This window comes from Medicago truncatula, chromosome 3, assembly GCF_003473485.1.
Source record: "Medicago truncatula cultivar Jemalong A17 chromosome 3, MtrunA17r5.0-ANR, whole genome shotgun sequence".
Lineage (NCBI taxonomy): Eukaryota > Viridiplantae > Streptophyta > Magnoliopsida > Fabales > Fabaceae > Medicago > Medicago truncatula.
Window position 1 is genome coordinate 32014508 of NC_053044.1, and position 140153 is coordinate 32154660.

The window sequence follows — 140153 nt, forward strand, 5'->3', positions numbered from 1 at the left end:
TGTAAAGTTGTAAAAAACCTTCATAAAATATAAATTATTATTAAATATCTCTTAAGTACAACAAAATATCTTGTTTTCCCCATTAGAATGGTTAATAAAGAGGTCGTATAAAAAACTTACCAATCATAAGAATTCATTCTTACTTTCCAAGTTTTCATTATTATATGACCTTTTCAAAAGACACAAAATGAAATATGATAGGCTACAAGTGCAAGATTGTAATAAAAATTAGGGTTAATAATGTTTTTAGCCTCCTATAATATAGTGCACTTTTGGTTTTAACTCTTGTAAATATTTTTTTTTAGATTTCACCCTTGAAAAATAAAGATTCTTCAGGATTGGCCCCTCACTACAATGTGTCGGCAGAATCTCCTACGTGGCAGTGACGTGTCAATTTCTTTTCTTTTTTTTTTTTAAATTTTTTTTCATGTCACGCGTGTAAATGAACGCCACGTGGCATTTGTGATTTTTTTAAAAAAAAAAACGAAAAAAACTTAAAAAATACTGGTTTTTTTTTTAATAAAATGGAAAAATTAATAATGATTAAAAAAATCTGGAAAAATTAGCTCAAAATCCGTTTTCACCGATTCAACTCTGCCCAAAATATTCTTAAACCATCAACACATTCCCAAATACATAAATGCATACTCAATTATTCACTCTAAGTACTTCATTAGATCCAATATCAAGTTTGGAAAAGTTCCACGGCTCATAGAAAAAGTTACGATAAGTTTTCACAAAAATCCACATGACCCATGTGTAGTAATTTGATCATAACTCAAGTTCTAAAAATCATTTGGACGTCAAATCAAAGCCATTAGAAAGCTAACATAATTATCTAAAACTTTCATGTTTACACCAAAATCCAATTCAAAGCGAAAAGAGGTGAAAAATAGTGAAATATGAAGGATCTGGTTCACAAAAATCGTGTCACATTTTGTGTCCAGAATCATTGAACATTCTGCCATCAAAATCGTGACGCGCCTGCAAAAGTTGTGACGCGTTTTGACAACATCAGGTCCAAAAATCAGCTTTTCAAAAAGTGCATTTTTCACCATTTCGCGCGTAAAATTCAAACCGTTAATCGGATTTTGATGCCGTTTTCGCCTACACGCTCCTGACACTTGACTCTAACATAATCTACAGAAATTCCACATTTCAACCATCCCAAAAGTCATTTTCCAAAATCTCACATAAACACTTATTGGCGAAAATGCTTAAACATCGACATTTCACACGAAAGACCCGTTTTCTCCCAAAGGACTCAACTAACACAACCACAACATGAAAACAGAAATTCTTCTAGGTTCAATTCATCCAACAATAACAAAATTTCAGTCAACAACCTTATATATATCAAAAGTTCATTTTGGTCCTTCACATGAACACTTAACTCGACTTCACCAATTCAAACCACAACTTCACAAAATGGAATACACATGGTATAATTCAACAACAACAACATATCTAATTCAACAACACTTCATTTAGACATGAATTCAACCATAATTCAACAACATAATATCTCAATCCAACAATTGAGCAAAACTCATAAGTACTCATTTTCACCAAACAAACAACAACAATTTATTTCTCAACAACAAATTATGAATCATGCATACCCAAGCCATGAATTATCATCAACCATATGACTAAACAACAATCAACAACCATGCATAATTCACCAATTGAGCATCATTTACAAACTACCCATTTTCATACATCATGAACTTGCAATTTCATCATCAACAATTTATTTAACATCAAATTAACATATTCAAACATATCTCTATCACATAAGCACGAATTTCAAAGATTAGGTTCATGATAATCACTTATTCTCATAATCAATTATGCATGGAACAAGAGAAAAAGAATTAACTAAATGATTATGATAAAAACTAACCCTCTTACCTTAGATAAAGATTAATCCCAACTTAGGCTTCAATTTTGCTCCTATGATTCTTCAAACCCTTGAATTCTTCAAGTTCCTCTTCTCTCTCTAACCCTTGTTCTTCTCTTCTCCCACTTTCTCTCTCTACCTCTCTCTAGAAAATATCTTATGAAATGAATGAAGTGATATTTTCCTAAACAACTCATTAGGTATAACCCTTAGTGGGCTTAACCTAGTTTCTAGTGGGCTTAACCCATTTCTATTCAAACCAAAAATATTTCTACACTCCAAACGATATTTAACTAATAACGGTAAAATGTCACTAACGGTCACTAAACGGTAAAATCTCAATTTACTCTAGTAACTTAATAAAACCACGGTTCTCACTAATCACTAAAAGTAATTCCCACCAAAAATATAATTTTACCCGTTCTCACAAAATGACCAAAATACCCTTCTAACACGGAAACCCATGAAAATGCACCCAATGATGAATAATCACACACAAACACATAAAACACATAATAAAAGTAATTAAAATAAATCTAGCTAAAAATCGGGTTGTTACACTATGCACCAAGAATAAGGTCATCCGTGGAAGTCAATGCTTATGTACGTAAGATCATTTGTACTAATCATCTGATTCTAGTGTAACATCGTTGTTGCACACAATGGCTAGTATGTGAAATAAGGAAAGTTTATTTTGACTTATTCAAGATAATAAAACTCTTTTATGATCTCATTGATGGAATTGAATGACGGAAGTGCTGACCTCCAAATCTTCAAGATATCTTAGCATTCATTCAGGCATTCAAAGAGAAGGATTTCTTCGTCAACAGTCATCTACATCTCTGATATATGGGAAGACCAATGTTGTTTGAAGAAGGTTACGACACAATACTGCATTCAAGCTTACATACCAAGTCTAAATTGTTCATATATACTAGTTTATAGTATATACCTTATCTAGCAAATATAAAAGAAACCTATGTAAGGCTACACTCTAAGTGTATTGTGCTTCATATCTAATTACTACTCCTAGACTTTATTAAAATACTATTTTATGTAAATAAAATAAAATAAACTTGTTGTATCTCTAAAGTGAGAGTAGGAAATCCACTGGCTTAAGGGAAGGAAATTTATGACAAGGTTGTCTTAGTGTTGTTGTTGTAAGTAATCTTGGATTGTGGGGTGAACCATGATACACATTTTGTATTGTCTCTTTCATTTATCTCTTTACTTTCTACTATCATCTTTGTTTTGAAAGAGTTGCAAAAAGCGTCAAACACAATTCAATCATCTTATTGTGTTTTTCTCACCTTCAATTGGCATCAAAGCAAGGTCACTGAAGTTTCACTTAATTGTGTTAGAGAACTGATCTTGAGAAACACATCTCTTCCTTTGTGTCCTCTACTTCCACTTCTAAGAGTGATTCCAAGATTTATTCCTATTTCAACCTCCTATGTTTAGTGGTGATGTAAAACAATTTATTTGGTGGAAAAACAAGCTATACAATTTTTGCATTACTCGAGATGAAGACATTTGGGATTTCATTGAAGATGGCACAACTGATGTTGTGAACAAAGATGGTAAAGCAATAAACAAGAAGTGTTTGACTACGGATGAAAAGAAGGAATACAAAAAGCATCACAAAGCGAGAAACATTTAGGTGAATGTTTTGGAATTCAAGGAATTCAACAAGATTGTTGATAAATCTACTCCTAAGAGTACGTTTGATGCTCTCTATGCTACATATGAAGGAAATTAGCAAATCAAGGAGGCAATGGCCAATTTGCTAGTGCCACGGTATGAAACCCTGAAGATAAAGGAAGATGAAGATATCGAAAACCATGTTCTCTAGGTTTCATGTTTTGATATCTAGAATGCATGTACTTGACAAAAGCTATTCTTCTAAGGATCATGTTAACAAGATTCTCATAAGTTTACTAGTCAAGTGGAGGCCCAAGGTTACATCTATCCAAGAAGCTAAAAATATGAACAAACTGGGACTTGAGTCCCTTATTAGCAGCCCGGTGAGTCATGAGTTAGAGTTGAATCATGATGATGATAAACCTAAAGTCAAGTCTATAACACTCAAATCCAAAAGGCAAAATGGTGAAAGCTCTGCAGGCTAAAGATGAAGCTCTATAGGAAGCTGATGAAGATGTTGAGGTATCTGGTGATGATGAACTACGTTTCTAACCATAAGAGTTCAACAATTATGGAAGCAGATAGTTAAAGCTCCCATGAAAGGTGGTTTTCCCTCTAGAGGTTCAAGCTTTACAGAGAAGAAGGAAGAAACAAAGAATTGCTTTCACTACAAGAGGCCTGGTCATTTCAAAGCTGATTATCCTTATTTCTAGAATGACAAATCCAAGAAGGTAAGCTTCAAAAACAAAGTGAAGAAGAGTCTCATGGCTACACGGGAAGATCTTGATGAAGAATCATAAAATGATGAAGAAGTTATCTTGGTACTCATGGCAACATCCTATGGTTAAAACACTTCTCAAAATTAAGAGCATTGTTTCTACCTCCAAACCATTGGAGCTTCTGCACATTGATCTCTTTAGGCCAGTGAATACTAACTCGATCAATAGAAGAAAAAAAATGGATTAGTCATTATTGATGACTTTAGCAGGTGGACTTAGGTGAAATTCCTTAGAAGCAAGGACGAGTCTTAAGAGGTGTTTAATGTTTTTTGCAAACAAATTCAAAATGAAAAAGAAACAACTATTTTGAAAATAAGAAGTGATCATGGTGGTGAATTTGAAATCGAACCTTTTGAAAACTTTTGCGAAACACATGGAATTCTCCATGATTTTTCTTCTCCTATAACTCCACATAACAATGGGTCTGTAGAAAGCAAAAATAGATCTTTGCAAGAGATGGCACACACCATGATCAATGAATCTAAATTTGCAAAACGTTTTTGGGAAGAAGCAGTAAATACAACATGCTATGTTCAAAATAAAATCTATATTAGAACTATGTTGAACAAGACTCCATATGAATTTCGCAAAGGAAGAAATCCCAATATCTCTTATTTTCACCATTTTGGATGCACATGTTATATCTTGAACACCAAAGTTCATCTTAAGAAATTTGATGCCAAAGCTCAAAAGCGTATCCTCTTAGGATATTTTGAATGCTCAATGTAACACCCAAGACTGACGAGGGCGGGGAGTGGTCGCCGGTGCACAAGGCACGACAATGAGCGGCTACTGACAACTTCTAGAGGAACTGAATCACACCGGAATGAGAGGGTTCCTGAGGCCGTGCAGGTATGGGACTGCATGGTTGAAGGAAGGCTTATAAGAATTGTTTGGTACTACCTATATCAACAAGATGCATCTTCTTTTCGGTAGCTCATTCCATAAGAACTCCACAGTTAAGCGTGCTTGACTTGGAGCAATTTTGGGATGGTGACCTACGGGGAAGTTTCCCGGTAAGCGTGCGAGTGAGGACAAAACACGCTGAAAAGACTCGTGTTGGTTTGTGGGGTCAGTCGGTAATCTTGAAAGCAGTATGAGATGTTACACTCAAAGGTTTACTTACGGTAATATGTAGTTCAATCAAGAGATGAGTAAAGTCTACCTAAGAATAATTTCATCGAACGATCAAGCTCAGGTACTTCTTATGAACAATTCGTCATTGGTGGAGCTCATTAACCACTTGAGTCCAATTACTTGGATTTTCCCCATATTTTTCTACTAATATATGTAGACAAATGATAACATGTAAGATGTTGTTGGATTTGTCTCGATGAATATTTTTAAAATATCAAATTTTATAATTTTTGATAATAGATGATTAAAGACATTAAAGGTCGAAATGTGCCTTCACTCACTATGAAACGAATGAAGTATCATTTAGGAACAAATATAAGAAAGTGACAATATGATATCATTTAATTAGATACATGTGAACCCCTTTGGAGTGGCCTAGTGGTATTGACTTGGGACGAGACAATGTACTTCTTCTCAAGGTCTCACATTGGATTCTATGATGCTGATTTAAGTGAGCTAATTTAACTTCTTCAAAAAAATAAAATTAGATACACTTAAAAAAAAATGACAGTCAACAGATAAAAATTAATCTATATTTTTATTACATACACTAAATTGATTAAGAATTAAATTTTTAATAAGTTGATGAAGAGTAAATTATTAGACTCATTTATATATTTAATAATTAAGCAAATTAATTTTATTCAAATTCCAAGTTACAATGTTTAATTTTTTACTTTTTTTTTTTAAAAAATTGGAGGGCTAAACTTTAGACAGACATCATTCTTATGGTAATTGTATGATTAGCACAGAATAAAAAAAATCAAAATTGTCAACAATGAAGAATGAAGATGATTCTTAGAAAGTATTACAAACAATTATACATTTTTTTTGGTGGTAATTACAAAAACAATTATTCAAACAAGTCTAATTTTTGAAAATAGAAAAACAATTTTTAAAAAGGCAATGAAACAATTTTAATTTTAATTTTTCTTTTCTTTTATTTTCTTCAACTCATCATCAATCGGAAGTAATTAGAAACGAATGTAGCGGGAAAATTTGGCGCCATGAACACACTCTTACACTCCTCTTCTCACTTTCTATATAAACAACTCAACTCTCATCTCACTCTTCACATTCACACACACTTTCAATTTTCGTTCTTACGCTTTTCAACAATGTCCAACTTAAACGGCGTCGTTTCATCCAATTTTCTCCGAGTGAAGAAACTCTCCGACAAAGCCGTTATACCTTCCCGCGGCTCCCCTCTCTCCGCCGGATACGATCTTTCCAGCGCCGCCGATTCAAAGGTTCCGGCTCGCGGCAAAGCTCTCATCCCCACAGATCTCTCCGTCGCCGTCCCTGAAGGAACCTATGCTCGTGTTGGTAATTAATTACTGTTTTCCCCTTTCCCAATTTTTGAATTTTAGGGTTTCTGGAATTTAGGGTTTTTGATTGAATTGAATGATTTTTGCAGCTCCGAGATCTGGTTTGACATGGAAGCATTCGATTGATGTTGGTGCTGGTGTGATTGATGCTGATTACAGAGGACCTGTTGGGGTTATACTGTTTAATCATTCTGATGTTGATTTTGAAGTGAAAGTTGGTGATAGAGTTGCTCAGTTGATTATTGAGAAGATTATTACTCCGGAAGTTTCTGAGGTTTTGGATTTGGATTCTACTGTTAGAGGTGAAGGTGGTTTTGGATCTACTGGGGTTTGAGTTTGAGCTTGAGTTTGAGTTAGAAAATGATTAATTTTAATAGTTTTATAATCATATAGGTGTGTGTACTTGGGGTATTAAAGTGTTAATCTTTACTATTTTGCTGTGTTAAGGAACCTATTCTGAGAATATTATTGAGTATTTTCTCATTTTATGTTCTTGTTTATCCTTGATTGTTCCCTGTATATTTTTCACATGATGATATGAAAGGATTAATTAACCAATAGTTTGATATAATCACTGCAATTATGCAGACCAACCAAATAGCAATAACAGTAAACATACACTATATTGAAAGGCAACCAATAATACAGAACCAATAGATCAATCTAAACCAATGCCGAGCACATCACCCTTCGCTATTTATCATGTTGTACACCTTAATAATCAGGCCAACAACATTTCATTGAACCCCAAATATGAATTTGGATTGTGGTAATCCCTGTGTTCATGCTGTCGGATTAGAGCTGCTATAGTATTGTATTTAAATTTGGACAATCTGGTTTTTCCCAACTGTTAATAAGGGGCTGTCAACAATCCCTTCAGCTCCCTTGGTAGGTCTGATTTTTCCCAACTGTGAATGAGGGGTTGTCAACAATCCCTTCAGGTCATTTAGTATACCATGATGATACATAGTCTCGATAAACAACACCCCTGTATTTAGCTAGCAATGTATCGTTGATTATTCAAAACCAGGGGAGATCTTGATTGTCTTGGCTGGGTCAATGTCTTGAAATGTTGCCACAGAGCCTTGCTCTATCAGGATTAGTAACTGCTCTATGCACACAGCACTTTTTCATTTGTTATAATCTGGTGACAAAGTAAACCAACCTTGTTAACAACTTCAATTTCATGAATGCATCATTTATCAGGTAAACACAAAGAAATCACTAGCCATCATAATACAATGCTAGCCAACCACATATCCTAGACTGCTAAATCCCATATTTTAAAGAAATATGACAGTGACCATTGCTTCTAATACATGAGCAAACATCCTATAAAAGCTTGGTTTCATGAATAGATACTGTTGTAAACTCAAAAACATTATAGAATGATAGATAATAAACTTTTATGCTTTCTTGTATAGATACATGAGTATGCATCCTATAAAAGCTTGGTATATTTTCTTGTGCTTCACCTGAAGTTATGGATTTGCTAAGAACCTTGACCAAACCACACTCAACGTCCATCCTGCAATGAAACTCCCTCCGGTCCTATTTACAAGAGAAAATTGACTTTTTATATACATTGAATAATGTATGTATCTAGTCAAGAATCTAAACCAAATACATAAATTATTTAATGCATCTAAAAAATAAATTGTCTCTTGTAAATAGGACCGAAGGGAGTATTAAACACAATCAGAAAAATACAGTTCGCATAATTAGTTGTAATTGAAAGTGTGCCTCGATATCTAAACAAGTAACATTTACAATAATTGAATAATCGACTTATACTGATTAAATGCATCTCAACAATGTGATGACAATCAAAAACCCTTTAGTGTCATTTACTTTAGTCACCTTCACATTATGGTATAAGATTCATTCTAGTTACTTGGCACGGGAATTTTTTAATTTTTTTCCCGTTAGTAACAGTAACAACCAAGTAACATCACAGGTGAAGAAACATCAGCTCTCATTACTGGTTCTTCTCTTTCTCTTTATTTTCCATCTCTTCTCTAGTGTTCCAACATAAGAGAAAATCCCACCTAGAAATTATTATTTTTTGTCTAAATTACGAGCTGAACCATATTGAAGCATATCCTTCTTTAAGTTTTGGTAGTTATTAGTTTCCCTTTTCTGCTATGATTGGCAATTAGGCAGATGCCTTAAGCACTTGCGGTTATGAGTCTGTTCTGTTCACAATTTTATTTGTGCCTTTTCCTTATCCCCCCTCCTTATTGTTGATGGATCTTAGTGATCTTATATAGTAATGCATCTTCAGCTTATTACTAGTCCCCTGATTCAATAACTTCATTCTTTTATGGTTTGGTTAGAGGTAAGATTTCAACTTTTTGTAAATATTAACAGAGCTAGAGAAACAAAAATTTCTACATGCAATTTTCAGAACTAGATACTTAATCTAATTTTATAAGGGGATTTTTTAGATTATGAAGTTTGACAATATTCTTGATTTCAGGACTTTGCTTCTGGTGACTCATCAAAACTACTCCTCTGGTGCTCATGTTATTCCATATTTGAAATATACTACTATCTTTTAGCATTGGTTTCCTTCTTCTAGATGAATTCTTATTTTCATTGTTTCTTTTGTATGGGCCAAATCAAGGAACCAGGATAATTTTTTTTTTTTTTGAAATTCCACTTGTTCATTCAATAGAAGACAGGAATCAGGATAGTTTAGTGCTGACCTTAATGGTGTAGTTAGCTGTAAGATTAAGAAAGTATAAATGCAATGCTTATAATTTCATTGAAGTACACAGTTTGAGTACCAATAAACAAATGGGAAATTAGTACTACATTTTTGGTTTAGTTCCAAATGTAGATCGATATAATATACTAAAGTATTGAAATAATCTGAAGAACCATGAAACAATATTGCCCAATATAAATTACAAAATGAATAACATCATATCACAAAATTTAAAGATGTACTAATTGCACCCAACACTAACATTAATCAATGAGTTAACATGTTCCTGGAGATTAGAGAGGCTCGGGTTGCTCTTATAGTGGTACATGAGGGGAACCATTCTAGCAGCATTGAGACAAAAATTGGAAAATGATGATGAAAACTGATTTGTGACCAGAATTTCTTGATTGAGACATTTCCATTCATTTGAAATCATGTGAGCAACATGTCGTTGCACGTCTTCACTGGAAATATCTTGGTGTTCACTCATGTAGCAATCAAGGTATGACCCATCAAGACCATTTTGATCTCCACTCTGCATTCATCCATGATAACTCTTATCATTAGAACTTTACATTTAACAGTTGAGTTAATTGGTTGAAAAATTTAATCAAATACTTGTGTAATATATATTCTAATTTAGGAGACATATTTCTTACCTTAGCTCCTTCTAAATCATCAGAGAGACGAAGAATTTTTGCCACTGAATATATAACATTTGGGAAATTTTCATCCAAGATATCAATTGTCTCCTTTGTTATACCACTAACATGATCCAAAAGGAAGAATGCATGTTCAAGCACAACATGCACTCCAGTGCTCACTATTCCATTGTTTAAGTAATCCTCTGCTTTTGGTAAGTGACCAGAATTCAACCAATGAGCCTCTTCCATGAAAGCGTTCAATAAGCGTATCCACTGTTTCACGCAAATATTATTATATAATCAGCCGTTTGAAAAAAATAATTTATATATATGATGAAATAAAAAAGACGGATAGTAAGTGTACCGATTTTTTGAGTGTGTCTATAGGGTTAAATCCATGCTTCTTGTAGACATTTTCAGCAAAATTATTGGTAATGTCGTAAAGTGCATTCAAAGATATTTTCATGAAGTTTGGAAGTTGCTCTGTGCCAGTGGTTTCCCACCTGAATCAAAAATCATTTCATAGTAAGTATTAGAGTGAAGCATCAATGTAATATTTGTATATCTTTGCATAGGTATATGTATGTATTAACTAACTAATGAGATGTATAAATTTATTCAAAATTGAATACCTGTTAATAGCATCTGTGAATATTGTAAGTTGATCCAATGTCCCGTGAACATCGAAAATGTCGTCAATAACATAAATTAAAGAGATGGGTTTTGTGAGCTCAATCCTTTGTTCTGAAAAGTTTGGATCTGTAAAGCATGCCATAGGCCATGTGTACCATTTCAGAGGTTGATACCCTGAAAACTTCACCTCCTTGTCTAGTCCAAGTTCTTTCCACCATCTATTAAATGAGGGTATAGTTACGTTAGTTACCCCTATGTAAAATTTGAATAATTATAAAGTCAACATCTATTTTTAACCAGAAAACATACTTGGAAACTTCAATGGTTTCATTCTGGTTCATGAACCTAACTATGCCAGAATTGATTTTAGCAAGTTCCTCTAAACATATCAAATCCTTCTCAGCCTTCAAATCATGCATGAATGTGTTTTTATCCATAAATCTTGACAATCCATAGTGAAGTGGATTCTGAAGAGTGTTTGCAACATATAAAGCTTTGTTATGTTCTTGGTTTCTTGACAACCATGCATGTAGAAGCTCACAGCAGAGATATCCTACATCGTTAAGACTATCTTCTCCTTCAATACTTAGTTGCGATGCTTCGTAAAGGGCAATGAGACCTTTCACATCCTCACCATGTTTTTCTTCAAACATTCTTTTGTTACACTTCAAGCTGTCAAATAAATCTACACAACAATTATAGTTAGTCATTTTATTACTAAATATATATATTCAAATATGGAGAGGATCTGTATTAAACAAACCTGCATTTACGTAATGGCCTCCTTGTCTCAGCAAGCGGAATGCAAGTGCAACTTCATAGAGTTCATGGCTACTCACAAAATCAATTATAGGATTGGTGTTCAATATCAAATGCAGATTTTCAAGAGCCACTTTTATTTCCTCAGCAAAATAGTGCTCAATACCAAACCTTTGGATAATATCCATCAAATAAAAACTCTCCATCGGATCTTCGATTTTAACAAGTTTCTTATAAACTTGCTTAAATATTAAAGCTTGTTTGACATATACAACATCCTAAAATTGTAAGAGTGCAGATTGATCAGAATATTGAAATAAAGCTATATATGTTGTAACTAAATTTAGAATAGCTGTATATATTCGTACTTCAATTAAAATACTTACCATTCTAGAAATTAATGCTTTGATAGTAAATTAAAACAGACTCGCACTAGTACAGAAAACACTTTTTAAATCAGGTAAAAATGACTTTTTAAATCGGTTCAAGATCCGACTTATAGGTGGCCGATTTAAAAAACTGTCTTTGATAGCTGGGGATATTGTTAAGATATGAAGTGGTTTGCTATAGCTCAAGAAAGATGGTTATTTATAGCTGAACATTGCACATAGTTGATATTTGTTAGTTTGAGCTACTGAATGATTGAAGGTCAGCATATGTATGCTGCATATGTGTATTGTAAGACATTAATTTATTAGTTATAGTTTGCCAATGCTTGTTATAGTATGTTGCATATGTGTATTGTAACACATTATTTTATTAGTAGTTTTTCTTTTGTAAGACATTAATTTATTAGTTATAGTTTTCCAATGCTTGTTATAGTATGCTGCATATGTGTATTGTAACATATTATTTTATTAGTTATAGTTGGGCAATGCTTGTTATAGTATGTTGCTGATGTGCTGTTGTCTATTCATGACTATTTAACATTAATTAAATAACAACGATTAATTTAAAGGAGAACATGTTTCTTATATTCCATGTTTATTTTGTGAGGAACTTTAGATCAATCTTAATTTATTGCTTATATATATTGAACGTCCAAATGTAATATAATATGTTTAGTCGATCGTGCAAGTAGTAAAGGTCAAGAAGCCACGTTGGTTCATTTTTCTTCATTTTTTGGTAAACACGTGATTGTATGCAGCTTGGGACACGATACTAAATATGGACACTTCTTACAATTCAAATTTGAATTTTATCCCGTCATGCTGTGAGAGGCTAAGCGCTTGTGCTTTACCAAACTTCCTTTGTTTTTTTCTTTTTCTTATAAAATAGTAGTAATATGTTGAATCAAGAATGACATATTAAAAACTTATTTGGTGTTGGTTTCAAGAATGACATATTTTTAATTTCGAGAATAGTATAACTACATAGATTAAATTTGAAGAATTCATATAAACCTCTTCAATTCCAGTTTTGAGTTCCTCCAAATCAGGAGGATTTTGTATTACGAAGAAAATGAACCCTTCGAAGTCTTTTACTCTCAATGTCATCTATTTATTCCTCCCGGATCTTCCTTTTTCTCCAAACCTCTCCCCTCCCTTCCCCCAAACTCGCAAACAATGCCTCGATGAATTAGAGAGAAAGAAGTATATGAAAGACACTTGTTATTAAATTAGAGAGAAAGAAGTATATGAAATACACTTGTTATTGAATGACATTGTTGAGGGAAGAAGTGGTTGTTAAAACTGTGTATTACCCCTTTTATAGAGGAGGATAACATTCACTAACCGTAGTTACTTGTATGGCAAGTAACCATTCAAATTAACAACCTTGTAAGCAACATCTACTTCCTATTTTCTAGTTTGAATTACAATCAACAGAAATAAAAAACACTAACTCAAGAATCAATAATTGTGCTTTGTTTGATTTTCAAGGTGGATTTCGAGAAAGCCTATGATTCGGTGGATTGGAGTTTTTTAGAGTGTCCGAATTGGGTGGCTTGAATGAAGGTGTGTGTGTGGGGGGGAAGTATGTCGATCCTTGTCAATGGTAGCCCTACAAAGGAGATTAATATTAAAAGAGGCCTTAAACAAGGAGATCCCTTAGCTCCTTTTCTCTTTTTGCTAGTGGCGGAAGACTTTAGTAGGGTAATGAGGAATGTGGTTTCACTTAATCTCTTTTAAGGGTTTGAGTTTAGAAGAAATGGTTTAGTGGTTTCTCACCTACAATATGCCGATGTCACTCTTTGTATTGGTAAGGCAATGGTTGATAATCTTTGATCCTTGAAGACGGTGTTAAGAGGTTTTGAGACGGCGTCGCGTCTTAAGATTAATTTTTTTAAGAGATGTTTGATTGGTGTTAATGTTCCAAATGATATTTTGGAAATGGCTTGTAATTTCTTGATTATTTGGGGTTACCGGTTGGAGCTAATCCGAGAAGTTTCATGACTTGGGAGCCGTTGGTGGAGCATTTGGGAATCTTGGGGGGCATAAATACATTAGTTTGGGAGGTAGGATTATCCTCCTAAATTCGGTGTTAAATGTGATTCCTATTTTCTACTTGTCTTTCTTGAAGATGCCAGTGAAAGCTTGGCGGAGAATAGTGAGAATTCAAAGAGAATTCCTTTGGGGAGGTGTGGGAGCCGGTAGAAAGATTAGTTGGGTGAGATGGAAATGGGTTTGTCAACACAAGGATATAATGGTGGTCTAGGTGTGCGCGATGTTAGAATCCTAAATGTTAGGTTGTTGGCAAAGTGGAAGTGGAGGTTGTTGGATGGGGAAGAAGCCTTATGGAAGAATGTTTTGGTGGAGATATATGGTCCAAGTATTACTAGGATGTTGGATGGTGGGATGACTTAAAATTGGAGGTGTGCTTCTCTTTGGTGGAAGGATGTGGTAAATTTAGAAAACTTTGGTGCCCAAGGGTGGTTTAATTTGGAGTTAACTAGAATCATTGGCAATGGAAGGAACTCTAGTTTTTGGAATATTAAGTGGCGAGGGGATACAACTTTTAGGAGTAAATACCCAAGACTCTTCTCGATTTCAAACCAAAAAGAATCGATGGTAGGTGATATAGGGGAGGTGGTAGGCTCTTCAACGGAGTCGCGTTTTGAGTGGAGGCGGGACATTTTTGATTGGGAGGAGCAACTCTTCCAAATCTATTGCTAGATTTGGAAGGTATGTTTTGGTCTCATGAGGAAGATAGGTGGAAGTGGGGTTTGGAGGAGTCGGGGATGTTTTCCGTTAAGTCATCATATGGAAAATTAGAGGGCATTGTGTTGACGGAAGATTTCTGGAGTGAGACGGACAAAAGAGTGTTTAGAAAAATATGGAAAAGTCCGGCACCTTCGAGGGTGGTGGCTTTCTCATGGAAGCTCCTTTATGATAGAATTCCAACAAAGGTTAATCTCGCGGTTAGGAATGTCTTACCCATGGAGGCTTCTCGGTTGTGAGCTTTATGTGAAAGGGTGGATGAATCCTCAACTCACCTTTTCCTTCATTGTGATGTAGCAGGTAGGGTGTGGCAAGGTATTATGCGGTGGTGGGAGAGGATTCTCTTAATTCCGCCTAATTTATTTGTGCATTGGGAGTGTTGGGTTAGGGTGTGCGGAATAAGAAAATTTGTAAGGGCCTAAGACTCATTTGGCATGCAACGATGTGGGTGTTGTGGATTGCGAGGAACAATAAAGTGTTTAATACCCGGAACCCGGATGTGGACGAAATTGTGCATGACATCAAGATTTTGCCGTGGCGTTGGTCTTTGTAGAGAATCCCTATGCCTACGTGCATGTACTATGAATGGTGTTGGTGCTCAACGGAATGTCTTTTGCGGCTGGTTTAGCTGGTAGGGGCTGGTTCGGTCTAGTGAGAGGGGGGCTGTTGTTAGTTTTCTATAGCAGCTGCTGTTTGGTGCTGCGGTGTCTGCTATTGTGCCCGAACAGCTGCTGTGGGGCATCTGTTTTTGCTGTTCTGCTCTCGGCTCTGGGAGTGTTGGTGCGGTTGTGTGAGTCTGTGTATAGTTTGAGCAATGGCTGTGTATTTTGGTGGTGTTTTGACTGGATTACAGGCACATAGCTTTTGCTTCTGTCACCTTGACAACATGGTATAAGATTCATTTTTTTTTTTGGCTTTCGCACCGGTTTCCGACCCACCAAAGGTGGGCGACTAATCCGGCTCGTGCGTAGAGGCATGCATACTGGCCAAGCGTTGTTTCCCCTGGGAATCGAACCCAGTATTCCCCGGGTGCGTTCTTGAAAGGAGCTCCTTGCCACTGGAGCACAAGCAACTTAGTTGGTATAAGATTCATTTTAGTCATGTGGCACAAGAACTGTTTCTTTTTTTCTCAGAAAGGAATTTTACACAAAAATTATCTGTCTGATAGTAAAAATAACAACCAAATAACACCGTTAGTCTGAACATCATAGGAGAAGAAACATCCGCTCTCATTATCGGTCCCTCACTTTCCCTTATTTTTGTCATGATTACTTTTCTTTATCATCTTACTCCTACCACTGTGATATTAAAAAAGCATTGTTGATGGTTCTTCGTGACGTTAAATAAATTGGCACCATTTAGGCATTTTCCTTCATAAGTTAGTAATGCATCTTCAACTTATTACTAGTGCCCTGAATAATACCTTTTAGAATTGGTTTCCTTCTTCTAGATGAATTCTTATATGTATATATTATGCTTTTGATAGAAACATGGCACACTTCACTTTCACCAATATTTTCATTGTTTCTTTCGTATGGGCCAAATCAAGGAACCTGTAGGTTGGCTGTAAGATTATTTTCGCTATTATTTTCTAGATGACCATAATAGTGTAGTTAGCTGTAAGATTAAGAAAGTCCAATTGCAATGCTTATAATTTCATTGAAGTACAAGGTTTGAGTACCAATAAACAAATGGGTCATTAGTACCAAGAGAACCATGAGAACAATATTGCCTAATTTAAATTACAAAATCAATATGTTGTACATAAACAACAGAACACAATATCTGAAAATGTACTAATTACACCCAACACTAACATTAATCAATGACTTGACATGTTCCTGGAGATTAGAGAGGCTTGGGTTGCTCTTATAGTGGTACATGAGGGGAACCATTCTTGCAGCATTGAGACAAAAGTTGGAAAATGACGATGAAAACTGATTTGCAACCAGAATTTCTTGATTGAGACATTTCCATTCATTTGAAATCATGTGAGCAACATGTCTTTGCACGTCTTCACCGGAAATATCTTGGTGTTCACTCATGTAGCAATCAAGGTATGACCCATCAAGACCATTTTGCTCTCCACTCTGCATTCATTCATGGATAATAATTCTTATCATTAGAACTTTACATTTTACAATTGCGTTAATTGGTTGAACAATTTAATCAAATATTTGTTTAATATAATTTAGGAGACATATTTCATACCTTAGCTCCTTCTAAATCATCAGAGAGACGAAGAATTTTGGCCACTGAATATATGACATTTGGAAACTTTTCATCCAAGATATCAATTGTCTCCTTTGTTATACCATTAACATGATCCAACAGGAAGAATGCATGTATAAGCACAACATGAACTCCAGTGCTCACGATTCCATTATTCAAGTAATCCTCTGCTCTTGGCAAGTGTCCAGAATTCAACCAATGGGCCTCTTCCATGAAAGCGTTCAATAAGAGTATCCACTGTTTCGCACAAATATTTTTATATACTCAGTTGTTTGAAAAAATAATTTATATATATGATGAAATAAAGAAGACAGATAGCTAGTGTACCGATTTTTTGAGAGTGTCTATAGGGTTAAATCCATGCTTTTTGTAGACCATTTCAGCAAAACTATTGGTAATGTCGTAAAGTGCATTCAAAGCTATTTTCATGAAGTTTGGAAGTTGCTCTGTACCAGTGAATTCCCACCTGAATTAAAAAATTGCATAGTAAGTATTACTGTAAAGCATGAATGTAATATTTATATATATTTGTATATAGGAGGTATATTTTTTATAGATCATGCGCTACAAACCCTTTGTGGAAAATTATGATATTAAGCCTCACTTAGTTTATGACTATAATTATATATATGAATTAACTAAATTATGAGATGTATATATTTATTCAAAATTGAATACCTGTTAACAGCGTCTGTGAATATTGTAAGTTGATCCAATGTCGCGTGAACGTCGAAAATGTCATCAATGACATAAATTAGAGAGATAGGTTTGGTGAGCTCAATCCTTTGTTCTGAAAAGTTTGGATCTGTAAAGCATGCCATGGGCCATGTGTACCATTTCAGAGGTTGATACTCCGAAAACTTCACCTCCTTGGCTAGTCCAAGTTCTTTCCACCATCTATCATTTGAGAGAATAATTACATTAGTGATTTCTATCTAAATTTTGAATAGTTATAAGGTCAACATAGATTTTTAATTAGAAAACATACTTGGAAACTTCAATGGTCTCATTCTGATTCCTGAACCTAACTATGGTGGAATTGATTTTAGCAAGTTCCTCTAAACATATCAAATCCTTCTCAGCCTTCAAATCATGGATGAATGTGCTTTTATCCATAAATCTTGACAAGCCATAGTGAAGAGGATTCTGAAGAGTGTTTACAACATGTATAGCTTCATTATGTTCTTGGTTTCTTGATAGCCAATTATGTAGAAGCTCACGGCAGAGATATCCTACATCGTTAAGACTATCTTCTCCGTCAATACTTAGTTGTGATGCTTCGTAAAGGGCAATGAGGCCTTTCAAATCCTCACCATGTTTTTCTTCAAACATTCTTTTGTTGCACTTCAAGCTGTCAAATAAATCTACACAACAATTATAGTTAGTCACTATATTACTAAATACTCCTATAGTAAAATTATGTATTCAAATGTAGAGAGGGTACGAATTAAACTAACCTGCATTGACATAGTGGCCTCCTTGTCTCAGCAAGCGGAATGCAAGTGAAAATTCATAGAGTTCATGGCTATTCACAAAATCAATAGGATTGGTGTTCAATATCAAATGTAGCTTTTCAAGAGCCACTTTGATCTCCTCAGCAAAATAGTGTTCAATGCCAAACCTTTGGATGATATCGATCAAATAAAAACTCTCCATCGAATCTTCGATTTTAACAAGTTTCTTATAAACTTGCTTAAATATCAAAGCTTGCTTAACATATGTAACATCCTGAAAAAGTCAAAGTGCAGATTGATCAGAACATTGAAATAAAGCTATGTTGTAACTAAGTTTAGAATAACTGTATATATTTGTACTTCAGTTAAAATACTTACCATTCTAGAAATTAATGCTTTGATAATAAAACAGACTTGATTCGGTGTTTATAGCTGGGGATTGTTAAGATGATTATTTTGAAGAAATGGGAATGATATGTTGAGCTATTTATAGTTTAACATTGCACTCGTTTCATATTTGCTCTTTTGAGCTACTGGTAGATTGAAGGTCAGCATGTGTATGCAGCATGTGCATTGTAACACATTAATTTATTTAGTTATAATATTGATGCATTATGTCGCTGACTTCATGTTGTCTATTCATGACTTTTCAACACTAAATAACAAAACAAATATTAATTTAAAGGAGAACATGTTTCTTTTATTAAAATATATAATCAATGCCCATTCTTCCACACAAAAAATGTGCCTTACGTTAATACTTGTTTATTTTGTGAGGCACTCTAGATTGATCTGAATTTGTTGGTTTAATTTAAAGTTTCTATTGAACATTCAAATATAATATAAAGAATTATGCAAGAACCACACTCTTTTCAACAAACTCTCTTTAGTTGGTTGGATTTTAAATGGGCCTCACTAAATTAATGGGAGCTACATGATTTAATATAACTCATTTGACTTGCAACAAATTAGAGAATGTGTTGGAGATAGTGTATTAAATAGTGTGTTACTATCGCTCCTCGTAATGTATTTGTTTAGAAGATAAAGTAAATTGTAAAGGTAAAGAAGCCGCTTTGGTTGATGTTCTTGATAAATTTCTATATGATTTTTCTTTATGAGAATGTTAACAACACTCTCTCTAATACTTACTCTCTTATTGGTGGGTAATTTACCTTAATCAATGAGCATTCACCTTTTTAGATGGTATCCATAAACTATCTTGACCCCACCAATAAATTGTTCATTTTCATCGGTTGATGGGTAAATTACCCATCATACTTCAAAGGTAATCTAGAAAAAACCTTATGTTAAATATCCACGTGATCGCTACTTTAAGTGGTACTCATTTCTAAAATATTTGACTTATATTAATTTCATTCAATAAAAAATAAGTGTTAGAGCATAGTGTGTTAGAATGAAAATGTTTTTAACATTTCTCTTTTCTTCACTATATAGTAAGAGCAATGCTAGTAACACATATTTTAACACACTTTAATCGGTTAAAATTCACATGGACCCCAAAAAAGACTCCTAAACATACTCTGCTGAAGCGAAAAAGTGATTCTAAATGAATGCCAATATAACAGTGATTCTATAAAATGTTTGGTTCATATATATAAACAGAATACATCACACAAAAAGCAAACATATCACATATTCAACTAATTTTCCATATCCACAGCTTGAGTTAAAACCTATGAAGCATTAACACATACACGATCATGTAACACGTGGACACCGGTAATAATTTGAGAAAATGACAAAATTGAATGTAATTACATGTGTCGGTATCAGAAACAAGCATGTGTCAGACACCGGACACGTCTTCCGTTAGAAGTGTCGGTGTTACAAAGGTCAATTTATTTGGGAAATGGAGAGAGAAAGAAGTATATGAAAGACACTTGTTATTCAATAACATTCAAGTTCAGCGAAAAACTCTAACTAACTTCTAGTCTCTATTAACAACCTTGTAAGCTACATTACAAGCAACAATTACTTCCTATTTTCTACTTTGAATTACAATCAACAGAAAGAAAAAACACTAACTCAAGATTCAATTACAAGTGCATCCATATTTTGTTTTCCTTCAGGTTATTTGGTATAACATGATTACACATAGGATCCATAAACAGCACCCCCGTATTTACCTTGTCATGAATCATTTATTATAGAATGAAAAATGATATTCTGAGACGAAACTTTTATGCTTTGTTGATTAATGATTATTAGAACCGAGATGCATATTTTTCCTGTGCTTCACATGTAGTTAAAAATTTGCCAAGAACCATGACCGATCACCCTGTAATGAGAGTAAACTCTAATTTAATAATGCTTATCACCAGGCCCCTGATTTAATAACTTCATTCCTTTATGGTTTGGTTAGGGTAAGCTTTTAACTTGTTTAAAATATTAACAGAGCTAGAAAAACAAAAATTTCAGCATAAAAATTTCAGAACTAGACCCTTAATGTTATTTTATGTTTAGTGCAAAAGGGAAATGAGGATCTAATGAGATTTTTTAGGTTTTGACTTTTGGTTCTTTGATTTCAAGCTTGGTATTACAGACCTTAGTCTGCACTCTGGAATTTTCAAATATTTAGATAATTGCAAGTTTAAAGGAGTTTTGTCAACATGTTGTAACTAGTAATTGTTTGCCTCCTTCCATGGAACCAAAACTCAAAGCAAATGCCCGAGTAATTTTAATAACTTCATTCCTTTATGGTTTGGTTAGCTCCTTTCTTCTTTGATGGTCTCTCAGCGTTTCTCTGTTTAACTCTCTCTAAAATAAGTGATATCCGCTGGAAATGACTTGGAAGCTATTTATACCATGTCTGGTAAGTAACTGCTCACTTAGCCATGCCCAGGCTCACCGTGGCGAGCGAAGCTTTCTTCACCAATGGGTTTCTGCCACATCAGCAAAGTGGCCCTCAAACCACCTTAGCTCCCGTGGCGAGCTCATGTCTTTCTCAGCCACGCCTTGTTTTTCTGATTTTCCTTGCTCTCTGTCTACCCTCACTGCAGCTTCGCTATGGCGAGCCTCTTGGCCATGACCTCATTGTGGGCTCGTTGTGGCCATGGTGACAGCATCTGATTTTCTTCACTTTCTGACTTGCCTTCGCTTTGGTCTCGCTTTGAGCTTGCTTAGCAAACCTCTTGACATATTTTTCTTTCCTTTTTTATCTTAAAGTCCATGGCAAGTGAATTTTACCTACATAAATGTTGGTATTAGACATAAAACGCACATATTGCTATTTTTCTATTAATTTGGAGCTTTTACATAGATAATTTGCAAAACAAGTTAATAAGTGCCTTAATTATACATGTGATTTATCCAATTTCTGGCACTTACCAACTCGCAAACAAAACCTTGTTGAATTAGAGAGAAAGAACTATATGAAATTAAAGACACTTGTTATTAAATTAGAGAGAAAGAAGTATATGAAAGACACTTATTATTGAATGGAATTGTTGAGTGAAGAAGTGGTTGTTAAAACTGTGTATTACTCCTTTTATAGAGGAGGATAACACTCACTCACCGTAGTTCCTTGTCAGGCAAGTAACCATTCAAATTAACAACCTTGTAAGCACCATTACAAGAAACAGCTACTTCCTATTTTATAGTTTGAATTACAATCGATAGAAATAAAAAAACACTAACCCAAGATTCAATAACTGTGCTTTGGTATACCACGATTACACATAGGCTCCATAAACAACACCCTGGAATTTAGCTGGTGATGAATCATTGAATAGTTCAGAAACAAGCGAGGTTTTGTCTGTCTTGGCTGGGTCATGAAATGTTGCTACAGAGAGCCTTGCTCTATCATAATACAATGCTAGTCAGCCACATATCCTATAAAAGCTTGGTTTCATGTATGGATATTGTTGTAAACTCAAAAATCACTATGAATGAAAGATAATATTTTGATATGAAACTTTTATTCTTTCATACATAGATACATGAGCAAACATCCTATACAAGCATGGCATATTTTCCTGTGCTTCACGTGAAGTTATGGGTTTTCTATGAACCTTGACCCAACCACACTCAACGTCCTTCCTACAATGATCTTAAACACAATCAGAAAAACACAATTGTTCGCATGATTAGTCGTAATTGAAAGCTTGCCTCGATGTCTAAATAAGTAAATTACATTATTGAATAATTGACTTGCACTGATTAATTGGATCTCAGTAATGTGATGACACTCAGAAACTCTTAGTTTCATGTACTTTAGTCACCTTGACAACATGGTATAAGATTCATTTTAGTCATGTGGCACAAGAACTGTTTCTTTTTTTCTTAAAAGGGATTTTACACAAAATATTTCTGACAGTAAAAATAACAACCAAGTAACACTGTTAGTCTGAACATCACAGGGGCACCATGGTATAAGATTTTTAGTCATGTGGCACCATTTAGGCATTTTCCTTCATAATTTAGTAATGCATCTTCAGCTTATTACTAGAGCCCTGAAGTACAATAGCAGTTAGCTGGAAGATTAAGAAAGTCCAATTGCAATGCCTATAATTTCATTGAAATACAAGGTTTGAGTACAAATAAACAAATGGGAAATTAGTACCAAGCGAACAATGAAAACAATATTTCCTAATTTAAATTACAAAATCAATATGTTGTGCAGAAACAACATAACACAATGTTTGAAAATGTACTAATTGCGTCCAACACCAACGTTAATCAATGACTTGACATGTTCCTGGAGATTAGAGAGGCTTGGATTGCTCTTATAGTGGTACATGAGGGGAACCATTCTAGCAGCATTCAGACAAAAGTTGGAAAATGATGATGAAAACTGATTTGCAACCAGAATTTCTTGATTGAGAAATTTCCATTCATTTGAAATCATGTGAGCAACATGTCCTTGCACGTCTTCACTGGAAATATCTTGGTGTTCACTCATGTAGCAATCAAGGTATGACCCATCAAGACCATTTTGATCTCCACTCTGCATTCATCCATGATAATTCTTATCATTAGAACTTTACATTTAACAATCGAGTTAAGTGGTTGAACAATTTAATCGAATACTTGTTTAATATTCTAATTTAGGAGACATATTTCATACCTTAGCTCCTTCTAAATCATCAGAGAGACGAAGAATTTTTGCCACTGAATATATGACATTTGGAAACTTTTCATCCAAGATATCAATTGTTTGCTTTGTTATACCATTAACATGATCCAACAGGAAGAATGCATGTTCAAGCACAACATGCACTCCAGTGCTCACAATTCCATTGTTCAAGTAATCCTCTGCCTTTGGTAAGTGACCAGAATTCAACCAATGAGCCTCTTCCATGAAAGCGTTCAATAAGCGTATCCACTGTTTCACCAAAATAATTTTATATATACTCAGTCATTTGAAAGAATAATTTATATATATGATAAAATATAAAAGACGGTTAGTTAGTATACCGATTTTTTAAGAGTATCTATAGGGTTGAATCCATGCTTCTTGTAGACCTTTTCAGCAAAATTATTGGTAATGTCGTAAAGTGCATTCAAAGATATTTTCATGAACTTTGGAAGTAGCTCTGTGCCAGTGATTTCCCACCTGAATCAAAAATCATTTCATAGTAAGTATCAAAGTGAAGCATCAATGTAATATTTGTATATCTTTGCAGAGGCATATGTATGTATTAATGAGATGTATATAATTATTCAAAATTTAATACCTGTTAACAGCGTCTGTGAATATTGTCAGTTGATCTAATGTCGCGTGAACATCGAAAATGTCATCAATGACATAAATTAAAGAGATAGGTTTGGTGAGCTCAATCCTTTGTTCGGAAAAGTTTGGATCTGTAAAGCATGCCATCGGCCATGTGTACCATTTGAGAGGTTGATACCCCGAAAACTTCACCTCCTTGTCTAGTCCAAGTTCTTTCCACCATCTGTCATTTGAGAGAACAATTACGTTAGTGATCTCTATCTAAATTTTGAATAGTTTTAAGTTCAACATAGAGTTTTAATTAGAAAACATACTTGGAAACTTCAGTGGTCTCATTCTGATTCATGAACCTAACTATGGTGGAGTTGATTTTAGCAAGTTCCTCTAAACATATCAAATCCTTCTCTTCCTTCAAATCATGATTGAATGTGCTTTTATCCATAAATCTTGACAAGCCATAGTGAAGTGGATTCTGAAGAGTGTTTGCAACATATAAAGCATCCTTATGTTCTTGGTTTCTTGACAACCATGCATGTAGAAGCTCACAACAAAGGTATCCTACATCGTTAAGACAATCTTCTCCTTCAATACTTAGTTGCGATGCTTCGTAAAGGGCAATGAGACCTTTCACATCCTCACCATGTTTTTCTTCGAACATTCTTTTTGTACACTTCAAGTTGTCAAACAAATCTACACAACAATTATAGTTAGGCACTATATTACTAATTAATACTAGTAAACTCGTATATATTCAAATGTAGTGAGGGTATGTATTAAACAAACCTGGATTTACGTAATGGCCTCCTTGTCTCAGCAAGCGGAATGCAAGTGCAACTTCATAGAGTTCATGGCTACTCACAAAATCAATTATAGGATTGGTGTTTAATATCAAATGTAGCTTTTCAAGAGCCACTTTGATCTCCTCAGCAAAGTAGTGTTCAATGCCAAACCTTTGGATAATATCTATCAAATAAAAACTCTCCATGGGATCTTCGATTTTAACAAGTTTCTTATAAACTTGCTTAAATATCAAAGCTTGTTTGACATATGTAGCATCCTGAAAATGTAAAAGTGCAGATTGATCAGTACTTTGAAATAAAATATTTTAAATTTGAACAGCTGTATATATTTGTACTTCAATTAAAATACTTACCATTCTGGAAATTAATGCTTTGATAGTAAATTAAAACAGACTTGATTCAGTGTTTATAGCTGGGGATATTGTTAAGATGTGAAGATGATTATTTTGAAGAAATGGGAATGATATGTGGAGCTATTTATAGTTTAACATTGCACACGATTCTTATTTGTTATTTTGGGTTACTGAATGATTGAAGGTCAACATATGTATGCTGCATATGTGTATTGTAACACATTAATTTATTAGTAGTTTTTCTTTTGTATTTATTAGTTATATTTTGCCAATGCTTGTTATAGTAGTTTTTTTTTGGTAGAAGTTATAGTATGTTGTTGATGTGCTGTTGTCTATTCATGACTATTTAACATTAATTAAATAACAACGATTAATTTAAAGAACATGTTTCTTGTTTATTTTGTGAGAGGCTAACATGCATGATTTTTACTTATAAAATAGTAGTAATACGTGGAATAAGAATGAAACATAAAATACATCACTGAGTTAGTATAGTGTTGCTTCTATTAATGAGCTTAAGGTCAATTTTGACGTGAGTTCATCTCAGTAAATTGTTTTTTTTTTTTTTTATCTCTCTTTTAATCAAATAAATGATATTCATATACTTTTTGAGTGTTCATTCGTATAATTTTGTGATTAGGCCATCTTAGCATAATATTGTTTGTTTTGATCTCCGGTCTTTGTGTGATGTTTTTTGATTTTTTTCGTTTTAATTCGTTGTTTATTTCATTAAAGTTAAAAGGTTATCTTAATCCAATGAAGATTCAACCAATAATTTTTGTGTCGTCATTGTTTTCAATCATATTTACTGGTTTATATACTTTGTTGTTTTATACTATTAATATGGATATTGTGAATTTGTTCGCAACTTCATTGTTTTTTATTTTATTTTAGCGACGTAATGTATTGATGTATATCAACTTGAATGAATAATAGTTTATTTTGTCGTCAACAATAATAATTATAATAAGGTTTAGATAAGATTTTAATTTTGTAAATATAATATTCATTGTAAAAACCTTATTTTTATTTTTAGTCCTTGCAAACATGCAACTTTTTGTTTTTGGTCCCTTGTTCTTTTGCTTAGTCCATGCAAACTTGGTTTATTTATGTAATTTGTCCTTCCAAATATGCGTCATTTGAGTTTTTCGTCCTTGAAATAGCTAATCTTTACAAATAGCCATTCTATTTACTAATCAATTTAGTTTTGGTTCTTAATCTCATTTTCTAGCTGACGTGGAATGTGATTACTGACATGACACACGTTGACTGGGAAACAATGAGGATGAGTCAGCAAATAACACTTGAATGGACATCTTTGCCCTTAATATGTATAGGAAAAGACAAAAAAACCTTCTTGCTTCTCCTAAACTTGCTTCAATCTTCTTCTCCAAGATCAGTTCGTCATCTCTTCCGCTCTCTCCACACCAGTTCAAGCTCGTCAACAATTGAAAAATCCGTAACGAACAGAAAGAAAAGCTTTGAAGTTTTAATTTTCTTTCTTCATTGCCATCGTCTTTGCCTTTGTATTCAGCTACATAACCTATAGTTGAAGAAAATAAAACAATCGTTTATTGGAGAAAGATTAAGCTTGAAATCAACATTAGAAGATTCTGAGAAACCTCTCTTTCCACAACTATTTTTAACCAGGGATTCTTCGTTATCACTTTATCTGGGAAGATTGAGTCGTAATTCCACCGACAAGGTGGCCACCGTCGCCCCTCGACTTCTCTAACACTTCTTCCCTTTCTTAAATTTTTGGTTCTGCCTCGATAGAGTAAGAGCATCCACAATGGGTCTTATGTGTACACATCACTAAAACTGTGCATTACTCCTTTTATAGATGAGAATAACACTCACTAACCGAAGTTACTTGTCAGGCAAGTAACCATTCAAATTAACAACCTTGTAAGCTACATTACAAGCAACAGATACTTCCTATTTTCTAGTTTGAATTACAATCAACAGAATAAAAAAGACTAACTCAAGATTCAAAAGCTGTGCTTTGGTATATACACATAGGCTCCATAAACAACACCCTGGTATTTAGCTGGTGATGAATCATTGATTAGTTCAGAAACAAGGGTGGTTTTGACTGTCTTAACTGGGTTGATGAAGTGTTGCCACAGAGAGCCTTGCTTTATCAAAATAAATCAAACTTGTTGACAACTTCAAGTTCACGAATGAGTCATTTATCAGGAAAATATAAAGAAGTCGCTAACCGCCATAATACAATGCTAGCCAGCCACATATCCTATAAAAGCTTGATTTCATGTATTGATATTGTTGTTAACTCAAAAATCATTAAAGAATGAAGATAAACTTTGAAATTAAACTTTTATGCTTTCATGTATAGATACATGAGCAAACATCGTACAAAAGCATGTCATATTTTTTTGTGCTTCACGTGAAGTTATGAGTTTTCAATGAACCTTGACCCGACCACACTCAACGTCCATCTGGCAATGATCGTAAACACAATCAGAAAAACACAATTGTTCGCATAATTAGTTTTAATTGAATAATTGACTTGCACTGATTAATTGGATCTCAGCAATGTGATGACAGTCAGAAACTCTTACCAAACCTTTAAAATGTAGTGTCATGTACTTTAGTCACCTAGCAACATGGTATAAGATTCATTTTAGTCACGTGGCACAAGAACTGTTTCTTTTTTTCTTAGAAGGGATTTTACACATGTTAAACTGTGTAATTACTAGAAACAATAGATAGCTTGTAGAGCAAGGTATCCTGCCATACCAAGGAACTTTACCATGCACTGGCTTTAGATGATTCTAGTCCTAGCTAATAGTTAGTTACAATTAGTTATGATTATATGAAGCTATATATAGCTATGTTGTAACAAACTCTTTTCAGTTGAATGAATCAATAGATTTTCTCTCATTTTCTCTATTTCTTCTTCCTCAAGCTTCTACATTTTCTCTGAATTCACCATGATTATGGTGAAGTTTATGAACACAAAAATTGTCTGATAGTAAAAATAATAACCAAGTACATTGTTAGTCTGAACATCATAGGAGAAGAAACATCAGCTCTCATTATCGGTTCCTCTCTTTCTCTTTATTTAGGCACTAGCGGTTAGGAGTCAGCTCGGTTCACAATTTTATTTATGTACATGATAGGGTGAGTGGCCATTTTATTTTTCCTTATCTCCCCCTTCTTATTTTTCTCATGATTACTTTTCTTTACCAACTTACTTCTATCACTGTGATATTAAAAACACATTGTTGGTGGTACTTCATGACCTTAAATAAATTGGCCTCCTTTAGGCATTTTCCTTCATAATACTGCTATCTTTTAGAATTGGTTTCCTTCCTCTATTATTAAATTTTTGATAGAAACATGGCACACTTCACTTTCACCAATATTTTCATTGTTTCTTTCGTATGGGCCAAATCAAGGAACCTGTAGGTTGGCTGTAAGATTACTTTCGCTATTATTTTCTAGATGACCTTAATAGTGTAGTTAACTGTAAGATTAAGAAAGTCCAATTGCAATGCTTATAATTTCATTGAAGTACAAGGTTTGAGTACCAATAAACAAATGGGTCATTAGTACCAAGAGAACCATGAGAACAATATTGCCTAATTTAAATTACAAAATCAATATGTTGTACATAAACAACAGAACACAATATCTGAAAATGTACTAATTACACCCAACACTAACATTAATCAATGACTTGACATGTTCCTGGAGATTAGAGAGGCTTGGGTTGCTCTTATAGTGGTACATGAGGGGAACCATTCTTGCAGCATTGAGACAAAAGTTGGAAAATGACGATGAAAACTGATTTGCAACCAGAATTTCTTGATTGAGACATTTCCATTCATTTGAAATCATGTGAGCAACATGTCTTTGCACGTCTTCACCGGAAATATCTTGGTGTTCACTCATGTAGCAATCAAGGTATGACCCATCAAGACCATTTTGCTCTCCACTCTGCATTCATTCATGGATAATAATTCTTATCATTAGAACTTTACATTTTACAATTGCGTTAATTGGTTGAACAATTTAATCAAATATTTGTTTAATATAATTTAGGAGACATATTTCATACCTTAGCTCCTTCTAAATCATCAGAGAGACGAAGAATTTTGGCCACTGAATATATGACATTTGGAAACTTTTCATCCAAGATATCAATTGTCTCCTTTGTTATACCATTAACATGATCCAACAGGAAGAATGCATGTATAAGCACAACATGAACTCCAGTGCTCACGATTCCATTATTCAAGTAATCCTCTGCTCTTGGCAAGTGTCCAGAATTCAACCAATGGGCCTCTTCCATGAAAGCGTTCAATAAGAGTATCCACTGTTTCGCACAAATATTTTTATATACTCAGTTGTTTGAAAAAATAATTTATATATATGATGAAATAAAGAAGACAGATAGCTAGTGTACCGATTTTTTGAGAGTGTCTATAGGGTTAAATCCATGCTTTTTGTAGACCATTTCAGCAAAACTATTGGTAATGTCGTAAAGTGCATTCAAAGCTATTTTCATGAAGTTTGGAAGTTGCTCTGTACCAGTGAATTCCCACCTGAATTAAAAAATTGCATAGTAAGTATTACTGTAAAGCATGAATGTAATATTTATATATATTTGTATATAGGAGGTATATTTTTTATAGATCATGCGCTACAAACCCTTTGTGGAAAATTATGATATTAAGCCTCACTTAGTTTATGACTATAATTATATATATGAATTAACTAAATTATGAGATGTATATATTTATTCAAAATTGAATACCTGTTAACAGCGTCTGTGAATATTGTAAGTTGATCCAATGTCGCGTGAACGTCGAAAATGTCATCAATGACATAAATTAGAGAGATAGGTTTGGTGAGCTCAATCCTTTGTTCTGAAAAGTTTGGATCTGTAAAGCATGCCATGGGCCATGTGTACCATTTCAGAGGTTGATACTCCGAAAACTTCACCTCCTTGGCTAGTCCAAGTTCTTTCCACCATCTATCATTTGAGAGAATAATTACATTAGTGATTTCTATCTAAATTTTGAATAGTTATAAGGTCAACATAGATTTTTAATTAGAAAACATACTTGGAAACTTCAATGGTCTCATTCTGATTCCTGAACCTAACTATGGTGGAATTGATTTTAGCAAGTTCCTCTAAACATATCAAATCCTTCTCAGCCTTCAAATCATGGATGAATGTGCTTTTATCCATAAATCTTGACAAGCCATAGTGAAGAGGATTCTGAAGAGTGTTTACAACATGTATAGCTTCATTATGTTCTTGGTTTCTTGATAGCCAATTATGTAGAAGCTCACGGCAGAGATATCCTACATCGTTAAGACTATCTTCTCCGTCAATACTTAGTTGTGATGCTTCGTAAAGGGCAATGAGGCCTTTCAAATCCTCACCATGTTTTTCTTCAAACATTCTTTTGTTGCACTTCAAGCTGTCAAATAAATCTACACAACAATTATAGTTAGTCACTATATTACTAAATACTCCTATAGTAAAATTATGTATTCAAATGTAGAGAGGGTACGAATTAAACTAACCTGCATTGACATAGTGGCCTCCTTGTCTCAGCAAGCGGAATGCAAGTGAAAATTCATAGAGTTCATGGCTATTCACAAAATCAATAGGATTGGTGTTCAATATCAAATGTAGCTTTTCAAGAGCCACTTTGATCTCCTCAGCAAAATAGTGTTCAATGCCAAACCTTTGGATGATATCGATCAAATAAAAACTCTCCATCGAATCTTCGATTTTAACAAGTTTCTTATAAACTTGCTTAAATATCAAAGCTTGCTTAACATATGTAACATCCTGAAAAAGTCAAAGTGCAGATTGATCAGAACATTGAAATAAAGCTATGTTGTAACTAAGTTTAGAATAACTGTATATATTTGTACTTCAGTTAAAATACTTACCATTCTAGAAATTAATGCTTTGATAATAAACAGACTTGATTCGGTGTTTATAGCTGGGGATTGTTAAGATGATTATTTTGAAGAAATGGGAATGATATGTTGAGCTATTTATAGTTTAACATTGCACTCGTTTCATATTTGCTCTTTTGAGCTACTGGTAGATTGAAGGTCAGCATGTGTATGCAGCATGTGCATTGTAACACATTAATTTATTTAGTTATAATATTGATGCATTATGTCGCTGACTTCATGTTGTCTATTCATGACTTTTCAACACTAAATAACAAAACAAATATTAATTTAAAGGAGAACATGTTTCTTTTATTAAAATATATAATCAATGCCCATTCTTCCACACAAAAAATGTGCCTTACGTTAATACTTGTTTATTTTGTGAGGCACTCTAGATTGATCTGAATTTGTTGGTTTAATTTAAAGTTTCTATTGAACATTCAAATATAATATAAAGAATTATGCAAGAACCACACTCTTTTCAACAAACTCTCTTTAGTTGGTTGGATTTTAAATGGGCCTCACTAAATTAATGGGAGCTACATGATTTAATATAACTCATTTGACTTGCAACAAATTAGAGAATGTGTTGGAGATAGTGTATTAAATAGTGTGTTACTATCGCTCCTCGTAATGTATTTGTTTAGAAGATAAAGTAAATTGTAAAGGTAAAGAAGCCGCTTTGGTTGATGTTCTTGATAAATTTCTATATGATTTTTCTTTATGAGAATGTTAACAACACTCTCTCTAATACTTACTCTCTTATTGGTGGGTAATTTACCTTAATCAATGAGCATTCACCTTTTTAGATGGTATCCATAAACTATCTTGACCCCACCAATAAATTGTTCATTTTCATCGGTTGATGGGTAAATTACCCATCATACTTCAAAGGTAATCTAGAAAAAACCTTATGTTAAATATCCACGTGATCGCTACTTTAAGTGGTACTCATTTCTAAAATATTTGACTTATATTAATTTCATTCAATAAAAAATAAGTGTTAGAGCATAGTGTGTTAGAATGAAAATGTTTTTAACATTTCTCTTTTCTTCACTATATAGTAAGAGCAATGCTAGTAACACATATTTTAACACACTTTAATCGGTTAAAATTCACATGGACCCCAAAAAAGACTCCTAAACATACTCTGCTGAAGCGAAAAAGTGATTCTAAATGAATGCCAATATAACAGTGATTCTATAAAATGTTTGGTTCATATATATAAACAGAATACATCACACAAAAAGCAAACATATCACATATTCAACTAATTTTCCATATCCACAGCTTGAGTTAAAACCTATGAAGCATTAACACATACACGATCATGTAACACGTGGACACCGGTAATAATTTGAGAAAATGACAAAATTGAATGTAATTACATGTGTCGGTATCAGAAACAAGCATGTGTCAGACACCGGACACGTCTTCCGTTAGAAGTGTCGGTGTTACAAAGGTCAATTTATTTGGGAAATGGAGAGAGAAAGAAGTATATGAAAGACACTTGTTATTCAATAACATTCAAGTTCAGCGAAAAACTCTAACTAACTTCTAGTCTCTATTAACAACCTTGTAAGCTACATTACAAGCAACAATTACTTCCTATTTTCTACTTTGAATTACAATCAACAGAAAGAAAAAACACTAACTCAAGATTCAATTACAAGTGCATCCATATTTTGTTTTCCTTCAGGTTATTTGGTATAACATGATTACACATAGGATCCATAAACAGCACCCCCGTATTTACCTTGTCATGAATCATTTATTATAGAATGAAAAATGATATTCTGAGACGAAACTTTTATGCTTTGTTGATTAATGATTATTAGAACCGAGATGCATATTTTTCCTGTGCTTCACATGTAGTTAAAAATTTGCCAAGAACCATGACCGATCACCCTGTAATGAGAGTAAACTCTAATTTAATAATGCTTATCACCAGGCCCCTGATTTAATAACTTCATTCCTTTATGGTTTGGTTAGGGTAAGCTTTTAACTTGTTTAAAATATTAACAGAGCTAGAAAAACAAAAATTTCAGCATAAAAATTTCAGAACTAGACCCTTAATGTTATTTTATGTTTAGTGCAAAAGGGAAATGAGGATCTAATGAGATTTTTTAGGTTTTGACTTTTGGTTCTTTGATTTCAAGCTTGGTATTACAGACCTTAGTCTGCACTCTGGAATTTTCAAATATTTAGATAATTGCAAGTTTAAAGGAGTTTTGTCAACATGTTGTAACTAGTAATTGTTTGCCTCCTTCCATGGAACCAAAACTCAAAGCAAATGCCCGAGTAATTTTAATAACTTCATTCCTTTATGGTTTGGTTAGCTCCTTTCTTCTTTGATGGTCTCTCAGCGTTTCTCTGTTTAACTCTCTCTAAAATAAGTGATATCCGCTGGAAATGACTTGGAAGCTATTTATACCATGTCTGGTAAGTAACTGCTCACTTAGCCATGCCCAGGCTCACCGTGGCGAGCGAAGCTTTCTTCACCAATGGGTTTCTGCCACATCAGCAAAGTGGCCCTCAAACCACCTTAGCTCCCGTGGCGAGCTCATGTCTTTCTCAGCCACGCCTTGTTTTTCTGATTTTCCTTGCTCTCTGTCTACCCTCACTGCAGCTTCGCTATGGCGAGCCTCTTGGCCATGACCTCATTGTGGGCTCGTTGTGGCCATGGTGACAGCATCTGATTTTCTTCACTTTCTGACTTGCCTTCGCTTTGGTCTCGCTTTGAGCTTGCTTAGCAAACCTCTTGACATATTTTTCTTTCCTTTTTTATCTTAAAGTCCATGGCAAGTGAATTTTACCTACATAAATGTTGGTATTAGACATAAAACGCACATATTGCTATTTTTCTATTAATTTGGAGCTTTTACATAGATAATTTGCAAAACAAGTTAATAAGTGCCTTAATTATACATGTGATTTATCCAATTTCTGGCACTTACCAACTCGCAAACAAAACCTTGTTGAATTAGAGAGAAAGAACTATATGAAATTAAAGACACTTGTTATTAAATTAGAGAGAAAGAAGTATATGAAAGACACTTATTATTGAATGGAATTGTTGAGTGAAGAAGTGGTTGTTAAAACTGTGTATTACTCCTTTTATAGAGGAGGATAACACTCACTCACCGTAGTTCCTTGTCAGGCAAGTAACCATTCAAATTAACAACCTTGTAAGCACCATTACAAGAAACAGCTACTTCCTATTTTATAGTTTGAATTACAATCGATAGAAATAAAAAAACACTAACCCAAGATTCAATAACTGTGCTTTGGTATACCACGATTACACATAGGCTCCATAAACAACACCCTGGAATTTAGCTGGTGATGAATCATTGAATAGTTCAGAAACAAGCGAGGTTTTGTCTGTCTTGGCTGGGTCATGAAATGTTGCTACAGAGAGCCTTGCTCTATCATAATACAATGCTAGTCAGCCACATATCCTATAAAAGCTTGGTTTCATGTATGGATATTGTTGTAAACTCAAAAATCACTATGAATGAAAGATAATATTTTGATATGAAACTTTTATTCTTTCATACATAGATACATGAGCAAACATCCTATACAAGCATGGCATATTTTCTTGTGCTTCACGTGAAGTTATGGGTTTTCTATGAACCTTGACCCAACCACACTCAACGTCCTTCCTACAATGATCTTAAACACAATCAGAAAAACACAATTGTTCGCATGATTAGTCGTAATTGAAAGCTTGCCTCGATGTCTAAATAAGTAAATTACATTATTGAATAATTGACTTGCACTGATTAATTGGATCTCAGTAATGTGATGACACTCAGAAACTCTTAGTTTCATGTACTTTAGTCACCTTGACAACATGGTATAAGATTCATTTTAGTCATGTGGCACAAGAACTGTTTCTTTTTTTCTTAAAAGGGATTTTACACAAAATATTTCTGACAGTAAAAATAACAACCAAGTAACACTGTTAGTCTGAACATCACAGGGGCACCATGGTATAAGATTTTTAGTCATGTGGCACCATTTAGGCATTTTCCTTCATAATTTAGTAATGCATCTTCAGCTTATTACTAGAGCCCTGAAGTACAATAGCAGTTAGCTGGAAGATTAAGAAAGTCCAATTGCAATGCCTATAATTTCATTGAAATACAAGGTTTGAGTACAAATAAACAAATGGGAAATTAGTACCAAGCGAACAATGAAAACAATATTTCCTAATTTAAATTACAAAATCAATATGTTGTGCAGAAACAACATAACACAATGTTTGAAAATGTACTAATTGCGTCCAACACCAACGTTAATCAATGACTTGACATGTTCCTGGAGATTAGAGAGGCTTGGATTGCTCTTATAGTGGTACATGAGGGGAACCATTCTAGCAGCATTCAGACAAAAGTTGGAAAATGATGATGAAAACTGATTTGCAACCAGAATTTCTTGATTGAGAAATTTCCATTCATTTGAAATCATGTGAGCAACATGTCCTTGCACGTCTTCACTGGAAATATCTTGGTGTTCACTCATGTAGCAATCAAGGTATGACCCATCAAGACCATTTTGATCTCCACTCTGCATTCATCCATGATAATTCTTATCATTAGAACTTTACATTTAACAATCGAGTTAAGTGGTTGAACAATTTAATCGAATACTTGTTTAATATTCTAATTTAGGAGACATATTTCATACCTTAGCTCCTTCTAAATCATCAGAGAGACGAAGAATTTTTGCCACTGAATATATGACATTTGGAAACTTTTCATCCAAGATATCAATTGTTTGCTTTGTTATACCATTAACATGATCCAACAGGAAGAATGCATGTTCAAGCACAACATGCACTCCAGTGCTCACAATTCCATTGTTCAAGTAATCCTCTGCCTTTGGTAAGTGACCAGAATTCAACCAATGAGCCTCTTCCATGAAAGCGTTCAATAAGCGTATCCACTGTTTCACCAAAATAATTTTATATATACTCAGTCATTTGAAAGAATAATTTATATATATGATAAAATATAAAAGACGGTTAGTTAGTATACCGATTTTTTAAGAGTATCTATAGGGTTGAATCCATGCTTCTTGTAGACCTTTTCAGCAAAATTATTGGTAATGTCGTAAAGTGCATTCAAAGATATTTTCATGAACTTTGGAAGTAGCTCTGTGCCAGTGATTTCCCACCTGAATCAAAAATCATTTCATAGTAAGTATCAAAGTGAAGCATCAATGTAATATTTGTATATCTTTGCAGAGGCATATGTATGTATTAATGAGATGTATATAATTATTCAAAATTTAATACCTGTTAACAGCGTCTGTGAATATTGTCAGTTGATCTAATGTCGCGTGAACATCGAAAATGTCATCAATGACATAAATTAAAGAGATAGGTTTGGTGAGCTCAATCCTTTGTTCGGAAAAGTTTGGATCTGTAAAGCATGCCATCGGCCATGTGTACCATTTGAGAGGTTGATACCCCGAAAACTTCACCTCCTTGTCTAGTCCAAGTTCTTTCCACCATCTGTCATTTGAGAGAACAATTACGTTAGTGATCTCTATCTAAATTTTGAATAGTTTTAAGTTCAACATAGAGTTTTAATTAGAAAACATACTTGGAAACTTCAGTGGTCTCATTCTGATTCATGAACCTAACTATGGTGGAGTTGATTTTAGCAAGTTCCTCTAAACATATCAAATCCTTCTCTTCCTTCAAATCATGATTGAATGTGCTTTTATCCATAAATCTTGACAAGCCATAGTGAAGTGGATTCTGAAGAGTGTTTGCAACATATAAAGCATCCTTATGTTCTTGGTTTCTTGACAACCATGCATGTAGAAGCTCACAACAAAGGTATCCTACATCGTTAAGACAATCTTCTCCTTCAATACTTAGTTGCGATGCTTCGTAAAGGGCAATGAGACCTTTCACATCCTCACCATGTTTTTCTTCGAACATTCTTTTTGTACACTTCAAGTTGTCAAACAAATCTACACAACAATTATAGTTAGGCACTATATTACTAATTAATACTAGTAAACTCGTATATATTCAAATGTAGTGAGGGTATGTATTAAACAAACCTGGATTTACGTAATGGCCTCCTTGTCTCAGCAAGCGGAATGCAAGTGCAACTTCATAGAGTTCATGGCTACTCACAAAATCAATTATAGGATTGGTGTTTAATATCAAATGTAGCTTTTCAAGAGCCACTTTGATCTCCTCAGCAAAGTAGTGTTCAATGCCAAACCTTTGGATAATATCTATCAAATAAAAACTCTCCATGGGATCTTCGATTTTAACAAGTTTCTTATAAACTTGCTTAAATATCAAAGCTTGTTTGACATATGTAGCATCCTGAAAATGTAAAAGTGCAGATTGATCAGTACTTTGAAATAAAATATTTTAAATTTGAACAGCTGTATATATTTGTACTTCAATTAAAATACTTACCATTCTGGAAATTAATGCTTTGATAGTAAATTAAAACAGACTTGATTCAGTGTTTATAGCTGGGGATATTGTTAAGATGTGAAGATGATTATTTTGAAGAAATGGGAATGATATGTGGAGCTATTTATAGTTTAACATTGCACACGATTCTTATTTGTTATTTTGGGTTACTGAATGATTGAAGGTCAACATATGTATGCTGCATATGTGTATTGTAACACATTAATTTATTAGTAGTTTTTCTTTTGTATTTATTAGTTATATTTTGCCAATGCTTGTTATAGTAGTTTTTTTTTGGTAGAAGTTATAGTATGTTGTTGATGTGCTGTTGTCTATTCATGACTATTTAACATTAATTAAATAACAACGATTAATTTAAAGAACATGTTTCTTGTTTATTTTGTGAGAGGCTAACATGCATGATTTTTACTTATAAAATAGTAGTAATACGTGGAATAAGAATGAAACATAAAATACATCACTGAGTTAGTATAGTGTTGCTTCTATTAATGAGCTTAAGGTCAATTTTGACGTGAGTTCATCTCAGTAAATTGTTTTTTTTTTTTTTTATCTCTCTTTTAATCAAATAAATGATATTCATATACTTTTTGAGTGTTCATTCGTATAATTTTGTGATTAGGCCATCTTAGCATAATATTTTTTGTTTTGATCTCCGGTCTTTGTGTGATGTTTTTTGATTTTTTTCGTTTTAATTCGTTGTTTATTTCATTAAAGTTAAAAGGTTATCTTAATCCAATGAAGATTCAACCAATAATTTTTGTGTCGTCATTGTTTTCAATCATATTTACTGGTTTATATACTTTGTTGTTTTATACTATTAATATGGATATTGTGAATTTGTTCGCAACTTCATTGTTTTTTATTTTATTTTAGCGACGTAATGTATTGATGTATATCAACTTGAATGAATAATAGTTTATTTTGTCGTCAACAATAATAATTATAATAAGGTTTAGATAAGATTTTAATTTTGTAAATATAATATTCATTGTAAAAACCTTATTTTTATTTTTAGTCCTTGCAAACATGCAACTTTTTGTTTTTGGTCCCTTGTTCTTTTGCTTAGTCCATGCAAACTTGGTTTATTTATGTAATTTGTCCTTCCAAATATGCGTCATTTGAGTTTTTCGTCCTTGAAATAGCTAATCTTTACAAATAGCCATTCTATTTACTAATCAATTTAGTTTTGGTTCTTAATCTCATTTTCTAGCTGACGTGGAATGTGATTACTGACATGACACACGTTGACTGGGAAACAATGAGGATGAGTCAGCAAATAACACTTGAATGGACATCTTTGCCCTTAATATGTATAGGAAAAGACAAAAAAACCTTCTTGCTTCTCCTAAACTTGCTTCAATCTTCTTCTCCAAGATCAGTTCGTCATCTCTTCCGCTCTCTCCACACCAGTTCAAGCTCGTCAACAATTGAAAAATCCGTAACGAACAGAAAGAAAAGCTTTGAAGTTTTAATTTTCTTTCTTCATTGCCATCGTCTTTGCCTTTGTATTCAGCTACATAACCTATAGTTGAAGAAAATAAAACAATCGTTTATTGGAGAAAGATTAAGCTTGAAATCAACATTAGAAGATTCTGAGAAACCTCTCTTTCCACAACTATTTTTAACCAGGGATTCTTCGTTATCACTTTATCTGGGAAGATTGAGTCGTAATTCCACCGACAAGGTGGCCACCGTCGCCCCTCGACTTCTCTAACACTTCTTCCCTTTCTTAAATTTTTGGTTCTGCCTCGATAGAGTAAGAGCATCCACAATGGGTCTTATGTGTACACATCACTAAAACTGTGCATTACTCCTTTTATAGATGAGAATAACACTCACTAACCGAAGTTACTTGTCAGGCAAGTAACCATTCAAATTAACAACCTTGTAAGCTACATTACAAGCAACAGATACTTCCTATTTTCTAGTTTGAATTACAATCAACAGAATAAAAAAGACTAACTCAAGATTCAAAAGCTGTGCTTTGGTATATACACATAGGCTCCATAAACAACACCCTGGTATTTAGCTGGTGATGAATCATTGATTAGTTCAGAAACAAGGGTGGTTTTGACTGTCTTAACTGGGTTGATGAAGTGTTGCCACAGAGAGCCTTGCTTTATCAAAATAAATCAAACTTGTTGACAACTTCAAGTTCACGAATGAGTCATTTATCAGGAAAATATAAAGAAGTCGCTAACCGCCATAATACAATGCTAGCCAGCCACATATCCTACAAAAGCTTGATTTCATGTATTGATATTGTTGTTAACTCAAAAATCATTAAAGAATGAAGATAAACTTTGAAATTAAACTTTTATGCTTTCATGTATAGATACATGAGCAAACATCGTACAAAAGCATGTCATATTTTTTTGTGCTTCACGTGAAGTTATGAGTTTTCAATGAACCTTGACCCGACCACACTCAACGTCCATCTGGCAATGATCGTAAACACAATCAGAAAAACACAATTGTTCGCATAATTAGTTTTAATTGAATAATTGACTTGCACTGATTAATTGGATCTCAGCAATGTGATGACAGTCAGAAACTCTTACCAAACCTTTAAAATGTAGTGTCATGTACTTTAGTCACCTAGCAACATGGTATAAGATTCATTTTAGTCACGTGGCACAAGAACTGTTTCTTTTTTTCTTAGAAGGGATTTTACACATGTTAAACTGTGTAATTACTAGAAACAATAGATAGCTTGTAGAGCAAGGTATCCTGCCATACCAAGGAACTTTACCATGCACTGGCTTTAGATGATTCTAGTCCTAGCTAATAGTTAGTTACAATTAGTTATGATTATATGAAGCTATATATAGCTATGTTGTAACAAACTCTTTTCAGTTGAATGAATCAATAGATTTTCTCTCATTTTCTCTATTTCTTCTTCCTCAAGCTTCTACATTTTCTCTGAATTCACCATGATTATGGTGAAGTTTATGAACACAAAAATTGTCTGATAGTAAAAATAATAACCAAGTACATTGTTAGTCTGAACATCATAGGAGAAGAAACATCAGCTCTCATTATCGGTTCCTCTCTTTCTCTTTATTTAGGCACTAGCGGTTAGGAGTCAGCTCGGTTCACAATTTTATTTATGTACATGATAGGGTGAGTGGCCATTTTATTTTTCCTTATCTCCCCCTTCTTATTTTTCTCATGATTACTTTTCTTTACCAACTTACTTCTATCACTGTGATATTAAAAACACATTGTTGGTGGTACTTCATGACCTTAAATAAATTGGCCTCCTTTAGGCATTTTCCTTCATAATACTGCTATCTTTTAGAATTGGTTTCCTTCCTCTATTATTAAATTTTTGATAGAAACATGGCACACTTCACTTTCACCAATATTTTCATTGTTTCTTTCGTATGGGCCAAATCAAGGAACCTGTAGGTTGGCTGTAAGATTACTTTCGCTATTATTTTCTAGATGACCTTAATAGTGTAGTTAACTGTAAGATTAAGAAAGTCCAATTGCAATGCTTATAATTTCATTGAAGTACAAGGTTTGAGTACCAATAAACAAATGGGTCATTAGTACCAAGAGAACCATGAGAACAATATTGCCTAATTTAAATTACAAAATCAATATGTTGTACATAAACAACAGAACACAATATCTGAAAATGTACTAATTACACCCAACACTAACATTAATCAATGACTTGACATGTTCCTGGAGATTAGAGAGGCTTGGGTTGCTCTTATAGTGGTACATGAGGGGAACCATTCTTGCAGCATTGAGACAAAAGTTGGAAAATGACGATGAAAACTGATTTGCAACCAGAATTTCTTGATTGAGACATTTCCATTCATTTGAAATCATGTGAGCAACATGTCTTTGCACGTCTTCACCGGAAATATCTTGGTGTTCACTCATGTAGCAATCAAGGTATGACCCATCAAGACCATTTTGCTCTCCACTCTGCATTCATTCATGGATAATAATTCTTATCATTAGAACTTTACATTTTACAATTGCGTTAATTGGTTGAACAATTTAATCAAATATTTGTTTAATATAATTTAGGAGACATATTTCATACCTTAGCTCCTTCTAAATCATCAGAGAGACGAAGAATTTTGGCCACTGAATATATGACATTTGGAAACTTTTCATCCAAGATATCAATTGTCTCCTTTGTTATACCATTAACATGATCCAACAGGAAGAATGCATGTATAAGCACAACATGAACTCCAGTGCTCACGATTCCATTATTCAAGTAATCCTCTGCTCTTGGCAAGTGTCCAGAATTCAACCAATGGGCCTCTTCCATGAAAGCGTTCAATAAGAGTATCCACTGTTTCGCACAAATATTTTTATATACTCAGTTGTTTGAAAAAATAATTTATATATATGATGAAATAAAGAAGACAGATAGCTAGTGTACCGATTTTTTGAGAGTGTCTATAGGGTTAAATCCATGCTTTTTGTAGACCATTTCAGCAAAACTATTGGTAATGTCGTAAAGTGCATTCAAAGCTATTTTCATGAAGTTTGGAAGTTGCTCTGTACCAGTGAATTCCCACCTGAATTAAAAAATTGCATAGTAAGTATTACTGTAAAGCATGAATGTAATATTTATATATATTTGTATATAGGAGGTATATTTTTTATAGATCATGCGCTACAAACCCTTTGTGGAAAATTATGATATTAAGCCTCACTTAGTTTATGACTATAATTATATATATGAATTAACTAAATTATGAGATGTATATATTTATTCAAAATTGAATACCTGTTAACAGCGTCTGTGAATATTGTAAGTTGATCCAATGTCGCGTGAACGTCGAAAATGTCATCAATGACATAAATTAGAGAGATAGGTTTGGTGAGCTCAATCCTTTGTTCTGAAAAGTTTGGATCTGTAAAGCATGCCATGGGCCATGTGTACCATTTCAGAGGTTGATACTCCGAAAACTTCACCTCCTTGGCTAGTCCAAGTTCTTTCCACCATCTATCATTTGAGAGAATAATTACATTAGTGATTTCTATCTAAATTTTGAATAGTTATAAGGTCAACATAGATTTTTAATTAGAAAACATACTTGGAAACTTCAATGGTCTCATTCTGATTCCTGAACCTAACTATGGTGGAATTGATTTTAGCAAGTTCCTCTAAACATATCAAATCCTTCTCAGCCTTCAAATCATGGATGAATGTGCTTTTATCCATAAATCTTGACAAGCCATAGTGAAGAGGATTCTGAAGAGTGTTTACAACATGTATAGCTTCATTATGTTCTTGGTTTCTTGATAGCCAATTATGTAGAAGCTCACGGCAGAGATATCCTACATCGTTAAGACTATCTTCTCCGTCAATACTTAGTTGTGATGCTTCGTAAAGGGCAATGAGGCCTTTCAAATCCTCACCATGTTTTTCTTCAAACATTCTTTTGTTGCACTTCAAGCTGTCAAATAAATCTACACAACAATTATAGTTAGTCACTATATTACTAAATACTCCTATAGTAAAATTATGTATTCAAATGTAGAGAGGGTACGAATTAAACTAACCTGCATTGACATAGTGGCCTCCTTGTCTCAGCAAGCGGAATGCAAGTGAAAATTCATAGAGTTCATGGCTATTCACAAAATCAATAGGATTGGTGTTCAATATCAAATGTAGCTTTTCAAGAGCCACTTTGATCTCCTCAGCAAAATAGTGTTCAATGCCAAACCTTTGGATGATATCGATCAAATAAAAACTCTCCATCGAATCTTCGATTTTAACAAGTTTCTTATAAACTTGCTTAAATATCAAAGCTTGCTTAACATATGTAACATCCTGAAAAAGTCAAAGTGCAGATTGATCAGAACATTGAAATAAAGCTATGTTGTAACTAAGTTTAGAATAACTGTATATATTTGTACTTCAGTTAAAATACTTACCATTCTAGAAATTAATGCTTTGATAATAAAACAGACTTGATTCGGTGTTTATAGCTGGGGATTGTTAAGATGATTATTTTGAAGAAATGGGAATGATATGTTGAGCTATTTATAGTTTAACATTGCACTCGTTTCATATTTGCTCTTTTGAGCTACTGGTAGATTGAAGGTCAGCATGTGTATGCAGCATGTGCATTGTAACACATTAATTTATTTAGTTATAATATTGATGCATTATGTCGCTGACTTCATGTTGTCTATTCATGACTTTTCAACACTAAATAACAAAACAAATATTAATTTAAAGGAGAACATGTTTCTTTTATTAAAATATATAATCAATGCCCATTCTTCCACACAAAAAATGTGCCTTACGTTAATACTTGTTTATTTTGTGAGGCACTCTAGATTGATCTGAATTTGTTGGTTTAATTTAAAGTTTCTATTGAACATTCAAATATAATATAAAGAATTATGCAAGAACCACACTCTTTTCAACAAACTCTCTTTAGTTGGTTGGATTTTAAATGGGCCTCACTAAATTAATGGGAGCTACATGATTTAATATAACTCATTTGACTTGCAACAAATTAGAGAATGTGTTGGAGATAGTGTATTAAATAGTGTGTTACTATCGCTCCTCGTAATGTATTTGTTTAGAAGATAAAGTAAATTGTAAAGGTAAAGAAGCCGCTTTGGTTGATGTTCTTGATAAATTTCTATATGATTTTTCTTTATGAGAATGTTAACAACACTCTCTCTAATACTTACTCTCTTATTGGTGGGTAATTTACCTTAATCAATGAGCATTCACCTTTTTAGATGGTATCCATAAACTATCTTGACCCCACCAATAAATTGTTCATTTTCATCGGTTGATGGGTAAATTACCCATCATACTTCAAAGGTAATCTAGAAAAAACCTTATGTTAAATATCCACGTGATCGCTACTTTAAGTGGTACTCATTTCTAAAATATTTGACTTATATTAATTTCATTCAATAAAAAATAAGTGTTAGAGCATAGTGTGTTAGAATGAAAATGTTTTTAACATTTCTCTTTTCTTCACTATATAGTAAGAGCAATGCTAGTAACACATATTTTAACACACTTTAATCGGTTAAAATTCACATGGACCCCAAAAAAGACTCCTAAACATACTCTGCTGAAGCGAAAAAGTGATTCTAAATGAATGCCAATATAACAGTGATTCTATAAAATGTTTGGTTCATATATATAAACAGAATACATCACACAAAAAGCAAACATATCACATATTCAACTAATTTTCCATATCCACAGCTTGAGTTAAAACCTATGAAGCATTAACACATACACGATCATGTAACACGTGGACACCGGTAATAATTTGAGAAAATGACAAAATTGAATGTAATTACATGTGTCGGTATCAGAAACAAGCATGTGTCAGACACCGGACACGTCTTCCGTTAGAAGTGTCGGTGTTACAAAGGTCAATTTATTTGGGAAATGGAGAGAGAAAGAAGTATATGAAAGACACTTGTTATTCAATAACATTCAAGTTCAGCGAAAAACTCTAACTAACTTCTAGTCTCTATTAACAACCTTGTAAGCTACATTACAAGCAACAATTACTTCCTATTTTCTACTTTGAATTACAATCAACAGAAAGAAAAAACACTAACTCAAGATTCAATTACAAGTGCATCCATATTTTGTTTTCCTTCAGGTTATTTGGTATAACATGATTACACATAGGATCCATAAACAGCACCCCCGTATTTACCTTGTCATGAATCATTTATTATAGAATGAAAAATGATATTCTGAGACGAAACTTTTATGCTTTGTTGATTAATGATTATTAGAACCGAGATGCATATTTTTCCTGTGCTTCACATGTAGTTAAAAATTTGCCAAGAACCATGACCGATCACCCTGTAATGAGAGTAAACTCTAATTTAATAATGCTTATCACCAGGCCCCTGATTTAATAACTTCATTCCTTTATGGTTTGGTTAGGGTAAGCTTTTAACTTGTTTAAAATATTAACAGAGCTAGAAAAACAAAAATTTCAGCATAAAAATTTCAGAACTAGACCCTTAATGTTATTTTATGTTTAGTGCAAAAGGGAAATGAGGATCTAATGAGATTTTTTAGGTTTTGACTTTTGGTTCTTTGATTTCAAGCTTGGTATTACAGACCTTAGTCTGCACTCTGGAATTTTCAAATATTTAGATAATTGCAAGTTTAAAGGAGTTTTGTCAACATGTTGTAACTAGTAATTGTTTGCCTCCTTCCATGGAACCAAAACTCAAAGCAAATGCCCGAGTAATTTTAATAACTTCATTCCTTTATGGTTTGGTTAGCTCCTTTCTTCTTTGATGGTCTCTCAGCGTTTCTCTGTTTAACTCTCTCTAAAATAAGTGATATCCGCTGGAAATGACTTGGAAGCTATTTATACCATGTCTGGTAAGTAACTGCTCACTTAGCCATGCCCAGGCTCACCGTGGCGAGCGAAGCTTTCTTCACCAATGGGTTTCTGCCACATCAGCAAAGTGGCCCTCAAACCACCTTAGCTCCCGTGGCGAGCTCATGTCTTTCTCAGCCACGCCTTGTTTTTCTGATTTTCCTTGCTCTCTGTCTACCCTCACTGCAGCTTCGCTATGGCGAGCCTCTTGGCCATGACCTCATTGTGGGCTCGTTGTGGCCATGGTGACAGCATCTGATTTTCTTCACTTTCTGACTTGCCTTCGCTTTGGTCTCGCTTTGAGCTTGCTTAGCAAACCTCTTGACATATTTTTCTTTCCTTTTTTATCTTAAAGTCCATGGCAAGTGAATTTTACCTACATAAATGTTGGTATTAGACATAAAACGCACATATTGCTATTTTTCTATTAATTTGGAGCTTTTACATAGATAATTTGCAAAACAAGTTAATAAGTGCCTTAATTATACATGTGATTTATCCAATTTCTGGCACTTACCAACTCGCAAACAAAACCTTGTTGAATTAGAGAGAAAGAACTATATGAAATTAAAGACACTTGTTATTAAATTAGAGAGAAAGAAGTATATGAAAGACACTTATTATTGAATGGAATTGTTGAGTGAAGAAGTGGTTGTTAAAACTGTGTATTACTCCTTTTATAGAGGAGGATAACACTCACTCACCGTAGTTCCTTGTCAGGCAAGTAACCATTCAAATTAACAACCTTGTAAGCACCATTACAAGAAACAGCTACTTCCTATTTTATAGTTTGAATTACAATCGATAGAAATAAAAAAACACTAACCCAAGATTCAATAACTGTGCTTTGGTATACCACGATTACACATAGGCTCCATAAACAACACCCTGGAATTTAGCTGGTGATGAATCATTGAATAGTTCAGAAACAAGCGAGGTTTTGTCTGTCTTGGCTGGGTCATGAAATGTTGCTACAGAGAGCCTTGCTCTATCATAATACAATGCTAGTCAGCCACATATCCTATAAAAGCTTGGTTTCATGTATGGATATTGTTGTAAACTCAAAAATCACTATGAATGAAAGATAATATTTTGATATGAAACTTTTATTCTTTCATACATAGATACATGAGCAAACATCCTATACAAGCATGGCATATTTTCGTGTGCTTCACGTGAAGTTATGGGTTTTCTATGAACCTTGACCCAACCACACTCAACGTCCTTCCTACAATGATCTTAAACACAATCAGAAAAACACAATTGTTCGCATGATTAGTCGTAATTGAAAGCTTGCCTCGATGTCTAAATAAGTAAATTACATTATTGAATAATTGACTTGCACTGATTAATTGGATCTCAGTAATGTGATGACACTCAGAAACTCTTAGTTTCATGTACTTTAGTCACCTTGACAACATGGTATAAGATTCATTTTAGTCATGTGGCACAAGAACTGTTTCTTTTTTTCTTAAAAGGGATTTTACACAAAATATTTCTGACAGTAAAAATAACAACCAAGTAACACTGTTAGTCTGAACATCACAGGGGCACCATGGTATAAGATTTTTAGTCATGTGGCACCATTTAGGCATTTTCCTTCATAATTTAGTAATGCATCTTCAGCTTATTACTAGAGCCCTGAAGTACAATAGCAGTTAGCTGGAAGATTAAGAAAGTCCAATTGCAATGCCTATAATTTCATTGAAATACAAGGTTTGAGTACAAATAAACAAATGGGAAATTAGTACCAAGCGAACAATGAAAACAATATTTCCTAATTTAAATTACAAAATCAATATGTTGTGCAGAAACAACATAACACAATGTTTGAAAATGTACTAATTGCGTCCAACACCAACGTTAATCAATGACTTGACATGTTCCTGGAGATTAGAGAGGCTTGGATTGCTCTTATAGTGGTACATGAGGGGAACCATTCTAGCAGCATTCAGACAAAAGTTGGAAAATGATGATGAAAACTGATTTGCAACCAGAATTTCTTGATTGAGAAATTTCCATTCATTTGAAATCATGTGAGCAACATGTCCTTGCACGTCTTCACTGGAAATATCTTGGTGTTCACTCATGTAGCAATCAAGGTATGACCCATCAAGACCATTTTGATCTCCACTCTGCATTCATCCATGATAATTCTTATCATTAGAACTTTACATTTAACAATCGAGTTAAGTGGTTGAACAATTTAATCGAATACTTGTTTAATATTCTAATTTAGGAGACATATTTCATACCTTAGCTCCTTCTAAATCATCAGAGAGACGAAGAATTTTTGCCACTGAATATATGACATTTGGAAACTTTTCATCCAAGATATCAATTGTTTGCTTTGTTATACCATTAACATGATCCAACAGGAAGAATGCATGTTCAAGCACAACATGCACTCCAGTGCTCACAATTCCATTGTTCAAGTAATCCTCTGCCTTTGGTAAGTGACCAGAATTCAACCAATGAGCCTCTTCCATGAAAGCGTTCAATAAGCGTATCCACTGTTTCACCAAAATAATTTTATATATACTCAGTCATTTGAAAGAATAATTTATATATATGATAAAATATAAAAGACGGTTAGTTAGTATACCGATTTTTTAAGAGTATCTATAGGGTTGAATCCATGCTTCTTGTAGACCTTTTCAGCAAAATTATTGGTAATGTCGTAAAGTGCATTCAAAGATATTTTCATGAACTTTGGAAGTAGCTCTGTGCCAGTGATTTCCCACCTGAATCAAAAATCATTTCATAGTAAGTATCAAAGTGAAGCATCAATGTAATATTTGTATATCTTTGCAGAGGCATATGTATGTATTAATGAGATGTATATAATTATTCAAAATTTAATACCTGTTAACAGCGTCTGTGAATATTGTCAGTTGATCTAATGTCGCGTGAACATCGAAAATGTCATCAATGACATAAATTAAAGAGATAGGTTTGGTGAGCTCAATCCTTTGTTCGGAAAAGTTTGGATCTGTAAAGCATGCCATCGGCCATGTGTACCATTTGAGAGGTTGATACCCCGAAAACTTCACCTCCTTGTCTAGTCCAAGTTCTTTCCACCATCTGTCATTTGAGAGAACAATTACGTTAGTGATCTCTATCTAAATTTTGAATAGTTTTAAGTTCAACATAGAGTTTTAATTAGAAAACATACTTGGAAACTTCAGTGGTCTCATTCTGATTCATGAACCTAACTATGGTGGAGTTGATTTTAGCAAGTTCCTCTAAACATATCAAATCCTTCTCTTCCTTCAAATCATGATTGAATGTGCTTTTATCCAAAAATCTTGACAAGCCATAGTGAAGTGGATTCTGAAGAGTGTTTGCAACATATAAAGCATCCTTATGTTCTTGGTTTCTTGACAACCATGCATGTAGAAGCTCACAACAAAGGTATCCTACATCGTTAAGACAATCTTCTCCTTCAATACTTAGTTGCGATGCTTCGTAAAGGGCAATGAGACCTTTCACATCCTCACCATGTTTTTCTTCGAACATTCTTTTTGTACACTTCAAGTTGTCAAACAAATCTACACAACAATTATAGTTAGGCACTATATTACTAATTAATACTAGTAAACTCGTATATATTCAAATGTAGTGAGGGTATGTATTAAACAAACCTGGATTTACGTAATGGCCTCCTTGTCTCAGCAAGCGGAATGCAAGTGCAACTTCATAGAGTTCATGGCTACTCACAAAATCAATTATAGGATTGGTGTTTAATATCAAATGTAGCTTTTCAAGAGCCACTTTGATCTCCTCAGCAAAGTAGTGTTCAATGCCAAACCTTTGGATAATATCTATCAAATAAAAACTCTCCATGGGATCTTCGATTTTAACAAGTTTCTTATAAACTTGCTTAAATATCAAAGCTTGTTTGACATATGTAGCATCCTGAAAATGTAAAAGTGCAGATTGATCAGTACTTTGAAATAAAATATTTTAAATTTGAACAGCTGTATATATTTGTACTTCAATTAAAATACTTACCATTCTGGAAATTAATGCTTTGATAGTAAATTAAAACAGACTTGATTCAGTGTTTATAGCTGGGGATATTGTTAAGATGTGAAGATGATTATTTTGAAGAAATGGGAATGATATGTGGAGCTATTTATAGTTTAACATTGCACACGATTCTTATTTGTTATTTTGGGTTACTGAATGATTGAAGGTCAACATATGTATGCTGCATATGTGTATTGTAACACATTAATTTATTAGTAGTTTTTCTTTTGTATTTATTAGTTATATTTTGCCAATGCTTGTTATAGTAGTTTTTTTTTGGTAGAAGTTATAGTATGTTGTTGATGTGCTGTTGTCTATTCATGACTATTTAACATTAATTAAATAACAACGATTAATTTAAAGAACATGTTTCTTGTTTATTTTGTGAGAGGCTAACATGCATGATTTTTACTTATAAAATAGTAGTAATACGTGGAATAAGAATGAAACATAAAATACATCACTGAGTTAGTATAGTGTTGCTTCTATTAATGAGCTTAAGGTCAATTTTGACGTGAGTTCATCTCAGTAAATTGTTTTTTTTTTTTTTTATCTCTCTTTTAATCAAATAAATGATATTCATATACTTTTTGAGTGTTCATTCGTATAATTTTGTGATTAGGCCATCTTAGCATAATATTGTTTGTTTTGATCTCCGGTCTTTGTGTGATGTTTTTTGATTTTTTTCGTTTTAATTCGTTGTTTATTTCATTAAAGTTAAAAGGTTATCTTAATCCAATGAAGATTCAACCAATAATTTTTGTGTCGTCATTGTTTTCAATCATATTTACTGGTTTATATACTTTGTTGTTTTATACAATCAACAGAAAGAAAAAACACTAACTCAAGATTCAATTACAAGTGCATCCATAGTTTGTTTTCCTTCTGGTTCTTTGGTATAACACGATTACACATATGCTCCATAAACAACGAAGAGATAATGTAGCCTATGAGGTACGGCTCATAGTAACAAATGTGAAAACTATGTTTGCTACAACGAAGAGATAATGTAGCCTATGAGGTACGGGTCATAGTAACAAATGTGAAAACTCCGTTTATTACAACGAAGAGATAATGTAGCCTATGAGGTAAGGCTCATAGTAAGAAATGCAAAAAGAACTGTTCGCCACAACGAAGAGATAATGTGGTATATTTTCGTTCCCCACAACGAAGAGATAATGTTGCTTGTGGTTATTTACATTTAGTTATTGGTTGCCATTGATACTTGCTCCATGAATCTAAATTTCATTGATGTGAGGTTTGGAATTTGAGACCGAATTCACAACACATATGTCATTTTATTTGGGAAATGGAGAAGATCCCAACCCAAACTTTTGATGAATTGGAGAGAAAAAAGTATACGAAAGACACTTGTTATTCAATGATACCGTGGAATGAAGAAATTGTTGTTAAAACTGTGTATCACCCCTTTCATAGAGGAGGATAACACTTGATAACGTAGTTACTTGTCAGGCAAGTAACCATTCAAGTTAGCAAAAAACTCTAACTAACTTCTAGCCTCTATTAACAACCTTGAAAGCTACATATTACAAGCAACAACTACTTCCTATTTTCTAGTTTGAATTACAATCAACAGAAAGAAAAAACACCAACTCAAGATTCATTAACAAGTGCATCAATATTTAATTTGTTTTCCTTCAGGTTCTTTGGTATAATTTTTCTTCATATTACAAAATCTTCCTCATTTGGATGCGGCTTTTGGGGGGTTTTAGAGAGATTATATGAATTCTTCGAATTTAATCTATGTTGTTACAATATTCTTAATATTAAAAATATATGAATCATAAGTATTAGTTTATCATTCTCTTAAAAAACACTCTTTCAAAAAAAATGTGAAAGATTTCTTCATTTCCCTCTATACTTTCCACCCCTTAAAGCTCTTTCTTTCCCTCCCCTGCAAACACCCAAACAAAGCCACAGGCTCCATAGACAACACCCCAGTATTTAGCTTGTGATGAATCATTGATTAGTTCATAAAAAAGGTAGGTTTTGACTGTCTTTGCTGGGTCATGAAATGTTGCCACAGAGAGCTTGCTAGCTCTCTATCAGGATTAGTAATTGCTCTAGTGGCGGAGCTAGAAAAAAAGTCTAGGGTGGGCCATAAATAGTGATGAAGCTTAATTTTCTTACAAGTACATTTTATCATTGGTTAGTTTCAATGACTACAAATTTGTTATTTGTTGAATATAATTCAAACCGGTATTTTAAAATCTGAACCGTTTATCAACCTTAATAAAGTACAATATAATTGATCGAACAACTAGGTCATTGAACCTAACGACTGAATTAAATGACTCGACTTCAATAAACAGATGTATAAGTATTAAATCGAATTGAATCAAACGACCAAGTAAAAAAAAAATTAAAATAAAACTCATGACATATATATTAATGTAAAAAAGATCATTACATAAGAAAATATACTTATAATCAAGGACAATAATGAAATATATTTTAATTTAATAAAGAATATAGTATTTTTTTACCTAAAAAATAATGTTTATACAATTAAATATTTTTATGATATCATGTTTTTTAAGGATATTTTAACATTTATCTTATATGTTATGCATTATAAAAGATGGTTGAGGTCCTCTTTTATATAAAAAAATATGTTATGTGTTTTAAAAGAGAATTTTTTTTGACAAAAAAAGAGTTGAAGTTCCCTTTGTATAAAAAAAAATAAAATAAAAGAGTAAAGAGACAATTGTACCCAAAAATAAGAGTAAGGAAGGAAAATATTATTTTAAATTGAATAAAGGAGTTATGTTTTATTAAAGAAAGAAAAGATTAAGTAACAAAAAAAAAGGATTATTTTAACAATTATGAATGCTTTTTTTATACAAAAGAAAATAAAAGAGTAATGAAAATGGCTTTGGCAAGAGTTGAACCTAGCACATACGACTTGGCAAAAAGGCTCTTAACCACTACAGCATGCTACACAATCATCATATAATCACGAAACATAATATATATAATAAGAAGAAAAAAAATTCGGGGTGGGCCATGGCCCACCTTGGCCCATGAGGGGCTCCGCCTCTGTCTAAGCACACAGCTCCTGGTGTTTAAATAAACCAAACTTGTTAATAACTTTAACTTCATGAATGAATCATTTTCCTGAAAAACATAAAGAAATAACTAATCATCATAAATTCATATTACCACGCTTGCCAACCACATATCCTAGAATGTTTAGATTTCATATTCTAATATAGGAGCAAACATCCTAGAAGAGCTAGGTTTCAAGCATAGATATTGTTGTAAACTCAAAAATGATTATAGAATGAAAAATAATATTCTTAGATGAAATTTTATGCTTTGTTGATTATTTTTTGAACATGCATGCTTTGTTGATTTTATTAGAAAAGAGGTATATTTTTCCTGTGCTTCACATGCAGTCATGGATTTGCCAAGAACCATGACCCGATCACACTCAACCTCCACCCTGTAATGAGAGTAAACTCAATCAATAATTTAGTAATTCTTATCACAAGGTCCCTGATTTAATAACTTCATTCTTTTATAGTTTGGTTAGCGTACGCTTTTAACTTGTTGAAAATATTAACAAATTGCTAGAGAAACAAAAACTTCAGCATGCAATTTTCAGATATTTAGATTCTTTGAATTTCAAGTTTGTTATTACAGGATCTTAGTCTGCACTCTGCAATTTTCAAATATTTAGATAATTGCTACATTAAAGGAGTTTTGTCAAGTTATTGTAACGAGTAAGTAATTGTTTGCCTCCTTCCACAAAACCAAAACTCTTGGCAATAATCGATATGATTACCGTTCCATGAATTTTACTATGGCACAGAAACATGAGAAGATACAAATTTAACACTGTTGTTTCATAGTTTGATTCTAACTAATCTTATATTAATACTCATTAAAGTCCCACATCAATGAGAGTCTCACAACAAATGTTGAAGTGTAAAGGAACCATGAAAACAATAATTACAAATCAATGTGTTGTACATAAACAACAGATCACAATATTTGAAAATGTATTAATTGCACCCAACACTAACATTAATCAATGACTTGACATGTTCATGGAGATTAGAGAGGCTCGGATTGCTCTTATAGTGGTACATGAGGGGAACCATTCTAGCAGCATTCAGACAAAAATTGGAAAATGATGATGAAAACTGATTTGCGACCATAATTTCTTGATTGAGACATTTCCATTCATTTGAAATCATGTGAGCAACATGTGTTTGCACGTCTTCACTGGAAATATCCTGATGTTCACTCATGTAGCAATCAAGATATGACCCGTCAAGACCATTTTGATCTCCACTCTGCATTCATTCATTGATAATAATTCTTATCATTAGAACTTTACATTTTACAATTGTGTTAATTGGTTGAACAATTTAATCAAATACTTGTTTAAATTCTAATTTATGAGATATATTTCTTACCTTAGCTCCTTCTAAATCATCAGCGAGACGAAGAATTTTTGCCACTGAATATATAACATTTGGAAAATTTTCATCCAAGATATCAGTTGTCTCCTTTGTTATACCATTAACATGATCCAACAGGAAGAATGCATGTTCAAGCACAACATGCACTCCAGTGCTCACTATTCCGTTGTTCAAGTAATCCTCTGCCTTTGGTAAGTGACCAGAATTCAACCAATGAGCCTCTTCCATGAAAGCGTTCAATAAGCGTATCCACTGTTTCATCCAAATAATTTTATATATACTCAGCCATTGAAAGAATAATTTATATATATGATAAAATATAAAAGACGGTTAGTTAGTATACCGATTTTTTAAGAGTGTTTATAGGGTTGAATCCATGCTTCTTGTAGACATTTTCAGCAAAGTTATTGGTAATGTCGTAAAGTGCATTCAAAGATATTTTCATGAAGTTTGGAAGTTGCTCTGTGCCAGTGGTTTCCCACCTGAATCAAAAATCATTTCATAGTAAGTATTAGAGTGAAGCATCAATGTAATATTTGTATATCTTTGCAGAGGTATATGTATGTATTAACTAACTAAGGAGATGTATAAATTTATTCAAAATTGAATACCTGTTAATAGCATCTGTGAATATTGTAAGTTGATCCAATGTCCCGTGAACATCGAAAATGTCGTCAATAACATAAATTAAAGAGATGGGTTTTGTGAGCTCAATCCTTTGTTCTGAAAAGTTTGGATCTGTAAAGCATGCCATAGGCCATGTGTACCATTTCAGAGGTTGATACCCTGAAAACTTCACCTCCTTGTCTAGTCCAAGTTCTTTCCACCATCTATTAAATGAGGGTATAGTTACGTTAGTTACCCCTATGTAAAATTTGAATAATTATAAAGTCAACATCTATTTTTAACCAGAAAACATACTTGGAAACTTCAATGGTTTCATTCTGGTTCATGAACCTAACTATGCCAGAATTGATTTTAGCAAGTTCCTCTAAACATATCAAATCCTTCTCAGCCTTCAAATCATGCATGAATGTGTTTTTATCCATAAATCTTGACAATCCATAGTGAAGTGGATTCTGAAGAGTGTTTGCAACATATAAAGCTTTGTTATGTTCTTGGTTTCTTGACAACCATGCATGTAGAAGCTCACAGCAGAGATATCCTACATCGTTAAGACTATCTTCTCCTTCAATACTTAGTTGCGATGCTTCGTAAAGGGCAATGAGACCTTTCACATCCTCACCATGTTTTTCTTCAAACATTCTTTTGTTACACTTCAAGCTGTCAAATAAATCTACACAACAATTATAGTTAGTCATTATATTACTAAATATATATATTCAATTGTGGAGAGGATCTGTATTAAACAAACCTGCATTTACGTAATGGCCTCCTTGTCTCAGCAAGCGGAATGCAAGTGCAACTTCATAGAGTTCATGGCTACTCACAAAATCAATTATAGGATTGGTGTTCAATATCAAATGCAGATTTTCAAGAGCCACATTTATTTCCTCAGCAAAATAGTGTTCAATACCAAACCTTTGGATAATATCGATCAAATAAAAACTCTCCATGGGATCTTCGATTTTAACAAGTTTCTTATAAACTTTCTTAAATATCAAAGCTTGTTTGACATATAAAACATCCTAAAAATGTAAAAGTGCATTGATCAGAACATTGAAATTATAAAACTATGTTGTAAATAAATTTAGAATAACTGTATATATTGGTATTTCAATTAAAATACTTACCATTCTTGATATTTTTAAGATGTGAAGTGGTTTGCTATAGCAGTATAACTCAAGGAAGATGATTATTTTGAAGAAATGGGAATAATATGTGGAGCTATTTATAGTTTAACATTGCACATGGTTCATATTTGCTCTTTTGAGCTACTGAATGATTGAAGGTCAAAATATGTATGCAGCATGTGCATTGGAACACATTAATTTATTAGTTATAATATTGATGACAACTGATAAATAAAATAAGCAGTTTAAGTTTGCCAATGTTTGTTGCATTATGTTACTGACTTCATGTTGTCTATTCATGACTTCCTACACCTACACTAAATAACAATAATTAATTTAAAGGAGAACATGTTTCTCATATTAAATATATAAACATCAATTTAAAGGAGAACGCGTGTTTCTTATATTAAATATATATAATCACTGTGCATGCTTCCACCCAAAAAATGTGCATTACTTTAATACTTGTTTATTTTGTGAGGCACTTAGATCGATCTGAATTTGTTGGTTTAGATTAAAGTTTCTATTGAACCTTCAAATATAACTAACACACTCTTTTTAACAAACTTTCTTTATTTAGTTTGATTAAATGGGTCTCTATATATTCATGTGGGACCTACATGATTTAATTTGACTCATTTGAATTGCAACCTATCAGAAAATATGTTGAAGATTGTGTATTAAATAGCGTGTTGCTAACGCTCCTCGTAATATATATGTTTAGAAGATTGATTAAATTGTAAAGGTAAAGAAGTCACGCTGGTTGATTTTTTTGATAAATTTCTATATGATTTTTCTTTACGAGAAGTGTTATCAACACTCTTTCTAATACTTACTCTCTTATTATGTTAAATAGTTATGTGGATCTCACTATTTTATCTGAGACTTGTTAAGAATAATAGTTAGTTCAATTGTTAGTTTGTAAATATAGTTTGTTAGGGTACAAGTTGGTTACTATATAAGTCATAAGGTTGACTTTTTTGGAATACTTTTCCATTTTTGTATCATTTTTCAACTATCATACTCATCGATACAATAGTTTTGTAAGCTTTTATCTCTATTTTCATGGATGTGATGTTTTTGAACACTCGTTTCCAAAATATGGCACTTATATTAATTTCATACAATAAAAAAAAAAAAATGAGTCTTAGATAGTGTGTTTGAAAGAAAATGTTTTTAACATTTCTCTTTTCTTCATTATTTGGTAAGGGAAATGTTACTAGCTAACACATATTTTAACACACTTTTCAGCGCATTTATTCTTTTATTGATTAAAATTAACATGGGTCCTATTAGATTTATATGAACCCACATAATTTGGTGGAACTCGTACGTATTTTAATTAATTAAATAGAGTGTATTAAAATGTACGTTGCTATCATTCCTAGATTAATAAACACGTATTTTAACTTAACCCAAAATTATACAACTTAGAGACACGACACTAAATAAGTATAGACACTTGTCTCGGTCAAAATTTGAATTTTAGCTAGTCACAGTTTGAGAGAGTAGACACTTCCGCTAAACCCGGCTTTGCTTGTTAAAATGCATGAACTTTACTTGCAAATATAGTAGTAATACGTGGAATCAAGAATGAAGCATAAAATACATCTCTGAGGTTTTTTTTTTCTTTTCCTGAGAGCAAAATACATTACTGAGTTGCTACTATACTGTCATGCGCTAATTTGAATTGTGGGTTGATGATTGTTGAAACTTATGCAGAAGGGAGCAGCACTCAACAGCATGGTCTATGTAAAACTGTCGTAACTGAGGCAAAATCAATGGTTGGCAAACAGAAATGGCAGAGTACACTACTTCTAATGTGGGAGTAAAACAGGAGAGAATTTCATAATCAAATCCCAACAACTTGGTGAGCCACTTGTGTTGAGCTGGTGTCTGAACAGTTTGAGTTAATAAGTTTCTCAAGCTTTGCTAATCGGTAAAGATGAGGAAATGACGTCCAAGGAGGTAATGGCGCCAGTTTTTAACAACGGCGGTAATGGCAAACATTTCTCGATCGTAGGCTGAAGCGAGCTGCATGCGAGAACATAATTTCTTGCTGAAATAAGCAATGGGATGGTGGTGTTGGGCCAGAACAGCCCCTATAGCGGTAGCAGATGCATCAGTCGTGACTTCAAATGTAGAGTCAAAATCCGGTATTGCAAGAACCGGTACGGAAATCATTGTTGTCTTGAAGAGTTGGAAGGCGGTTTTGGCTTCAGATGACCATACGAATTTATTCTTTCTTAAGAGAGAAATGAGGGGGCCAGCTCTCTTGGCAAAATCTCGCACAAAGCGTCGATAGTAACCTGTTAACCCCATGAAACCACGCAAAAATGAGATGGTTGTGGGAGCTGACCAATCCTGAATCGCTTGAATTTTACTAGGATCTGCTGAGACACCTTCCATAGATATTATATGGCCCAGATAATCTACCTTGCTGACACCGGATGACCATTTGCCAAACTTTGCATAAAACTGATAATTTGATAAAATTTGCAGAACATGTTGCAAGTGGGACGCCCAATTTGCACTATAGACAAGAATGTCGTCAAAATACACAGGGACAAATTTGCAAAGACAAACGCATGCATAAGAAATCATTCATGGCTGCTTGGAACGTAGAATGACGGTGCTCACTTCCATTTATCATAATATTATTCAGATTTTTCTATTATCTCTTATTTCTCCCTTAATTTCCCGAGTCCACCCAGCTCGAATTGGGAATATAGTTCTGTAGCTATCATTTTGGTGTTTTCATTTCCTTCACCATTCCTCCCAAACCTAAGAAAAATGAAAAGTTGCAGGAAGATATCACTTCACAACTCTCAGATATGCAACAGCAGATTGAATCTAATTTACAATCCTTCCTTATTACCCACTTGTCTTCCTTAATCCGTCTCAACCTTCAGCAACGTACTCCATCTCAATTCACTAAACCACCAAAAATCACCCTCTCATCCTTTGATGGCACTAACCCATTTGACTGGTATTTCTAGGCAGATCAATATTTCGACCTCACCACAATGCCTTACCTTGGTCCCTTTCTTCGTGAAAGGCCCAACGCTCAGTTGGTTAAAGGCTCTCTGCCAACAATCCACTAACCACCTGGGAAGTGTTTGTTCGTGCCCTTGAACTGCGTTTCGGAACCTCCTCCTTTGAAAACCACCAAGCCGCCTTATTCAAAATTCATCAAACCACATCTGTGTCTGACTACCAACTTCGTTTTGAGGCCTTGTCGAATCGAGTTGTTGGGCTCTCCGTTGAACCTCTCTTAAATTGTTTCATACCGGTCTTAAAGATGAAATCTAGAGAGAACTTGCCATCCTCAAACCTCATACAATGGACCAAGCCATTAGCCTTACCAAACTTTTAGAGGACAAGTTTTGTGCATCTCGTCGGGTTCCTTTTTGAGGTTCGAAACCTTCCAACATAGGTGTGGCATCCTCCCCGAGATCTGTCCTTGGATCTTGTACGGCCTCTACTCAGATCCCTATTCGCCGCCTTTCTCCGGTGGAAATGCAAGAACGTCGTGCCAAGGGACTCTGCTTCAATTGTGACGAGCGCTTCGGTCCCAATCACCGTTGTCTTGCCAAGCAGTCCTTGCTTCCTTTGGCTGATGAAGCAGAATATTATTCAGATTTTTCTATTATCTCTTTTATCTCTCCCTTTATTTCTGGAGTCCACCTAGCTCGAATTGGGAATACAGTTCTGTAGCTATATTTTACATAGGTTATAACATATAAGTAATAAGTTGAGAGGTATATTTTTCTTCCACTCACATGCAGTTACGGATTTGTCAAAAACCTTGACCCGATCACACTCAACCTCCACCCTGCAGTGAGAGTAAACTCAACAAGTAAAACACAATTTTTAGCATAATTAGTTGTAACTGAAAATGTGCCTCAATATCTAAACAAGTAACATTACATTTATCGAATAATCAACTTGCACAGATTAAATGCATCTGAACAACGTGATGACAATCACAGACTCTTTAGATTCAACTTTACGTACCAAACCATTAAAATGTAGTGTCATGTACTTTAGTCAGCTTGATAAGCTGTTATGTTCACAATTTTATTTATGTAGACGACAGGGTGAATGTCAATTTCCTTTTTCCTTATCCCCAATTTTCATTTTCCTCATAATTACTTTTTTTATCATCTTACCGCTACCACTGTGATATTTAAAAAGCATTACTCATGGATCTTAGTGATCTTATATAAATTGGCACCATTTAGGCATTTTCCTTCATAAATTAGTAATGCATCTTCAGCTTATTACTAGAGCCCTGAAGTACAATAGCAGTTAGCTGGAAGATTAAGAAAGTCCAATTGCAATGCCTATAATTTCATTGAAATACAAGGTTTGAGTACAAATAAACAAATGGGAAATTAGTACCAAGAGAACCATGAAAACAATATTTCCTAATTCAAATTACAAAATCAATATGTTGTGCAGAAACAACAAAGCACAATGTTTTAAAATGTACTAATTGCGTCCAACACCAACGTTAATCAATGACTTGACATGTTCCTGGAGATTAGAGAGGCTTGGATTGCTCTTATAGTGGTACATGAGGGGAACCATTCTAGCAGCATTGAGACAAAAATTGGAAAATGATGATGAAAAATGATTTGCAACCAAAATTTCTTGATTGAGACATTTCCATTCATTTGAAATCACGTGAGCAACATGTTCTTGCACATCTTCACTGGAAATATCTTGGTGTTCACTCATGTAGCAATCAAGGTATGACCCATCAAGACCATTTTGATCTCCACTCTGCATTCATCCATGATAATTCTTATCATTAGAACTTTACAATTAACAATTGAGTTAATCGGTTGAACAACTTAATCAAATACTTGTTTAATATTTTAATTTAGGAGACATATTTCTTACCTTAGCTCCTTCTAAATCATCAGAGAGACGAAGAATTTTTGCAACTGAATATATGACATTTGGAAACTTTTCATCCAAGATATCAATGGTTTGCTTTGTTATACCATTAACATGATCCAACAGGAAGAATGCATGTTCAAGCACAACATGCACTCCAGTGCTTACAATTCCATTGTTCAAGTAATCCTCTGCCTTCGGTAAGTGACCAGAATTCAACCAATGAGCCTCTTCCATGAAAGCGTTCAATAAGCGTATCCACTGTTTCACCAAAATAATTTTATATATACTCAGTCATTTGAAAGAATAATTTATATATATGATAAAATATAAAAGACGGTTAGTTAGTATACCGATTTTTTAAGAGTATCTATAGGGTTGAATCCATGCTTCTTGTAGACCTTTTCAGCAAAATTATTGGTAATGTCGTAAAGTGCATTCAAAGATATTTTCATGAACTTTGGAAGTAGCTCTGTGCCAGTGATTTCCCACCTGAATCAAAAATCATTTCATAGTAAGTATCAAAGTGAAGCATCAATGTAATATTTGTATTTCTTTGCAGAGGCATATGTATGTATTAATGAGATGTATATAATTATTCAAAATTTAATACCTGTTAACAGCGTCTGTGAATATTGTAAGTTGTTCCAATGTCGCGTGAACATCGAAAATGTCATCAATGACATAAATTAGAGAGATAGGTTTGGTGAGCTCAATCCTTTGTTCTGAAAAGTTTGGATCTGTAAAGCATGCCATCGGCCATGTGTACCATTTGAGAGGTTGATACCCCGAAAACTTCACCTCCTTGTCTAGTCCAAGTTCTTTCCACCATCTATCATTTGAGAGAATAATTATGTTAGTGATCTCTATCTAAATTTTGAATAATTTTAAGGTCAACATAGAATTGTAATTAGAAAACATACTTGGAAACTTCAACGGTCTCATTCTGATTCATGAACCTAACTATGGTGGAGTTGATTTTAGCAAGTTCCTCTAAACACATCAAATCCTTCTCAGCCTTCAAATCATGGATGAATGTGCTTTTATCCATAAATCTTGACAAACCATAGTGAAGTGGATTCTGAACAGTGTTTGCAACATGTATAGCCTCATTATGTTCTTGGTTTCTAGACAACCATGCATGTAGAAGCTCACTACAGAGGTATCCTACATCGTTAAGACTATCTTCTCCTTCAATACTTAGTTGCGATGCTTCGTAAAGGGCAATGAGACCTTTCACATCCTCACCATGTTTTTCTTCAAACATTCTTTTGTTACACTTCAAGCTGTCAAATAAATCTACACAACAATTATAGTTAGTCATTATATTACTAAATATATATATTCAAATGTGGAGAGGATCTGTATTAAACAAACCTGCATTAACATAGTGGCCTCCTTGTCTCAGCAAGCGGAATGCAAGTGAAAATTCATAGAGTTCATGGCTATTCACAAAATCAATAGGATTGGTGTTCAATATCAAATGTAGCTTTTCAAGAGCCACTTTGATCTCCTCAGCAAAGTAGTGTTCAATGCCAAACCTTTGGATAATATCAATCAAATAAAAACTTTCCATCGGATCTTCGATTTTAACAAGTTTCTTATAAACTTGCTTAAATATCAAAGCTTGTTTGACATATGTAGCATCCTGAAAATGTAAAAGTGCAGATTGATCAGTACTTTGAAATAAAATATTTTAAATTTGAACAGCTGTATATATTTGTACTTCAATTAAAATACTTACCATTCTGGAAATTAATGCTTTGATAGTAAATTAAAACAGACTTGATTCAGTGTTTATAGCTGGGGATATTGTTAAGATGTGAAGATGATTATTTTGAAGAAATGGGAATGATATGTGGAGCTATTTATAGTTTAACATTGCACACGATTATTATTTGTTATTTTGGGTTACTGAATGATTGAAGGTCAACATATGTATGCTGCATATGTGTATTGTAACACATTAATTTATTAGTAGTTTTTCTTTTGTATTTATTAGTTATATTTTGCCAATGCTTGTTATAGTAGTTTTTTTTGGTAGAAGTTATAGTATGTTGTTGATGTGCTGTTTTCTATTCATGACTATTTAACATTAAATAACAACGATTAATTTAAAGAACATGTTTCTTGTTTATTTCGTGAGGAACTTTAGATCGATCTTAATTAATTATTATATGTTTCCTTTCCATTGAACATGCAAATATAATACTCCATTATTTGGTAAACGTCAAGAAGCCACTTTAGTTGATTTGCTTCATAAATTTCAACATGATTTTTAGTTCCTAATTTGGTAAACACGTGATTTTAACTCCACCCGAGGTTACCCAACTTGAGACAACTAAAATCTGAATTTTAGCTCTTTATACTGTGAGAGGCTAACACTTCAACTGGATCCTTTGTTTTGTTAACATGCATGATTTTTACTAATAAAATAGTAGTAATACGTGGAATCAAGAATGACATGACATAAAATACATCACTAAGTTAGTATCTATAGCACTTGTGTGACATAGAATTGGGCGACATTGATCAATCACAATGTCACAATGCTTGTGAAAGAGAGAGAAACACAAGCATTGATGTATATCAACTTGAATGAATATAATATTCGTCGTAAAACATTATTTTTATCTTTAGTCCTTGCAAACATAAAACTTTTTTTTTTTGGTCTTTGTTGTTTTGCTTTTAGTCCATGCAAATTTGACTTATTTATGTAATTCTTTCCGGCAAATATGTATCATTTGAGTTTTCGTCCTTGGACTAACTAATCTTTTCATATAGCACTGCAATTACTAATCACTTTAATTTTGATCCTTAATCTCATTTTCTCGCTGATATGGACTGTGATTGCTGATGTGGCACACATTGATTAGGAAATAATGAGGATGAGTCAGCAAATAACACTTGAATGGACCTTTTTGCCCTTAATAAATCCATGAAAAGAGAAAAAAAAAAACTTTTTGCTTCTCCCAAATTTGCTTCAATCTTCTTCTTCTTCAAGATCAACTCGTCATATCTTCCATTCTCTCCACACCAGCTCAAGCTCGTCAATTAAAACACTTAAAAACAAAAGCTTTGAAGTTTTAATTTTCTTTCTTTCACTACCACTGTCTTGCCCTTTGTTTTCGACTAAAGAAAATATATTTGAAGAAGATGAAACATAATCGTTTATTGGAGAAAGATTATTTCAAATCAACATTAGCAGTTTCTGATAAACTTCTCTTTCCAGAACAATTTTTAACTGATGATTCTTCGTGGCCACTTGCCATCGCCACCCCTCAACTTCTCTAACACTTCCGCCATTACCCTTCTTCCTTTTCAGAAAGATCATGTTTTGCCCTGAGAGAATAAGAGCATCCCCAGTTTTGGCACTTAAATGGGTCACATGTGCACCCACCACCTTCTTTTAGCCGGTGATGAATCATTGATTAGTTCAGAAACAGGGGAAATCTTGACTGTCTTGGCTGGATCATGAAATGTTGCCATAGAGAGTCTTGCTCTATCAGGATTAGTAACTGCGCACATAGCTCTTGTACTTTCCATTTGCTTTAATCTGGTGTCAAAATAAACCAAACTTGTTAACGAATTCAATTTCATTAATGAATTATTTATCAGGAAAATATAAAGAAGTCACTAACCATCATAACACAATGCTAGCCAACCACATATCCTATAAAAGCTTGGTTTCATGTATTTGGGGTCACTGCTACATCAGACCCTTTGTAATTGCAATTCCTTTCCTTCTCCCCATCTTGTACATCTTTTATGATTTTGGTGGAATATATATAAGCCGATTCAAAATATATATATATATATATATATATATATATTGTTGTAAACTCAAATCATTATAGAATGAAATATAATATTTTGAAATGAAACTTTTATGCTTTCATGTACAGAAACATGAGTAAACAATGGCATCCTATACAAACATGGCATATTTTCTTGTGCTTCACGTGAAGTTATGAGTTTTCTATGAACCTTGACCCGACCACTCTTAACGTCCATCCGGCAATGATCGTAAACACAATCAGAAAAATACAATTGTTCTCATAATTAGTTTTAATTGAAAGTTTGCCTCGATATCTAAATAAGTAACATTACAATCATTGAATAATTGACTTGCACTGATTAAATGGATCTCAGCAATGTGATGACAGTCACAAACTCTTACCATACCTTTAAAATGTAGTGTCATGTACTTTAGTCACCTTGACAACATGGTATAAGATTCATTTTAGTCATGTGGCACAAGAACTGTTTCTTTTTTTCTTAGAAGGTATTTTACACAAAAATTGTCTGACAGTAAAAATAACAACCAAGTAACACTGCTAGTCTGAACATTACAGTGGCACCATGGTATAAGATTCATTTTAGTCATGTGGCACCATTTAGGCATTTTCCTTCATAATTTAGTAATGCACCATTCTTCTAGATGAATTCCAAAATGGATATATTAAGCTTTTGATAGAAACATATGGCACACTTCACTTTCACCATTATTTTGTAAATGACCTTAATGGGAAAGTCCAATAGCAGTTAGCTGTAAGATTAAGAAGTTCAATTGCAATGCTTATAATTTCATTGAAGTACAAGGTTTGAGTACCAATAAACAAATGGGAAATTAGTACCAAGAGAACCATGAGAACAATATTGCCTAATTTAAATTACAAAATCAATATGTTGTGCATAAACAACATAACACAAGGTTTGAAAATATGCTAATCGCGTCCAACACCAACATTAATCAATGACTTGACATGTTCCTGGAGATTAGAGAGGCTTGGATTGCTCTTATAGTGGTACATGAGGGGAACCATTCTAGCAGCATTGAGACAAAAATTGGAAAATGATGATGAAAATTGATTTGCGACCAGAATTTCGTGATTGAGACATTTCCATTCATTTGAAATCATGTGAGCAACATATCTTTGCACGTCTTCACCGGAAACATCTTGGTGTTCACTCATGTAGCAATCAAGATATGACCCGTCAAGACCATTTTGATCTCCACTCTGCATTCATCCATGGATAATAGTTCTTATAATTAGAACTTTATATTTAACAATTGAGTTAATTGGTTGAACAGTTTAATCAAATAGTTGTTTAATATAATTTAGGAGAAAAATTTCATACCTTAGCTCCTTCTAAATCATCAGAGAGACGAAGAATTTTGGCCACTGAATATATGACATTTGGAAACTTTTCATCCAAGATATCAATTGTTTGCTTTGTTATACCATTAACATGATCCAACAGGAAGAATGCATGTACAAGCACAACATGCACTCCAGTGCTCACAATTCCATTGTTCAAGTAATCCTCTGCTCTTGGCAAGTGTCCAGAATTCAACCAATGGGCCTCTTCCATGAAAGCGTTCAATAAGAGTATCCACTGTTTCACGCAAATATTTTTATATACTCAGCCGTTTGAAAAACTAATTTATATATATGATTAAATAAAAAAGACGGATAGTTAGTGTACCGATTTTTTGAGAGTGTCTATAGGGTTGAATCCATGCTTTTTGTAGACCATTTCAGCAAAATTATTGGTAATGTCGTAAAGTGCATTCAAAGCTACTTTCATGAAGTTTGGAAGTTGCTCTGTACCAGTGATTTCCCACCTGAATGAAGAAATCATTTCATAGTAGTAAGTATGAGAGTGAAGCATCAGTGTAATTTATTATATCTTTGCAAATGTGCATTTTTTTATAGATTATGGGTTTGAAACCTTTGGTGGAAAAAATATGATATTAAATCTCACTTAGTGCAGGACTATAAATATGTATTAACTAACTGATGAGATGTATAAATTTATTTAAAATTGAATACCTGTTAACAGCGTCTGTGAGTATTGTAAGTTGGTCCAATGTCCCGTGAACATCGAAAAGGTCATCAATAACATAAATTAAAGAGATAGGTTTGGTGAGTTCAACCCTTTGTTCTGAAAAGTTTGGATCTGTAAAGCATGCCATGGGCCATGTGTACCATTTGAGAGGTTGATACCCAGAAAACTTCACCTCCTTGGCTAGTCCAAGTTCTTTCCACCATCTATCATTGGAGAGAACAATTACGTTAGTGATCTCTATCTAAATTTTGAATAGTTATAAGGTCAACATAGATTTTTAATTAGAAAAACATACTTGGAAACCTCAATGGTCTCATTCTGATTCATGAACCTAACCATGGTGGAATTGATTTTAGCAAGTTCCTCTAAACATATCAAATCCTTCTCAGCCTTCAAATCATGGATGAATGTGCTTTTATCCATGAATCTTGACAAGCCATAGTGAAGTGGATTCTGAAGAGTGTTTGCAACATGTATAGCTTCATTATGTTCTTGGTTTCTTGATAGCCATCCATGTAGAAGCTCACGGCAGAGATATCCTACATCGTTAAGACTATCTTCTCCATCAATACTTAGTTGTGATGCTTCGTAAAGGGTAATGAGACCTTTCACGTCTTCACCATGTTTTTCTTTCAACATTCTTTTGTTCCACTTCAAGCTGTCAAATAAATCTACACAACAATTATAGTTAGTCACTATATTACTAACTAAATACTCCTAGTAAATTATATATTCAAATGTGGAGAGGGTACGTATTAAACTAACCTGCATTTACGTAATGGCCTCCTTGTCTCAGCAAGCGGAATGCAAGTGCAACTTCATAGAGTTCATGGCTACTTACAAAATCAATAGGATTGTTGTTCAATATCAAATGTAGTTTTTCAAGAGCCACTTTGATCTCCTCGGTAAAGTAGTGTTCAATGCCAAACCTTTGGATAATATCAATCAAATAAAAACTTTCCATCGGATCTTCGATTTTAACAAGTTTCTTATAAACTTGCTTGAATATCAAAGCTTGTTTGACATATGTAACGTCCTGAAAATGTAAAAGTGTAGATTGATCAGAACATTGCAATAAAAAGATATTCTAAATTTAGAACAATTGTATATATTTGTACTTCAATTAAAATACTTACCATTCTGGAAATTAATGCTTTGATAATAAAACAGACTTGATTCAGTGTTTATAGCTGGGGATATTGTTAAGATGTGAACTGTGAAGTGGTTTGCTATAGCTCAAGGAAGATGGTTATTTTGAAGAAATGGGAATGACATGTAGAGCTATTTATAGCATAACATTTCACACGGTTCATATTTGTTCTTTTGAGCTACTTGTATATTGAAGGTCAACATATGTATGCATATGTGCATTGTAACACATTAATTTATTCAGTTATAATATTGATGGCAGCTGATAAATAAAATAGACAGTTTAAGTTTGAAACGATGTTTGTTGCATTATGTTAACTCACTTCATGTTGTCTATTCATGACTTTCTACTCTAAATAACAATAATTAATTTAAAGGAGAACATGTTTCTTATATTAAATATATAAACAAAAATTAATTTAAAGGAGAACACATGTTTCTTATATTAATATATCTAATCAATGTCCATGCTTCCACACAAAAAATGTGCCTTACGTTAATACTACACTTGTTTATTTTTTTGAGGCAATTTAGATCGATCTGAATTTGTTGGTTTAGTCCAAAGTTTCTATTGAACATTCAAATATATACAACTAAGACACTCTATTTAACATACTCTCTTTTGTTTTATTATGATTTTTTAAAAAGCAGTAACAAACGCATTGCAATACTCTTAAAATTGATTATATTACTAGCATTAATCATTTGATAAACACACGGTTTTTACTTCGCCCAAAGTTATACAACTTGAGACACGACACTAAGAGTGTGTTTGGATGGAGGGTTTAGAAGAGGAAGGGAGGGGAGGGTTTAGTTTTCATTTTTAAATTACAGATATTGTGAAATATTTTTTAAAAAGTTAACATATTTGAAGGTGAGAAAAACACAAGAATGGGGGTTGAATTGTGTTAGCTTTTTCTTCTTTTTCTCCTAAGCTGAAAAACATTGATCAGAAGATCTGAAGTGATGTTCAGAACTAGATGCAGCGGATAAAACAGAGAGAGAGAGAGAGAGATAGAGATAGAGAGAGAGAGAGAGGAAAGACACAAAGCAATTATACAGGTTCCTTCCACAAACCGGAAGTCAGTCATGTCCCCCTTGCACTTCCAAGGAGAGTTCACTATGTAATATCTGATTACAATTGCTCACTGCTAAAACTAGCAAGAAACTTCAAATTGCTCAAGCACAACTGCAAGAGACTTCCTATGCTGCTGAACACAATCAAGAGACTTCTAATGCTCAAGCACAACTGCAAGAGACTTCTTAATTCAAACATAATTACAAGAAAAATGTTTGAGGTTGAACACTTGATATACAATCAGTGGTGTTCACAATACAAATCAGATACAGACTCTTAAGACTCTAGAATTTCTAAGATATGAACTTTGATAAGAAATTCTAAGTGAACTTTTGAATGCAGAACAATTTCAGCAGAGTTTTGGCACTTGTAATTCTTGGTATTGTTCTGTACAAAACTCTAAGTCTTCACTCCTTTATATAGAGGTGTGAAAGAGACGTTGTGAATTGCCAGCACATCAAAATAGAGTCGTTTGAAGCTTTGATCAATCACCAATGATCTTTTGCCTGCTATGGTTATTGTCCTATGAAGGATCAATTTCAAATCCATTCCCATTGTGAAGGAACATCGTTGCAGGCAGAGCTGTTTTTCTTGTTTTGTACCAGAGACAAAAACTGAGTAGTGGAGGTAGTGGTTGTACACTTCGTACAATTGTATTTTGTCAACGCTCTTTGAAGAACAAGCATCCAATGCCATTAAATCCTTTCAAAATAGTCGTTGCTTCACTCTTCCAATCTTCTGCAATGCATAGACGAGATTAAATCCATTGAACAGCCTTTGAAGCTTTAAGTCTTGCATCTCCTGATGAAATAGAGCTTCTGGTGATTTTCAGCTTCTAATGTACTTGCTTCTGATGAACTTGCTTCTGATGACGTCACCACTTCAGGAGCACTTTGTCTTCAGGAGCAGTTCTCTTCAGACGTTTTAAGCTTCCTTTTTGTTGATTTCTTTACTCTCTATTGTTCTTCCAGAACCTTTTTAAGATTTCAAATTTTTGTCTATGGTCATGTACACTTGAACAAATATTAGCATATCCAATTGACAATTTTTAATACCTTGTTATCATCAAAACTCTCAAAGGGTAGTGTTAAACACACTTTGTTCCAACAATATTAACATAATAAACGATAATATAATACTTCAACCACACTTGATTTATCTTAGAAAAACATGTTATATCGTCCGTAATTTAAAAAAGAAAAGTAAACCCTCCCCTCCCTTCCCCTCCTAAATCCTCAGTCCAAACACACCCTAAATATATATTGACTTTTCTCACAATCAAAATTTGAATTTTAGCTCATCACAGTTTGAAGAGATAGACACTTCCTGAGGTTAACATGCATGAATATTACTTACAATGTATAGTAGTAATATATGGGAATCAAGAATGAAGCAAAAAATACATACATCACATACAAATCAGTTTAGCCATGCGTGTTATTTGAACAACTATTATATGGGACAACCTTTGGAACAACCACTTTATATAGGAGTGTTATAAAAGTTGTCTTAAAATGGTTGTTTAAATATCATTTCTCTTTCCCAAAAGACTCATAAACATACTCTGCTGAAGCGAAAAGTGATTCTAAATGAATGCCAATATTACAGTGATTCTATAAAGTGCTTGCTTCATATATATAAACAGAACACATCACACAAAAAACAAACATATCACATATTCAACTAATTTTCCATATCCACAGCTTTAGTTATAACCTATGAAGCACTAACACATACAAAAACACGTAACACGTTGACACCGGTAATATAATTTGAGAAAATGTAAAAATTGAATACAATTACATGTGTCGGTGTCAAAAACAAGCATGTGTCAAACAATGGACATGCCTTCCGTCAAAAGTGTCGGTGTTACATAGTTGAATTTATTTGGGAAATGGAGAGGATCCCAACCCAAACTTTTGATGAATTAGAGAGAAAGAAGTATATGAAAGACACTTGTTATTCAATGACATCGTTGAATGAAGAAATTGTTGTTAGAACTGTGCATTACCCCTTTTTATAGAGGAGGATAACACTTGATAACCGTAATTACTTGTCAGGCAAGTAACCATTCAAGTTAGCAAAAAACTGTAGCTAACTTCTAGCCTCTATTAACAACCTTGAAAGCTACATTATAAGCAACAACTACTTCCTATTTTCTAGTTTGAATTACAATCAACAGAAGAACAAAAAAAAAAAAACTAACTCAAGATTCAATAACAAGTGCATCAATATTTTGTTTTCCATAGGTTTGGTTAGGGTAAGCTTTTAACTTGTTGAAAATATTAACAGAGCTAGAGGAACGAAAACTTCAGCATGCAATTTTCAGAACTAGACACTTAATGTTATTTTATGCTTAATGTAAAAGGGAAATGAGGATCTAAGGAGATTTTTTAGGTTTTGAGTTTTGATTCTTTGATTTAAAGCTTGGTCTTACAGGACCTTAGTCTGCACTCTGGAATTTTCAAATATTTAGATAAATGCAAGATTAAAGGAGTTTTGTCAACATATTGTAACTAGTAAGTACTTGTTTGCCTCCTTCCATGGAACCAAAACTCAGAGCAAATGCCCCAATAATTGATATGATTACCGTTCCATGCATTTTACTATGGCACAAAAACAAGAGAAGATCGACAAATTTAACATGTTTCATATTTTGATTCTACGTAATCTTATATTAATACTCTTTAAAGTTCGACATCAATGAGAGTCTCCCAACAAAAATTGAAGTGTAAAGGAACCATGAGAACAATATTGCCTAACTGAAATTACAAATCAATATGTTGTACATAAACAACAGATTACAATATTTGAAAATGTACTAATTACACCCAACACTAACATTAATCAATGACTTGACATGTTCCTGGAGATTAGAGAGGCTTGGGTTGCTCTTATAGTGGTACATGAGGGGAACCATTCTAGCAGCATTCAGACAAAAGTTGGAAAATGATGATGAAAACTGATTTGCAACCAGAATTTCTTGATTGAGAAATTTCCATTCATTTGAAATCATGTGAGCAACATGTCCTTGCACGTCTTCACTGGAAATATCTTGGTGTTCACTCATGTAGCAATCAAGGTATGACCCATCAAGACCATTTTGATCTCCACTCTGCATTCATCCATGATAATTCTTATCATTAGAACTTTACATTTAACAATCGAGTTAAGTGGTTGAACAATTTAATCGAATACTTGTTTAATATTCTAATTTAGGAGACATATTTCATACCTTAGCTCCTTCTAAATCATCAGAGAGACGAAGAATTTTTGCCACTGAATATATGACATTTGGAAACTTTTCATCCAAGATATCAATTGTTTGCTTTGTTATACCATTAACATGATCCAACAGGAAGAATGCATGTATAAGCACAACATGAACTCCAGTGCTCACGATTCCATTATTCAAGTAATCCTCTGCCCTTGGCAGGTGACTAGAATTCAACCAATGAGCCTCCTCCATGAAAGCGTTCAATAAGAGTACCCACTGTTTCACGCAAATAATTTTATATATACTCAGCCATTTGAAAACATAATTTATATATATGATGGAAAAAAGAAAAAAAAAGGCTAGTTAGTGTACCGATTTTTTAAGTGTGTCTATAGGGTTGAATCCATGCTTTTTGTAGACCATTTCAGCAAAATTATTGGTAATGTCGTAAAGTGCATTCAAAGCTATTTTCATGAAGTTTGGAAGTTGCTCTGTTCCAGTGATTTCCCACCTGAATGAAGAAATCATTTCATAGTAAGTATGAGAGTGAAGCATCAGTGTAATTTATTATATCTTTCCAAATGTATATTTTTTTATAGATTATGGGCTTGAAACCTTTGGTGGAAAAAATATGATATTAAATCTCACTTATTGCAGGACTATAAATATGTATTCAAAATTTAATACCTGTTAACAGCATCTGTGAGTATTGTAAGTTGGTCCAATGTCCCGTGAACATCGAAAAGGTCATCAATAACATAAATTAAGGAGATAGGTTTGGTGAGTTCAACCCTTTGTTCTGAAAAGTTTGGATCTGTAAAGCATGCCATGGGCCATGTGTACCATTTGAGAGGTTGATACCCCGAAAACTTCACCTCCTTGGCTAGTCCAAGTTCTTTCCACCATCTATCATTTGAGAGAATAATTACGTTAGTGACCTCTATCTAAATTTTGAATAATTATAAGGTCAACATAGATTTTTAATTAGAAAACATACTTGGAAACTTCAATGGTCTCATTGTGATTCATGAACCCAACTATGTTGGAATTGATTTTAGCAAGTTCTTCTAAACATATCAAATCCTTCTCTTCCTTCAAATCATGGATTAATGTGCTTTTATCCATGAATCTTGACAAGCCGTAGTGAAGTGGATTCTGAAGAGTGTTTGCAACATGTATAGCTTCATTATGTTCTTGGTTTCTTGATAGCCATCCATGTAGAAGCTCACGGCAGAGATATCCTACATCGTTAAGACTATCTTCTCCTTCAATACTTAGTTGTGATGCTTCGTAAAGAGCAATAAGACCTTTGACATCCTCGCCATGTTTTTCTTTCAACATTCTTTTGTTCCACTTCAAGCTGTCAAATAAATCTACACAACAATTATAGTTGGTCACTATATTACTAACTAAATACTCCTATAGTAAAATTATATATATACAGACACACACACGAGAAGGTACGCATTAAACAAACCTGCATTTACGTAATGGCCTCCTTGTCTCAGCAAGCGGAATGCAAGTGCAACTTCATAGATTTCATGGCTACTCGCAAAATCAATTGAATTGGTGTTCAATGTCAAATGTAGCTTTTCAAGAGCCACTTTGATCTCCTCAGCAAAATAGTGTTCAATGCCAAACCTTTGGATAATATCGATCAAATAAAAACTTTCCATCGGATCTTCAATTTTAACAAGTTTCTTATAAACTTGCTTAAATATCAAAGCTTGTTTGACATATGTAACATCCTGAAAATGTAAAAGTGCAGATTGATCAGAATATTGAAATAAAAATACATTTCTTTGATACAACTGTACTCCAATTAAATTACTTACCATTCTGGAAATTAATGCTTTGATAGTAAAACAGACTTGATTCAGTGTTTATAACTGGAAATATTGTGAAGATGTGAAGTGGTTTGCTATAGCTGTATACAGAGACAATAACTTAAGGAAGATGATTGTTTTGAAGAAATGGGAATGATATGCTGAGCTATTTATAGCTTAACAATGCATTGCATATGGTTCATATATGTCTTTTGTTGAGCTACTGGCTGATTGAAGGTCAAAATATGTATGCAGCATATGCATATTGTAACACATAAATTTATTTAATTATAATATTGGTGGATACTGATAAATAAAATAAGCAGTTTTAGTTTGCCAATGTTTGTTTAATTATGTTGCTGACTTGCTGTTGTCTGTTCATGACTTTTCAACACTAAGTAACAAAAATTAATTTAAAGAACAAGTTTCTTATATTTAATATATAATTAATAATTAATGTCCATGCTTCCACTAAAAAAATGTGCCTTACACTAATACTTGTTTATTTTGTGAGACACTTTAGATAGATCTTATTTTGTTGGTTTAGTTTTAAAGTACATCCAAAATAATATACTGAATTATGCTAGCAACACGCTCTTTAACGAACTTTTTTCAACATATTATCTCTAATTGGTTGAATTTTAAATAGGTCGTAATAAATTTACATGATTTAAGGGCTCATTTGAATTTCAGTCAATTAGATAGTGTGTTGGGAATAATTTTTTTTTGTAGAATGTGAATAGTGTATTAGATAGTGTGTTGCTAGGACTCCAATTATATATATTCAGATGATCGAGCATGTTGTACAGCTAAAGAAGCCACTCTGGTTGATTTTCTTGATAAATTTCTATATGGTTTTTCTTTTCGATGAGTGCTAACAACACTCTTTTTAACATTTACTCTTGTGTTAAGTGAAAAACTCGTATGGATACACCATTTTATATGACTCGTTATTAAAATGTAAAACTCGTGATTTCACTTAATAAGATAATGAGTGTTAGAGAATGTATTAGAAAATAGTATTGTTAATATTTATCTTTACTACATTATTTTTTATTTTTTTTTAGTAAACTACATTATCATTATTATTATTATTATTATTATTATTTCACTTAACTTGGACATATTACAATGCAAAGTCTACTAGTTATGTTTGTTTACCTGGACATCTATCTTTACTACATTATTTGCTAGACACCTGATTTTTACTCCACCTGAAGTTATCCAACTTGAAACACAACGTTAAGTATAAACACTTTTCACAACCAAACTTTGTTTGTCAACATGCAAGATTTTTACTTATAGTAATATAGTAATAATATGTACAATAAGTTTCCCTAAAAATTAAATGTAGAATCAAGTTGTACAAGAAGAAAAAAAAAAATATGTGGATACAAGAAGGACGCATAAAATACATCAGAGTTAATACAATAACAATATGAACATACATGAATTAGACATAATTTTAATTTTTAACACGTCTTAAACATAAAAGAGTCATAACTTTAACGAAAATATAAACATAAACTTACCATTAGGGTCCAAAAATGAATAAAAAATTGGAAGGTGGAAACATCCCACATTTATTTTTAGGGACTAAAATAAAAAATCACTACACTTTTAGGGACGAAAAATCAATTTAGCTCTAATAATAATAATAATGTTTAAATAAAATTTTAATCTTGCAAAGATATCAATTTTTGTTTTTGGTCCTTCTAAAAACATTATTTTTACATCTAGTCCTTCTAAAAATATCAACTTTTTGTTTTTCGCAAAATTTAAATATTCTATATATTACATGGATCAATTCCAATATGAATAAATTTCACAACGATTAAAAATATGAAGGACCAAAAGCAAAAGGTGGTATATTTGCAAGGGCTAAAAACGAAAAAGAAAAGAAAAAAATAGTAGGGTTAAATATGATTTTGGTCCCTATAAATATACCAATTTTTCATTTTAGTCCCTCTAAAATTTTCCTCCAACTTTTAGTCCCTTAAAAATTTTCAATCTTCACTTTTGGTCCCTCCTTTAAAATAAAATCATATTTAGAATTCGTATTTTTGAATAAAATTTTGCAAAACAATTCATAATATTATATGAATCTCTCCCAAAAAAATTTAAAATTTTTAACAGAACATGAATTTTTATATTTTTTATGGTTAAAAATTCATATTAAATTTATGTTTAGTTAAAAAATTCTAATTTTATTTGGGAAATATTTTTACAATATTCTACACATTTCTGCACAATTTTATTTAAAAATACTAAAATTAACTTTAAAATAGGGACCAAAAGTAGTGATTATTTTATAGGGACTAAAAGTTGAAGGAAAATTTTAGAGGAACTAAAACGAAAAGTTGATATATTTATAGGGACCAAAAACATATTTAACCCAAAATAGTATTAAGGAAGACAAGACGGTCTATGTTATTAAAGTGTTAACAATTGTTTTTCAATATGAGGTGTGTCTGAAACACTCACTTTAAAACTCATAGTTCATATGAATCATATCATTTTGGAAATAGACCTAACATAAAATAAAATGGTGGACCAACATTATTTTATTCAATAAGAAAACGAATGTTGAAAAGAGATTGATAAAATAAGTGTTCCTAGCACTACTCTTTTCATTATTAAGGAAGACATTCTCTGGTATTTACATTTTATACTCACATTGTTGAACATCCTATCAAATAAACTCTACGTATTAAGAATCAAATAAATATATGGATTTCTGTAAAGCTTAACCCGCACCTTTATTGTTCAAATTGACAAATTTCCCTTATTCTCAGGTTTAGTTGAATTCCCAGATCCATATAAAAGGTCTGTCGATATCCGGCCTCTCCATGATAAATAATTTACTACCTTCTTCAACCTCCCACATACTTTTGTACACTAAAACAAGGTTGAAGAAAAAACAACTTAAGATTCCAGAAGAAGCGCATCAATATTTCGTTTTCCATCGGGGCCTTTGGTATACCATGATGAGACATAGTCTCCATAAACAACACCCCGGTATTTTGCCGGTGATGAATCATTTATTAGTTCAGAAACAGGGAAGATCTTGACTGTCTTGGCTGGGTCATGAAATGTTGCCACAGAGAGCCTTGCTCTATCAGGATTAGTAACTGCTCTATGCACACAGCTCCTGTACTTTCCATTTGTTATAATCTGGAGCCATAATAAACAAACCTAGTTAATAACTTCAATTTCATGAAGGAATCATTTATCAGGAAAACCTAAAGAAATCACAAATCATCAGAATACAATGCTAGGCTGCCACATCCTAGAATACTAAATTCCATATTTACAAGAAAAATGACAATGACCAATGCTTCTGATTCAGGAGCAAACATTGTAATAATTCATAACAGACGGGTTGGTGCTGGCAATTTATAGTATGTTTGTTTTCGCTTAGAGAGATAATGGATGTGCATTCAGCTGAAGCATGCAGTTGTAGCATCAAGCTAAACTCACGGCACAGTGGAAATATTAATTTCCAAACACACACTTACATTGCAACTTGCAACACCTTAAATAACATAACAAGGATATTGCCGCATTTACCAGTTAAGAATAACCACTAACGAAAAAAACACAATTTATTTACTAAACATATTTCCGCCCCTTACCATTTTACCAGCTTGCAATTAGACATCGATACAATTGTCAAAACCAAGTCCAATGCATCACAAAAACCAATAGTTGCCCCTCATCAAAACCAATACTTAACCATAGCCCTTTGAATGTTCTTCAAGACTTAAAACATTTCAAAAGCTTAACATTTTTGAGCGGTAAATGTTCGGTATTAGTTGTTAGATTAGTTTTTTTTCTCCTTTGTCCGGGTTTGAACTCAGGACCTCCAACACCTTGTCCCTTAGCTCAAACCAGTTGAGTTACCCAACCCCCATTTCAAAAGTTTAACTGTTACCAATTCAATTAAACTATTTGCATATAAATTCAAACTAGAAGTATCGTGAATAGTATTTAGTATGTACTTTACTGAGCTCAAGTCAATTATACTACCAGCATAAAAGATAGTTAGATACTTAGATACAAATAGGTGTCATGCATATTCTTATTTGAACATACTCTTAAACATATTCTGCTGAACAAAAAAGCAATTGGGTTTCTACTCTCAGTATCTAGATGAATGCCAATACAACATTGGATTCTAAAAAGTGCTTGCTTCTTATGTTATATAAGCAGAACACATCACACAAAAAACAAACATATCACATATTCAACTAATTTTCCATATTCAGAGCTTGAGTTATAACTAACACAGGCACAAACAAGGGACACGATACTGACACTAACATGTTGACACCGATAATAATTTGAGAAAATAACAAAGTTGAATGTAATCACAAGTGTCACTATCAATGCCTGTCATATCACAAGTGCTGGTGCTACATAGTTATAACTTCTTATAAGCGATGAATTCTCTCTATTTACCTCAGTTTGATCACCCAAAAGAACAAGAATAGCATCTGACAAAGGCTTCACAGTAACCCACTTATCACCACCATCACCATCCTTAAGAACCTGAAGACCACCCACATCATCTTGAATCAAAAGCGTAACAGCACCAAAATCAGAATGAGATTGCAAACCAAGCGTTAAATCCGGTTGAGGACACGGAGGATAATAGCTAACAGTAATATTCTGATAGATATCCCCAACAGCATCTTCAATACAAGAAGATTGTAACCCAAGACTCTCCGATATCAAAGCTAATAACTTTTGCGCCAAAATTTTCATCTCATCACTGTAATTCACCATTATTTCGCGATAATCGGAGGTAAAATCCGGCCAATTAATAGGGTTCCGGCGAGAAAGGGGAAAAGTGTGATGATCAAAATAATCTCTCCAATCAAGAACCTCGTGATCGTTGGAGCTGACAAGCATTCGGCTTCCGTATCCCTCCGACGCGGCGGTGCCGGCAGTGCAGGAATATTTGAGTTTTTCCGACATGGGGCAGTTGTTGAAGAAGGTGAGGCCGGAGTTGCGGACGGCGTCGAGGAGGGATGGTGGGATGCCGTGGTTGGTTACGTGGAATGCGCCCCATCCGCGGCAGGCGTGTGAGATTGATTCGAGGGTGGAGTTGCGGTGGTTGGTGTTGAAGTTGAAGAGGTCGATGGCGGGGATGGTGGCAGTGGGATCGGTGTTGATGGGTCGGTTTTGAGGGGGTTGGATGTATTCGGGTGGGACTTGGGAGAGACCCGATTGGATTATGGATTGGACCCGAATGGGTTCGCCGGTAAGTTCCATCGGAATAGTGAGACGAGGAAGAACAGAGCAAGAGTAGATATGTAAACTATTTTTAGCGTTAACCTCCTATTCATAAGGTTCAAAGGCAAAGATTTTTTTTAGGATTTAAAGGCAAAGATCTTAAAAATCCGGATTTCGGTGGCAATATAAGATCATCCAACACCCAGCATCCAGCACTTCAAAATAATTATTAATTGGTTTCAGCAATAACTCTATATCATTACATTTTAACAATAATTCTTTTTTTTTTTTGGTACAAATTTTAACAATAATTCTTATACTCATTTATAATTAATTATATAATTTTAAAAGAATGTTGACACTATATATCAATGAATTCGTTGATACCAAATATCTAAATATTTAATCTAGCGGTCAACAATCAATGACATAATAACCTCTACATCGACTCTCCTCACACTTTCTAGGTTTTGCTTTTAAATTGCTGTTGTCAATTCTCTCTGCCTACTCCTCGCCGAGAATTCTAATTCATACTTTTCCACCTTCTTTATACCAATATGCACTTACGATCATTGATTTGAAAGGGGGAAAATTTAATCATCAGAAGAAAAAATAAAGGAGAGATTACAAGGTACACAATAGTAAAGGGAAAATTTGGAAATGCTTTAAAATTGTGCAATAGAGGATAGCTCTCTCAACATTACGGATTAAAATCAATTCTCATTTTTATGTTTAGGATGAAATTGTGTTTACAAAATAAGATCGAGAAGAACATAAATAAGATATGTATATTGGCCGACAATGAAATCGAAATCTATAGCAAGGGATGATCGATTGTGTAATTTGTCTGAAGAACATAAACATGAGTCACTTCAAGAAGAAGATGAGAGCAACGTGGTATATATGCTTTTCTTTGAAGAGTCCCCACGTGAACAATTAGCTGAATAAATGAGAGCCATTAAGATTAAAATAAATGACGGTTATGATTTGGTGTCAAACGAATCCATTGAAACTTGCTGTCAACGGATCTTAACTCATTTTAAAATATTGAAATAATTTAATTATAAATTACTAAAAAAACATTTTTATTTTATTTTTATTAATTCAAGAAAAAGTTAAAACTCAAATTCAACTATTTTTTTAGCGAATCAAATTCAACTATTATTTACAACTATTATATAATTATTTTTTAATATCAAAATAATTAAATATATAAAAAAAGAATTTATTGTACATGTGAGACCATCTACAAGCACCCACCTTTATAAACACCCTATTCATTGGTGTCACAAAGGGGGTGTCTATTTACAATGATGTTTAATAGGGGAAGGACCCCATTATAGATGGTATAAGAATTGGGTGTATCACAAAAAATTATTCACATTTTAACTATGAATGGAAAAGGTTCTCTTGAATGATTCATGAAAACTTATCAACTAGTTTAAGTTTAATCATTTGTATGTTTGTACGATCATCGTGCCCCCTTCTCGACATTGGTCTTGTTTATGGGGGAGGATTTGTATTCCCCTCACTTCTCTGCCACAATCTCATGGTGATGTAGCAAGTTGCTCACTTGTGCAACTTGTATAAGGTCTTTGAAGGTCGATTTGCCAATGAGTCAACATATGGTTTTGTTTTGAGGTATGCCACAGTCTGTGGAGTGCTACATCCTATTGAAATATTTGATTTGGGACATCTCGCCGTTTAAACAATCCATGAAATTATTCAAAGTTTTCTTTTGGCTTTTCAAGGGTCTAACTAAACTTATTGAAATCTAAGGGTGGGCAACAAGAACAATGAACCGTTGAATTGTAATGAACCAAAATTAATCAAACCATTATAGTGGTTTGCGAACCCAACCGTCAATTTTATAACAATTTTTGAACCATAATCGAACAGTTTCGATCCAAACCGAACGAACTGTTAATGAGTCATTTCGAACCAATTTAGCATTTTTTTTCTATGAATGGATTTTTAAAGAGGTCTCCAAACATCTTTTTTCATTTTATATAATCTCTTGGATATATGAGAATCTTGCAGCTTTAGTGCTCCACCATGAATGGATTTTTAATCAAGTTATCATGGTTTAAATACAATTCATAAGAAGTTTTAATACATTTTGATCTTGGTTAAAATATAGTTCGTAATTTTTTTTTAATACCAATAGCCTGATTGACGATTCCAATTCATGAAAAAGGACCACAAAGTATAGTTTAGTTCAAAATATTGATTTATGTTCGGTTTATTTCATATGCAATAAAATGGTTAATCTAACCATAACTATGGTTATGTTCATCCCAAACCATAAACCGTTTGGTTCAATTTTCCTAAACTATTAGAATTATTCGATTTGGTTTGGTTTTCTTCAAAAGGCAAACCATGCTCAAGCATATTCAAATCTTAAGAGCCAAACGACCCATAATGATACAAACCAAAACTTCTAGCTAATTGGCATATGTGCTAAAAACAATCTATTTTCAACATTATCTCTAAAATCACTTTCGTATTGGATGAAATCATTACGGGGCCTATACTTTGGAAATGAATCCTACATAAAGTGGTAGAATTCATATAGATTTGATAAAGTGGTAGAATTCATATAGATTTGATCCAATAAAAGATTGAGTGTTGGGGAAATTGTTAGAAAGAGATTGTTCATAGGCATAACAATTCTATTGTTTATAAATATTCACCGATCTTTTGTGAAAATGGAAGAACCGCAGTAAAGCAACTCATTTCAATATGCAAGCAAATATTATATCCTTTAGGGCATTTGAAGCCCGATTTATCTTAATTTTAGCATTAAAGGAGGTTAGGTGCTCCTAGTGGTAGGTCTTGCCATCATACACTTTCATGGTTGGAAGATGGAAGCGTCTCAGAATGGGATCTTCATCAATTCCACTTGGAAAGGGGAGTTGTCTAGTATATTCCTCATGTCTCTTTCTTATAGGATGGTCTCTCAAGAAGGCCCTAATTTCTACTTTAGAGTTGGTGGTGATATTGTAATTATATTAAAAATGTGATCAATATCCTTTCCTTCCGTGTCTATCAACTTCGGTTATAGGTTCCTTAAGTCTCATAATATGTGCATGCATCTCGTTCATGCAAGACGACGTAGGACTATGAATCTTACACCTTCATGAAGGTGAATGACTTTTTGTGTTGTGGCGTCGTTGGGGCAATGTGTGACTCATGTTTTGACGTCATTGACGTAATAGTGTGTGACTGTGACTGTTTTGTTGCTTGTGTGGTGAGGTGTGCGACGATGCATCAATGAAGGAGAATTTCTTCTTCTGCGTGATCCTTATTTATAGTTATGTATCTTATCTAGTGTTAAGCTTCTTGATTGTTGCAAACTTATCTCTTGTGATTTGGCGTAGTTTGTTCAAGGTAACTAAATCCAATATAGGTGGAGTGCATATATGATTCAAATCAGGTTTATGTAAATATGAATAATCTGGTAGCTACCGAGAAGCTGGTTATTCTTAGAGTGGTGGAATGCATTAGTGCTCAATCTATTTTCGAGGTAGGAACGAGACGGTTCCTGAGGCGTCTTAAAAGGATGTTTTCTTTTGTTATATGTCACCCCGAGATGCAATGTCTCCTACGATGGTGCAAGAGATAAGATCTTGTGCTGCACCACACCGGCATACAAGATGTTTGCTTCCATGGACTTAGAGTTGACTCGTTTATCGAGTCTTCATATTATATGTTTGATGGAGTTTACAAAAAAAAGTGACATATCATAATTGTGACAATTGGCTAAAAAGTTTTCTCATAGAGATAGAAGGCCAACATAGTGAATATGATTTAGGATTGTCTCTCTATAAACTTTAAATACCTTATTGAATAGAAGAGAAAACGAGACACATGAATAAATATGTGTTTCAACTACCCAAATGTTTTATTACATACTTTTTACATGTCAACATTAATTACAATAAAATACTTTTTTTTTTTGTTGAGAATCAGTATTTTTTCGCATGAGATTAATCGCTCGAATTGGTTTCCGTGAACTTAACTCAATTGGTAAAGACAATGCATAATATATACAAAGTTCGGGTTCGAACCATGGACACCAACAAAAAAATCGCTCAAATTTAACAACGGAATATGCTAGAACATAAGAGAATATTGTTAAAAGAAAAGAACATAGAAGGAAAAAATAAATAAATACTATAGCGATTTTTATATTTTTGAACAAATATACTCAAAATAAAATAACATAATTTTTTGGTATTTTCTTAAATTTTTAACTGCATTTTATACATATTAATGATTTTGTCTAGCGATCCATCCAATAAAGTTGCGGTTTTTCACTTATCCCTACCGCAAACAACAGTACTCAAACTCCTCTACACTCCCACTCCGCCACTCAACTTCCAAGTCTATTCAATTTTTCAAACCCTTTTTACTCCGTTTCGTTGATTTTGGGGCTTCAAAATGGAGAATCTTAATTTAGCCCTTGTTTCTTCCCCAAAACCTTTGCTTTTGGGACATTCCTCCACAAAAAATCTCTTCACCAGAAGAAAGCCTTTCACTTTTGGGAGATTCACTGTTTCTGCCAACTCTTCTTCCTCTCATGTTACCAGGGTTGCTTCTAAATCTCAACAAAATCTAAAATCTGGTATTATTTTTTTTTTTGTTTGATGTTGTGAATTTGAGTTTTGCTTGGTAGAAATAGAGTTATAGGGTATGATGGAGTTCAATGAAATGTGTATTATTGCATTGAAATTGAATTGGTAGGTATAGTGATGTGTTTTTTATTTGAACTCAATTGCTCAATTTGGTGCTTATGTTTTTTTTGTGAATTTGGTCTATCAAATTTTACTCATATTAGTCCTTCTTAGAGTATGTTAGAGACTAAATTGATAGTAATTGGTTAAATATAGGGACTAAATTGATACTCCATGCGGTCGTTCACAGAAATTGATGTATTTAGTTCAAAATATGGACGAAATAATCAATTTTGTAGACCCATTTGTCTCTTATTAAAAGGACCAGATGGAGTAGTAAGTTGTTAAATATAGGGACTGAATTGATAATAAGTTGCTAAAATTCAGTGACATAATAGATAGTAAGTGGTGAAATATAGGGACCAACTTGACAGTTTAATAGAGTCCGGAACCTTTTCAAAATATTCATTATTTCAGGGACCTATTTGTGAGCGTCCTACAAAGTCAGAGATTAATTTGGTGGTTAACTAAGCATTCTTATGATGAAATAATGAAAATAGAGACTTGCATATGGTACGTTGAGATATCCAGGGGGTTTTGTATTCATGAATGGTGAAAACATTTTTGCGTTTAGTTGTATTACAACACAATACTACTAGTATGTAGTGTCTCTGTAAAGTTTAAAGAGGTGTATTGTGGATTTCTGAACAAGTTTGAGTGAAGCTGATTGCATTTTGAGTTTAAAATGTATTATGTGTGCCTATTTTTTCCAATTGTTATTTATCATTTATTTAGTTTTCCCTCTTGTTTTGTGATTGATGCAAATTTCCACACAAATTGAACGTGTTTCAATGTTTTACACTCATCTCTGGAGAGTCATAAGTAACACATGCTGGGAATACAGTGCAGGGGAAGGTGATAGCGCATAATTTTGCTAGCATTTCTTCTTCAAATAGTCAAGAAACAACATCAGTTGGAGTTAACCCCCAGTTATCACCACCTCCATCGTCGACTGTGTAATCACTCTGTTCTTTCTTTCACATTTTAAATTTCTTGTACTTGTTTTACACCATGTTATATGATTGTCAACTACTTGGAAGGGAGGGAGACAGTTTTAAAATATATATTTTGTTTATTTGATTTTGTATATAAATTTTGCTTATATATTCATATTGATTTATTTGTTCACTACATTTCTAGAGGGTCACCGCTCTTTTGGATTGGTGTTGGTGTTGGGTTTTCTGCACTATTTTCAGTGGTGAGAATCATAATCAAAACTCAGTTTTCTGTATATTGGTGTTAATTTTTTCTTCTTTTTTATTTATGTTCAATACATTAAGGGCTATTTTTTTTTTTTTGGCAGGTAGCTTCAAGATTAAAGGTGAGTTCCACTTTACTGCAAGGCTTGGGTGTAAACTGGTTTGTCATTTGAGTTCTACTAACTGTAAGATATTGGGAGACATATCAAGTGAAAGGAGTGGTTTATTGTCAGAGTAAAATGAGCAAGTCTTTTCACCTTCAAATTTTACACGAAGTTGAAACACATGTTCTGTCAAACCGAATCTTTTTGGATTCTTTGTAGAACTGCAAGAACTAACCGCGTAACTTTTTGTACCCTTTTTATACAATTTCAACATTTTTTAATCTTCTTTCAGAAATATGCAATGCAACAAGCTTTCAAGACCATGATGGGCCAAATGAATACACAAAATAATCCATTTGAAAGTGGTGCCTTTTCCCCTGGATCTCCTTTCCCCTTTCCAATGCCTACTCCACCAGGGCCTGCTGCACCCGCTAATTCTACAAGTACTCAATCTCAAGCATCTTCTACACGAACTGCATCTCAATCCACTGTCACAGTAGACATACCTGCAACAAAAGTAGAATCATCCCCAGGCCCAGACATCAATGTTAAAGATGAAGTGGAAGTAAAGAACGAACCCAAAAAATCAGGTAACATACAATCTCTGCTCAGGACTCCCATTTTTTTCTTGTTGGATGACATGTACTACATGTGCAATTTATAAGTGGTGATTTTATGTCCATCAAGAGATGTATCTGTGGTTTTAAGAATTTAGGTAAAAGCCGTGCCCCTTCACACAGGGGCTGCTAATTTACACTCACGTAAAAACATGAAGATAAATTAGCAAGCGCGCACCTTTTCCATTGGACCAAAAAACCATTCGCTTTTATTATTTATAACTGGTAAATTGAGGGTTAGTTTTGTCAATATCATTAAATTATTTACACCCACCTTGCTAATTTACACTCACTTTGTTGATGAACACCTTTATGTTTCAAATAGACAATTATAAACATTAAACAACCCAAATAAACACAACACAACACAACAAACAATTTACAAACACTATTCACCAAATTTCAGTTTGTTTTACTTGAATGCTTGTATACTTTTTGTTTACATAAAATTAAGAGTGACAACACAGGCTTAAGGGGATTTACCAGTAAAAAAAAGCTTTAGTGGCTTTATAAGCAAAAAAAAAAAAATGGGCACACCATGTTCAATGAGAACATCCTAAAAGTAAACCCACCCGCCGAGAAATCTAGTTGAATTGAAAAAAACAGTTACTAATGTTTTTTTGTTTAAAAAAAAATGAAATGAAATTTACATAATTACCCTTCATTTAAAACTGATTTGTAATAGTGGCAAGTGGGTTTTTTGGGCCAATGGATACGGTGTACACTTGGTGAATTTTTTTTTTTTCCTTGGGGTCTTGGTGACTTGTCAATTGGCTCAGCCAGGAGATGAGGAACATATAATAGGATGCTTTACTAGTCTTGCCATGAATACTATCTCTCAGCTTTCTTATTGTTATGAACATATAATAGCTTTAGTGAGTTTATGCCACTGCATTATTTTTAAGCTTTGCTTGCATGCCAGTATCCTGTGACAAACTAGAGAGTGTTCCCTAAACAGGCATCAACTGTTTTAGTTTGCTGTTGAATGTATAACTAGTCATCATGTGGATTTTGCTTCCATGTTATGCTTGTATTATTTGGGATGATTCATGAGTGTGTGCAAACCTATTATTTTCTCAACCTTGCTTGCACACTATCATGCTGGTTAGTAGTTCCATAGTTTTTTAGCCACTTGTAATGGCAACATACTGTTATGAATTATAACAAACTACGAAGTTCACCCCTACTAATTTACGTGAAATTTTATAAAAATTCCTGATGCATATTTTTTTGTTGTTGCAGCTTTTGTAGATGTATCTCCAGAAGAAACTGTGCAGCAGAATGCTTTTGAAAGATTTAAAGATATTGACTCATCAAGTTCATTCAAGGAAGCCCGGGCTCCAGCAGAAGTGAGTTTTTAAGATTCTTGTTTTTCCAAAAGATGTTTTGTGATTTGCCTCGTCCTTAATAAAATAACAATGTACATTACTGAAGGCTTCTCAAAATGGAGCTCCCTCTAACCAAGGTTTTGGCGATTCTCCGGGTTCTCAATCTGCACGTAAGTAATGTGTCAGTTGAAATTGAAAATATTTACATATCTGCTTTATTACCGGAAAACCCTGTGTAGCATGATACATCTATTCAAGCTTAATTTCAAGGAAATGCAATGTCACGCCACGATTTAGACCAGCCCTGTTAAATAAATGATTGTTCATGTTATTATGGTTGCATATATTGATTTAATCTTTCCATAATTGTCAAGTTTATAAAGGATAATGTAAACTTACCATTGTCCTTGTACTTTTGATGATTTGGTCCTGTGATAGGATATAGATTAGGAGAGTCTCATATTCTATCATATTTCTTAATAGGAGTGTTCTTTCTTTGAAATTAATTTCTTGGGTTCCTAACACCCTGATTACAGATTTTCAGTCCCTGGGTTGCAATAATGTCATAAATCAAACATGAATAATTCCTATAAGCGTCGTTTTATTCTCAGATTGACATTATAGGCTGCAGTTAATTTATACCATTTTTTGGTTATCATGTAACACATTGTGTTTGTAATATTTGTTCTTTCGAAGTTGTCATAAATGAGCTGCTGTATGGATTGACCAAATGTTCTTAATGTGACCTTGTTTATATTTGGATAGGGAAATCAGTCCTATCTGTGGATGCTTTAGAGAAAATGATGGAGGACCCAACTGTGCAGAAGATGGTTTACCCGTAATATTAGCTTCTTTTATCTCTTAATAATGATTATCATTTTCCATTTGTAGTGAATGAGGATAAGTTTTCAACTTTAAGGAAGTTCTAGTTTTGAATATATAAAAAAAGGTTCCATAATATTGTTTAAGTATGTTTTGTTTGACCTTAGAATTGCTGATGACAGTAGTACCAAGTACAAACAGCACCTATGATACTCTACATTGGACTTGGAAGTAGTTCCATTCTGCATTTTCATATTGAACTACTTCGGAAGTTGTTACGTTTTCCACAAAAACCAATGCTTCTGTTTGAATTCTTCCCTTTCAATTAACTTCATTTCCTCCAAAATATAGTGTATTAGCTTTGCTGCTGCTCTTTTAATTGTTAACCATTGAGTGGAGCTTGTTTGTACTCTCCCTGGTTCCTATTTTCCCATAATGAACAAATTTCCAATGTGTTTTGCGACACAGTCGCTTGATGAAAATTTATAGATTTGCATGCTTGTTTAATGTTTACTTTATTCAATTTGTTTTCCCTTGTTATCCAAAAGAAAGCTCATAATTTTTGGGTACTGTTGTTGCAGCTATTTACCCGAGGAGATGAGGAACCCTACTACCTTCAAATGTAATTCTCTTAACAGTTTTCTTGCCTCTGGTTCTACGCAATGTTAATCAAAGTTTTAAGATTATTATAATGTGCAGACCGTAATTTTATTAGTTTATTACGTTCATGGAAGTAACTAATGCATGACCACATTTGAGCTTACTCATTGTTACTTACATGTACATTACTGTCTATATACGGCAAATTTATATGGGTGTCTTTTCAATCTTTACCAGTACCATATAATATAATGGAAGCTTTTCTGTATGTTGTTTACATTAAGTTTGTTGATCAGAACTTGAACGTCGTGTTTGTCTCTTTCAACTGGTAGATTGTTAATTTTCACATGACATGTTAATGAGTTTGGCAAATGAATAGTTAATATACTGTTGCTGCTTTTGATAGGGATGCTGCAGAATCCTGAGTATCGTCAACAACTTGAAGAAATGCTGTAAGTTCCTTGTATTGTATCTTCAGAGCCTTTTTTTCTCCATCAATGTTCTTATGCTTCACGGTTCAAATTATTATTACTTGTAAGAATAATAAGAGTTTGTTTGCTTTGAAGAAACCTTTTCTGTTTTCACTTTTAATTACAAACATGTTGATGTTGTCTTGTCTTACCTCTATTTTCTATTCTCAAAGATTTGTATTCACTTTTAATTACAAACATGTTGATGTTGTCTTGTCTTACCTCTATTTTCTATTCTCAAAGATTTGTATAGGAAGCAAATAAAAAAATAGAAGTTTCACTTGCAATTCTTTGAAAACACAAAGTAAAGTGAAAAGGTGGTACGTAGGTAGATATAAGTGGAAATAACAAATGAAAAGGCCTGTCTTTGCAAAGGAAAAAAAAAATGAAAAGGCCCTAAGCTTTTGGTGAAGTGCTTACATACATTGGATTGTCTGACACTTATACAATAACTATTTTCTCTGGTGAATGGAAAAATTCTCTAAGGCAGGATACTGTACTCTTTTAAAAGTCATAATTTCCTTTTTTTTAAACTGGCTGTCAGGCATTCAGACAATCACAATACACTGGTTCCAGTTCTTAGCCTCATTTGGTGAAATTGTGAACTAAATAGTTAAATTGGTAGTCGTGGCGCAATTGACCATTCTTATGCATTTCTACAATAACCTTCCATGTAATCTAACCTAAAAGAGAGGGGGAATGCATGTATTTAGACGTGATGTAACGCAGAAAAATGTAAACTTGTTTGTTATTTCTCTCTCAAGTGTCATTCTATATGCTGCAGTTGGATAAATTGACGCATTTTTCAGTAATATATTAGTATATAGTATCCTTTGGCTTATAGAGATTCATACATCTGCTCTTTCTCCTACATCTTTGGTTTCAGAAACAACATGGGTGGAGGCACTGAATGGGATAGTCGAATGATGGACACCTTAAAAAATTTCGACCTTAATAGTCCTGATGTTAAACAACAATTTGGTAAGTTTTATTGTTATTTACAAGACATGTCTTGTTTGAGAGGTGGATCAATTTGTTCATGCTTTAGATATGAATCTTTCCACATTCTCCTTTCATATTTTCTAACATTTTACATTTTCACTTCATCAGATCAAATTGGACTTTCTCCCGAAGAAGTCATTTCAAAGATTATGGCCAATCCTGATGTTGCCATGGCTTTTCAAAATCCTAGAGTTCAAGCAGCTATCATGGATGTATGTTTTAATTTAAGCTTTTGATTAATATGTCATATCAAATCTCTGAATTTTTCTTGTTTTGGTTGCAGTGTTCACAGAATCCAATGAATATTGCTAAATACCAAAATGATAAGGAGGTATGGTGATACTTATTTGAATTCAATTTGTCTTTATGAGAAGCATGTTTAGCCCCCTGTATGTTGAATCTGACATTTGCGTCTTCCTCTTTTCATTTCAGGTCATGGATGTCTTCAACAAAATATCTGAGCTCTTCCCCGGGGTGTCAGGCCAGCCTTGATTAATTTGTTTGTTGGTCAACTTTAGTTATCCGCGCCTTTAGTGACGAGCAATGAGATTAGCTAGCTGTGTCTCGCCATAAAGAAATTTGGAAAGCTCTTCTGCTCATGACTGTATACTACAGGCTCATGGTTGCAGCTCCATTGTGACATACAGATAATAATAACTGTGGCTTAGTCTAAGTTGTCATAGTTGAATTTTTGTTTTATTTTGCCAAAATAGTTGAGATTGTATATTTGATATTTTAAACTTTATGAGGCATTGCATCTGTAGTAAGATTTTCATCTCTACTTGTGGCGAGTTCCTAAAATTCGCTAATTTGTACTTCAGTTTTAAGGTACCTTAAAAAATGAATGCGAGCGCTTCATATGATCTTTCATAAGCATATGCTGCATGAACATGAACTACTATGCAACAAGTGACGTAAAATAATCAAGGGTTATTTGTTGAATAACTGCAGTCTCAATATTTTTGTTTACTCTAACTCTGAATTTCTACTGTACATTGTATTTCAAGCATGTGGTTAATTGGTAAAAGCAAGTTACCAAGAAAAAGTGTTACATCTTGTAAAAAAAAGTTACATGTTGCTTAAGTCAATTAATCATTTATGAATTTGTGTAGACATTTTTGTTAATGAATCAGCAGTTCACAATACAACAAATATGTGACAATTGCACAGATTTAATTTAAATTCCCACATAAAAGAATAAGGGAGGAGAAGCAGAAAATGTTATTAGGATGACATTGACTGAACTGGGGTTAAAGTAGTGGGGTCCAGCTGGATCAGACAAAACAACAAATGACCCTTCATTCATTGGACCCGTGTTTTACTGCGCCTGCCCGCCCTACCCGTGCCCTGCCTCTCAAAATTTGAATGCTCTTTGCCTCTTTCTCTCTCATTTCATCACAAAAAGTTACAATCTTTTGCCCCTTGTTGCAATTCAAATCTCATTTTTCTGTGAACCCTTTATTATGACCCTTCATTTTATCTTCAACTTTCTCTAGCTCAATTCAATAGGCCAAACCAAACCACATAATTTCATGGGTACATGTTTGAGTAAGAAGAAGAATTCTTCAACTACTACATCCACCTCCTCTCTTGCTGAAATCAAGTCAGCCATTGCAACATCTGTTGAGTTTGAATGGAAGAACAAGAATCATTCTTCCCATAATGGTATCACAATGTCCAAACCAAAAGTAGAAACTCAACCACAAGTGAAGCTGAAGAAAGCACTAGAAAAACATGATGATGATTCAGTAGAAAAACATAAAGGGCAAGTTAAAAAAGAGATTTTTATCATCAAACACAGAAAGAGCCATGATGACAGTGAGAAAAATTCTAGTATTGAAGGAGCTGAGTTAATGGGTATGAGAACTTCAAACTGTACTAAAGAAGATGTGGATGCAATTCTTATACATTGTGGTAGACTCAGCAGAAATTCTTCAGGTAAAGCTTCTTCTTTTAGAGAGCATAGGAGAAGGCTTTCGGGTTCAAATAGAACTAGAAGTAATGATTTTGATCATTGTGACAATGATACAATTTTTTCCTCTGAGAAGGGCCAAAAGAATAGTGATTTGTATGAGGATGATTGGAAGGAACCTGCAGAGAAACTGTATAGGAATAGGAGAAGAACACCAAGCAGGGAAAGAGAGCAGCGACAACGTTCAAGTAGCCGAGAGAGGAGAGTTAGTATATCACCTGTGAGAAGATCTTCAGATACAACTACACCACTCAATGCAAGAAACAATACCAATACTAGTTCTATGCCTAGAAAAATGGTATCTGTTCCTGCTACTGTTACATCCCTTGTAATGGATAAAAGTAATAATAATGGTTGTGAAGGTGGAGAATCTGCAGCAGGTACAATTGGTGTGAAGAGGATTACAGTTAGGAGAAATGTTGGTTCACCGCGTTCTCAATCGCCTGCAAGAGCAAATGGGAATGCAACAAGTCAGTCATCACTTAGCCGCAGCTCCTCGAGGAAAGCAGAAGAATCACCATACAGAAGAAATCCACTGAATGAGCTTGAACAAAACTCCCTTGCTAATCCACATTCAACAGTCAACAATAACAACAGCAGGGCGCAAAGCAGACCCAAAAAGGAAATTGAAACAGAAGCTAATAAGGTATCCACTCTGTGCATGCTTGTATTCAATTTTGCGAGACAGAAGTGATTATGAATATATGAATCTGATTTTGATATGTCTCAAGAATTGCTTTTACCTTTGAAGTAGCATTTAATTTGAAATTGACATTTGAAATTTTTGCCTTAAAACGTCATTTTTAGATGCAAATTTAGTATTAAGTCCACTTTTACGTGAATGTATAGTTGTCTACAAACATAAATCATTCTACTTTCAACTTAGTTTTAACTAAAATCAGTTCATTCAAAATCGTTATATTTTTTGGGTAAAACCAAACACATACTTGATAACATTTGGTTTATAATTTATTAGCTTGGAAGAATCGAGCTTTTTTGATTAGTAATTTGTTTTATTTATGTATGTGATTGATGTAATAGTGTTTCCCCTTTCTACTACAGATACCAAATTCCAGCAGAATTGCACTGGACAAGGTTGAGGATGTGAGTTGCAAGACAAAACTACAAGATGAAGATGTCAAAATGATGTCTTCAGTGACTGATAATGTTGTTGTTAAGACAGTGGTGGTGCCACCAGTGGTTGAAAACCTAAAACCCTGGAGATTAACAAGAAGCAGATCTTCGAGGCGATCACGAGACTTAGAGTTAGACCACAACCCTGAAGATCTTTTGATTCCCCCACAGTCCTACACCTCACTACTGCTTCAGGATATCCAGAACTTCCATCAAAAGAACACACCGCCACCACCGTCACCGCCACCTGTTTCTCTCCCAGCTTGTGTTGCCAGAGCTTGCTCTATCGTCGAAGCTGTTGCTAATTTCAATTCCAATAGCAGCTCAAATTTGTCTGGTGTAGAAGACAGGAGAAATCCACCAGGTTTTCAGTCTAATAGGAATGAATATGATGTTCTGCCGGGTACTAGCAACAGTTATGGGAAGAGAGTGGCAGATAACAAGGATAGGGATGTGGAGTACGAATTAATTGTTTATGATGATATGGTCGAACCGAGCTTACATAAGTTCGAGACAATGAATAGGGGTAGTTCAAACATGGAGGAGCAAGAGTCTTCAGGAAGCAACAGCTTAACTGTCAGTAGTGCAAAACATCGGCGGAACATTTCTTCTTCTTCTTCTTGGGAACCCAGTTCTTCTGATTCAAAAGATTGCTGGACTGCTAGATTGAACAACTGCAAAGAGGAGGATAAGAAAAGTCCATTAGGCATGGAAAGAAGGGTGTCTTCTGTAGCAAGGCGGGCAAATATAGACGGAGCAAAGATGAAATTGAACAGCAAAAGGAGAGAGAGTGATCATCAGCATGACAATGAAACAGGGCGTGGCAGGCTTGGTGCCAATAATGTTCCTCACATGAAACAAGTTGTCACAGCAGTTGCATCCACATAAATGAATTCACCTTCATCTTTTGTCAATAATAGTCCCATGAGTGACATTCCTTCTGTTTGGTGTTGCACACTCTGCAACCAGTTTTCATTTAATTAAGGTCTATGTGAATATTCTATGTCGTTCCTATTTCACTTGTAACAACATTATGTTTCATTATTTCATCAAATAAAAAATGCATAAAAAGTATCAGTTACTTTCAGTTCCATTTGTAATTAACTCGGACACTTGAGAGGAGGGAGGGAATGGAAAGACAACAAAACAGTATGGTGCTGGTATTTCTTATACCTGTCAGTACTAATTTAGTTCTTATGGCCTTTCCGAACTCCATAAAAGCAATAAGAATTAGGAAGAAATTGTCATGGGCAAGGGGTAAATTCAGCTAATTACAGATTGGAAGGATAAGTGGAAAAAAATAATTATTCACATCCTAATTGATGTACATATACTTTGCAAATTATGTACATAATAAACTTTTTTATTTGATTTTTTTGCTGCCCAAGGTATCTGCAGTCAAAAGTTAGAGACTACTACGGATGCATAGATTCATTTAAATAGTTGACCTCTTTCAATAGTCAATATGTGATATCCCATATGCACCAACTAGATATCAAACCCAAAACTTAAGGAACCTAATTATCCAATCGTGTATAATATACATAAATTAAGCTTATAAGAATAGTGTAGCTTCCTTCAAAAAAATAATAAAAGAATAGAGTAGTGTAGTTTGTTAGATTATACATACAACAATGGCTGTGTAGCACCCTAATTGCAGATGCAATTTCTGCATACTTGTTGCTATAAATCCAATAATAATAATGTAAAAAGAAATCATCCTTTGGATTCAAAAACAAATCCATTATGTATCACAAACTTGGCACTAATCCGAGATGTATATTTCATTCGTGTGATCAACAATTCACCATATACAAAACTATCCATAAACAAGTCCCAATCTATATATTCTTATTCAGTCATAGTGTAACAGTAAAGTCATATTTTTCATACAGTTAAGTCCTATAGTACAAAGAATAAATTTTCTATGGAAACAATATTTCCCTTGTATAAGGCTTGTGTTCAACTCTGGTAACTTCCAATTTTCAGCTATATAATGTGCAGGAAGAGGCTCGAAGCCTGAATTAACAACTAATAAAAATTGCATTTACACTGTCAAGCCTGATAGCAAGTGGTCAAGATCACATATCAATCAAGCTTCTCTCCATGCCCAAAAGCAATTTGAGTCTGTGGCAATTTTTTCGTCTCGAAGATCACATATCAATCAAACTTCTCTCCATGCCCAAAAGCACTTGCATTCTCAATTTGAGTTCGTGTCAATTTTTTCGTTTGGTTAGGTTGAAAGAAAGCCAACTATATAATTCATTCTAAAGTTAACCATATATTGCAGTTACAATAATAGTGGTTCCAAAAAGCTGTACAGGTGAGAAGGTCTTACTAAAATACAGAAACATGAACTGAACTTAGTCAAGCGACCTGCGGTGCATCACAAACGCAATATCAATAACCATACGCTGCAACAAAAACAGGATAGTGAAGTTTTGAACTAAGCTTGCAGACAGTTCTTAAACCATGATATACCTTCCACATGTCCTTTCCTCTTTCCTTAAACAATTAGATATTTTTGAAAAAATAATAATATATGAATGTTAAGACATCTGCTGAAATAAATTTTATGCAATTATAATCCGGATCCATAAAACCGAGTTCAACATATATTGGCATCCAAAAACAAAAATAAATATTATGAAAAGGAGCTATAATTTTGTACATTCATAAATACATCTTGCTTTTTTAATTGAAAAAAGAATACCAATCACTCAGTTCAATTTCATAATATTAAATTATCAAACAGTGGAGTCAACGAGATTTGATGCGCACAGTGGTGAATCAATAAACTGGCGAATGGATTGTACCTGTTGTGTTAGGGCTTTTGGATGTATAGCTGTCTAGTGATCCAACCCTCTATCAACCATCATCATTCTAATTCTCTCCATATCCTCTAATCTACCTGCCTTTTCGTAAATCTTCATAAGAAGTACAAAATTATGTTCATTGTCTGGCTCTAATTCAAAAAGCTTGTTTGCAGAAATCTCCCCTATAGTTACATTTCCATGCAAAAGGCATGCATATAATAAAGCTCCCCACAGAGTTGGACCAACCGCCTCAGAGTCCATTCTAACTATGATGCTATAAGCCTTTTCGACCAATCCTGCTCTACCGTATAGGTTAACCATACAACCATAATGCTCCATAATTGGTTTTATTTTATACTTTTCACACATCAAGGCAAACAATCTCTCTCCATCATTCACCAAACCTAAATGGGCACAAGCTGACAATAATGAAACAAATGTTATTTTATCAGGCACTTCACCGGCTTCCTCCATTTTCTCAAAATAAGAGATAGCTTCCGGGTGTTTACAATGAGAAGATATTATGGAATTCCACGAAACAACATCTCTTTCTGGCATTAGATTGAATATTGAACGTGCCTTATCCAACCTTCCATGCTTGGAGTACGCAATGATCAAGGAATTAGCAATAGACAAGTTCCACTCAACACCTTGCCGGATCACCCATCCATGAATTTGGACCCCAACATCTAATGACGACACACTAGTAAGAATCGCGGATATAGAAAAATAGTCAGGTTTTTCCCCTTTCAAAACCATTTGGCGAAAAATATTGATTGCCTCAACCTCAAGACCATGACGAACATAACCCGTGAGCATCGAGTTCCACGAAACTGAGTCTCTAAAATGCATCTTATTAAAAATCTTCCTCGCCTTCACGATGTCACCACACTTAGAATACATGTCAACAAGTGCATTAAGCACAAACCCGTCATCCCAAAACCCACAACGCACCACATGACGATGCACCTCTTCCCCAACACCCACCAACCCAATTCCACCACAAACTTTAAGAACACGAGGAAATGTGAAAATATCTGGTTCAACACCCTCTTCCACCATTTGAAAATAAAGCGCAATAGCATCATCATAAAGACCCATCTCTGCATATCCAGATATCAACGAATTCCACGGAAACGCATACATATCCCTCTTAGTCATTTGATCAAACAAGTCATGTGCATCATCCATATACCCAAATGAAGCATACAACCTAACAAGTTTAGAACTTATTCCAACATTTCTATGCAAAAGGGCTGGTGGGATAAGACGGTGAAGCCAGATACCGTGATGAATAGCTCCGAAACGGTAACAAGTTTCTAACAAAGAAGCATAAATTTCAGGGTCAATTTTGATGCCTTTCTCCAATGAAGCTTCAAGGTCATTGAGAACTTGTTCAAGTGCTTGAAATTTGGTTTGTGGGTATGGTTGTTGGTGAATTAGAAGTGGTGTTGGTTTTGGTTTTGGGTATGAAAAAGTGTTTTTTGATTTTTGGGTATCCCATTTTCGCAATTTCTTGAGTTTCTTATTGTCAGTGTTCTTCTTAGCTGTGTAGAGGAGTGACAATATATTAATTGAACTGCACTCTTGGTCATTGTTAGAGGTGAAAGAGTAGCAGCGAGTAGTGTTGGTTACGGTGGTGAGGGGAGTAGAGTACCACCACGACGATGCCATGGCCACGACGGAAGAGAGTGACGTTTGATACCGGAAAATAAACTGTGGTAGTTATAACTGCCAAATGCACCTTGTTACTACTATATTTTTGATTCAGCTGTTTTTTTTTTTTTTTTACATAAATAATAGTTTTTTTTTTTTTCTCTATAAAAATGTTATTGTGATTTGCGAGTGTTGTGTTTGAAGGTGAGATTGAACACTATCCCCGAACAAAGATTTTCTCTTTCTCATATGTCACAAATCCAAATCCAACCGAATATGTCAAATTGGCCGAAGTGATTCCAACTACCTCAAACATTGACATCTTCTACATGTTGGTTTTGTAGGTGGAGTCCATAACCAAAACCGTTGGAAAATTGTTAAACCATTTGATTTTGTCTCTCCCGAAACATCTTCCGCGTTCTCTACCATTACTATAATTAAACAAGACAAAAATATGAATTAACAACTAACTAATGCATAAACATCAATGCCATAATGAATTAAAACAAAAATATGAATTAACTACTGCCATTTTTTCACTGTGAAAATTTTTCACAAATATTCCTCGGTACCTTACTACCGACGTTTTCCTCGGCAGTAAACTACCGACGTTTTCTATGACATAGTTCTACGTAAATTGACGTAAAAACCATAACAAAGCCAAAAAATGAACGGATTAAAATGCTCAATACTTATTTTTTACGTCAGAAATGTGTTGATACCTCCTATGCTTGAATGATTTTGGAGCAAGATTTGATGAATTTTTTTTTTTGAATTTTGGGTTTGGATGGAAGTGGTATGGAAGTTGATGATGAAATAGTGTGTAGGGGGAGCATCTGGCTGTTTTATTTGATGAAACATAATTCTCGGCAGTTAACTACCGTTGTTTTCCTCGGCAGTTAACTGCAGCCGGTTTTTGAATTTCTCGGCAGTTAACTGCCGAGGGGGCAAAATTATATTTTACTTGTGTGTCTCAGCCTTATGAAATGTGTAAAGAACAATTTTAAAACATTTCCCCATCCAAACATACTCCAACAGTTATTACCTAAGAATCATGATGCAAGAGTTATTACCGAAGAATCATGATGCACAAGTATTTTACAATTACATGTCCCGTAAAAAAAATATTATTCATGTACTAAGCTTTTTTTAACGTATCTTCGTACTACCAACATTTTTTTTTTGTCAATACTACTAATTTTCTTTACTCGGTTTAAAGTTTGGATAAAACATTGCTTTATAGAATGAGTTAATTTTCTAAACTTGCCTTCTTCTACCACTAATCCTCCATCGTAATGCTATAAACTTATTTACTCTGAAATCTGAATCAAAATTATCCGTTTCATTCAGCCAATTACAACGACCGTTAGGTGTTTGACGAAATGTCACACCGAGTTTTCATGAAAAAGAGGTCGCTCACTCAAATGGGCACTCACATTGTGAACTTCTTAACCCAACACAAACATCAAAATCAACAACAACCACTTTGTGTCTTCGTTCGATCAAAAACAACGTCTATCCAGTACGTAAATTCACGTGCTCGAGACCCTACTTTCGAGAAACTTATGGACAAGTATAAAAACCTTCTCAAAGTCATTGCTGTTCACGACCTTATCCTTGCTAACCCCAAAAACCGATCAGTCTCTGTTGATTTCCTCTCCAATCTCTCTCAGAGGCTCCACCTTAACCGCGGTGCCACTGCCTTCCTCCGCAAGTTTCCTCACATTTTCAATATTTACTATGAGCCTTCCAAGTTGCAGCCGTTTTGCAGGTTAACTGATGCAGCTCTTGATGTCTCGAGACAGGAAGCTGAGGCTATTAATACTTCTTTGCCTCTTGTTGTTGAAAGACTTGTCCGGATTTTGTCCATGTCTGCTTCTAAAACGGTTCCTCTTAGAGCTGTTTTCAAGGTTTGGAGAGAGCTTGGTCTTCCTGATGATTTCGAGGAATCGGTTATAGCTGCTAATTCTAGTGTTTTTCAGCTTTGTGATGCAGATGAACAGAATACTCATTTGTTGAAGCTGGTTGGTGATGTTCCCAGCAGCGGTTTTAGAGCTGCTGTTGAGGATTGGAGGGTTGTTGAGTGTTGTAAAGACGAGTCCAGTGTTAATAGCATGGAAATGCGGTATAGTTTTAAACAACGGTATCCTCCAGGGATGCGGTTGAGCAAGAACTTCAGAGCCAATGTGAAGGAATGGCAGAGTTTGCCTTATATGGGGCCGTATGAGATGGTCAGTGAGAAGAAGAAGACATCCAAGGCTGGAATGATGGCGATGGAGAAGCGAGCGGTGTCCATTGTTCATGAGTTTATGAGTTTAACAGTGGAAAAGATGGTGGAAGTTGAGAAGATAAGCCAATTTAGAAAATGGTTTGGTATTGATTTTAATATAAGGGATCTATTCTTGGATCACCCGGGGATCTTCTATTTATCGACAAAGGGTAAAAGACACACTGTTTTCTTGAGGGAAGCTTATGAACGAGGCTGTTTGATACATCCAAATCCTGTCTATGATGCAAGGAGAAGACTACTTGATCTTGTTGCTTTAGAACGCCGTGGTTTACCAGCTGTTAATTCCAAGTTGCACGACAAAAGTTGTGGCAATGAGGTTGAACAAGGGGAAAACATGCAAAAACATGAATCGTTATCATCTTTTGACTAAAGCATCATTACATTACATCTTTGTCTAGTTTTCATGAATCATGACAACATTGCTTTTTGTTGTACTACAATATAATACAATACAACTAGTATGTAGTGTCTTTGTAAAGACTAAAGAGGTGTATTGTGAATTTCCGAACAAGATTTAATGAAGTTGATTGCGTTTTGAGTTTAAAATGCATTATGCGTGTGTATTTTTCCCAATGCTATTTGTCATGTTTATCAGTTCCCCTTCTCTTATTTTGCGATTAATGAACATATCTGTACAAATTGAATATATTTCAACGTTTTACACTCATCTCTGAAGAGGCATAAGTAATACATGCAGGGAATACAGTGCAGGTGAGGCTGATAGTGCATAATTTTGCTAGAATTTCTTCTTCAAATAGTCAAGAAACAACACCGGTTGGAGTTAGCCCCAGTTACTACCTTCTCCACCTTCAACACTGTTATCACACTGTTCTTTCTTTCAAATTTAGATTTTTTATTTTTTTTGGTCAACAAATTTAGATTTTCTTGTAGATGTTTTATACCATGTTATATGATTGTCAACTACTTCGAAGGGAGGCGATTATAGCTAGATAATTGATTGATTTGATTTTTTTTTTTTTTTTTTTAAATTTGCTTATATATTCTGATTCTGATTTATTTGTTCACCCTATTTCTATAGGGTCACCACTCTTTTCGATTATGTTGGGCTTTCTGCTCTATTTTCATTGCGAGAACCATAGTCAAAACTCCGTTTTACAATACTGATGTTGAGTTTTTTTCTAGGCATGTTCAAGATATTAAGGTTCCTAATTTTTTGCAGGTAGCTACAAGATTAAAGGTGAGTTCCACTTTATTGCAAGGTATAGGTGTGAACTGGTTTGTCATTTGAGTTCTACTGTAAGATATTGGGAGCTTATCAAGTTAGATGAATGGTTTATTCGTTGTCAACGTGATAGGAGTGAGTCTTATCATCTTTAGATTTTACATGAAGTTGCAATAATTGCTCTGTCAAACTTTATCTTTTGTGGATTCTTTGAAGAACTCCAAGAAATAACCTTGGAACTTTTCTTTACCCTTTTTATGTAATTTCAACAATTGTATTATAATCTTCTTTCAGAAATAAGCAATGCAACAAGCTTTCGAGACCTTGACGGGCTAGATGAATACACAAAATAATCAATTTGACAGTGTCACCTTTCCCCCAGGGTCTCCTTTCCCCTTTCCAATGGCTTCAGCATCAGGACCTGCTACACCTTCTAGTTCTGCAGGTGCACAATCTCAAGCAACTTCATCACGCAGTTTTGATCATAGAAATTCTGATGACAGAAATACCAACAGTACCTACATTGAACTTTGAAAGTAGTTCCATTTTGTATTTTCATACCGGACTACATTGGAAGTTTTGATGTATCTTAAGATCTACTGAAGTCCTTAATTGTTTCTTTCCCACATTCTCTTGAGTGTTTTCCCTCAAACCAATCATTTGCAGGCACCCCAAACAATTAATTGAATAAAGAGAAAAAAAAAATACAAAGAAGAACAAGGGGAATAGAAACTAATATTATGGAGGCCTGCTCTGTTGTGGTAAAAATCCTCACTAAATTATTCTAGGAACAGTAATCCCATCAATAGAAATACGGAAAATAGAAACTGGGAGAAGCAATTTTATCGACACAATGGTTACCTTTCTCAGAAATATGAGTTTGTATGAAATGCATGTGACAAGTAATCTCCAAATACCAGTGCAAATGGAAGAAGAAACATGATAATTAAAAAGACTAGCTACTCTCAAATGTCATAACCCCGGCACGCAAAAGAGAAGAAATGACTTCTTAGAATAGGTTTTAGAAAGTCCCAACAAATCTTCGAATCGGAAGCATCATTAACCAACCATAACAACAAGATCACCCTACAAAAGGGAAGAACAAACTTTATGCCTCGCTGCCATCATAGCAAGCATTTTCTTGCTGACAAGAATACGCAGAGAAAAATTTGCAATTGATATGCATAAACTTTTTTAGTTGTCCAAAGTATCTTCGACTGAAAGTCAGAGACTAATTCCTCTAGGCGTGAAGATTCGTTTAAATAATTGCTCTCTCCAGGTAGGTGATATTCTATACTCAACGCATAAATATAAGAATAGTGTAGCTAGTAAGATAATATACAACAATGGTTGCACATACTATTTATGCATATTTATTCCTACAAATCCAATCATAATGCAATAAAAGTTATTGTCTTATGGATTCAGGATCAAATTCATTATGTATCACAAATGTGGCGCAAACCAGAGATGTGTATATTGCATTCGTGTGATCAACAATTCACTTTTATAAAACTTTCCATAAACAAGTCACAATCTATACATTCTTATTCAGTCCTAGTGTATCAGTAGAGTCATCTAATACAATAAACTTTCTATTGAAACAATTTTGCTTTGTATAAGGATTGTGTTCAACTCTGGTAACTTACAATTTTCGGCTATACATTGTCGAGAAAGAGACTTGAAGCCTGATATAACAACTAATCAAAATTGTATTCACACTATAAAGCATGATAGCAAGTGCTGAACATGTCACTCAAACTTCTCTCCTCACCCTGTCCAAAAGCACTAGCATTCCCAATTTGAGTTCATGGCAATTTAAGATAGCCAGCAGAAAACTGACTATGTAATTATCTAATTCATTCCGAAGTGTTTCTAAAGTTAACCATGTATATTGCAGCTACAGTAATACTGGCTCCAACAATCTGTACAGGTGAAAAGGTCTCACCGAGATACAGAAACCTGAAATACCAAACCAAAAATGTGTATACAAAGGTCCTCAAAAAGAAACATAAACATGTAATTTGACAGAAAACATGTTAATTTGCTAGAGGAAATGCTAGTGATAAAAAGGAACGAAAAAGTTATGATTTTGCTGGCACAATACTTCAATAAAATTATCATCTGACTCGGTTATTATTCTGTTCAAAACAATTATAATTGTAAAAGATGGTCACTTTTCTCCTGAAAGACTTTGCATTTAAAGTACTATATAACCATCAGCTGTATTTCTGATTTTTATTCTCTCTGCTAAATATTCCCGAAGAACAAAAAGAAACTTCAAAATCCTGCAACTCTTTTCCTCTGTTAGGCAGTCTTACCCAAAGATTGAGGCAAACATCGGGGTTAGAAATGTAAGTGAACTGAGCTTCGTCAAGCTACCTGCAATACATCACAAAAACAATGACACTACTAATATGACATTCTTTATGGGGTTGATATGGATTTTGAAAAACAAGAATAAACTTCAAATCTTCAAGTTTACAAAATGGCTAAAGATAAATCAATAATACTGATTACAATGTGGAAGATGTGCACCATTTTGAATTAAAGTGGCACTAATGATCCTTTTACAACCATCCAAGAGGGGATTTAAACTACGTTCTTTGAGGTTACAAGGTCAAATTCTTAAAACTGAGCTTACTTTAGTGATTATAAATGAAAATTCACTGGAAGCAAAAGAGAGAGATTGTAATCAAAAAGATATACAGACCTTTAGTTGCACTGTGAAAGAACACACCATAGCTAACAGCACTTCCGAAAATGGACATGTAGAGGAGTGCCAATACATCAGTTGAACTGTACTCTTTAAGACTCCCACTTACAACAGGTTCGTTGTTAAGAATCGCTAATGCCAGAAGGGGGAGACCACCAATAATCATATGCTGCAAAAGAAACACGATAGTAAAGTTTTAGGCCAAGCTTCTACGAGGTTCTTAAACAACTATATACCTTTCACACGCCCGTTCCTCTTTTTTTAAACGATTAGATTTTTACCGCAAAAATACTAATATACGAATGTAACACCTATATAATCATTATTTCACTACTTTCAGTATACAAACATTCATAACTCAAGTTAAAATGAGATTTAAAGCGCACCCATCCAGTTGCCATGATAGGATCAGAGTACTTGGAGACCCACCGAACCATGACAGTGCCAATTGCCATGCTCTGAGCTGCAAGAAGCATCCACATCTCCCCACTTCCCCATAGTGAGAAGTTGCTCCCATCAATTGATAAGGAAGGTAACTGCAGCAAAACCAGTAGTGCTGCATTACTGAATGGTACATAATAGAAGGTATTGGACAGACCAAGAGAGATTGTACATCTCAAAATTACAAAAGCAACTCGGTAATGTATTTTTTGATTTTGGACAGCGCTAACTATAGCAAAATATATCCATAATATCCTTCCAATTATAAGCATAATAATTTGAATGCTAACTTTGGGCTGTGCATAAAGAGTATGAGACCAAAATTAAACTACCTCAAGTAACACAATTCCTATGACACCAAGTACAAGCCCGGCAGCTCCAACAATTCCAATGGACTCGCCAAATAGCAAAGCCGCAAGTACAGCCACTGTCAAAGGTTGTGAATCAATAATAACCTGCGATACATCCATGCTAGATAGTCAAAACAAGCAACCATTCATGCTCGGATTGCTCCAAATCAACACAAATTTAACTCAACAACTTTTCCTCTAGTTCAATTCTATCAATATGACACACATACAGCATTCTAGCCAATGTGCATTGGATAAGAACTATACCGTAGTTTCTAGCAACGACACATGAACTAGACATGAACACCCAAACAAAACAGCAATATCAATATAACCTGATTCTTCTTCGGAAAAATACCTCATTTAAAAGGAAAAGAAAGTGTCTCTAAATCTAAGTCATGTTACAAATTATTAGATACATTTATTGTTTTTTCCGAATATAATCTTTATTATTACTATTAATTTGTCTTCGAAGATAAAAAGTCAAAGTTGAACATCACTATCAAAATGACAATTTATTACGTAAACATACACAATGTACACATTAATTACATTACTAACATTTTCTCCTATAGTCTTATTCGAGGATATATATAACTTAGTGTTTACGGATGTAGTACTAATAATAGAATAGTAGTAGTGGTAAAGTAACAACAGTAAAATTCACTTAGAAATGAAGTGCAAACATACACTGCCCAAACCAGCTGAAGTTTTCTGCAACCCTTCAGCGAGAAAACCCTGAAAGCAAGCAGCATCGACGAGAGCAAATATGGCGATGGAGAGCCAGGCATTGAAGCTAGAAGGAAACTCCCTTCTTCTAGAAGCAGCAAAAGCAACAAGAAGGAACCCGGCAGGAATGAGACGAAAAGAAGAAACAAAAAAAGGACCGTGTTTCGGAATCACTTCTTTCATTGCCACCATGGAAGTGCCCCAGAAGAAGAACGGCGATATTAACACAGCACCTTGCCATAACCCGTCCAATATCGTTGGCGATGATTCATCTTTGTCACTTGCTTTTCCATCTTCTTCTGCACTTAAGAGGCACTCTTTTACTGGCTTATCCATGCTTTATGTGGGATGATTCATGAGTGTGTGTGAACATAGTTATTGCCTAACTTTGTTCTCATACTATATGCTAGTTAGTAGTGGGTCCACTTTGCTACATTCTTTGTTGGAGTTTACGATGGTATAAAAGTGACGTTTTGTCTATATCAGTAATTGGCTCTTCACGACTCTGTTGAGTGGAGGAGAATACTATGGCTGAAGATATTCTCAATCATAGTACGGTACAATTTTGTTGTGAGCCAGACTCAAAAAAAATAATAAAAAGAAAATGATGAAGACAATTATAGTTGTTAGTATTGTCCCCATCAATCTATATATACAACAAGTATACCCGTGAATCTCCTTCATAATACTTTGAAAACCTTGATATGATTTGTACAATCGCAATTCACAACAAACATCTTTCAATAGTATTTTACAGAAAAATGTTACTTACTTCTCATCTCATGCATTAGAGAAGAGAATGATGATTTAAAGAAATAGATTGAAAATGGTAGAAAAAGGGTGAGAATGATGATAATTTCTATTTTCCATGTCCATTTATGTATATAGAATATCTCTATGTATAAAGAAAATCATATCACTTGGTTATGAGAAATGACCATGCAAAATTTCTGCCATGTTAATCGGAATGAAAAATATGTTTAAAGTTCAAAATAATACACAACTGGTGCGTTGATTCAGCTGTGAAGCTCACTCTATTAAGAGTTGTAAACTCGGGGTGCAACTATTGATTTTAAATTTTTTATGAGCTTCACTGCTGAATGGTTAAATCTTCACTGCTGAATGGTTAAAGAACCTACTTGGACGTAAGATTACTCACGGTATGTATAAGAAACAAATCCATCATATATAAAAATAAGTTAGTTTTAACCCAAGATGTATATTTCATTCGTGTGATCAACAACTATATACAAAACTTGCCATACACAAGTCATAATCTATACATTCTTATGCAGACCTGGCGTAACAGTAATCTATGGAAACAATATTAACTTACAATTTTCTGCTATTTGTGCAGTAAGAGGCTCGAAGCCTGAATTTACAACTGATCAAAATTGTATTTACACTGTAAGGTATGACAGTAAGTGCTCAAGATCACATCACTTAAACTTCTCTCCTCTCCATGTCCAAAAGCACTAGCATTCCGAAATTGAGTTCGTGCCAATTTTAACGCTGGGTTATGTTGAAAGAACCAGTAGAAAACTTAATATATAACTCATTCTGAAGTGTTTCTGAAGTTAACCATGTATATTGCAGCTACAGTAACACTAGCCCCAACAAGCTGTACAGGTGAGAATGTCTCACCAAGATACAAAAACCTGAAATACCAAACGAAAAATGTGTATATAAAGGTCCTCAAAAAGAACATAAACATGTAATTTGACAGAAAACAAGTTAATTTGCTAGAGGAAATGCCGGTGACAAAAGGTACGAAAAAAGTTATGATCTTGGAAGCACAATACTTCAATAAATTATGAAGGATGACAGTGGGTGGTTATTCTGTTTAAAAAATATATATAATTTTAAAAGATGGTGAATTTTTTCTCCTGAATGACCTTCCGTTTAAAGAACTGCTATACAGCCATTATTTGTCTTCCTGATTTTTATTCTCTGATACATAATTCCAAAAATAAAAATCAAAACCCGGCAACTCTTTCCCATTGTTAGGCAGTCTTACCCGAAAATTGAGGCAAACATTGGGGTTAGAAATGTAAGTGAACTGAGCTTTGTCAAGCTACCTGCAATGCATCACAAGCACAATGTCAATAATAATATGGTGTATTCTTATGGGTTGATATGAATTTTGAAAAACAAAAATAAAGTTCAAATATGTAAAGGTACAAAATGGCTAAAGATAAATCAATAATATTGATTACCATGTTGAAGAAGTTAACCTTTTTGGATTTTACATGGATGTTTTCTTAAAAAATGAGGGGAACTTTTTTTAAATAAAATGGCACTAATAACCATTTTACAACCGTCCCCGAGGTGATCTGAACTACATCCCTTAAGGTTACAAGGTCAAATCCTTAACACTGAACTGACACCTCATGGAAATTCAAATATTTAATGACTATAAACGAATATTCACAGAAAGGAAAAGAGAGAGGTCATGATCAGAAAGATATACATACCTTTAGTTGCACTGTAAAAGAACACACCATAGCTAACAGCACTTCCAAAAATGGATGTGTAGAGGAGTGCCAATACATCCGTTGAACTGTACTCTTTAAGACTCCCACTTACAGCAGGGTCATTGTTAAGAATCGCGAATGCCACAAGGGGGAGACCACCAATAACCATATGCTGCAAAAGGAAAAGGATAGTAAAGTTTTGAACCAAGCTTCCAGAGAGTTCCTAAACAACGAGATACCTTTCAGATGTCCATGCCTCTTTTTTTTTAACAAATTGATTTTTTTTTGCATGAATACTAATATATAAATGTAACACCTATATAATCATCATTTCACTATCTCAGTACACAAACTTATTGTTGAAACATATGCTGAAATTAATATTTCTGCAACTATGATCAGGGTCTATATATTAGAGTCCAAAATACCCAAATTCACACTTTTGTAAACTGGACTCGTAGTCTAGATTTAAACTGTAATGCAAAGAGGCTTGAGGACACTCAAAACAGTGCAAAAATAAATATAATGAAAAATAGCTACAATTTTGTACATTTGAAGAAATGCATGTTGATTTTTCAATTGAAAAAGGAATACTAATCATTAAGTTACGTTTCATAGCATAAATAATGAAAAACTAGAGTCAGAATCAGATTTGAAGCGCACCCATCCAGTTGCCATGATAGGATCAGAGTACTTGGAGACCCACCGAACCATGACAGTGCCAACTGCCATGCTCTGAGCTGCAAGAAGCATCCACCACTCCCCACTTCCCCACAGTGAGAAGTTGCTCCCGTCAAATGATAGGGCAGGTAACTGCAATAAAACAAGCAGTGTTTGCTTTATTAAGTTAACATAGAAGGTAATGTCTAGTCCAAAAGAAATTGTATACTAAAAATTACAAAATAAACTAGGTAATTGTATTATGTGGACAGCGCTAACTATAACAAGACATAAGCTTAATATCCTTCCGCAACCCACAATATATGTAAAAGATTTAGATTGCTAGTTTTTGGCTGTGCTTAAAGGGTATGCGAATTAAGACACTTCCTTTTGGTTAAAACCAAAATTAAAATACCTCAAGTAACACAAGTCCTACGACACCAAGAACAAGCCCGGCAGCTCCAACAACTCCAATGGACTCACCAAATAACAAAGCAGCAAGTACAGCCACCGTCAAAGGTTGTGAATCAATAATAACCTGCGATATATCCATGCTAGATAGTCAAAACAAGCAACAATTCATTCCCTCACTGCAATCTAGAATCCGAATCAACACAAAGTTGACTCAAAGCAACTTTTCCTCTAATCCATTTCTATCAATATGAGACACAAACAACATTATACAGAGTAATTTCACCAGTAACAACATAAAACTAAGCCATCCAATGTGCAATAAATAAGGACTATACTGTAGTCTCTAGTAAAGACACGTGAACTAAACATAAGCACCCAAACAAAACACAGAAACAACAATACTACCTCTGGCCCTAAATATAAGCTTCATTTGAAAAGAAAAACAAGTCCCTAAATATAAGCTCTATTTCAAATAATAGTACTACTAGTAACACATCTATTCAACTTAGATACCTTCATAAGCTGTTTTCAGGTTATTTTCATAAGTTCTCGAAGATAGTTTATGAAAACAGCTTATAGCTTACACAAAAACAACTTAACTTTTTGTTATAGAAATAGCTTTGCTTATCATAACAAGTGCTTATGCCGTAAGCTGCAAATTAAGTTGTATTCTTGAGTAAAATTGAGTAAGAAATGAAATGCAAACATACACTGCCCAAACCAGCTGAAGTCTTCTGCAACCCTTCAGCAAGAAAACCCTGAAAGCAAGCAGCATCGACAAGTGCAAATATCGCGATGGAAAGCCAAGCATTGAAACCAGAAGGTAAAGCCCTTCCTCTAAAAGCAGCAAAAGCAACAAGAAGAAACCCAGCTGGAATTAAACGAAAAGACGCAACGAAAAAAGGACCGTAATTAGGAATCACTTCTTTCATCGCCACCATTGCAGTTCCCCAGAAAAAGAACGGTGATATTAACACTGCACCTTCCCATAACGCTTCCCCAAGGCACAGTCTCTTCGATGATGATTCATCTTTTGTTTTTCCTTCGTCTTCTTCGGTTAGGAGACACTCCACATCTTGTCCTGTTCCGACGCAATCTACCAACTCGAGATCGGTGGATTCTGTTGATTTGCCGGTGGTTTTGTTGGAGCATGGAATGCGGAAATGGAGATAAGATGGAGTGATGGAAAAGCGAGAAGAATAGGGGAATTGAGGAGTGTGAGAGGTGAAAGAGTAGCGGCGGGTGGTGGTGCTGGTTAAGGTGACAGTGGTGAAGGGAGTGGAGCAGCACCACGGCGACAGCATGGCCACGACGGAGGTGAGTGGAGTTTGATGCCTGAGATTTTTTGTGGTGGTTATAACTGCCACAAGTGCTTAATTAAACTTGCTGATTCAGCTAATCTCACCAAGCTTTGTACCATCGTGACACGTGTAAATATTTTATTTATTTTTTGAAATTTAACATTTTTTCTGTTCAAAATATTTACCATTTTAGAATATTAATATAACAAACCAAAATGAATTATATTATTAATAACATTATAAAGTCAAGTCACTTGTAGCTCAATAGAGAGCACGATGAAAACCAAAAATCGAAAAGGATGAAGATTACACCAAAACACTCATACAAGATAAAGGGTGGCGTCACCAATCCTGGTAGTCGAAAGCAAAAGTAAACATATTAGGGCATGTTTGGTTTGAGCTTATTTTGATCTTATGAAAAAGAGTAGCTTTTATTTTAATTTATAAACTCCCAATAACGAAAATTGTATCTTCATAACCGAAAATTTATAAATAATACATAAAAACTTATTTATTTGCATAAGTTGTTTTCTATAAGCTCTACAATAAGCTAATCCAAACGGACCCTTAGCCTTTAACCATAGAAAAATAGCAACTTAACCTTGTCTGAAATATCATATGCATCTAATGCCTTCTGATTAAACACCTGGTTGTTTCTTTCCTTGCAAATAACCCAAACACATGCTAGCAAGATTATTTTAAAGAAAGAATGTGATGATCTCGGGAACTCCGCCAGGTGATTGAACTGAAGAAGATGATCACGAACTACGACTGGTGCAACGAAGGAGATGTGGAGCCACTGCAAGACCAAGAACCACACGCTGGCAAAGAAATCGCAGCCTAGGAAAAGGTGTTCCGCAGTCTCCAATGAACCACATCCTTCGACGCATACATTGTCGTCATTTAGAAGAACACGTCGCTGCACAAGACTGTCTTTGGTTGGAAGTCTGTTACAAAGAAGTGGCCAAGCAAACAAAGTAGCCTTTAATGAGACTTGCTTATGTCAAACATCGACAGACAAACCCCTGTCAAATGGTGACTCCGCCATCGTGAGAAAATTATAAGTCCCACTAACGGAATAACCATTAATAAGGTCGAGAAGCCACCTCCACTTGTCAACAATATGGTCCTACAAAACAATATTATGCAGCAAAGTAGAGCACTCCTTAACACACTCCTCCCATGCAAAAAGACGCCTCCTTAACACACTCCTCCCATGCAAAAAGACGCCTCCTCCACTCCCAGGAACCGCCACCTTCCTCCCACCCTCTCCTCGAAATCTCCTCCACCGTCATCCACCTATTTGTAGCCAGATCAAAGAGGTGAGGGAAATTATCCCGCAAAGGAACCCCTTCCACCCAATTGTCCGTCCAAAAAAAGGTATTACCGCCACTTACCCACTACCCGACAAACATTTTCCTCAAACCAACTTCCTTCTCCCGACCCCACACCACTACGAATACCAACCATCATCCGCCACCACACAGAACTGTCACTCCCTCCTTCCTTCCATCGGACACCCTCCTCGCCATATCTAGCCTGTAAGACTCGATACCATATGCCCTCCTTGTCAATAATCATCCTCCAACACCACTTCCCTAATAATGAAAAATTAAATTCACGCAACCTTCTAACACCTAACCCTCCTTCCTCCTTTGGTAAACAAACAAAGTCTCAATCGACCCAAGCAATTTTCCTAAAATCCTCACTTCCTCCTTCCTTCAGTCGGCCACCCTCCTCGCCATATCTAGCATGTAAGACTCGATCCCGTAGGCCCTCCTTATCAATAATCATCCTTCTACACCACTTCCCTAATAATGACAAATTAAATTCACGCAATCTTCTAACACCAAACCCCATCTCCATAGGGAATTCCTCCATAGGACAACCATTTACTAACATTGAAGCCTTAGCCGATCTCTATATTTTCATTTCCTCCGAGAGTAGGGAAATTCATTTTCACCATAACCACATCCAAATAATGGTTGAATTCAACTCCATTAACTATCAAGTGCATTTAGTATGCTAAAAATGAAGGACGGAACAACTTAGTTGTATAATGTTTGATTTGTAAAATTGTTTATGTGACATGATAAACTGGAGACAAGAGATAGGATAAAACAGAAATTTTTGTCCCTCATTAAAGCACAACATAAATTTTTGTCCTACGTATAAGTTATCTAAAATACAAAAATCATTTTAGTCTACCAAAAATCTTATAAGACAAAAAATTATTCAATACCATAAAAGTTTGTCTTGTGTTGTTCTGCCTATTACATAATGTTTAGCAAATCAAATGCACCTTCAATTATAATTAAGAACAATGCACAATTTTAAATGACAATCATAATGAAATACTTGGAAAATTGTTATTTGAACAATGATATTTGCACAACCATTTGATTATACCTTTTGTGACAACATTCTGTTTCTCTCTTTTTGTTGGTCAAAAGTAATAGAGAGAGAAAAATGAAGAGAAATAGTAAAAACATAATGTGAGTATGAGAGAGAAAATTGTTCAAGCGTTATCATAAAATGGTTGTAGACATATCATTTCTCTTGTTCTTTAGGCACATAAACTAGGGATTACATCTTTTTCAAAGTTCCGAAAATGCCTTTATATGTAATTATCGAAATTTGTGTTATGATGCTCTCATAAGTTTTTTTAGAGGAATAAGCTTATTGCATTTTATTACTCAAAATGTGTTCAATACAATATGGCATCTCTACCAGAACCTGGAAACTAGCTTCTAATGTGGCCGCCTTAGCTAAAGCATGTGCAACCTCATTTGGTTGCCTCCGCACAAACTCGACATGTGGGTTTTCATAAAAATTCCTAAAGAGAGATTTACAATTATCAATAATATTCCCAAATCTAGTAACATCATTCGTTTGGGAATGAAAGCTGTCAACTACTCTCTTAGCATCCATCTCAAAATCAACATGTCCCAAATTAAGTACATGGACCCATTCCAATGTCGATAAGAGTCCAAGGGCTTCTCCAACATGAACCTCACAGATGAGACTAAACCATTCTGTTTTAGCTAGGACAACAATGCCATTTTTGTCTCTAATGCACACTCCTATTCCAACCCTGTTAGATAGCTCACAGAAAGTGGTGTCAATGTTACATTTGACTTTACCTGCATTTGGCTTCATGCACTTTACATTTCGCTTCGATTGCTGACGGTTAGATGAAGTATCCTGAATAGATCTTGTTGTCTTCCAATCTTCCAGCATAGTCTTTGCTCGGTCAAAAACATAGGATTGAGCATCGGTTATGTCATTCCAATTTTTGTTATTCCTTTGTTTCCATATGCTCCACAAAACACAACCAAACAGAGCTGCATCCAGCGGCGGAGGCACGTATAGCATTGTGGGTGCACATCAGCACATGCCTGCACTAAATTCTCTGAAATTATTTAGTAGTATATGTTTATATAATTTTGACCAAGCAAGCACCACACTCACCTATAATCCAATTGAAATGTTAGAAGTTTCTCTATTCCATTCATATACAATACGGGTACAACAACTCAACAATTTCAATCATGCATTTGTTCTTGTCTCACTTGTAATTGTCTTACATCATGAATAAAATTTCATCAAAAGAAAGACGACTAATACCTCAAAATAGTCCTTGAATTTTGAAAAATCGGTCAATTTCGTCCCTGAATTATTCGAAATATCAAAATAGTCCCTGAATTTACAAAATGTCAATCAAATTAGTCCCTCCGTTAAATTGGTCTGTTAACGGAGGTGACGTGTCACGTTAACCTCTGACAAAGCGTACCACGTCAGATGCCACGCAAGCAGGGACCAAATTGATGGATTTACACAAAATTTCGAAGGACTAAATTGATGGATTTACACAAAATTTCCAAGGACCAAATTGATGGATTTTCAGAAAATTCGCAACGGCTCTTTTCCTTCTTTGTGAGTAACGGCTCTTTCTCCACTTCCTCATTTAAGGCTATTTCTTCCCCAAATATATAAATTTGGAACCCTAATGTTATAATTCCTTACATAGAGTTCAAAAACCCTAAAATTACGAATCTAAAAAACGCAATCAAACACACAACAATCACAAACAAACAGAAACCAAACATGATATGAAGTTAAAAGTTGAAAAATAATGCCAAATCCAATTTACGGGCCATCCGCTTCTACTCAACCGCAGTACATGGATGTTATACCCTGTTTTTGGACCTAAAAATACTGGGCCCAATTTCATTTCAAACTTTGTCAATTATCAAATTTCAACTGCACAGTTCAAATTGTCTCTGCCTCGCAGTATTTTCAATCACAATTTCACCTATGTTTTTCTTGCATAAAACCCTTTTGAAGTGTCTTTACTTGTCTTATAAGTCATTCAAAAGTGTCTCTGAATCAGTGCATTGCTTTTTCTACAGTTTATTTCAAAATTTGCAAAAAGTCATACAGAAGGGTATTTTGGTCATTTCCTGCAGTGGGACCCATTTTCATCCTTGTGACTGTCTCTGAGTCTTTTCAAATTGTTTTTTTTACATTTCATCAGTAAACTTTGTTAATTTCGTTTCAAGCTTGCGTCTGAGTCAGTGTCAAGTCAATTTGAATCTGTTTAGGTCAATTTTAGCCCTAGGGGCATTTTGGTCATTTCACACGAAATTTTGGCATGGGGAGGTTACTTTGAAGCACCTCATTTAGGCCATTGGTTCGTTTTAGTCCGTTTTGTCAATTTTATTTTTGTTTCGCTTTACGTTTGGTCAAATTACGTTTTTTATTCAATTTCATTTTTAATTGCATTTTGGTCCCTCAATTGAGGTCCCAAAATTGCATTTTTAGTCCAGAATTTTCTTTTTTTACATTTCAGTCCTTTTTGGATTATTTGCAGTTTAGTCCTTGAAGTTTTATTTTTTGCAGAAAGGTCCAAATTTCTTTTTTTTTCCAAGCCGTGCCACTCTCATACAAGTCCAGGTGTCACCTTTTTATTGGATCTCAAGTACACATGTCAACTATATAAACAGTGAGTCAGATTCAAAGCCAGGGATCACACGCCACATCACAAACACTTTCCGATTTTCTTTCCCATTCTCAAAGATCAAAAACGTAACAATTTTCCAGAATCATCAAGAACATTCAAACCCTAACCGTTTCTGAACCAACTCCAAATCAATCCAAATCAATCCAAATCAATCAAAATCAACTCAAATCAACAGAAATCAACACAGAATATTACAAATCAGTACAGAATCAACAAGATTTTTCGCAATTCTCAGAGATTCTGCATTGAATCTTCATCATCGAATTGAGTTTCTTCGCAATCCAAGGTGAGAATTCGCCATTGACGAACTCCAGCACCGATCACGAAGAATTCGAGAGCGTGAAAAGAGGAAGGAAAGAAACAGAATCCGGACCGGTGAAGAAGAAGAATCACTGATTTATTTTCAGTTTCAAGACCGGAGATCAATAAGCAAAAGCCAAATCTAAGCGTTTCCGAAGAACTCAACAGAATCTCCATAAAAAAAACTCAGGTAAAACTCAGAATCCTTCTTCAAAAAGTAATATCACAGTTAAACCTGCAAACAGAAAACAGAGAAGTTTCCAGAATCACGAAACAAAGCCGTAACCGTAAACACAAAACCTAGATCCATAAGGATCTAGGTTTTGAAAGCAAGAACAAGTATCAGAAAAGCCTTCAAACGACGAAACGATGTAGATCTCTAAAGATCTAAACGATTTAGTTCAAAAATCAAAAATCATTTCAAAACCGTAAAAGTTTTTTTTTCAAGATCTACGTCGTTTCAAGCTGTGTATGAGAAAATAATTGCTGGATCCGTGTTTAGGGTTAAAGGACGAATCGTTAGATGTAGAAATCATAAGTTTCTGGAAAATTTCACGGCGGAACCCTAGATCTTCACCGGAGAAGATGAAGTTTCCGGCGACCTATGAAGGTTCCGGCCGGTCCTTCATCCTCTCCGGCGTGCCATGCCAGAATCCGGTGAGTTGAGAGAAGAGAGAAGAGAGAGAAGCTCTGAGTGTAGAGAGAGAAAGGGGAGTGGAAAGTGAATAAAACCGGTCCCCTTGTGTTTATATAGGCCAGTGAACCGGACCGGTCCAGAACCGGTCCATTCCCCTTTGATTCCTGGCCGTTTGATCTAGGGTTTCAAGATCCTGGATCAATCGTGTGGCTCCTGTGAATCCGGACCTTGTAGGATTGGGCTTTGGTTTGGGCTTAGTTCTTTTCTACGTTTTTGTTTATTTTCTGCTATTTGCACCTTTTTTCTTTGCTGTTTGAACCCCTGCATGCTTAAAATTTTCTCTAAAAATCTCCCAAAATTATCACATGTTTCTTGATATTTTCTTAGTGTTTTTATGACATTTTTGAACATTAAGGATCTATGAAATTTTTGTATAATTGATTCATAGCATTTTAATTCTCTTTGAATTATTTGTTATGGATTCTTCTTCACACATTTGTCCTTGATGTGAGAATATGTGATAAAAGCTACTTGATATGATAATATGAGAGATTTGTGCTTGTAATTTCATGTTGATTTGCTGTTTTGATTTGGTTCATAAGTTCTTGATTTTATGAACAATATATGCATATTTTGAAAGATATGAAATGCCAAGTTTATTCTAGAAAATATGGCATGAAACCATGCTTGCATATTTCCAATAATTCCATGCTATAACTTGAGATAAAGAAAACTCTTTCAAAATTTGTTAGAGCATGAGAATTAGAGGCCAAGAATGCTTTAGGTTTCATACCTAAGTTTTTAGGGTTTAATGTCATTTTGTTAACTTTTTGTGCCATCTTGCATGCTTTCATTTCTTAGTGCTTATTATGTTCTTTCTTTTGACTAACAAGTTTATTTCCATGTTTCATGCATCTCATTTAGTATTCCCTCCACCTTCTTTAGCCTAGCATTTATTTTTGCAAGTTTTAATTCGTTTTAGAGATGTAATTTGTCATCATTATTTTGTAGCTTGGCAAAGAGGCCATAGAATGTATTTAGGCAATTTTTTGTAATATGGACTATGGACACTATGACGCACCGACACGCACACACTCACCTTAGATGTATGCATAGGATTGTATGGTTAAATAAGCGTTTAGGTTTTAAACACTTAGAGAAAATCCATCTTTTTTCAAAAAAAAATAACAATTGAACTTCACTTCAAAAATTTTCATGATAAGTATGAAGTCAACACTTCATTTTTTTTCCTTTCTTTTTTCTTAAGAAAAATTCAATTCATCTTAATCATTTAGACTTTCTTTTTAATCACTAATCAAACCTCACTTTTTTTGCTAAATCTAATGCTCATGAAGCCTCCCAATCTCCTTCTTCAAAACCTTTTTTTTCAAAACTTAAAACCAAACAATTAAAACAAAAAACAAGTCTTTTTAGCAAGAACTACGCCGGTTTTGATCCCGTAAAACGGTACGTAGGCAATGAGTCAAAACTCATCCAAGCCGAAATAAAATCAAATTCTACTTCTTCTCACCCCCATTCTTAACTAATCACACTTTCCTTTTTACAAATAAGCAATAAAACTAAAGCGTAGAAATAAACTTAGGAAAGCGGTTCTTATGGAATACCATAATCGCTCCGGGTGCCTAACACCTTCCCGTAGCGAAAACGACCCCCGAATTCGGAAACTCAAGGGTTTTTCTCCTTTTACCCTTCCCAAGAAAAAAGAGAGATATCAACGGTCGAAAGGTACAAGTCCAATTAATGGCTTGGCACCCCAAAACCATGATAACAGAAATGGCGACTTCACTGGGGAGTTCTTTTTAGCGGGTCGCGCCTAGTTTTCCTTAGTTTATATTTATGCTTTGTTTTATTGCTTACATATGTGAATACTTGTTTATTTTCATTTGACGTGTGGGGTGAGAATATCAAAAGTCCTATACCCGGGCTGAGTGAACTTATGTTTAGGTAGAGATATAATCGACAATTCGATCCGGGGGTTGCCTCGTGTATTGGATTATGCGATCAATCTCACATAGCTGAGGCATTTTGAAGGTGATATTGTCGGCGTGTGTTGTCATGCTTAGGCACTTCACTTTCAATTGTTCGACGAAGCTATGAACCGTAGTTACCAAACCCATCCTAGCCTTTTTAGGACGTAGTGCGGTGGCTAAATTGAGTGTTGTCTCAAACTTTAGTCGTCACGCGATACTACACTCAAACTAGACCTTCTCACAAATAATCATGGAACGGGTGTCGTCCTGTACTACCATGATATATGTGAGAGAGGTTGCAGTTTGGGAACTGTGTTAGAACCTTGGTTACTACTATCCAAAGCCTTAGTTCACCGGACGCCGTGTCCATCCGTGGCCCCGTTACCTTGAAACTCAATCCACCTTTAACAACACAATCATGCATACATGCATTCATGCATAAACATTTTTCATGCATTCATCGAAGGGTTTAAACAAATGAGAATTTTTTGTAAATAATCACAGGTATGAAGAAGACTAAGTGCTACAAGTTCAAGGAAGTGGATTTGGTTGGTTTGAGAGAGTTGGCACTCAAGGTCAAGAGTCAAACAGGGTTCCGACTCCGGTATGGGGGATTGCTTACTTTGCTCCGAACCGATGTGGATGAGAAGCTAGTGCACACTCTAGTGCAATTTTATGATCCAAGCTTCCGTTGCTTCACTTTCCCGGACTTCCAGTTGGTTCCTACTCTCGAGGCTTACTCCGGTCTAGTGGGTTTACCTATAGCCGAGAAGACACCTTTCACCGGTCCCGGGGCTTCTCTTACTCCTCTGGTTATTGCTAAGGATCTCTACCTCAAGACTTCCGACGTCTCCAACCATCTTATTACCAAGTCTCACATCCGGGGGTTCACTTCAAAGTATCTTCTTGATCAGGCTAATCTCGGTACTACTCGTCAGGATACACTCGAGGCTATTCTTGCTTTGCTTATCTACGGGCTCATCCTCTTCCCGAACCTCGACAACTTCGTGGACATGAATGCTATCGAGATCTTTCATTCCAAGAACCCGGTTCCTACTTTGCTAGCGGATACCTACCACGCCATTCATGACAGGACTCTCAAGGGCCGCGGGTATATTCTTTGCTGCATATCTCTTCTGTATAGGTGGTTTATTTCGCACCTTCCGAGTTCCTTCCATGACAACTCGGAGAACTGGTCCTACTCGCAGCGGATTATGGCCCTTACTCCTAATGAGGTCGTCTGGCTCACTCCTGCTGCTCAAGTGAAGGAAATCATTATGGGTTGTGGAGACTTTCTCAATGTACCTCTTCTTGGTACTCGTGGAGGAATCAACTACAATCCCGAGCTTGCTATGAGACAGTTTGGTTTTCCTATGAAGTCGAAGCCCATCAATCTTGCTACATCTCCAGAGTTCTTCTTCTACACGAATGCTCCTACCGGACAAAGGAAAGCTTTCGTGGATGCTTGGTCCAAGGTTCGAAGGAAGAGTGTGAAGCATCTAGGTGTGAGATCCGGTGTCGCTCATGAGGCCTATACCCAGTGGGTGATAGATCGAGCTGAGGAGATTGGTATGCCTTATCCAGCTATGAGATATGTGTCTTCATCCACTCCGTCTATGCCTTTACCTCTACTTCCCACAACTCAGGATATGTATCAGGAGCATCTAGCTATGGAGAGTCGTGAGAAGCAAGTGTGGAAAGCTCGGTACAATCAAGCCGAGAATCTAATCATGACTTTGGATGGTAGAGATGAGCAGAAGACTCATGAGAATCTGATGTTGAAGAAAGAACTAGCTAAGGCCCGGAGGGAATTGGAAGAGAAAGACGAGCTGCTTATGAGGGATTCCAAGAGAGCTCGAGGACGACGAGATTTCTTTGACAGATACTGTGATTCAGATTCCGAGTCCGATGATCTTCCGACTACTTCCTATGCTTGAGAGCTTTATTTGTTTACCTTGTTGAAAATGTTGTGTAATTTTGATTATTTGCAAGATTTCTAATTTGTTTTAAAATCCTTCGATGAAAAAAATAAGTCTTTTGCATTCGCATTTGCATATCATGCATCATATGCATCATGCATTGGTCACAAAGGCTTCCAAGTGCTCACTATCTCCTGGTTCCTCTGCCGCAGTGTGAAAAGTGGCTCGCGCTCAGAGAGTTTACGAACCAGATAGAATTGATCGAACCAGAGAATACAGAAGAAAGAAAAGGGCTATGGAAGAAGAGAACGCTCAGCTTCGCACCGAGTTAGCCTCTCTAAAGGAGGAATTGGCTAAAGCTAATGACGTCATGACTGCTCTACTAGCTGCTCAAGAGCAATCAGCTACAGCTATCCCTACAACCACAGCTGCACCAGTAACTACAAGCGTGCTCCCTACCACTTCTGCAGACAATCGCTTTACTATGCCAGTGGGGTTTCCGTATGGGCTTCCACCGTTCTTCACTCCCGTTGCTACAGCAAGCACCTCGGGCACTGCTAACAATGTTCTGGTCCCTGCAACAAATGCCGCCTCCATCATTGCTACTTTGCCACAAACAACAGCAGCTGTCACTGAGCCTCTGGTACACACTCTGCCTCAAGGTATTAACATCAACACACAGCACAGGAGCATCCCCGTAACCAAGACTATGGAAGAGATGATGGAGGAACTTGCTAAAGAACTCCGTCACGAGATCCAGGCCAATCGAGGGAATGCAGACTCTGTCAAAACTCAAGACCTTTGCTTAGTGTCAAAAGTGGATGTTCCTAAAAAGTTCAAAATTCCGGACTTCGACCGGTATAACGGGCTGACTTGTCCTCAAAATCACATCATCAAATACGTCCGGAAGATGGGCAATTACAAAGACAATGATTCCCTTATGATCCACTGTTTTCAGGATAGTCTGATGGAGGATGCCGCAGAGTGGTATACTAGTTTGAGTAAGAATGACATCCATACCTTTGATGAGTTAGCCACCGCTTTCAAGAGCCATTATGGGTTTAACACTCGACTGAGGCCAAATAGGGAGTTTCTCAGGTCCCTATCTCAGAAGAAGGAGGAAAGTTTCCGTGAATATGCGCAAAGGTGGAGAGGGGCAGCTGCCCGTATCACTCCTGCTTTAGATGAGGAAGAAATGACCCAGACATTCTTAAAGACCTTGAAGAAGGATTATGTTGAGAGGATGATCATCGCTGCCCCGAACAACTTTTCGGAGATGGTCACTATGGGAACCCGTCTTGAGGAAGCCGTCAGGGATGGAATCATTGTGTTTGAGAAAGCTGAATCTTCTACGAGCGCATCAAAGAGGTATGGTAATGGACACCACAAGAAGAAAGAAACGGAAGTGGGGATGGTGTCAGCGGGAGCCGGTCAATCCATGGCTACCGTCGCTCCTATCAATGCAGCTCAAATGCCTCCGTCATACCCATATATGCCGTATTCTCAGCATCCGTTCTTCCCACCGTTTTATCATCAGTACCCTTTGCCGCCGGGCCAGCCTCAAGTGCCCGTCAATGCAATTGCCCAACAGATGAAACAACAGATGCCGGTTCAACAACAACAACAAAATCAGCAAGCTAGGCCTACTTTCCCTCCGATACCGATGTTGTATGCAGAGCTTCTTCCAACCCTACTCCAGAGAGGGCATTGTACAACTAGACAGGGCAAGCCACCACCTGATCCGTTGCCTCCAAGGTTCAGGTCTGATCTCAAATGTGATTTTCATCAAGGTGCCTTAGGTCATGACGTCGAGGGGTGTTATGCTTTGAAGTATATCGTGAAGAAGCTCATCGATCAAGGGAAGCTGACTTTTGAGAATAATGTTCCACATGTCCTCGACAATCCGCTACCAAATCATGCCGCTGTGAATATGATCGAAGTGTGTGAGGAAGCTCCTAGACTTGATGTCCGCAACGTCGCAACTCCTCTGGTGCCTCTGCACATCAAGCTGTGCAAAGCTTCTCTGTTCAACCATGATCATGCCAAGTGTCTAGGATGCCTCCGTGATCCTTTGGGTTGCCATACTGTTCAAGACGACATCCAAAGCTTGATGGATGATAATCTTCTGACTGTCAGTGATGTTTGCGTGGTCGTGCCAGTTTTTCACGATCCGCCTGTCAAGAGTGTACCTTTGAAGAAGTGTGCTGAGCCTTTGGTGATAAGGTTGCCAGGACCAATTCCTTATGTTTCGGACAAGGCAGTGCCATACAAGTACAATGCTACTATGATAGAAAATGGAGTAGAGGTGCCTCTAGCCTCCTTTGCCGCAGTAAGCAATATTGCCGAAGGGACTTCTGCAGCACTAAGAAGCGGGAAGGTCCGTCCGCCGTTATTTCAGAAGAAGGTAGCTACGCCAATCGCTCCACAAGTTGAAGAAGCAACTCCAACCGTTGTTTCACCCATTGCTACAGATATGAATCAGCCAGGCAAGTCTATAGAGGATTCAAATTTAGATGAGATTCTGAGAATAATAAAGAGGAGCGACTACAAGATCGTTGATCAGTTGCTGCAGACTCCTTCGAAGATATCTGTCTTGTCATTACTCTTGAGCTCTGAGGCTCACAGGAATACCTTGTTGAAAGTGCTGGAGCAGGCATATGTTGACCACGAAGTTACGGTAGATCGGTTTGGTGGCATAGTGGGAAATATTACTGCTTGTAACAACCTCTGGTTCAGTGAAGAAGAGTTGCCGGAAGTGGGAAAGAGTCACAATCTGGCTTTGCACATCTCGGTAAATTGTAAATCAGACATGATATCAAATGTGTTGGTGGATACCGGTTCCTCCCTCAATGTAATGCCCAAGACAACTCTAGATCAGTTGAGCTACCGTGGGACCCCGTTGAGGAGAAGTACCTTCTTGGTCAAAGCTTTTGATGGATCTCGAAAGAATGTGCTGGGAGAGATAGACTTGCCGATAACCATTGGCCCTGAGAATTTCTTGGTTACGTTCCAAGTGATGGACATCAATGCATCCTACAGTTGCCTGCTGGGAAGACCGTGGATACACGATGCAGGTGCGGTTACTTCCACCTTACATCAGAAGTTGAAATTTGTGAAGAATGGAAAACTCGTTACAATCCATGGTGAAGAAGCATACTTAGTCAGCCAATTGTCTTCTTTTTCTTGTATTGAAGCAGGGTCTGCTGAAGGAACTGCTTTCCAAGGTTTGACCATTGAAGGTGCAGAGTCTAAGGAAGCTGGGGCTGCTATGGCTTCATTGAAGGATGCTCAGAGAGCCATTCAAGAAGGTCAGACTGCCGGCTGGGGCAAGGTGATACAGCTCTGTGAGAACAAGCGTAAAGAAGGTCTCGGGTTCTCCCCGTCATCAAGAGTTTCCTCGGGAGTCTTCCACAGTGCTGGGTTTGTTAATGCTATCTCTGAAGAAGCCACTGGATCTGGTCTCAGGCCTGTATTTGTTACGCCAGGAGGCATTGCGAGAGATTGGGATGCCATTGACATTCCTTCAATCATGCATGTTTCTGAGTAATGTGTCTTGTTGCTTTAATGCTTTGTTTTCAAAAATAACAATCCTCTCGCTCTGCCCAAAGCGAGAGTGATATTTTCTGTAAGGGCATGTTTGTTTCGGCATTGCCGTTGATTAATAAAATTTTGTCGTTTCTTCCACGACTACTTTTTTTTTAAGTGCTTTTTCCCTTGGAAACAATGGTAATGCCAGAAAAAACCAAAATGTCTGTATTTTCTTATTAATTTCAAAAATCTGCATGAAAAAAAAAAAAAAAAAAACTCTTTCTAAAAATCATCCAATCATTATATGCAGGTTGAACCATAATAAACCCGTTGAACACAGTAATCCTGCGGTTCCTCCGAATTTTGAATTCCCTGTGTATGAAGCCGAAGATGAGGAAGGTGATGATATACCATATGAGATTACTCGGTTACTTGAGCAAGAAAAGAAAGCCATTCAGCCTCACCAGGAAGAGATTGAGCTTATCAACATAGGTACCGAGGAAAACAAGCAAGAAATCAAGATTGGTGCTACTCTAGAGGAAGGGGTTAAACAGAAGGTCATCCAGCTCCTCCGGGAATATCCGGATATTTTTGCATGGTCGTATGAAGATATGCCAGGTCTAGACCCTATGATTGTGGAGCATCGGATCCCTACCAAGCCTGAATGTCCTCCCGTCAGGCAGAAATTGAGAAGGACTCATCCTGACATGGCCCTCAAGATTAAGAGCGAGGTTCAAAAGCAGATTGATGCGGGTTTCCTCATGACAGTTGAGTATCCCGAATGGGTTGCCAATATTGTGCCTGTGCCAAAGAAGGATGGTAAAGTCCGGATGTGTGTTGACTTCAGAGACCTGAACAAAGCCAGCCCAAAAGACAACTTTCCATTACCTCATATTGATGTGCTTGTTGATAATACTGCTCAATCTAAGGTGTTCTCCTTCATGGACGGTTTTTCCGGTTATAATCAGATCAAGATGTCTCCTGAAGATAGAGAAAAGACATCTTTTATCACTCCATGGGGTACTTTCTGCTACAAAGTGATGCCATTCGGTCTAATTAATGCTGGTGCTACCTACCAAAGGGGAATGACCACTCTGTTTCATGACATGATTCACAAAGAAGTCGAGGTATATGTGGATGACATGATTGTGAAGTCAGCAGATGAGGAGCAGCATGTTGAATATTTAACAAAGATGTTTGAAAGATTGAGAAAATACAAGCTGCGATTGAATCCCAACAAATGTACATTCGGCGTCAGATCCGGCAAGTTATTAGGCTTCGTTGTCAGCCAAAAGGGCATTGAAGTCGATCCTGATAAAGTCCGGGCCATCCGAGAAATGCCAGCTCCACAGACAGAGAAGCAAGTCAGAGGTTTCTTGGGACGTTTGAATTACATCTCCCGATTCATATCTCATATGACTGCAACCTGCGGGCCGATCTTCAAGCTACTTAGAAAGAACCAGCCTGTTGTATGGAATGATGAATGCCAAGAAGCTTTTGATAGCATCAAGAATTACCTGCTGGAACCACCTATCCTTGTCCCTCCCGTGGAAGGAAGGCCTTTGATTATGTATTTGGCAGTATTTGATGAATCCATGGGATGTGTACTTGGTCAACAAGATGAAACTAGAAAGAAAGAGCATGCTATCTACTATCTAAGCAAGAAGTTCACCGACTGCGAAACTCGGTATACAATGCTTGAGAAGACTTGTTGTGCTTTGGCCTGGGCTGCTAAACGCCTGCGCCATTATTTGGTGAATCATACAACTTGGTTGATATCCAGAATGGATCCGATAAAGTATATCTTTGAGAAAGCGGCCGTTACTGGGAAGATCGCACGCTGGCAGATGCTTTTGTCTGAATATGATATTGTGTTCAAAACTCAAAAGGCAATCAAAGGCAGCATTCTTGCCGATCACCTTGCTTATCAACCTCTTGATGATTACCAACCAATTGAATTCGATTTCCCTGATGAAGAGATCATGTATTTGAAATCCAAAGACTGCGACGAACCGTTGATTAATGAAGGTCCAGATCCCAATAGCAAGTGGGGTTTAGTCTTTGATGGTGCTGTCAATGCTTATGGCAAAGGAATTGGGGCAGTCATTGTATCCCCGCAGGGGCATCACATCCCTTTTACCGCCAGAATTCTGTTCGAATGTACAAACAACATGGCTGAGTATGAAGCATGTATCTTTGGGATCGAGGAAGCAATTGACATGAGAATCAAACACCTCGACATCTATGGAGATTCTGCGCTCGTCATCAATCAGATAAAGGGTGAATGGGAGACCCACCATGCTAAGTTGATTCCTTATCGTGATTATGCGAGACGTCTTCTGACATATTTTACAAAGGTTGAGCTGCATCATATTCCTCGTGATGAGAACCAAATGGCTGATGCTCTTGCTACTCTATCCTCCATGTTTCGAGTAAACCATTGGAATGATGTGCCAATAATTAAAGTGCAACGCCTTGAAAGACCTTCGCATGTGTTTGCTATTGGGGATGTGATCGATCAGGCTGGTGAAAATGTGGTTGACTATAGACCTTGGTATTATGACATCAAGCAGTTCTTGCTGAGCCGTGAGTATCCGCCGGGTGCTTCCAAACAAGGTAAGAAGACCCTGAGAAGATTGGCCGGTAGATTCCTGTTAGATGGAGATATTCTGTACAAGAGGAACTATGACATGGTATTGTTAAGGTGTGTTGATGAACATGAAGCAGAGCAGTTAATGCATGATGTACATGACGGTACCTTCGGGACCCATGCTACAGGGCATACTATGTCAAGGAAGTTGTTACGAGCAGGTTACTACTGGATGACTATGGAGCATGATTGCTACCAGCACGCCAGAAAGTGCCACAAATGTCAAATCTATGCTGATAAGATTCATGTGCCTCCGCACGCTCTCAATGTTATGTCATCCCCATGGCCGTTCTCAATGTGGGGCATCGACATGATTGGAAGAATTGAACCGAAGGCTTCAAATGGTCATCGTTTCATCTTAGTGGCAATTGACTACTTCACCAAGTGGGTTGAAGCAGCATCTTATACCAATGTGACCAAGCAAGTGGTAGCTAAGTTCATCAAGAACAACATCATATGTCGATATGGTGTTCCCAGCAAGATTATTACCGACAATGGTACCAACCTGAACAACAATGTGGTGCAAGCTCTTTGTGAAGAATTCAAAATTGAGCATCATAACTCTTCTCCCTATAGACCTCAGATGAATGGTGCAGTTGAGGCCGCCAACAAGAATATCAAGAGAATTGTCCAGAAGATGGTAACCACTTACAAGGACTGGCATGAGATGTTACCCTATGCTCTGCATGGCTACCGTACTACTGTGCGCAGTTCAACCGGGGCAACCCCTTTCTCTCTTGTATATGGTATGGAAGCAGTTCTTCCTTTGGAAGTGGAGATCCCGTCCCTCCGTGTGATCATGGAAGCAAAGTTATCTGAGGCTGAATGGTGCCAAAGCCGGTATGATCAGTTGAATTTGATTGAGGAAAAACGTATGGATGCCATGGCTCGTGGACATTCATATCAAGCCAGAATGAAGACTGCTTTTGACAAGAAAGTCAATCCTCGAGAATTCAAGGTAGGGGAACTTGTTTTGAAAAGGAGGATAAGCCAGCAACCCGACCCAAGGGGCAAGTGGACGCCTAACTATGAAGGTCCTTATGTTGTCAAGAAGGCCTTCTCCGGTGGTGCTTTAATCCTTACACACATGGATGGTGTAGAACTTCCAAATCCAGTGAATGCCGACATAGTCAAGAAATACTTTGCCTAGAAATATGAAAAGAACAGCGTGGTAGGTCGAAAACCCGAAAGGGCGGCCTAGGCAAAAATGCGCTTCCCGGTGGATCGAAAACCCGAAAGGGCGGTCCAGGCAAAAATAAGGGACAAAAAAAAAACAAATATGAAAAGCTCGCTGAGATTGTACACAACTCAGGCAAGAATGAGCGTCTCGATGAGCCGAAAACCCGGAAGGGCGGTTCATGCAAAAATGAGATTGAAACAAAAGGCAAGTGACTATATCTGGCCAACCACCGTCCCCCTTGGGGCATCTGCAGCTGTTAATGACCATCTTCATCTGAAGCTTCCGCATTTGTGAAATCAAAGTTTTTGGGAAATGTAATGATTACTGTGTTCAATGTACCACCAACCAATAAAATTACCATTTTCCAAGCTTTGTGAATCCGTGGAGTCACGCCTTCGGCTGACCACCACTCTTATACATCAATTTGAGCCTTTGCTTTTGTTTGAAAATTCTATTTTGTTCTTCTACTTTCAAAGCTATATACAAAACATTTTCTTTCTATTTTGATAATGACAATGCTTGAAACAAACATTTTGAAAATTGAAAACCTTTTGTCTATTTTGAAAAGCAAACCTGAGCAACAGGGTACCTTCAAATGAAACATGCATGAGCGAGAGTATGTTGATGTCTATTTCAATATATGTTACAAGCAGGTTCCCCTCCAGGATAGTCTGTGGTCAATGGCAAGAATGAAAAAACAGAATGAAAATGCATGAAAATAAATGAGCTCGCTAAGTTGAAAACCCGAAAGGGCGGCTTAGGCAAAAATGAGCACCCCGCTGGATTGAAAACCCGAAAGGGCAGTTCAGGCAAAAATGGGGCATTAAAAAGAATTTATTTCCCCGGTGGATCGAAAACCCGAAAGGGCGATCCAGGCAAAAATGGGATGCAAAAAAATGAATGAATGAAATTGAGAATATAACATGCAAAAAGCATTGACCACAGATGCAATGTCTACAACATACCCAGCACTGAAATGCCCAGCACAACGGCGTTTTCCCCAGTGGAGCCTCTCAAGATTCTATCTCCAGCAAGTTGCATATCTACCTGCCCTCAGCTATGGTTCCGACACGTCTCCCAACGACATCATCTCCAAAGAGGATTTCCAAGAATGTGTAATATAGCACGAGCCACTACGTGCCCAATACTCTGATGTCTTGTCTTCCCCGTGAAGTCGTGCCTACAAAATGCCAACAGTCATGCATTACAAGCATTCATACATGCATAATCATGCATATTACGTACCCATGCATTTAATAAAATTGTTATATCATCCATGCATATTGCATTTCCAATGTCAATATCAGTCTCAATTCAAAACTCATGACAGGTCCTTTGTCAAAACCTTGTGAGCCAATAATATCGGTCAATTTCTACCTTTCAATTCAAATCGACGTCAAGTCAATCTCAATCTATACTTTGTCAAAACAAACCAATCCCCTGTGAATATGTTTCTGTTCGGTCAAGTGGCTAGTTCAAGTCCAAGAACAGCTTGTACCTATCAATTTGCTTATGTTATCGGTCAAGTGCCCAGCTCAATCCCAGAGCAGCTTGTACCCGCCTATCTGTCTCTGTTCGCTCAAGTGGCTAGCTCGATCCAAGAGCAGCTTGCGCCTGTCTATTTTGTATTTGTCTCCGGTGGAGTAACCAGTTCGCATCCAAGAATAAGCTCGCACCTGTCTATTTGCCTTGCTTTCAGTCGAGTAACCAGTTCGAATCCATAAGAACAACTCGTACTTGTCAATTTCCCCAGTCGGGTCACCAGTTCGAATCCATAAGAACAACTCGCACTCTCCAATATCCCCAAGTGAGTTACTAGTTCGAATCCATAAGAACAACTCATGTTTGTCCAGTAACCTCTATCCCCTGTGAAGTGACCAGTTCGAATCCATAAGAACAACTCGCAGTTGTCTGTTTGTTTCATCCCCGGTCAAGTGGCTAGTTCGAATCCAAGAACAGCTTGTACCTGTCCAACTTGTTTCTAGTTTCCCGTTACTCTGCTATTCACTATCTTTGTCAATGTCTACCAATCCCGCAATGGATACGACATATTTTGTTAATTCCAATCCCCATGAGGTCTTGCATTCATAATCCAAATGATGCATGGCATGCATATTATTTGAAAATGGGTAGGCGTATTTTTACGTCCAAACGCAGTGCAAATGCTAATATTTAAGTATCTTCGTCCTGTCAAGCCAAAGACTCCGTCTCTTGACTCTCCAGACAAAGAAACTTAAATAGGGGCAGCTGTTATACCCTGTTTTTGGACCTAAAAATACTGGGCCCAATTTCATTTCAAACTTTGTCAATTATCAAATTTCAACTGCACAGTTCAAATTGTCTCTGCCTCGCAGTATTTTCAATCACAATTTCACCTATGTTTTTCTTGCATAAAACCCTTTTGAAGTGTCTTTACTTGTCTTATAAGTCATTCAAAAGTGTCTCTGAATCAGTGCATTGCTTTTTCTACAGTTTATTTCAAAATTTGCAAAAAGTCATACAGAAGGGTATTTTGGTCATTTCCTGCAGTGGGACCCATTTTCATCCTTGTGACTGTCTCTGAGTCTTTTCAAATTGTTTTTTTTACATTTCATCAGTAAACTTTGTTAATTTCGTTTCAAGCTTGCGTCTGAGTCAGTGTCAAGTCAATTTGAATCTGTTTAGGTCAATTTTAGCCCTAGGGGCATTTTGGTCATTTCACACGAAATTTTGGCATGGGGAGGTTACTTTGAAGCACCTCATTTAGGCCATTGGTTCGTTTTAGTCCGTTTTGTCAATTTTATTTTTGTTTCGCTTTACGTTTGGTCAAATTACGTTTTTTATTCAATTTCATTTTTAATTGCATTTTGGTCCCTCAATTGAGGTCCCAAAATTGCATTTTTAGTCCAGAATTTTCTTTTTTTACATTTCAGTCCTTTTCGGATTATTTGCAGTTTAGTCCTTGAAGTTTTATTTTTTGCAGAAAGGTCCAAATTTCTTTTTTTTTCCAAGCCGTGCCACTCTCATACAAGTCCAGGTGTCACCTTTTTATTGGATCTCAAGTACACATGTCAACTATATAAACAGTGAGTCAGATTCAAAGCCAGGGATCACACGCCACATCACAAACACTTCAAAGATCAAAAACGTAACAATTTTCCAGAATCATCAAGAACATTCAAACCCTAACCGTTTCTGAACCAACTCCAAATCAATCCAAATCAATCCAAATCAATCAAAATCAACTCAAATCAACAGAAATCAACACAGAATATTACAAATCAGTACAGAATCAACAAGATTTTTCGCAATTCTCAGAGATTCTGCATTGAATCTTCATCATCGAATTGAGTTTCTTCGCAATCCAAGGTGAGAATTCGCCATTGACGAACTCCAGCACCGATCACGAAGAATTCGAGAGCGTGAAAAGAGGAAGGAAAGAAACAGAATCCGGACCGGTGAAGAAGAAGAATCACTGATTTATTTTCAGTTTCAAGACCGGAGATCAATAAGCAAAAGCCAAATCTAAGCGTTTCCGAAGAACTCAACAGAATCTCCATAAAAAAAACTCAGGTAAAACTCAGAATCCTTCTTCAAAAAGTAATATCACAGTTAAACCTGCAAACAGAAAACAGAGAAGTTTCCAGAATCACGAAACAAAGCCGTAACCGTAAACACAAAACCTAGATCCATAAGGATCTAGGTTTTGAAAGCAAGAACAAGTATCAGAAAAGCCTTCAAACGACGAAACGATGTAGATCTCTAAAGATCTAAACGATTTAGTTCAAAAATCAAAAATCATTTCAAAACCGTAAAAGTTTTTTTTTCAAGATCTACGTCGTTTCAAGCTGTGTATGAGAAAATAATTGCTGGATCCGTGTTTAGGGTTAAAGGACGAATCGTTAGATGTAGAAATCATAAGTTTCTGGAAAATTTCACGGCGGAACCCTAGATCTTCACCGGAGAAGATGAAGTTTCCGGCGACCTATGAAGGTTCCGGCCGGTCCTTCATCCTCTCCGGCGTGCCATGCCAGAATCCGGTGAGTTGAGAGAAGAGAGAAGAGAGAGAAGCTCTGAGTGTAGAGAGAGAAAGGGGAGTGGAAAGTGAATAAAACCGGTCCCCTTGTGTTTATATAGGCCAGTGAACCGGACCGGTCCAGAACCGGTCCATTCCCCTTTGATTCCTGGCCGTTTGATCTAGGGTTTCAAGATCCTGGATCAATCGTGTGGCTCCTGTGAATCCGGACCTTGTAGGATTGGGCTTTGGTTTGGGCTTAGTTCTTTTCTACGTTTTTGTTTATTTTCTGCTATTTGCACCTTTTTTCTTTGCTGTTTGAACCCCTGCATGCTTAAAATTTTCTCTAAAAATCTCCCAAAATTATCACATGTTTCTTGATATTTTCTTAGTGTTTTTATGACATTTTTGAACATTAAGGATCTATGAAATTTTTGTATAATTGATTCATAGCATTTTAATTCTCTTTGAATTATTTGTTATGGATTCTTCTTCACACATTTGTCCTTGATGTGAGAATATGTGATAAAAGCTACTTGATATGATAATATGAGAGATTTGTGCTTGTAATTTCATGTTGATTTGCTGTTTTGATTTGGTTCATAAGTTCTTGATTTTATGAACAATATATGCATATTTTGAAAGATATGAAATGCCAAGTTTATTCTAGAAAATATGGCATGAAACCATGCTTGCATATTTCCAATAATTCCATGCTATAACTTGAGATAAAGAAAACTCTTTCAAAATTTGTTAGAGCATGAGAATTAGAGGCCAAGAATGCTTTAGGTTTCATACCTAAGTTTTTAGGGTTTAATGTCATTTTGTTAACTTTTTGTGCCATCTTGCATGCTTTCATTTCTTAGTGCTTATTATGTTCTTTCTTTTGACTAACAAGTTTATTTCCATGTTTCATGCATCTCATTTAGTATTCCCTCCACCTTCTTTAGCCTAGCATTTATTTTTGCAAGTTTTAATTCGTTTTAGAGATGTAATTTGTCATCATTATTTTGTAGCTTGGCAAAGAGGCCATAGAATGTATTTAGGCAATTTTTTGTAATATGGACTATGGACACTATGACGCACCGACACGCACACACTCACCTTAGATGTATGCATAGGATTGTATGGTTAAATAAGCGTTTAGGTTTTAAACACTTAGAGAAAATCCATCTTTTTTCAAAAAAAAATAACAATTGAACTTCACTTCAAAAATTTTCATGATAAGTATGAAGTCAACACTTCATTTTTTTTCCTTTCTTTTTTTCTTAAGAAAAATTCAATTCATCTTAATCATTTAGACTTTCTTTTTAATCACTAATCAAACCTCACTTTTTTGCTAAATCTAATGCTCATGAAGCCTCCCAATCTCCTTCTTCAAAACCTTTTTTTTCAAAACTTAAAACCAAACAATTAAAACAAAAAACAAGTCTTTTTAGCAAGAACTACGCCGGTTTTGATCCCGTAAAACGGTACGTAGGCAATGAGTCAAAACTCATCCAAGCCGAAATAAAATCAAATTCTACTTCTTCTCACCCCCATTCTTAACTAATCACACTTTCCTTTTTACAAATAAGCAATAAAACTAAAGCGTAGAAATAAACTTAGGAAAGCGGTTCTTATGGAATACCATAATCGCTCCGGGTGCCTAACACCTTCCCGTAGCGAAAACGACCCCCGAATTCGGAAACTCAAGGGTTTTTCTCCTTTTACCCTTCCCAAGAAAAAAGAGAGATATCAACGGTCGAAAGGTACAAGTCCAATTAATGGCTTGGCACCCCAAAACCATGATAACAATGGAGTTTATCCCAACTCCAGGATTTCGAAAACAATGATGCATGTTTTAATTATACTTTTGGACTAGTTTAATTAATGTTTTTTTGGCTATGTACTGTTGTTTTTTTTGGCTATGTAATGACTTATTAACTCGAATATTGACTTATGATACAATGAAAATGTTTGTCTTTTTATATTCAAAGTGTTTGTCTTTTATTTTTTCTTTGTTCAGCAAATGTATGTCCAAAGGATCAAATTGATTTCTGTTATGATAATTCAAGGACCAATTTGATGTTTTTTTTACTAATTTAAGGATCGAAATGATGGATATGAATATAATTCAAGGACCAATGTGATTGAATATTTTTGACAGAAAGGTTTGATTCATTCATTGACAACCTTTTTTCATTACAACATTACATGGACTTGGCACAATACAATAGCATTTTAAACAACTCAATCAAACAAAATACTCCTATCAATAACTTAATTCCATGACCAGCATCATTGTTTTTAAAATAGCCTAATTCTTCAGCTTCATCAACCCACACAAAAAAATTACAGTTTTCACAATCATCCTATACAATCATCAAAAGACAAAATCAGTATAATTTAAACAAAACATTCATACATCAAATAACCATTGTTAAACAAACCTTATGCAGAGGGCAAACATAGAAAAGCCTTCCTGGGTTATTGACAGTGTTTGCTCTTCTTACAACACAAATTCTAGGACACCAACATTGAAGCTCTCTCATATCATCATTGTACATAGAGCTTGAAGATGAATACCGGTTGTTGTAGTTGTTTTTGCCCATTCGCGCACCACCCATCAATTCTAAACACTGAATCTACAAGGCAGAGCACTTGATTTATGAATTTCGAATTTAATCAAAAAAATTAGGGTTCTAAGTTTTTTGAATTGGGGAAGAAATTTTGGGGATTTTGAACTCTATGTAAGGAATTATAACAGTAGAGTTCCAAATTTATATATTTGGGGAAGAAATAGCCTTAAATGAGGAAGTGGAGAAAGAGCCGTTACTCACAAAGAAGGAAAAGAGCCGTTGCGAATTTTCTGAAAATCCATCAATTTGGTCCTTGGAAATTTTGTGTAAATCCATCAATTTAGTCCTTCGAAATTTTGTGTAAATCCATCAATTTGGTCCCTGCTTGCGTGGCATTTGACGTGGTACGCTTTGTCAGAGGTTAACGTGACACGTCACCTCCGTTAACAGACCAATTTAACGGAGGGACTAATTTGATTGACATTTTGTAAATTCAGGGACTATTTTGATATTTCGAATAATTCAGGGACGAAATTGGCCGATTTTTCAAAATTCAAGGACTATTTTGAGGTATTAGTCAAAGAAAGACAAATACTATATATACAATACAAACTACAAACCTCATTTATTTATGCTCCCTCCGGTCTTAAATGTAAGAAGAAAAAAAAAACACCTATTAAGAAAATGCATTAACTGCATTTAAGTCATGATAAAAAATTATACCTTTTTAATTTTGCCCTTGTCTTGGAATTATACTTTTAAGTCATGAATGTGACTTTTAAACTCAGCTTGAGAATGTGAAACAAATTGGATATAAACTAATGATGGTAAACTTAGAATACAGATATTTAATGACATTTAATAGGATGATTTAATTAGAACGGGACCCCCGCAAGTGGGCGGAGGGATTGGTTCCATCAAATTAGTCGGTCCGTCGATCAGATACTGAGTTTTAAAAAAAAAAAGGATGATTTAATTATACTTTTGCTTACATTTGAGACCACCATTTTTTTTTTGTTTCTTACATTCGTGATCGAAAGGAGTAGTTTCTTCCATTGTTAATCTTTTAAAGGTTAAACTCCTGTTCTAAATTTTACTTTTATATTTTCAATCTTATATATTTATAATTTATTTATTAATGTAATGAGACAAAACATATTTTATTAATTTGTTGAGCTTAAATTTGTGTTAATGGTGCAATTTAAGAAGCTCACTTCGTTTGGCATGCCTGGAAACCAGACTCTATTGATAAAAAAAATATTGCACATCAGTGTTGTTTCACTTCGATTCTTCGTGTTGCACCTCTATAGTTGAAGTATCAAAAAATACAATTATATTTTCTTGCGAGTTCTTTACTTTAGTGTGATGTATATTTATGTTTTCAATATATATATATATATATATATATATATATATATATATATATACATGCCCCCACTATTCATATTTTCTGGCTCCGCCACTGGCTGCATCATCAACACTTAGAACCTGTAAAATATTGAATATAACAGCACTAATATCATGATTCTGAGTAAGTATGTCACTGATAATGGAAAGTGTGTTCCACATGCTCCAAATATTGCTGCTGCCAGGACATCTAAAGAAGAGATGAAAGCTATCCTCCTCCTCAGTATTACATAAACACTACAAGAAATTTGACCTGTAGTGACAGACAAAAACCGTCACTATAGGCTATTGCTCCGTAGCTAAAGGTCGCAAAAACATTTACCCACGGCCACTTTGGTCGTGCAGTTTACTCAACGAATGGCAACCGAATTTTGTCCGTATGTCATTGCTAGGTGGCCGTCACTATATGTTTTAGACCTTTACCTACGGATAAACCGTAGGTATTTCTATGAAATCCAATGAAAATATAAAAGACTTTTACCTACGGTTTGACTGTCACTAAAAGTATTGATTTTTAAAAAAAAATAAAAATTCATTCCACCAAAAATTCTAAAAATTAAATAATTCATAAAATTACCTATAAAATTAGTTTACACCATAAATTCTAAAAAATAAATACTTCATAAATTGTAGAATATAAAACTGAAGTCGGTAAAATCATGTTAAGTTAATTCAATAATGAAGAATTATGAATAGCATAAAATAATTATTTGTCTCTCTACATTGATAAGAAGCTGAGAACCGTGCATTTTTTGGTTCCCATACAATTTTTTGGTTCCCATTCTGGATATCAACCAGGTTGTATGATTCACCAAGTAATGACGCAGGCGTTTGGCAGCCCAAGCTAAAGCACAACAAGTCTTCTCAAGCATTGTATACCGAGTTTCGCAGTCGGTGAACTTCTTGCTTAGATAGTAGATAGCATGCTCTTTCTTTCCAGTTTCATCTTGTTGCCCAAGTACGCATCCCATGGATTCATCAAATACTGCCAAATACATAATCAAAGGCCTTCCTTCCACGGGTGGGACAAGGATAGGTGGTTCCAGCAGGTAATTCTTGATGCTATCAAAAGCTTCTTGGCATTCATCATTCCATACAACAGGCTGGTTCTTTCTAAGTAGCTTGAAGATCGGCCCGTAGGTTGCAGTCATATGAGATATGAATCGGGAGATGTAATTCAAACGTCCCAAGAAACCTCTGACTTGCTTCTCTGTCTGTGGAGCTGGCATTTCTCGGATGGCCCGGACTTTATCAGGATCGACTTCAATGCCCTTTTGGCTGACAACGAAGCCTAATAACTTGCCGGATCTGACGCCGAATGTACATTTGTTGGGATTCAATCGCAGCTTGTATTTTCTTAACCTTTCAAACATCTTTGTTAAATATTCAACATGCTGCCCCTCATCTGCTGACTTCACAATCATGTCATCCACATATACCTCAACTTCTTTGTGAATCATGTCATGAAACAGAGTGGTCATTCCCCTTTGATAGGTAGCACCAGCATTGATTAGGCCGAATGGCATCACTTTGTAGCAGAAGGTCCCCCATGGAGTGATAAAAGATGTCTTTTCTCTATCTTCAGGAGACATTTTGATCTGATTATAACCAGAAAAACCGTCCATGAAGGAGAACACCTTAGATTGAGCAGTATTATCAACAAGCACATCAATATGAGGTAATGGAAAGTTGTCTTTTGGACTGGCTTTGTTCAGGTCTCTGAAGTCAACACACATCCGGACTTTACCATCCTTCTTTGGCACAGGCACAATATTGGCAACCCATTCAGGATACTCAACTGTCATTAGGAAACCCGCATCAATCTGTTTTTGAACCTCGCTCTTAATCTTGAGAGCCATATCGGGATGAGTCCTTCTCAATTTCTGCCTGACGGGAGGACATTCAGGCTTGGTAGGGATCCGATGCTCCACGATCATAGGGTCTAGACCTGGCATATCTTCATAGGACCATGCAAAAATATCCGGATATTCCCGGAGGAGTTGGATGATCTTCTGTTTAACCCCTTCCTCTAGAGTAGCACCAATCTTGATTTCTCGCTTGTTTTCCTCGGTACCTATGTTGATAAGCTCAATCTCTTCTTGGTGAGACTGAATGGCTTTCTTTTCTTGCTCAAGTAACCGAGTGATCTCATACGGTATGTCATCACCTTCCTCATCTTCGGCTTCATACACAGGGAAATCAAAACTTGGAGGAACCGTAGGATTACTGTGTTCAACGGGTTTATTATGGTTCAACCTGCATATAATGATTGGATGATTTTAGAAAGAGTTTTTTTTTTTCATGCAGATTTTTGAAATTAATAAGAAAATACAGACGTTTTGGTTTTTTCTGGCATTACCATTGTTTCCAAGGGAAAAACACTAAAAAAAAGTAGTCGTGGAAGAAACGACAAAATTTTATTAATCAACGGCAATGCCGAAACAAACATGCCCTTACAGAAAATATCACTCTCGCTTTGGGCAGAGCGAGAGGATCGTTATTTTGAAAACGAAGCATTAAAGCAACAAGACACATTACTCAGAAACATGCATGATTGAAGGAATGTCAATGGCATCCCAATCTCTCGCAATGCCTCCTGGTGTAACAAATACAGGCCTGAGACCAGATCCAGTGGCTTCTTCAGAGATAGCATTAACAAACCCTGCACTGTGGAAGACTCCCGAGGAAACCCTTGATGACGGGGAGAACCCGAGACCTTCTTTACGCTTGTTCTCACAGAGCTGTATCACCTTGCCCCAGCCGGCAGTCTGACCTTCTTGGATGGCTCTCTGAGCATCCTTCAATGAAGCCATAGCAGCCCCAGCTTCCTTAGACTCTGCACCTTCAATGGTCAAACCTTGGAAAGCAGTCCCTTCAGCAGACCCTGCTTCAATACAAGAAAAAGAAGACAATTGGCTGACTAAGTATGCTTCTTCACCATGGATTGTAACGAGTTTTCCATTCTTCACAAATTTCAACTTCTGATGTAAGGTGGAAGTAACCGCACCTGCATCGTGTATCCACGGTCTTCCCAGCAGGCAACTGTAGGATGCATTAATGTCCATCACTTGGAAAGTAACCAAGAAATTCTCAGGGCCAATGGTTATCGGCAAATCTATCTCTCCCAGCACATTCTTTCGAGATCCATCAAAAGCTTTGACCAAGAAAGTACTTCTCCTCAACGGGGTCCCACGGTAGCTCAACTGATCTAGAGTTGTCTTGGGCATTACATTGAGGGAGGAACCGGTATCCACCAACACATTTGATATCATGTCTGATTTACAATTTACCGAGATGTGCAAAGCCAGATTGTGACTCTTTCCCGCTTCCGGCAACTCTTCTTCACTGAACCAGAGGTTGTTACAAGCAGTAATATTTCCCACTATGCCACCGAAACGATCTACCGTAACTTCGTGGTCAACATAAGCCTGCTCCAGCACTTTCAACAAGGTATTCCTGTGAGCCTCGGAGCTCAAGAGCAATGACAATACAGATATCTTCGAAGGAGTCTGCAGCAATTGATCAACGATCTTGTAGTCGCTCCTCTTTATTATCCTCAGAATCTCATCTAAATTTGAATCCTCTATAGATTTGCCTGACTGGTTCACATCTGTAGCAATGGGTGAAACAACGGTTGGAGTTGCTTCTTCAACTGATGGAATGGTAGGCGTAGCTACTTTCTTCTGAAATAACGGCGGACGGACTTTCCCGCTTCTTAGCGCTGCAGAAGTCCCTTCGGCAACATTGCTTACTGTGGCAAAGGAGGCTAGAGGCACCTCTACTCCATTTTCTATCATGGTAGCATTATACTTGTATGGCACTGCCTTGTCCGAAACATAAGGAATTGGTCCTGGCAACCTTATCACCAAAGGCTCAGCATTCTTCTTCAAAGGTACACTCTTGACAGGCGGATCGTGAAAAACTGGCACGACCACGCAAACATCACTGACAGTCAGAAGATTATCATCCATCAAGCTTTGGATGTCGTCTTGAACAGCATGGCAACCCAAAGGATCACGGAGGCATCCTAGACACTTGGCATGCTCATGGCTGAACAGAGAAGCTTTGCACAGCTTGATGTGCAGAGGCACCAGAGGAGTTGCGACATTGCGGACATCAAGTCTAGGAGTTTCCTCACATACTTCGATCATATTCACAGCGGCATGATTTGGTAGCGGATTGTCGAGGACATGTGGGACATTATTCTCAAAAGTCAGCTTCCCTTGATCAATGAGCTTCTTCACAATATACTTCAAAGCATAACACCCCTCGACATCATGACCTAAGGCACCTTGATGAAAGTCACATTTGAGATCAGACCTGAACCTTGGAGGCAACGGATCAGGTGGTGGCTTGCCCTGTCTAGTTGTACAATGCCCTCTCTGGAGTAGAGTTGGAAGAAGTTCTGCATACAACATTGGTATAGGAGG

At 35.2% G+C, this 140153-nt stretch overlaps 19 protein-coding genes across 22 annotated transcripts; 4 read left to right on the plus strand and 15 right to left on the minus strand.

Annotated features, from left to right (window-relative positions):
• The first annotated feature begins 6513 nt into the window (after positions 1-6513).
• Positions 6514-7288, plus strand: LOC25489181 (deoxyuridine 5'-triphosphate nucleotidohydrolase). The gene is made up of 2 exons (XM_013605061.3): positions 6514-6786; positions 6878-7288. Exons 1-2 carry the CDS (start codon positions 6579-6581, stop codon positions 7120-7122), a joined length of 453 nt encoding a protein of 150 aa, XP_013460515.1. The 5' UTR covers positions 6514-6578; the 3' UTR covers positions 7123-7288.
• Positions 7289-9526: 2238 nt separating this feature from the next.
• LOC120575746 ((3S,6E)-nerolidol synthase 1) lies at positions 9527-12092 on the minus strand. The gene is made up of 7 exons (XM_013605062.3): positions 11921-12092; positions 11539-11812; positions 11085-11460; positions 10775-10993; positions 10507-10645; positions 10158-10415; positions 9527-10033 (listed from the first exon to the last, which is right to left on the minus strand). Exons 1-7 carry the CDS (start codon positions 11921-11923, stop codon positions 9740-9742), a joined length of 1563 nt encoding a protein of 520 aa, XP_013460516.3. The 5' UTR covers positions 11924-12092; the 3' UTR covers positions 9527-9739.
• Positions 12093-16317: 4225 nt separating this feature from the next.
• Positions 16318-18827, minus strand: LOC120575775 ((3S,6E)-nerolidol synthase 1). Its single transcript, XM_013605064.3, has 7 exons — positions 18757-18827; positions 18382-18652; positions 17913-18288; positions 17603-17821; positions 17252-17390; positions 16904-17161; positions 16318-16782 (listed from the first exon to the last, which is right to left on the minus strand). The coding sequence occupies exons 1-7, from the start codon at positions 18757-18759 to the stop codon at positions 16489-16491; spliced, it is 1560 nt and encodes a 519-aa protein (XP_013460518.2). The 5' UTR covers positions 18760-18827; the 3' UTR covers positions 16318-16488.
• A 3917-nt stretch (positions 18828-22744) lies between these two features.
• On the minus strand, positions 22745-25307 carry LOC120579686 ((3S,6E)-nerolidol synthase 1). Its single transcript, XM_039832352.1, has 7 exons — positions 25224-25307; positions 24854-25127; positions 24385-24760; positions 24075-24293; positions 23815-23953; positions 23465-23722; positions 22745-23344 (listed from the first exon to the last, which is right to left on the minus strand). Exons 1-7 carry the CDS (start codon positions 25224-25226, stop codon positions 23051-23053), a joined length of 1563 nt encoding a protein of 520 aa, XP_039688286.1. The 5' UTR covers positions 25227-25307; the 3' UTR covers positions 22745-23050.
• A 3399-nt stretch (positions 25308-28706) lies between these two features.
• LOC120579435 ((3S,6E)-nerolidol synthase 1) lies at positions 28707-31188 on the minus strand. The gene is made up of 7 exons (XM_039831633.1): positions 31161-31188; positions 30786-31056; positions 30317-30692; positions 30007-30225; positions 29656-29794; positions 29308-29565; positions 28707-29186 (listed from the first exon to the last, which is right to left on the minus strand). Exons 1-7 carry the CDS (start codon positions 31161-31163, stop codon positions 28893-28895), a joined length of 1560 nt encoding a protein of 519 aa, XP_039687567.1. The 5' UTR covers positions 31164-31188; the 3' UTR covers positions 28707-28892.
• Positions 31189-35147: 3959 nt separating this feature from the next.
• On the minus strand, positions 35148-37710 carry LOC120579685 ((3S,6E)-nerolidol synthase 1). Its single transcript, XM_039832351.1, has 7 exons — positions 37627-37710; positions 37257-37530; positions 36788-37163; positions 36478-36696; positions 36218-36356; positions 35868-36125; positions 35148-35747 (listed from the first exon to the last, which is right to left on the minus strand). The coding sequence occupies exons 1-7, from the start codon at positions 37627-37629 to the stop codon at positions 35454-35456; spliced, it is 1563 nt and encodes a 520-aa protein (XP_039688285.1). The 5' UTR covers positions 37630-37710; the 3' UTR covers positions 35148-35453.
• Positions 37711-41109: 3399 nt separating this feature from the next.
• LOC120579433 ((3S,6E)-nerolidol synthase 1) lies at positions 41110-43634 on the minus strand. The gene is made up of 7 exons (XM_039831627.1): positions 43564-43634; positions 43189-43459; positions 42720-43095; positions 42410-42628; positions 42059-42197; positions 41711-41968; positions 41110-41589 (listed from the first exon to the last, which is right to left on the minus strand). Exons 1-7 carry the CDS (start codon positions 43564-43566, stop codon positions 41296-41298), a joined length of 1560 nt encoding a protein of 519 aa, XP_039687561.1. The 5' UTR covers positions 43567-43634; the 3' UTR covers positions 41110-41295.
• A 3915-nt stretch (positions 43635-47549) lies between these two features.
• LOC120579688 ((3S,6E)-nerolidol synthase 1-like) lies at positions 47550-50114 on the minus strand. Its single transcript, XM_039832353.1, has 7 exons — positions 50031-50114; positions 49661-49934; positions 49192-49567; positions 48882-49100; positions 48622-48760; positions 48272-48529; positions 47550-48151 (listed from the first exon to the last, which is right to left on the minus strand). Exons 1-7 carry the CDS (start codon positions 50031-50033, stop codon positions 47858-47860), a joined length of 1563 nt encoding a protein of 520 aa, XP_039688287.1. The 5' UTR covers positions 50034-50114; the 3' UTR covers positions 47550-47857.
• Positions 50115-53930: 3816 nt separating this feature from the next.
• Positions 53931-56307, minus strand: LOC25481496 ((3S,6E)-nerolidol synthase 1). The gene is made up of 7 exons (XM_039831378.1): positions 56254-56307; positions 55875-56148; positions 55421-55796; positions 55111-55329; positions 54843-54981; positions 54494-54751; positions 53931-54370 (listed from the first exon to the last, which is right to left on the minus strand). Exons 1-7 carry the CDS (start codon positions 56254-56256, stop codon positions 54077-54079), a joined length of 1563 nt encoding a protein of 520 aa, XP_039687312.1. The 5' UTR covers positions 56257-56307; the 3' UTR covers positions 53931-54076.
• Positions 56308-60320: 4013 nt separating this feature from the next.
• Positions 60321-62986, minus strand: LOC120579365 ((3S,6E)-nerolidol synthase 1). Its single transcript, XM_039831379.1, has 7 exons — positions 62903-62986; positions 62536-62806; positions 62082-62457; positions 61772-61990; positions 61512-61650; positions 61162-61419; positions 60321-61041 (listed from the first exon to the last, which is right to left on the minus strand). The coding sequence occupies exons 1-7, from the start codon at positions 62903-62905 to the stop codon at positions 60748-60750; spliced, it is 1560 nt and encodes a 519-aa protein (XP_039687313.1). The 5' UTR covers positions 62906-62986; the 3' UTR covers positions 60321-60747.
• Positions 62987-65741: 2755 nt separating this feature from the next.
• LOC25489184 ((3S,6E)-nerolidol synthase 1) lies at positions 65742-68257 on the minus strand. The gene is made up of 7 exons (XM_039831380.1): positions 68148-68257; positions 67777-68047; positions 67307-67682; positions 66996-67214; positions 66649-66787; positions 66301-66558; positions 65742-66179 (listed from the first exon to the last, which is right to left on the minus strand). Exons 1-7 carry the CDS (start codon positions 68148-68150, stop codon positions 65886-65888), a joined length of 1560 nt encoding a protein of 519 aa, XP_039687314.1. The 5' UTR covers positions 68151-68257; the 3' UTR covers positions 65742-65885.
• A 3724-nt stretch (positions 68258-71981) lies between these two features.
• Positions 71982-74715, minus strand: LOC25489186 ((3S,6E)-nerolidol synthase 1). Its single transcript, XM_013605066.3, has 7 exons — positions 74291-74715; positions 73933-74203; positions 73453-73828; positions 73143-73361; positions 72828-72966; positions 72474-72731; positions 71982-72353 (listed from the first exon to the last, which is right to left on the minus strand). The coding sequence occupies exons 1-7, from the start codon at positions 74291-74293 to the stop codon at positions 72060-72062; spliced, it is 1560 nt and encodes a 519-aa protein (XP_013460520.2). The 5' UTR covers positions 74294-74715; the 3' UTR covers positions 71982-72059.
• A 2102-nt stretch (positions 74716-76817) lies between these two features.
• Positions 76818-79660, minus strand: LOC25489187 (probable 2-oxoglutarate-dependent dioxygenase At5g05600). Its single transcript, XM_013605067.3, has 2 exons — positions 78743-79660; positions 76818-77455 (listed from the first exon to the last, which is right to left on the minus strand). The coding sequence occupies exons 1-2, from the start codon at positions 79556-79558 to the stop codon at positions 77207-77209; spliced, it is 1065 nt and encodes a 354-aa protein (XP_013460521.1). The 5' UTR covers positions 79559-79660; the 3' UTR covers positions 76818-77206.
• A 4143-nt stretch (positions 79661-83803) lies between these two features.
• On the plus strand, positions 83804-91217 carry LOC25489188 (protein TIC 40, chloroplastic). The gene is made up of 14 exons (XM_013605068.3): positions 83804-84146; positions 85100-85211; positions 85396-85453; positions 85559-85576; positions 85851-86148; positions 87418-87524; positions 87610-87673; positions 88269-88341; positions 88907-88947; positions 89332-89377; positions 90282-90376; positions 90506-90609; positions 90681-90728; positions 90830-91217. Exons 1-14 carry the CDS (start codon positions 83963-83965, stop codon positions 90887-90889), a joined length of 1308 nt encoding a protein of 435 aa, XP_013460522.1. The 5' UTR covers positions 83804-83962; the 3' UTR covers positions 90890-91217.
• Positions 91218-91708: 491 nt separating this feature from the next.
• On the plus strand, positions 91709-94590 carry LOC25489189 (uncharacterized protein At1g65710). 2 transcript variants are annotated; one of them, XM_039831362.1, is made up of 3 exons: positions 92135-92335; positions 92446-93015; positions 93432-94590. In XM_039831362.1, the coding sequence occupies exons 1-3, from the start codon at positions 92285-92287 to the stop codon at positions 94389-94391; spliced, it is 1581 nt and encodes a 526-aa protein (XP_039687296.1). In that variant the 5' UTR covers positions 92135-92284; the 3' UTR covers positions 94392-94590. The 2 variants fall into 2 exon arrangements, with proteins under 2 accessions (XP_013460523.1, XP_039687296.1); XM_013605069.3 differs by having other exon boundaries at positions 91709-93015.
• Positions 94591-95134: 544 nt separating this feature from the next.
• LOC25489190 (pentatricopeptide repeat-containing protein At4g25270, chloroplastic) lies at positions 95135-98136 on the minus strand. Of its 2 annotated transcripts, none has more exons than XM_024778346.2 (2): positions 96320-98136; positions 95135-95917 (listed from the first exon to the last, which is right to left on the minus strand). In XM_024778346.2, the coding sequence occupies exon 1, from the start codon at positions 97991-97993 to the stop codon at positions 96353-96355; it is 1641 nt and encodes a 546-aa protein (XP_024634114.1). In that variant the 5' UTR covers positions 97994-98136; the 3' UTR covers positions 95135-95917; positions 96320-96352. The 2 variants fall into 2 exon arrangements, with proteins under 2 accessions (XP_024634114.1, XP_013460524.1); XM_013605070.3 differs by having other exon boundaries at positions 95137-95879; positions 96320-98135.
• Positions 98137-98866: 730 nt separating this feature from the next.
• On the plus strand, positions 98867-100838 carry LOC25489191 (protein ROOT PRIMORDIUM DEFECTIVE 1). 2 transcript variants are annotated; one of them, XM_013605072.3, is made up of 2 exons: positions 98867-99885; positions 99958-100838. In XM_013605072.3, exons 1-2 carry the CDS (start codon positions 99358-99360, stop codon positions 100633-100635), a joined length of 1206 nt encoding a protein of 401 aa, XP_013460526.1. In that variant the 5' UTR covers positions 98867-99357; the 3' UTR covers positions 100636-100838. The 2 variants fall into 2 exon arrangements, with proteins under 2 accessions (XP_013460526.1, XP_013460525.1); XM_013605071.3 differs by having other exon boundaries at positions 98868-100838.
• Positions 100839-102927: 2089 nt separating this feature from the next.
• On the minus strand, positions 102928-106247 carry LOC25489192 (WAT1-related protein At3g02690, chloroplastic). Its single transcript, XM_013605073.3, has 6 exons — positions 105646-106247; positions 104938-105060; positions 104551-104700; positions 104162-104333; positions 103770-103830; positions 102928-103410 (listed from the first exon to the last, which is right to left on the minus strand). Exons 1-6 carry the CDS (start codon positions 106018-106020, stop codon positions 103308-103310), a joined length of 984 nt encoding a protein of 327 aa, XP_013460527.1. The 5' UTR covers positions 106021-106247; the 3' UTR covers positions 102928-103307.
• Positions 106248-106871: 624 nt separating this feature from the next.
• On the minus strand, positions 106872-110618 carry LOC25489193 (WAT1-related protein At3g02690, chloroplastic). The gene is made up of 6 exons (XM_013605074.3): positions 109943-110618; positions 109234-109356; positions 108822-108971; positions 108159-108330; positions 107702-107762; positions 106872-107342 (listed from the first exon to the last, which is right to left on the minus strand). The coding sequence occupies exons 1-6, from the start codon at positions 110534-110536 to the stop codon at positions 107240-107242; spliced, it is 1203 nt and encodes a 400-aa protein (XP_013460528.1). The 5' UTR covers positions 110537-110618; the 3' UTR covers positions 106872-107239.
• Positions 110619-140153: the final 29535 nt, after the last annotated feature.

What these genes read in the sequence shown, in the direction of transcription:
- LOC120579686 (XM_039832352.1), bottom strand. An exon ending in AGGCCATTACGTAAATCCAG is followed by an intron (nt 24,761 to 24,853) that starts GTTTGTTTAATA and finishes ATTGTTGTGTAG; the next exon opens with ATTTGTTTGACAACTTGAAG. An exon ending in TAGATACTCTTAAAAAATCG is followed by an intron (nt 23,723 to 23,814) that starts GTATACTAACTA and finishes TTGGTGAAACAG; the next exon opens with TGGATACGCTTATTGAACGC.
- LOC120579433 (XM_039831627.1), bottom strand. An exon ending in AGGCCACTATGTCAATGCAG is followed by an intron (nt 43,096 to 43,188) that starts GTTAGTTTAATT and finishes ATTGTTGTGTAG; the next exon opens with ATTTATTTGACAGCTTGAAG. An exon ending in TTCACAGACGCTGTTAACAG is followed by an intron (nt 42,198 to 42,409) that starts GTATTCAATTTT and finishes TTTTTAATTCAG; the next exon opens with GTGGGAATTCACTGGTACAG.
- LOC120579688 (XM_039832353.1), bottom strand. An exon ending in AGGCCATTACGTAAATCCAG is followed by an intron (nt 49,568 to 49,660) that starts GTTTGTTTAATA and finishes ATTGTTGTGTAG; the next exon opens with ATTTGTTTGACAACTTGAAG. An exon ending in TAGATACTCTTAAAAAATCG is followed by an intron (nt 48,530 to 48,621) that starts GTATACTAACTA and finishes TTGGTGAAACAG; the next exon opens with TGGATACGCTTATTGAACGC.
- LOC25489192 (XM_013605073.3), bottom strand. Translation starts at nt 106,020, where the DNA reads ATGGATAAGCCAGTAAAAGAGTGCCTCTTAAGTGCAGAAGAAGATGGA. An exon ending in CTTCAGCTGGTTTGGGCAGT is followed by an intron (nt 105,061 to 105,645) that starts GTATGTTTGCAC and finishes GATGTATCGCAG; the next exon opens with GTTATTATTGATTCACAACC. An exon ending in CTTTCACAGTGCAACTAAAG is followed by an intron (nt 103,831 to 104,161) that starts GTCTGTATATCT and finishes GATGTATTGCAG; the next exon opens with GTAGCTTGACGAAGCTCAGT.
- LOC25489187 (XM_013605067.3), bottom strand. Translation starts at nt 79,558, where the DNA reads ATGGAACTTACCGGCGAACCCATTCGGGTCCAATCCATAATCCAATCG. An exon ending in TTTTGGGTGATCAAACTGAG is followed by an intron (nt 77,456 to 78,742) that starts GTAAATAGAGAG and finishes TTATGGCTCCAG; the next exon opens with ATTATAACAAATGGAAAGTA.
- LOC120575746 (XM_013605062.3), bottom strand. An exon ending in AGGCCATTACGTAAATGCAG is followed by an intron (nt 11,461 to 11,538) that starts GTTTGTTTAATA and finishes ATTGTTGTGTAG; the next exon opens with ATTTATTTGACAGCTTGAAG. An exon ending in ATGATTTAGAAGGAGCTAAG is followed by an intron (nt 10,034 to 10,157) that starts GTAAGAAATATG and finishes GGATGAATGCAG; the next exon opens with AGTGGAGATCAAAATGGTCT.
- LOC120579435 (XM_039831633.1), bottom strand. An exon ending in TTCACAGACGCTGTTAACAG is followed by an intron (nt 29,795 to 30,006) that starts GTATTCAATTTT and finishes TTTTTAATTCAG; the next exon opens with GTGGGAATTCACTGGTACAG. An exon ending in TAGACACTCTCAAAAAATCG is followed by an intron (nt 29,566 to 29,655) that starts GTACACTAGCTA and finishes TGTGCGAAACAG; the next exon opens with TGGATACTCTTATTGAACGC.
- LOC25481496 (XM_039831378.1), bottom strand. An exon ending in TAAACACTCTTAAAAAATCG is followed by an intron (nt 54,752 to 54,842) that starts GTATACTAACTA and finishes TGGATGAAACAG; the next exon opens with TGGATACGCTTATTGAACGC. An exon ending in ATGATTTAGAAGGAGCTAAG is followed by an intron (nt 54,371 to 54,493) that starts GTAAGAAATATA and finishes GAATGAATGCAG; the next exon opens with AGTGGAGATCAAAATGGTCT.
- LOC25489184 (XM_039831380.1), bottom strand. An exon ending in TAGACACTCTCAAAAAATCG is followed by an intron (nt 66,559 to 66,648) that starts GTACACTAACTA and finishes TGCGTGAAACAG; the next exon opens with TGGATACTCTTATTGAACGC. An exon ending in ATGATTTAGAAGGAGCTAAG is followed by an intron (nt 66,180 to 66,300) that starts GTATGAAATTTT and finishes GGATGAATGCAG; the next exon opens with AGTGGAGATCAAAATGGTCT.
- LOC120579685 (XM_039832351.1), bottom strand. An exon ending in TAGATACTCTTAAAAAATCG is followed by an intron (nt 36,126 to 36,217) that starts GTATACTAACTA and finishes TTGGTGAAACAG; the next exon opens with TGGATACGCTTATTGAACGC. An exon ending in ATGATTTAGAAGGAGCTAAG is followed by an intron (nt 35,748 to 35,867) that starts GTATGAAATATG and finishes GGATGAATGCAG; the next exon opens with AGTGGAGATCAAAATGGTCT.
- LOC25489181 (XM_013605061.3), top strand. Translation starts at nt 6,579, where the DNA reads ATGTCCAACTTAAACGGCGTCGTTTCATCCAATTTTCTCCGAGTGAAG. An exon ending in AGGAACCTATGCTCGTGTTG is followed by an intron (nt 6,787 to 6,877) that starts GTAATTAATTAC and finishes TGATTTTTGCAG; the next exon opens with CTCCGAGATCTGGTTTGACA.
- LOC120575775 (XM_013605064.3), bottom strand. An exon ending in TAGACACTCTCAAAAAATCG is followed by an intron (nt 17,162 to 17,251) that starts GTACACTAGCTA and finishes TGTGCGAAACAG; the next exon opens with TGGATACTCTTATTGAACGC. An exon ending in ATGATTTAGAAGGAGCTAAG is followed by an intron (nt 16,783 to 16,903) that starts GTATGAAATATG and finishes GAATGAATGCAG; the next exon opens with AGTGGAGAGCAAAATGGTCT.
- LOC25489189 (XM_013605069.3), top strand. Translation starts at nt 91,930, where the DNA reads ATGGGTACATGTTTGAGTAAGAAGAAGAATTCTTCAACTACTACATCC. An exon ending in TTGAAACAGAAGCTAATAAG is followed by an intron (nt 93,016 to 93,431) that starts GTATCCACTCTG and finishes TTTCTACTACAG; the next exon opens with ATACCAAATTCCAGCAGAAT.
- LOC25489190 (XM_024778346.2), bottom strand. Translation starts at nt 97,993, where the DNA reads ATGGCATCGTCGTGGTGGTACTCTACTCCCCTCACCACCGTAACCAAC.
- LOC25489188 (XM_013605068.3), top strand. Translation starts at nt 83,963, where the DNA reads ATGGAGAATCTTAATTTAGCCCTTGTTTCTTCCCCAAAACCTTTGCTT. An exon ending in CCACCTCCATCGTCGACTGT is followed by an intron (nt 85,212 to 85,395) that starts GTAATCACTCTG and finishes CTACATTTCTAG; the next exon opens with AGGGTCACCGCTCTTTTGGA. An exon ending in GAACCCTACTACCTTCAAAT is followed by an intron (nt 88,948 to 89,331) that starts GTAATTCTCTTA and finishes TGCTTTTGATAG; the next exon opens with GGATGCTGCAGAATCCTGAG.
- LOC25489193 (XM_013605074.3), bottom strand. Translation starts at nt 110,536, where the DNA reads ATGCTGTCGCCGTGGTGCTGCTCCACTCCCTTCACCACTGTCACCTTA. An exon ending in TAGGACTTGTGTTACTTGAG is followed by an intron (nt 108,972 to 109,233) that starts GTATTTTAATTT and finishes GTTTTATTGCAG; the next exon opens with TTACCTGCCCTATCATTTGA. An exon ending in ATGTTTGCCTCAATTTTCGG is followed by an intron (nt 107,343 to 107,701) that starts GTAAGACTGCCT and finishes TTGGTATTTCAG; the next exon opens with GTTTTTGTATCTTGGTGAGA.
- LOC25489186 (XM_013605066.3), bottom strand. An exon ending in AGGCCATTACGTAAATGCAG is followed by an intron (nt 73,829 to 73,932) that starts GTTTGTTTAATG and finishes ATTGTTGTGTAG; the next exon opens with ATTTATTTGACAGCTTGAAG. An exon ending in GAGACCATTGAAGTTTCCAA is followed by an intron (nt 73,362 to 73,452) that starts GTATGTTTTCTA and finishes CTCAAATGATAG; the next exon opens with ATGGTGGAAAGAACTTGGAC.
- LOC25489191 (XM_013605071.3), top strand. Translation starts at nt 99,358, where the DNA reads ATGTCACACCGAGTTTTCATGAAAAAGAGGTCGCTCACTCAAATGGGC.
- LOC120579365 (XM_039831379.1), bottom strand. An exon ending in AGGCCACTATGTTAATGCAG is followed by an intron (nt 62,458 to 62,535) that starts GTTTGTTTAATA and finishes ATTGTTGTGTAG; the next exon opens with ATTTATTTGACAGCTTGAAG. An exon ending in GAGACCGTTGAAGTTTCCAA is followed by an intron (nt 61,991 to 62,081) that starts GTATGTTTTCTA and finishes CTCAAATGATAG; the next exon opens with ATGGTGGAAAGAACTTGGAC.